General features: G+C 46.4%; 3 protein-coding genes across 7 annotated transcripts; 2 read left to right on the top strand and 1 right to left on the bottom strand.

Annotated features, from left to right (window-relative positions):
• Window positions 1-2089: 2089 nt before the first annotated feature.
• Window positions 2090-8432, bottom strand: PGLYRP2 (peptidoglycan recognition protein 2). 2 transcript variants are annotated; one of them, XM_069590729.1, is made up of 6 exons: window positions 8269-8432; window positions 7495-7618; window positions 5268-6353; window positions 4557-4767; window positions 3541-3838; window positions 2090-2543 (listed from the first exon to the last, which is right to left on the bottom strand). In XM_069590729.1, exons 2-6 carry the CDS (start codon window positions 7583-7585, stop codon window positions 2454-2456), a joined length of 1776 nt encoding a protein of 591 aa, XP_069446830.1. In that variant the 5' UTR covers window positions 7586-7618; window positions 8269-8432; the 3' UTR covers window positions 2090-2453. The 2 variants fall into 2 exon arrangements, with proteins under 2 accessions (XP_069446830.1, XP_069446829.1); XM_069590728.1 differs by lacking the exon at window positions 8269-8432 and having other exon boundaries at window positions 7495-7934.
• A 35951-nt stretch (window positions 8433-44383) lies between these two features.
• CYP4F22 (cytochrome P450 family 4 subfamily F member 22) lies at window positions 44384-81151 on the top strand. 3 transcript variants are annotated; one of them, XR_011256937.1, is made up of 14 exons: window positions 56647-56817; window positions 56910-57132; window positions 60433-60577; window positions 66260-66313; window positions 66415-66542; window positions 67118-67239; window positions 72803-73070; window positions 75395-75461; window positions 75573-75702; window positions 76947-77080; window positions 77987-78051; window positions 79393-79475; window positions 80061-80843; window positions 80881-81151. XR_011256937.1 is itself a non-coding variant. In XM_069589187.1 (13 exons), exons 2-13 carry the CDS (start codon window positions 56911-56913, stop codon window positions 80236-80238), a joined length of 1596 nt encoding a protein of 531 aa, XP_069445288.1. In that variant the 5' UTR covers window positions 44384-44511; window position 56910; the 3' UTR covers window positions 80239-81151. The 3 variants fall into 3 exon arrangements, 2 of the variants coding, with proteins under 2 accessions (XP_069445288.1, XP_069445287.1); XM_069589187.1 differs by lacking the exon at window positions 56647-56817 and adding an exon at window positions 44384-44511 and having other exon boundaries at window positions 80061-81151; XM_069589186.1 differs by having other exon boundaries at window positions 56645-56817; window positions 80061-81151.
• A 17095-nt stretch (window positions 81152-98246) lies between these two features.
• Window positions 98247-141626, top strand: LOC138440801 (cytochrome P450 4F6-like). 2 transcript variants are annotated; one of them, XM_069590725.1, is made up of 13 exons: window positions 98247-98343; window positions 98795-99022; window positions 106852-106996; window positions 107613-107666; window positions 107750-107877; window positions 112178-112299; window positions 113256-113526; window positions 114112-114178; window positions 114371-114500; window positions 140234-140367; window positions 140450-140514; window positions 140627-140709; window positions 140921-141626. In XM_069590725.1, exons 2-13 carry the CDS (start codon window positions 98825-98827, stop codon window positions 141093-141095), a joined length of 1572 nt encoding a protein of 523 aa, XP_069446826.1. In that variant the 5' UTR covers window positions 98247-98343; window positions 98795-98824; the 3' UTR covers window positions 141096-141626. The 2 variants fall into 2 exon arrangements, with proteins under 2 accessions (XP_069446826.1, XP_069446827.1); XM_069590726.1 differs by having other exon boundaries at window positions 98309-98385.
• The last annotated feature ends 315 nt before the right edge of the window (window positions 141627-141941 follow it).

Below are 141941 nucleotides of genomic sequence, written 5' to 3'. Positions count from 1 at the left end.
TAAATTGTGGTCTCTTCGCATAGTGAAATATTATATAGCAATACGAATAATCGAACTCAGATGAATCACAAACAATGCTGAACAAAAAAATACAATGAAGATTAAACACTATGTATTTCTATTTATGGGCTTCCCTAGTGGCTCAGAGGTTAAAGCGTCTGCCTGTAATGCGGGAGACGTAGGTTTGATTCCTGGGTAAGTTCCAAAGCAGGCAAAACATGTGTAACAAGTCAGGAGATGGTTTCCCTTTGGGGGGGCTGGAGACTGGGGAGGTGGAGGAGCACAAGGGAGCCTTTTGGGAGCTGATCATTTTTTTTTTTAATGAAGTGAACTTCACATAGTATAAATATAACTTCTTTTATTTCTTGAGCTGAATGTTGGTTACATGGGTGTGTTCTGCTGTGAAAATTCATTAACCACACATTTGGGTGCCCTTTCTTGCATCTCTGCTAATACCACAAAAAGTGTTCACTTGGAAAAAAGAAAAAAAAAAGGGTGGCCAAATGCTGTTCTAAGGAATGAGTGAGTTAATGTGAGAATCAGCAGAATGCTGGCCCACTGGTCCCAGGGTGAGTTTGAGTGCCAGCTGGTCCTTCTCTCACTGTGTGACCTCAGGCAAGTCACTTCCTCTCTCTGAACCTTGGTTTCCTGATTTGTGCAAGATGATAACATCAGTTTCAAAAGATTTATAATGGGATACCTTGTTTCTTCAACCAATGTTCTCTTCGTGCCTACTATGTGCTGGTACTGGAGAAGTGACAAGGAACAAGATGAATGTGATTCCTGCCTTCCTGGAACTCACAGTACAGCAAGAGAGACAAGTCCTAAGCATGAATGTAGGACATTTCTAGCTGGTGAGGAGGACTTAAAAGAAAATAAACAGACTAGAGCAGAGGCTGAGCACAAGAGACCCACTTTGAGCTGGAAAAACCCAGGAGGGCCTCCATGATGAGCTGGCATTTGTGACCTGAAGCATGAGAAAGAGCTGGTCATGGGAAGGGCATACCAGATAGAAGGAACTGCTTGTGCAAAGGCAAGGGTGACCAGCGTTTACGTGATGGGATGGGGAGAACTGCCCTCATTAGCATGCGGCCAGTGCACTCACCCAGGGCCCCATGTTCAGGGCTCTACACTGAGCTTGATTTAATGCTCTGCTGTCGCTGTCTTGAAGTTCCTGCTTTTTGGACAAGGGGCCTACGTTTTCATTTTGCACTGGGCCTCGAACATTCTATAACCGGTCCTGAGGAGGAAGGTCTTCAATGAGGATCAACACCCCTTCTCCAGGGGCTGGACATGTTCACGTAGGTGCACACACCTTAGCTATGCCCTCCTCATCCACGCGGCACTCGGTCCACTCACTGCACACACAGGTAGCTTCTCCCAGTGTTCTCCTGGATCTCTGAGCCTTCTCCTCTTTGTTGTGCACTGGCCTCAATCCCTGCATTTTTGCTGGAGGAGTTTTCTCTGACAGGTGGAGTCCACATTGCCCGTACAGCTAGCAATCCCAAAGTGTCAGCACGTTAACACCTCCCTGGGAGCTCGGGGCTTCCCAGATGGCTTGGTGGTAAAGAATCCACCTGCCGAGCAAGAGACATGAGAAGATCCCCTGGAGAAGGAAATGGCAACCCATCCCAGTATTCTTGCCTGGGAAACCCCAAGGACAGAGGAGCCAAGGGGGCTACAGTTCATGGGGTTGCAAAGAGTTGGACACTACTGAGTGACTAAACAGAAAAAAAAAAAAAAAAGAAAAGAACCAGGGGGCTGCCCTCAACCAATGACTATGGGACTTGGAGGGTCAGTATTCCAGCTTGCTTGCTCTTTAAGTGGGATGTCTGTGAGGTATATGCCCTACACTGTCCCCCAGGCGTCCCCAGTAGGATGGAGCTCCATGTGCCTCCCATACCAACATGCCTTCCCTTCCCTGTGTCATTTCCTTATTCCCCAGGTGATATGTCCTGGGATCACCACCCAGACAGACTACTTCCACTGGGATTCTTGTCCCAGGGTCTGCTTCTGGGCAACCCCAAACTGTGACTGAATATGCAAATGCAGATGATGCTTGAACACAGTCTTTCTATTCATGGTGTCCTTTTTTTTAAAAAAAAAATCATTTTATTTTCTGGCTGTGCTAGGCCTTTGTTGCTGTGGGTGGGCTTTCTCTAGTGTCAGCAAGTGGGGGCTGCTCTTCACTGCAGTGCTCAGGCTTCTCCTTGTGGTGGCTTCTCTTGTGGAACACGGGGCTCTAGGTGCACAAGGCTTCAGTAGTTGCAGCACTCTGGCTCGGTAGTTGCGACTTGCAGGCTCTAGAGCCGGGGCTCAGTAGTTGTGAGCACAGGCTTAGTTGCTCCACAGCATGTGGAATCTTCCCAGACCAGAGATCAAACCCATATACCCTGCATTGGCAGGTGGATTCTCAACCACTGGACCACCGGGGAAGTCTCTCCCAGGTCTCTTTATTGGAGGTCAGTGGATAGCAGTATCGTTGGAGGTGGTCTTCTCTTGGATATGCTGGAGGCCCTCCTGGCAGTTCTTGGTTTCACGTTCTGAAAAAGACAAGAGAGTTTAGGTGGGGGTGGTGGGGGTGGTGGTGATAATGGAGCTGGGTTTGCGCTCTTCATGGTGGCACCCTGGATGGGTAAGAGGACAGGGGCCCAAAGTGAGGAGGTGGGTACAACCCCAACTGCAGGCCAGCTTATTGAAATGGAATGGTAGTTTGAAAGTGGAGCTTGATTATACAGGGGTGATTATAGAGGTGGCTTTGTCATTATGGTTGGTGGTGTGGTGCCATCACCAAGCTAAGAATGTGCTGACTGGGCCTAGATTGCTCCAGCAAAGAAGTTGTCATCAAGGGTCAGGGAGCCTGGGGCTGAACAAGCATCCTTGGGACTGAGACGATCTGGGCTGAGGATTGCAACAACTGGGTTAGGGGCTGGGCAGAAGCTGTGTGGGCTTCCCAGGTGGTGTTAGTGGTAAAGAACCCACCTACCAATGCCGGAGACATGAGAGACTTGGGTTCCATTCCTAGGTTGGGAAGATCCCCTGGAGGAGGGCATGGCAACCCCCTCCACTATTCTTGCCTGGAGAATCCCATGGACAGAGGAGTCTGGCAAGCTACAGTCCACAGGGTGGCAAAGAATCTGACATGACTGAAGTGACTCAGCACACAGCACAGAAGCTGTCCTATGCAAAGAGGTTTTCTGTAGAGGGTCACAGGCTTGATCACTGTTGTGTGGACAGAGAGCCTTTGGGTTGGGAGCAAGGGTGAGGGCAAGGTTGGGTGGCTGGGATAAGGTTGTGAAATGTAGAGGGGCAGGGGCAGTAGGCTATGTTGCAAGCAGAATGACTGAAGTCTGGGTCTAGATTGCCTGAATAGATTGCAAGGGAGTGAAGGGTCTTGGCTGAGGTTGTGGACACAGGGTTACAGGAAGGAGTGAGAGGGGCCTGCTGGAGTTAGGCAAGCAGGCAGGGATCAGGGCACGCGCTGAGCTTGTGTGAACAGAGGGGCCTCAGGCCGAGGTAGTGCGGGCGCCGGGGACCCACCTTGTCGAAGCGCGGCCAGGTGCGCAGCAGGTTGAAGAGCAGGTCTCCAGGGCACTCAGTGCGCACGAGCTGGCGGTGGCCTAGCAGCGCATAGTCTGGCCTCAGGAGGCCGGCGCGTATAGCGCAGCGCGGGAGCTCGTCTCGCACCGCTCGCAGCGCGGCCTCTGAGGGCAGCACCGCGGTGTAGTTGCCTATAAAGGCCACGCCGAAGCCGCGGGAGTTGTGGCCGAGTGTGTGCGCACCCACCCAGTGCCATCCGCGGCCCTCGTACACGTAGCCGTCTGAGCCCACCACGAAACTGCGGAGGAGAGAGGGAAGCAGGAACCAGACGTGAGGTCTCACTCCGCATCTGGCCCTCTACCCCAGTTTCCGCACCCGTGCCAAGGGCCACCGTCGCCCCAAGTTTTCCCCGGTCACGCAGACTCCACCTGGTCCAGCCATGTCCCACTCTCCCTCCAAATGCCACCCCAGAAATAGTCTTGTTTCTCTGGATCTGTCCTCAACATTAGCCCGGTCTCTTTCTACCCAGCTCCCTCCTCATTATTTCAAGTCTAACTCCTCCACAGTTCTGAACTTCTTCTGGCTGAGATCATATCCATTATTGCTCCGTCCCAGACTTAGCCGCTACCACAGGTCCTGTTCTCCCAAGTCTGGACACCTTTCCTGGTTCCCACCCCAGGCTAAAAAGAGTCCCACTGTTGAGCTCTTTCTGCTGCTGCTGCTGCTGCTAAGTCACTTCAGTCGTGTCTGACTCTGTGCGACCCGGTAGACGGCAGCCCATCAGGCTCCTCCATCCCTGGGATTCTCCAGGCAAGTGAGCTCCTTCTAGTAGCTATTAAGACTCCAACCCCAGTCTAGGCCATGCCCCTCTCCACCCTGGCTCTAAACTCCGCCTCCGTTTTGCCTGCTTCGCTCAGGTTCAAACCCCGCCCCCTGAGTCAAGCTCCCCCCATCCAGCCTCTCCACTGCACCGCCCCTTGGTCTGCCTTGCCAGCGCTCCGCAGGTTCCCGCCCACCTGTATCCTATGTCGGCCCAGCCGCGTGTCTGCTGGTGGAAACGTTGCATAGAGCGCATGTCTGCGGCGCAGCGCTCAAAGCTGGTGCAGGGTGGCGCGGGCAAGTACGTGTGGTGCGCATACAAGAACCCGAGAGGCAGCTTCAGCGGCGTCGGGAGACCCTGGTACGGTGCGGCACCCCAGCGGCAACGCGGGTGGATTGCTGGACACCCTGAGAGGAAGGGAATCGAGAGTGGGAGTCAGCGAGCGTTTCTCTGCCTGCTGCCTTCTCTCACACTATGAGGGCACGTAAGGATCATCCCCCCAGTCTCCTCCCAGATTTGGGGACGGTTCATTCTCACATCAGTCTTCCCCAGTGGCTCAGATGGTAAAGAATCTGCCTGCAATGCAGGAGACCCGAGTTCAACCCCTGGGTGGAGAAGATGCCCTGGAGAAGGGAATGGCTACCTACTCCAGTATTCTTGCTTGCAGGATCCCATGGACAGAGAAGCCTAGCCACCGTCCATGGAGTTACCAAGGGTCCAATGTGACTAACACTCTTTTTTTTTTCACTTTTCAATCACTCTGGCCCCCACTGGGAACTAAATCTAACAGCATCCTAGTCCTGTTGGCCCCCTCTGGAATCCCCTAACCATAGATCCCACTGACCTGTCTGGCACTGAGAAGGCATCTGTCAGAAGGATTGTCTCAGTGGGTGGGGGTCCTACTCACCTAGGAAAGCCTCAGTGAACTCCTTGGTAGCATGGGTGGCCACCTGTGCCAGCTCTTCTTGGCTCATGCCCTGTAGATGAGGGTGTGCTGGCTCTAATCTTTGTAGCAGGATGAGGGCCCCCCATACTTGCTGGGTCAGGGTGGGGGCCGAAGTCAGAGCAGCTCCGTTGTGCCGTCGGAAGTTGCTCCGAAATCCTGGGTCTCCAGCTATCCCAGCTCCATAGTACTGGCTCAGCAGGTGACTGAGGGCTGGCCGGGGCTCAGGGGTCCGGCTCAGATAGTCTCCAAGGAGGACTCCGTCCAGGGCACCGTTGAGGAAGGCCGTGGTGAGGGGTGATGCCTCAGGATCCATAAGCGTGAAGGTCCTGGGAACAGAGAGCTGGTCCCAGCATCCCTCAGCTCCCAGTCCAGAATGATTCCAGGTCTGAGGGCCCTGGAGGAAGTTCAGGCCCAGGTCCCCGGCCAGGGTGACCACGAGGAGGCTGTCCACAGCGGTTGGTAACTTGGCCTTGGTATCTGGAGAGGAGGCTTGGACCTCTGGAGAGCCAGGTCTAACTTCTGGAGAGGTGGCTCCTACATCTAGATATTTGGTGCTAACATTTGGAGACACAGCTCCGACATCCACAGAGGTGACATCAGGAGAGGCATTGCTGAGCCCTGGGGAGGTGTCGCCAAGGTCTGGAAAGGTGACTCCAGCATCCGGAGGGGTGGCCGTGCTCTCTAAGGAGAGGTTTACGATTCTGTGTCCCTGAAGGCCTGCCCAAAGCCCTGCCAGAAGAGGCTCCACAGCCACAGTCGAGCCATCGGGTGCTAGTACCACCCCATATTCCTTCCCATCCTGCATGCTATGTCTCGCCACCTCTCCCATCAGGCCTCGAAGCTCTGGGCTCAGCGAAGGAGGATCCAGCTCGGTGATGTTGAGACGCTTCCCCTCCAGCAGGAAGTGATGGAGGGGACTGTGGGTACCAGAGCCCTGGGCTGACAGCAGCCATGCAGCGACACTATGGCCAGCCTCAGTGGCTGGCACCTTCTGCTCCAGCTCAGCCAGGGCCTGGATGACAGAGTCCATGAGCAGGGGCAGGGTCGCTGTGGGAGGAGGGATGGCATTAACCCAACAGCCCAGCACCCCCATTCCTCAGCCTCCTCCTGCCGCTTCTGCATCTTCTCAATGCCCCCAGCTCTTTGTTGGACAACTTTATACGATGTCTGACACTGCCCTTGTGTAGGTGAGGAAACTGAAACACCGACAACAAGTTAAGGAGCTTAGACTATCAGTGGGCACTGGGGAGCCACAGCAGCTTCATGAGTAGGAGAGATACACAGCCTGGTTGAAATTCTAAGATTGCTCTTTTGAGTGCCGTATGAAGAATATAATTTTTTGGAGGGCAGATCAGAGTAGAGAAGGGGAAAGAGGGTGGAGGTAAGCAGTGAAGGTGGCCGAAGCCAGGATGGTGATGCTGTGATGGATAAGAGTGGGCAGTGTCCTCAGGTATCTTAAGGGAATGATGGACGGTTTTTCTTGGTGGATTGGAGTTTGCAGAAGTATAGAGGGAACAGTGTCTTGAAGGGTCCCCAGCGGAGGGTGAGCCTGTGCCATGTGGGAGAAATGTCTGGCTGAACCTGGAACTTAGAAATGTGGGGCTCAGAGCTAGGGTGAATTGTTGAATAATAGCTGACATTAATTAAACATTTACTGTATGCCAGGCATCATTGTAGGTGACTTATATAACAACACATTTAATCTGCACAAGGACCCTATGAGCGTGAAGAGGTTAAATTACCTACCTAAGATCACACAACGAGGAAGTGGCAGAGGCAGGATCTGAACACAGAAAGTAGTAATCCTTACACTCCACCATCTGCTGCAATTCAGACTCTTCTCCAGACAGTTCACATAGTAATTCCTCTATAACTTTGCTTTACTCTCTGCCTAAAATGTCCTTTACTGCTTCACCACCGAGTAAAATTCTTCTTCCTGTCCTAGATTTATTTCCCCTCCTCCAGGAGGTCTTCCTAAATTTTGCTCTTTTGGCCTAAGTTTCTTCCCCCAACCCTTGCCCAGATCCTATGGGGCTGGGAACATCTGTACATCTGTGTTCCCAGACTGGAGTTTCCTAGAGACTTGAGCCTTGTGAGTCCAACCTCACCCTGTAAAAAGCTGGACGCAGAGGGGCAGCAATATACTGAACTAAGAGTCCTGGCTTCAGGCCTCTGCCTTCTGACCCACCTGTCCCTGGCTCCGGCTGCAGCAGCAATCCATACAGGATCCAGAGTATACCCTGGACCACCACTGTGGGCTTCCAATTTCCAAAGGACATAGCCGGTTGACCTCAGCGGAGATCTCAGCAGGGCTGGAAGGAGACAGACAGGGAAAACAAGTAGTACCTTTGGCTACTGTCAAAGTCCAGCGGTGAATGACACGGCTGCCACTTGTAGAGCTGTGGGCGGGAGGCAGCAGAGGCACGGGTACAGAGTGCCCTGCCTCAAGGTCATCTGGGTTTCAGGGGCTCCCCTAGCCTATCCCATTCCTCCCAGGCCTAGGTCAAGGATCAGTAAGTTCCAGGAGGGGCCTTGGAAACCGGATAGTTCAGACTCCATCAGAGTCAGCCCATTCCCCAAGAGAGGTAGACTAAGGCCCGTCCAGCATTCCACCCTTCCTATGGGGATAGTTTTGTGGCTACTTCTGGCCACCAGAGGGGACTCTCAGGTGCCTACCCAACTGGTAGGACAGGCTGTGCTGAGAGTGGAGAGAGGAGAGGCCTGTCTGAAGTTGACACTACCTCCTGCCTTCTTTGATGCCAGCGCTTTAGCCTCAGGCAGAGGGTGGGTGCAGGGGCCGAGGTGAAGTCTGCTCGGAGTGTAGGGGGACTCTGAGATGTTACCTGTCGTCTGTTTCCAGCTCTGGATCCCATGCCATCAGGGATAGCTGAGAGCAGGAACTGGGCTCAGGGGAGGTGTTCAGGACCCTGACTCTGTCCCCGGACCTGACTTCTGGGCTCACCTGGGCTGGTGGTGAGGGGTTCTCTCCCTTTTCCGCTGGTGTCCGTGGCCAAGTCCTGCTGAAGAGAGCCTGTCTCCCCTTTATCTGGTGTCAGGTGGGATGGGCTCAACGTGACTGGAGCTGCCACGGTTATTGCTTCACCGTGGGCCTCCCATCTCGAAACCAGCCAGCCCGGGGAGTTTCCAGGAAACCCACCAGGCTGGGCATTCAGCAGAGGGCGGGCCCTGGGCGGGCCTGGGGATATTCGGGCGGAGCCAGGCCTGGGATTCCCCAGGGGGCCTACTTAGCTATTGAGAGTCACCCAGCATGGGCTTCCTTGGTGGCTCAGAGGTTAAAAATCCACCTGCCAATGCAGGATATGCAGGAGATATGGGTTGGTCTCTGGGTTGGGAAGGTGATCCCTGGGTCGGGAAGATCCCCTGGAGAAGGAAATGGCCACCCACTCCAGTATTCTTGCCTGGGAAATCCTATGGACAGAGAAATATGGAGGGCTACAGTCCATGGGGTCGCCGAGTCGGACGCAACCAAGCAAGCACCTCAAATTCGCCAAAATTCCAAAATTCGAAGCATAGCCTAGCACAAATCTGGGCACACAGTGGGGGCTCATAGGTACTAAAGGAGGGGAGTGCTTAGCCCAGAGCCTGCTCCCCAGGAGATTCTGAGGAAATCTTCTCCCCCAAGCTCCAGTTTCTGAGGATTTGGGGTGAGGGGCTCGGCCTGGTAGAACCATATGGAGGATGTGGGCTGTGTGTGTGTCGGGTGCAGGACTAGAGTGGAGAGTGTAGAATTTAAGGTGGTGCTAAAAATCTCAGCCATCAAGATAACAATATTCTAATGCAATTTTTTATTCTGGCATGTGGGATCCTTGTTGCCGGACCTGGGATGGAACCTACGCCACCTGCATTGTAAGATGGAGTCTTAAGCACTGGCCCCCCAGGGAAGTCCTGCTAATACAGTGTTTTACTTATGTATTTATTTAAAATAATTATTAATTTATTGTAATTGGAGGATAATTTCTTTACAGTATTGTGATGGTTTTTGCCATACGTCAGTATGAATCAGCCACAGGTATCCATGTGTCCCCCATCCTGAATCCCCTCCCACCTCCCTCCTCATCCTATCCCTCTATGCTGTCACAGAGCACCAGCTCTCAGCGCCCTATGTCATAGTGCAATGTTTTAAAAGACTAAAAGCAAAGCAAAAAAAAAAAAAAAATCCATGATGAACAAATTAGCAACATTTTAGTAAAGACAGGATCAGGGGCAGCGCTGTGCTCAGACATATTGGAGCCAGAGGTGAAAGGAAAAACCAGGAATTCTGATGCTGTCTTTGTGGCTCACTTGCTTTATCTTCATTCAGGCCCTGGATCCACTGGAGGTAGCCCCCAGGGGTTGCCAGGTGGACTGTCCCATGAGATTCCTACCCGCTGTCCTCAGTCTGGAAATGACCTTAATGCGGCCTCATGAACCCTGGGTTTGTCTCTCTGATTCTTGTGGCTGTCGGGGGTCACTTGCAGTTTTATTAAAAAAACTTTTTCTGTTGGTCATCCATTTTAATTTTTTAAACTTTTTATTTTATATTGAAGTATAGCCGATTAACAACGTTGTAATAGTTTCAGGCTGACAACAGAGGGCCTCAGCCATACGTATATCATGTATTCATTCTCCCTCAAAACTCCCCTCCCATCCAGGCTGGCACATAACATGAGCAGAGCTCCCCGTGCTACCCAGTAGGTCCTTGTTGGTTATCCATTTTAAATATAGCCGTAAACAAAACAAAACAAAATAAATAAATAAATAAATAAATATAGCCGTGTGGACATGTCCATCCCAAACTCCGTAACTATCCCTTTCTACCATCCCCCTCCTGTGGTAACCATAAGTTTGTTCTCTAAGTCCCTTGAAGTTTTACTTAACCACCCATTGATGCTCATTTTACCCAGCAGGACGGTGAGCTCAAAGAGGTTAAATAACTTGCCCAAGGTCACACCTGGGCAAGAGAACCTGGGGAGTGCTCCAAGCTCAGTGCGTGTGTTTACCATCCTGTGGTGAGATCAGGGTCAGAGGCAAGACTGGCGACAGATCAGCTTCACACCCAGTAATTCTTGGGCCAGATGGGCAGCCTTGATACCCTTTTAAAGCTTGAAGTTTGTGGTAGGAGCTTGGTGGTTTTGGAGCCAGGGACATAGCCAGCCAGCATTTCCCTAAGGGTCCGTCTGGGATTAGTGACTTTCTCGGGTAGGACCTTTCCTCCAGGAAACCTCCCTGATTACCCCTGGCTCCCCAGTTTCTCCATTCTGGTTCCCTAGCCCAGGATTCCTACCTTTGACCCAGACCTATCCATACAAAATCCCAAGTTTCTCTGTCTGGGGTTCCATCTCTCCAAGGCTGGAAGATGTTGAATTTTCTTAGGCTGTCCAAGAATGCCCACCACAGCTCAGAGACCAGATGGGTAGCAGGGAGTGACTGTTGAATATAGAATAGGCCTTCTTGAGGGGGGCCAGTTTGAGGTCAGGCACATGCAGGCACCCACACACCAAGGCACCTGGGCTGGGCTGGGCTTGGGAGGCTACAGGAAGGCTGGAATTCCCATGATGAGTCATCCCCCGCCCCCTCGTCCCTCCCACCTCTGTGAAGCCCATTGTCAGTGAAGGTCAAGGCTCCTCCAGGCTGCGGACAGACCAGGGGTCTTATGAGAATACCTGGTGCCTGGGTCCAGCCTCAGCACACACTGGCAGAGCCCTGGAATCTGGATCTAAAGTGACGCTGGGATCAAGGCCAGAGCACAGAGAAAAAGGAGCTTGGGGGCAGGGCTGGGTTTGAGGGGGCCAAGATCTGAGTTAATAACTTTCACTTTGGTAACAGTGGGCTTCCCTGGCAGCTCAGACGGTAAAGAATGCGCCTGCAATCCAGGAAACCCCAGTTCGATCCCTGGGTTCGGGAGGCATGGCAGTCCACTCCAGTGTTCTCGCCTGGAGAATCCCATGGACTGAGAAGCCTGAACTTTGGGACAGTCCAGAGGGTCACAAAGAGTTGGACATGACTGAACAACTAACATTTTCACTACACTTTCTTTGGTAAGAGTAACGATAATAAGAGTGAAGACCCTGATAAACTCGTGTACGGGTCTCTGAGAGAAGGTTTTATTTATTTATTTTTTTAAATAATTTTCTTCATCTATTTTTGGCTGGGCAGGCTCTTTGTGGTTGCTTAGGCTTTCCTCTAGTTGTTGAAAGTGGGGGCTACTCTCCAGTGGCGGAGCCCAGGCTTCTCATTTCAGTGGCTTCTCTTGTTGCAGAGCACAGCCTCTGGGGCAAATGTGGGCTTCCGTAGTTGGAGCACATGGACACAGTTGCGGCTCCTGGGCTCCAGAGCACAAGCGCAGTAGGTGTGGAGCACGGACTTATTTGCTCTGAGACATGTGGGATCTTTCTGGATCAGAGGTCGAGCTTGTGTCTCCTGCATTGGCAGGGGGATTCTTTATCACTGAGCATCATGGAAGGCCAAGAAAAGATTTTATATGCCCATGTTAAACATTTTTTTTCTTTACAGAAATACAGCTGATTTATAATGTCGTGTCAGTGTCTGCTATACAGCAAAAGTGACCCAGTTATACACATATAGATACGATTTTTTAGAACATTCTTTTCCATTAAGATTTATTATAGAATATTGAATATAGTTCCCTGGGATATACAGTAAGCCCTTGTTGTTTATCCATCTTATGTATAATAGTTTACATCTGCTAATCCTGGGTGGGGGGGTCAGAAAGATCCCCTGGAGAGGGAAATGGCAACCCACTCCAGTATTCTTGCCTGGGAAATCCCATGGGCCGAGAAGCCTGGTGGGCTACCGTCCATGGGGCCACAAGAGTCAGACACGACTCAGGGACTAAACAACAACAATCCTGGGAATCCTTCTCTCCTCCACCTTTCCCCTTCAGCATCTGAAAGTCTGTTCTCTATGTCTGTGAGTCTATTTGTGTTTTGCAGATAAGTGCATTTGTGCCATATTTTAGATTCCATGTATAAATGATATCCTGTAGTATTGATATTTGTCCTTCTCTTTCTAACTTACTTCACTATAGTGTGATAATCTCTGGTCGTACCCAGCCTGTCTGACTCTCTGGATCAAACCCAGGTCTCTCGCATTGTAGACAGATTCTTTACTATCCGAGCCATCAGGGAAACCCCTCTAGTTGTACCCACATCATTGCAAATAACAGCATTCCATTCCTCTTCACGACTGAGTAGTATTCCACTGTACATATGTATCACATTTTTACCCATTCATCTATCGATGGTCATTTAAATTGTTTCCATGTTTTGTGTAAGCCTACATTTTTTAAGTTCAGCACTGGGTTTTGTGAAAAGATGTTTTAAGGCAGGAGTGGCCAAAACACAGTCTGTGGATTGATCGTCTGTTTTTGTAAACAGTTGTTTTTTGTTTTTGAGGTGAAATTCACCTAACATAAAGTGAACCACTTAAAAGTGTACAATTCTGTGGCATTATTACATTTACAGTTTTGTACAGCCATCACCTGTATCTGATCTACCAAAGTTTTCATCACCCCAATATAAAACCCTGTACCCAATAAGCAGTTATTTTGCATCATTGCAACCAGTCCCTGACAATTGCCAATCTTTTGGTCTCTGGATTTACCTATTATGGATATTTCATATAAATATAATCATACAATATGTGATTTTTGTGTCTGGCATTTTCTTTTCATTGAGCATGATGTTTTCAAATTTCATTTATGTTGTAGCCTGAATCAATGCATTTTACTATGAATCACTCCTTTATATGGCTGAGTAATATTCCATTTTATGGATGGAGCACAATTTGTTTATGTAAAAGGAAAATTTCTTGGAATACATTTTCTCCCACTTGTTTCCACATTACCTATGGTTATTTCCATGCTCTAACAGCAGAGTTGTGTCCCTGCAATGGAGATCATTTGTTGTGCAAAGTTGAAAATGCTTAACAATGTGCATCCTCCACCTCCAGCTTTATGGAGATATAATTGACATAAAGCATTGTGTAAGCTTAAGGCATGCAACGTGATGATTTGATATAGGTATATATTGCAAAATGATGACCATAATAAGGTTAGTTAACACGTCCAACCCCTCACCTCACATAGTTATCATTTTGTGTGTATGTGGTGAGAATGTTTAAGATCTGCTCTTTCAGCAGGTTTCAAGAATACAAAATTGGTGACTGTAGTGGCCATGTTGTACATTAGGTTGTCAGAAGTTATTTATCTTATAGCTAAAAGTCTGTGCCCTTTGAACAACATCACCCCGTTTCCCCTACTTGCTGCCCTTGGCAACCACCATTCTACTCTGTTTCTATGAGTTCATTTTTTCTTTTGTAGATTCCACATATAAGCAAGACCAAACAGTACTTGTCTTTCTGTCTGACTTATTTCACTTAGCATAATGCCATCAACTTCCATTCATGTCATTGCAAATGGCAGGACTTCCTTATATTTTATGCCTGAATTGTATATATAACAACTTATATAAATACAAATAAATATGTAATATATATCACATTTGTGAGATATATATATATATATATATATATACACATAATATACATACATGCTTAGTCTCTCAGTCATGTTTGACTCTTTGCAACTCTTTGGGCTGTAGTCTGCCAGGTTTCTCTGTCCATGGGATTCTCCAGGCAAGAATACTGGAGCGGGTTGCCATTTCCTTCTCCAGGGAATCTTCTCAACCTAGGGATCGCACCTGAATCTCTTGTGTCTCCTGCATTGTAGGCAGATTCGTTACCCACTGAGCCATCAGGGAAGTCCTTGTATATTATAAGCATATCACATTTTCTTTTTCCATTGAGGGGGCACTTAGCTTGTTTCCCTATTTTGGCTATTATGAAAAAAAATGCATCAGTGAACATGGGGCACAGAAACCTTTCTGGGGAGTAATTTCATTTCACTCAGCTTCATGTGGCCTTTAGATAAAATTTGCTGACTCCTGCTGAGCCAGCCCACCCAGATTCCTATTCTCACTCTGTTCCTTACTAACTAGAGAAAGACTTAGTCTCGAGCCCTCATTTTGCCCATCTCTGAAATGGAAGAATAGTATCAACCTCATAGGGTTATTGTGAGAGTTAAATGGGCTTCCCTGGTGCCTCAGAGAGTTAAATGAGGAGATTCATGCAAAATGGATTGAAGGACCATGCCTTCAAACTGTGGTGCTGGAAAAGACTCTTGAGAGTCCCCTGGACTGCAAGATCAATCAATCCTAAAGGAAATCAACCTGAATATTCATTGGCAGGACTGATGGTGAAGCTGAAGCTCCAGTACTTTGGCCACCTGACCCGAAGAGCTGACTCACTGGAAAAGATTCTGATGCTGGAAAAGACTGAGGGCAGGAGAAGAAGGGGGTGACAGAGGACGAGATGGTTGGATGGCATCGTCGACTCAATGCACATGAGTTTGAGCAAACCCCTGGAGACAGTGAAGGACAGGGAAGCCTAGCGTGCTGTAGTCCATGGGGTCACAAAGAATCCGACATAACTGAACGACTGAACAATAACTGTGCCAGGGTGTGGAAAGTATTCAATAAGTAGAGTCATTTCTGCCCATCTACCTGATTGTCCCAGCCTCCCCAGCAGAGGGCCAGCCCACAGGACAATCTATTATGGCCATACTCCCACATCCTGGATGAGTCCAGACTCACAGTCATTTATTATTTCCACATCTGGGGCCCTTATTAAGCCAAGTCTTCCCCACTGGCCCCCTCTCAGCACCCCTAGCAGCCAGCTAGGCCTTAGGGCTGGCCCTCTAGACAGTCCGAAACCACAGCCAAATTGTTACATCCAGGGCAGACTGCTCCAAGAATTGATCAGATCTATTTTGCAAAGGGGAAAACAACTTGTGATGTGTAAGAGTGACCTCGCAGCTTCCAGCTGGTGTTATTCTACCCTCTCCAGTGGGCAGAGATTGACTTCAGTTGCTTTTTTATGGGGGACTAGAGGTGAGATTTAATCTCTCAACACCTGGAATTAGAGAGGAGGGGGTTTTGCAACTGAGCACTCTGGATATTGCAGCAAAATTGTGAGCTCGGCCCTGGGTGGTATGCTAGAGGTCAAGAGTGAGTGTGAGGTAAATGGGTCAGATGTTGGCACTTCTTGAGAAATGTTTCCCCAGCACCAGTGAGCTCCTAATCACCCTGCTTTGAGGAAATGATACAGGGCAAAATAATTTTTAACATTTTTTCCTAAACAGAACATTTCAAGTATATTCAAAAGTGTAGAGAATTGGGCTTCCCTGGTGGCTCAGTGGTAAAGAATCTTCCTGCTAAAACAGGAGACATGGGTTCAATCCCTGGTCTGGGAAGATCCCAGATGTTGCAGAGCAACTAAGCCTGTGCTCCATAACTACGGAGCCTGTGCTCTAGAGCCGAGGACCTGCAACTACCGAGCCTGTGTGTAGCAACTACTGTGACTCTCTCTCCCTAGAGCCTGTGCTGTGCAACAAGAGACGCCACTGCCTGTGCACAACTGCAGACAAAGCCTGTAAAGCAGTGAAGACCCAACACAGCCACAAATAAATAAATAAGAAATAAAATTGTAAAAAAGTTGCAAATGAAACAACCGGCAAAGGATTAATCTTCAAAATATATAAGCAACTCATACAGCTCGACATCAGGAAAGCAAACTGCCCAGTCAAAAAAATGGGCAGAAGACCTAAGCAGACACATTTCTCCAAAGAAGATGTATAGATGGCTAACAAGCACCGGAAAAGATGCTCAACGTTGCTCATTATTAGAGAAATGCAAATGTGACTACAGTGAGGTATCACCTCACACCAGTCAGAATGGCCATCATCAAAAAATCTATGAACAATAATTGCTGGAGAGGGTGTGGAGAAAAGAGAACACTTTTGCACTGTTGGTGTAAATGTAAATGGATACAGTCACTATGGAGAACAGTATGGAGATTCCTTAAAAAACTAGGAATAAAACTACCATATGATCCAGAAATCCCACTATGGGGCATATACAGTGAGGAAACCCAAACTGAAAAAGATACCTTTACCCCAGTGTTCCTCGAAGCACTATTTACGATAGCCAGGACACGGAAGCAGCCTGGATATCCATAGACAGATGAATGGATAAAGAAGTCGTAGTATATATATAGGATGGAATATTACTCAGCTATAAAAAAGAACGCATCTGAGTCAGTTCTAACGAGGTGGATGAACCTCGAGCCTATTATATACTGAAGTAAGTCAGAAAGAAAAACAAATATAATTTACTAACGTATATATATATATGGAATCTAGAAAGATGGAACTGATGAAACCATTTGCAGGGCAGCAATGGAGATGCAGATATAATGAACAGACTTGTGGACACATCATGGGAAGGAGAGAGTGAGACAAACTGGGGGAGCACTCCTGAAACATATACATTACCGTGTGTGACACAGATCGCCGGTGGGAGTTTGCTGTGTGACGCGGGGACTCAAACTCGGTGCTCTGTGACGACCTAGAGGGGTGGGATGGGGTGGGAGGCAGGAGGGAGGTTCAAGAGGGAGGGGACAGCAGAGACCAACACAATATTGTGAAATAAGTATCCTCCAATTAAAAATAAATACATTTTTTAAAAGTAGAGAGAATTGCATTGGATTGGCCAAAAAGTTCCTTCAGTTATTAAGTTAAAAAAAGGCACATTTTTCATTTCTATCAAGAACTTTCTTGAACAATGTATTCACCGTTTTGTCCACTACCTGCTGCCGTTTTTCAGGCAACTTCATAATTTCATCTTCCCCAAAATTTTTTATATTTTTGAGCAAGGAACTGTTCGACGTATCTTTTATAGTCTTCCAGGGAAATGAAATTTTTTTCACTAAGAGTATTTTAAAGACTAAAATAGATGCAAATCCAAACGTACAATATCAGGTGAATATGGCAGATGAGTCAGACCTTCCCAGTCAATCAGTAGCAATTTTTGCCTTGTCATCAAAGAAATAAAAAGTCTTGCATTATGCTGGTGGAAGATTATGTGTTTACTGTTGACTAATTCTGGACACTTTTTGTTAAGTGCTGCTTTCAGTTGGTCTAACTGGGAGCAGTACTTGCTGGAATTAATCGTTTGGTTTTCCAGAAAGAGCTTATCATAGAGAACTCCCTTCCAATCTCACCATATACACAACATCACCTTCTTTGGATGAAGACCAGCCTTTGGTGTGGTTGACGGCTGTTCGTTTCACTTGCCCCATGACCCCTTCTGTTCCACATTATTATATGGTTATCTGCTTTTCATTGCCTGTCACAATTTGTTTTAAAAAATGGAACATTTTTGTTATGCTTTTTAAGAAATAAGGTAGTTTTAATTTATTCATGTATTTTTGGCTACTGTGGGTCTTTGCTGTTGCACGCGGGCTTTCTGTAGTTGTGGAGAGTGGAGGTTACTCTCTAGCTGTGGTTCATGGGCTTTTCATTGTGGTGATTTCTCTTGCTGTGGAGCACTGGCTCCAGGGCTCCGAGGCTTCAGTAGTTGCTACATATGGGCTCAGTAGTTGTGGTGCAGGGGCTTAGCTGCTTCACAGCATGTGGAGTCTTCCCTAACCAGGGATGGAACCAGTGTTGCCAGCATTGGCAGGTGGACTCTTAACCGCTGAAGCAACAGGAAAGCCCTGTTCATTATGTTTAAGTAAAGAATCGCATGTGGAAATAGGATCAAGAAGGTTTTTTTCACTTAAATTATGTGGTGCCCAAACATCAGAGTGATTATCATAACCAAGCTGGTGCAAATGATTTTCAGTGCTTGATTTGGGTACTTTGAGTATGTCGGCTATCTCCCACGTGGTGCAATATTGGCTGTTCTCAATGAATGTCTCGATTTGAATGCTATCAGCTTCAGTTGGTCTGCCTGACCATGGAGGGTCATCCCGAGAGAAATCTCCAGCACAAAACTTCGCAAACTGGTTTGGACATGCTTCATCAGTCTCAGCACCCTCTCCATGCTTCCCTGGTGGCTCAGGTGGTAAAGAAGCCACCTGCAACGCTGGAAACCTGGGTTTGATCCCTGGGTTGGGTAGATCCCCTGGAGAAGGCCACGGCAACCCACTCCAGTATTCTTGCCTGGATAATCCCATGGGCAGAGTAAGCCTGGCAGGCTACAGTCTGTGGGGCTGAAAAAGAGTCGGACGCAACTGAACACACACACACACACACACCACTTTCTCCATACACTGCACAAATCATTTTTTTTTTTTGGTTTCAGTTGCATTTTTGCCTTTCTTGAAATAATAAAGTATAACATTCCAAAATGTTGCTTTTTTCTTTCCCATCTTCAATATTAAAATGGCTACATGAACTTCACCAATTTTGATGTTAAATTTTAAAGGCAGGCTGATATGACAGCTGTCACAATACAATAAAAAATTGTTCCAAATAAAATTAAAGACAATAAAGTGCTAGTAGAGCCATCTTATGGAAAAAACTGAACACACCTTTCGGCCAACCCAGTGTAATGAACCTCCATGAATTTCCATCACCTAGTTGATATATGTTGACTCATGAGGCATCTTCTACTTCCATAACCTCCACTCACTGTCTCTCCTCTGCAATGCTATCTGCTATCGATGATTATTGCCTAGATCTATTAATTCATTGGTTTCCCAAGTGGTGCAGTGGTAAAGAATCTGCCTGAAATGCAGGAAACCTGGATTTGATGCCTGAGTCAGGAGGATCGTCTGGAGGAGGGAATGACAATCCACTCCAGGTTTCTTGCCTGGAGAATTCCACAGACAGAGGAGCCTGGCGGGCTACAGTCCATAGAGTTGCGAAGAGTTGGACACAACTGAGCCGCTGACAAACACACACGTTGCAGTCTTTATCATGCAGTTTCAGTTTCAGCTCAGTCGCTCAGTCGTGTCTGACTCTTTGCGACCCCATGGACTGCAGCACGCCAGGCCTCCCTGTCCAGCACCAACTCCCAGAGCTTGCTCAGACTCATGTCCATTGAGTCGGTGATGCCATCTCTTCCTCTGTCGTCCCCTTCTCCTCCTGCCCTCAATCCTTTCCAGCATCAGGGTCTTTTCAAATGAGTTAGTTCTTCGCATCAGGTGGCCAAAGCATTGGAGTTTCAGTTTCAAATCAGTCCTTCCAATGAATGTTCAGGACTGATCTCCTTTAGGATGGACTGGTTGGATTTCCCTGCAGTCCAAGGGACTCCCAAGAGTCTTCTCCAACACCACAGTTCAAAAGCACCAATTCTTCTGCCCTCAGCTTTCTTTATAGTCCAACTCTCAGGTCCATACATGACTACTGGAAAAAACACAGCTTTGACTAATCAAATTATTTTCCCTTCTCTGGTCAGTAGGAGGCTTTTCACATTGACTCCTGAGCTCTTTTGGACAGGACACTTAGGTAGCTTCCTTGCTATAGGATGTAACAAGATAAGGGACATCTTACTTCTTGCCTCAAGCATGGAATCAGCCATTTCTCCAAGGAGATCTTGTTCCTTTGATTGGAAAGTGGTCTAACACCACAGTCAAGGGTGCTCATGGCTAATGGGTTATTAGTTTTTTCTAGTGTTTTCATTGGACAGAAATAGGAAATTCCTCACTATTTTTTTAAAAATAAAATACATCATGAACTTATATCGATACTTCTAATTCATATTTAGGGTTATATGACTTACTTCAGCTGATAAATCTTATACCTGTATTCCCCACGCTGAAAATTCAAATTCTCAATGACACTGACATTTCCTTTATTCCACAAGGCACATATATCATCTCAGAACAACAAAACAGTGCCTGAAACAGTATGATTATTGAAAATCCACTGAAGTGTTTTTTTCTGTTTTTCTCGTTTTTGTCCGTTGGGTATATCCCACTGGGAATGTGCTGCCAAGTTACTGTCCTGCATTGTCACTTGAGGATCTTCCCTAGTAGCTCAGTAGTAAAGAATCTGCCTGCCAATGCAGGAGACACAGGAGACAAGGGTTCGATCCCTGGGTCAGAAAGATCTCTTCGAGGAGGAAATGGCTACTCACTGCAGTATATTCTTGCCTGAAAAATCCCATGGACAGAGGAGCATGGGGGCTAGAGTCCACAGGGTCCCAAAGAGTCGGCCATGACTGAGGGGCTGAGCATGCATGCAAAGTCATCTGAGATAGTTTCATTTTGTAAAGTTATGTCTCTAACTTGAAGCTTTCTATTTTCAGGAAATTTCTTTATAACGATAGAAAGTTTTTATTTTTTTAAACCATAAAAAACCAGCATGATAAGATTGTGCAACTGGAAACAATGTGTGATTAGAAAACATCTCAAGTAACAGGGTTTATGTTATAATGATAATTATTAGCCTGCTATTATTATTAAAACATTCACATCACTATTCCACCACCCCATTTAAAGCTATCTCAGAACTGCGGATCACAACAAGCTGTGGAAAATTCTTCAAGAGCTGGGAGTACCAGACCACCTTACCCGCCTCTTGAGAAATCTGCATGCAGGTCAGGAAGCAACAGTGAGAACTGGACCTGGAACAACAGACTAGCTCCAAATTGGGAAAGGAGTATGTCAAGGCTGTATATTGTCACCTTGCTTATTTAACTTACATGCAGAGTACATCATGTGAAATGCTGGGCTGGAAGAAGCACAAGCTGGAATCAAGATTGCTGGGAGAAATACCAATAACAGATACGCAGATGACACCACCCTTATGGCAGAAAGTGAAGAGGAACTGAAGAGCCTCTTGATGAAAGTGAAGGAGGAAAGTGAAAAAGCTAGTTTAAAACTCAACATTCAAAAAACTAAGATCATGGCATCCAGTCCCATCGCTTCATGGCAAATAGATGGGAAAACAATGGAAACAGTGACAGACTTTGTATTCTTGGCCTCCAAAATCACTACAGCCATGAAATTAAAAGACACTTGCTCCTTGGAAGAAAAGCTATGACAAAACTAGATAGTAAGAAAAAAAAAAAAAGCAGCGATCCCCTTGCCAACAAAGTTCTGTATATTCTTAGCTGTGGTTTTCCAGTAGTTGTGTATGGATGTGACAGTTGGATCATAAAGAAGAATGAGTGCCGAAGAGTTGATGCCTTTGAACTGTGCTGTTGGAGAAGACTCTTTAGAGTCGCTTGGACTGCAAGGAGATCCAACCAGTCCATCCTAATGGAAATCAACCCTGAATATGCATTGGAAGGACTGATGCTGAAGCTGAAACTCCAATACTTTGGCCACCTGATGTGAAGAACTGACTTATTGGAAATGACCCTGATGCTGGGGAAGACTGAGGGTAGGAGGAGAAGGGGATGACAGAGGATGAGATGGTTGGATGGCATCACTGATTCAATGGACATGATCTTGAGCAAGCTCCGGGAGGTAGTGAAGGACAGGGAAGCCTGGCATGCTGCAGTCCATGGGGTCACAAAGAGTCCAACACCACTGAGCAACTGAACAAAAACTGAATATTGTGCTATAACAAATGCCGCTTAGTTCTGCTATGAATATGCATGTACACTATCTATTTAGGCTCCTGCTTTGTCTTCTTTCCGGTGTATATCCAGGAGTGAAATTGCTGGATCATGTGGTAATTGTATATTTACTTTTTTGAGGAACATCATTCTGTTCTCCAGAGTGGCTGCCCTATTTTACATTTTACCAGCCATGTACAGGGTTCTGATTTCTCCACATCTTCACCAACACTTGTTATTTTCTTTTGTCTATATATTAGCTATCTTAATGGGTATGAAGTGAGGGGATTGATTTTTAAATCTAATATCATTTTGTTGTTGTTCAATTGCTCAGTCATGTCCAACTCTTTGCAACCCCATGGACAGCAGCAGGCCAGGCTCAGATGTCCTTCACCATCTCCCAGAGTCTGCTCAAACTCATGTCCATTGAGTCAGTGATGCCATCCAATCACCTCATCCTCTGTCGCCCCCTTCTCCTCTTGCCCTCAAAATACTTGTATGGTTCCAAAATCCGATGTACAGAATAAGATATATAGAGAGACATCTAGCTTCTATTCTTGGATGGAGGACCCTCCATCATGTTCTTTCCCTTCCTTTCAGTAACAATTTACAATTTTTCATGTTTTTTTCTCTTTCTCTCCCTTCCTTATATACAGAGTGCTTCCTCTTTCTTTTTTCACAGCTGCGTAGTACTCCACCATGTGATCATGCCAGTTTATTCAACTGCTCCCTGCTGTTGGACATATGGAACTTTCCAATCTTTTGACAGTTTAAATGGTGCTGCTATGAAAAACTTTTTTTCACTCATCCTTTCTTTTTTTTAAAAATATGTTTATTTATTTTAACTGGAGGTTAATTACTTTACAATATTGTATTGGTTTTGCCATACATCAACATGAACCCACCACAGGTATACATGTGTTCCCCATTCCGAATCCCCCTCCCCATACCATCCTTCTGGGTCGTCTCAGTGCACCAGCCCCAAGCATCCAGTATCATGCATCGAACCTGGACTGGTGATTCATTTCATATATGATATTATACATGTTTCAATGCCATTCTCCTAAATCATCCCACCCTCTCCCTCTCCCACAGAGTCCAAAAGACTGTTCTATACATCTATGTCTCTTTTGCTGTCTCGCATACAGGGTTATCATTGCCATCTTTCTAAATTCCATTAATTACTTTACAGTATTGAATTGATTTTGCCATACATTGATATGAATCAACCATGGGTGTACAGGTGTTCCCCATCCTGAACCCCCCTTCCACCTCCCTCCCCATCCCATCCCTCTGGCTCATCCCAGTGCACCAGCTCCAAGCACCTGTCTCGTGCACCAAAACTGGACTGGCGATCTGTTTCACATATGATGATATACATGTTTCAATGCCATTCTCTCAGATCATCCCACCCTTGCCCTCTCCCACAGAATCCAAAAGACTGTTCTATACATCTGTGTTTCTTTTGCTGTCTCGCATACAGGGTTATCATTGCCATCTTTCTAAATTCCATATATATGTGTTAGTATACTGTATTGGTGTTTTTCTTTCTGGCTTACTTCACTCTGTATAATAGGCTCCAGTTTCATCCACCTCATTAGAACTGATTGAAGTGTATTCTTTTTAATGGCTGAGTAATACTCCATTGTGTATATGTACCACAGCTTTCTTATCCATTCATCTGCTGATGGACATCTAGGTTGCTTCCATGTCCTGGCTATTGTAAACAGTGCTGCGATGAACACTGGGGTACACGTGTCTCTTTCAATTCTGGTTTCCTCGGTGTGTATGCCCAGCAGTGGGATTGCTGGATTGTAAGGCAGTTCTATTTTCAGTTTTTTAAGGAATCTCCACACTGTTCTCCATAGTGGCTGTACTAGTTTGCATTCCCACCAACAGTGTAAGAGGGTTCCCTTTTCTCCACACCCTCTCCAGCATTTATTGCTTGTAGACTTTTGGATAGCAGTCATTCTGACTGGTGTGAAATGGTACCTCATTGTGGTCTTGATTTGCATTTCTCTGATAATGAATGATGTTGAGAATTTTTTCATGTGTTTGTTAGCCATCTGTATGTCTTCTTTGGAGAAATGTCTATTTAGTTCTTTGGCCCATTTTTTGATTGGGTCATTTATTTTTCTGGAATTGAGCTGCAGGAATTGCTTGTGTATTTTTGAGATTAATTCTTTGTCAGTTGCTTTGTTTGTTATTATTTTCTCCCATTCTGAAGGTTGTCTTTTCACCTTGCTTATAGTTTCCTTTGTTGTGAAAAAGCTTTTATTGGGGCATATTCCTCTAAGTGGATAAATACATGTATAATTTTGCCAGATATTTACTAATTTCCCCCCTCCAGGACGCATATCACTTCGCATTCTCCCTAGTAAAGTATGTGAGTGTGTAAAATACTCACAAGCTTTTTCATTTGACCTATGCATGCGTGTGTGCTACGTCACCTCTGTCGTGTCTGACTCTCTGTGACCCCATGGACCACAGCCTGCCAGGTTCCTCTGTTCATGGGATTCTCCAGGCAAGAATACTGGAGTGGGTTGCCATTTCCTTCTGCAGGGGACCTTCTCAACCCAAGGACTGAACCCATGTCTTTTGTGTCTCCTGCATTGGCAGAGGGGTTCTTTACCACTAGTGCCACCTGGGACCCCTGGTGGACTCCTATACATACTTCAAAACCCATCCCCAACATCCAGGAAGACTTCCCTTCTCCTCAGGCTTTCCCTTCTTGCCTTTCCCAGCTCCAGAGTCCTTCCTCTGGTTCAGTCCTGACATCGAGAGGCTGAGAGTGTCTCAAGCTCCATATTCTCCAGACTGGGAGCTCCTTGAGTGCTGGCTCCAGAATTGAGTCTTCTAGGGGCATTCAGCACAAGACTGAGAACAGAAAGGTGACAATAACAGAAGGTTTTCTGCCTGAACACAGGACAGTCCCTTAGCTCTGGGCCTCTCCGGCTGAGTCCTCCTGGGCCAGAGGAAAAGAACTAGGTCAAGCTAGCCAGTATTCTGGGTTCTCCTGTTTGCCCTCTTGCTAAGTCACCTGTGCTCTAAGGCTGATGTGTCCACTGTGAGTCTGTTACCTGCTTGGCTTCCAGGCAGAGGAGTGGAGCATGATTGAAGGCAGAGAGACCCCAGGTCCAATTCAGGCCTCCCTACTCCCTGGGTGGAGCCCCTCCCTTCTCCATGCCTTAATTCTTCCATCTCTAAATGTGAATAATAATGTGTCTATCTTATGCTTGGAGCAAAGGTATTAGTGATATGAAATAACATCAACCTACTGATGATTTATATCTAATTTATTTACTAATGAGGTGAAATCCATGTACCATAAAGTTAATCATTTCAAAGTGAACAATCCAGTAGCATTTAGTACCTCCACAGTGTTGGGCAACTATTATCTCTGCTGCTAAGTGGCTTCAGTCGTGTCCGACTCTGTGCGACCCCATAGACGGCAGCCCACCAGGCTCCTGTCCCTGGGATTCTCCAGGCAAGCATACTGGAGTGGGTTGCCATTTCCTTCTCCAGTGCATGAAAGTGAAAAGTGAAAGTGAAGTTGCTCAGTCCTGTCCAACTCTTCACGACCCCATGGACTTCAGCCTACCAGGCTCCTCCGTCCATGGGATTTCCCAGGCAAGAGTACTGGAGTGGGGTGCCATTGCCTTCTCTGAACTATTATCTGTATCTAGTTCCAAAACATTTTCATCACCCTAGATGGAAACCCCGTACTGATTAAGTAATCACTCCCCATTTCCTCCTTTCCCTCTTCCTCCCCAGCCTCTGGCAACCGCCAGTCTGCTTCCTGTCTGTAAGAATTACCTATTCTGGGCATTTCATAAAAATGGAGTCATACATTATGGGGCATTTTGTGTCTGGCTTCTTTCACTCAACATAATGCTTTTGAGGCTCATCTACATGTAGCATATGTCAGAGCTTCCTTCCATTTTATGGAGGAATAATTTTCTTTCCTGTAGATATTTGACATTTTGTTTCTCCAGTCGTCATTTGATGGGCATCTGGGTGGCTTCCACTTTTGGCCACTTTGAATAGTGCTGCTGTGAACGTGAGTGTGTGCTTGCACTTGTTTGAGTACAGTTTTCAGTGCTTTTGGGTTTCCACCCAGGAGTGGAATTACCAGGATGTTTAATCTTTTGAGAGATCATGAAATTCCACCGTTTATTTTTACACACTTGGGATCTCTGATGCCTCCCAAAGCCAGCGAGGAGAGAATTCTGTCTTCATTTGGCAGCCAAAAATCTGAAGCTGGGAGAGGTACCACACCACTCTGAGTTTAATGACCACAGAATAGCTCCCATCTGCTTCGTGACCATTGGGTGCCACACACTTGCTAAGGAGGGTTTTAGGATTATACCCCCATAGCCTCACCATCCCCGGAATCCGACAGATCTGGGTTTAACTCCCAACTTGGGCAAGGTATACTCTGGATCTCCATCTCCCTCTTTCATCTGCATGCATGCTCAGTTGCTTTAGTTGTGTTCGACTCTGTGCAACCCTGCAGGCTGTAGCCAGCCAGGCTCCTCTGTCTGTGGAATTCTCCAGGCAAGAATACTGGAGTGGGTTGCTTTGCCCTCCTTGAGGGGATCTTTTCCGGCCCAGGGATCGAACCAGCATCTCTCATGTTCACCTGTGTTGGCAGGCGGGTTCTTTGCCACTAATGCCACTTGGGAAGCCCCTCTATTATCTCAGTCCCTATCTTAATGTGCAGAATGAATGTGGAGAATGTAGGCAGATGATGGGGCTTGCGTTAAATAAACCTTTGAGGGAATTCCCTGGTGGTCCAGTGGTTAGGACTCTACGCCTTCACTGCTGAGAGCCTGGGTTCAATCACTGGTCAGGGAACTGAGATCCCACAAGCCACGCAGCATGGCCAAAAAATAAAGCAGGCTTTTGATTTAAAGATGAATCAAACAAAAAAGTGATCGACTAGGGCTCAAAAGGGTGAGTAACTTGCTAAAATCACATAGCAATTGGTGGCTAGATCCAGCCTGCAAGCATTTTTGAGGTTTCCTGAACCCCTTTGGAAGCTGGTGAGGTGAGATCCTTAAGGCAGGTTCTCTTGTGTTGCGGGGGAGGGACTTGCTGCTGTGTTGCTTTGTTCTTTGGGGAGCTGAACTTTGATAACAGAATCTTGCTGAATCAGCCTGGGGTGGCTTGTGGTTGTGAGAGACAATTGGTTCCCCCTGGGGAGGTTACCTTTGCCCCTAACTGTTCACTCCTCTTTCCTGTTCTACACTTTATATCAGCACAGCCGAAGGCAGGATGACTTCCGGTGCCCCAGACAGGCTGGCCCAGGTGCTTCCTTGCCTCTAAGCATTGGAACCTGCTGGTCCCTCTGCCTTGAGGCACCCATCACCCTTGCCTTTCATTTCTGCCCTGCACACTCTAGAATCTTCCCAGTCGACTTCTTCCCTCACCTCTGGTCTCCTCTCCCCGTGGGTTCCCCACTCCAGCCCACTGACCTCTTGCTCCTTGAGGAGCCTCCCCTCATTCAGCCCCAGGGCCTTTGCACTTGTTCCCTTTGCTCAGAATGCTCTTCTTCCTGTCTTCCTATCATTCTGGGATCATTCAAACATCACTTCCCCTTAGAGGCCTTGCTCTGACCACGTTATATAAACTAGGTTCCTTGTCCTTCCTGTGAGCACATCCTACTTACTAAGATCCTTACCAGACATTATTGTATTCATTTGTTTATTTAAATTTTTTAAAAATTTATTTTTTGGCCGCATTGCACAGCATGTGGGATCTTTAGCTCCTGACCAGGAATGGGACTCATGTCCCCTGAAGTGGAAGCACAGTCTTAACCACTGGACCACCAGGGAAGCCCCTCATTTGTCCATTTACTGCTGCCTCGGCAACTTGAATGTAAACTCCATCAGGGCAGGAACCCGTTTGCTCAGTACTGTATCTCTAGGCTGAGACCAGTGCCTTGCACATAGTATTCAGGTGTTCAAAAATGTCTGTCAACGGAGTGGCCACAAGGTTCCTTATCATAATATGAATTCTTTTTCCTCCCAAATTGGAGGACGAAAGTGAAGGCCTTTTTCATGCTTGGCATTCAAGTTCCGGAACTCTCAACAGGGTCTCAGCAATTAAAATCCTGATTCTGTTCTCACCACCAGAAGTGTCACCTTGGGCAAGTCACTGGCCTTTTGTGGGCCTGCAATTTGTCAAATAAAGTCTTTAACTCTTAACTACTCTCCCCCACCCTCTTTTTTTTTTTTTCCCCAAAAGCTGGCGAAAGCTGTGGCTCCCAGTCTCCCCTGGTAAACTGAACTCATGATTTGGTACATGATTTTAAGGGATTTACTAATGCCCTGGCCAGAGTCCAATTCTGAGTTTTCCCTCTCCAGATAATCAGTATCAAAATTGATTTGTTTGTGGACTCATTTGTCAGCAGCTAGTCAAGTGATATCAATAGTCTGTGCTTAGCCTCATGCTGGGAGATTCTGGGGTCCCAAAAGACCTAGTCATGAGCTAGCTGGGAGAGCCCACAGTGGGAGCTAGAGTACAGCCTAGGGATGAAGCATAGAAAGGCTCGTGGAGGAGGGGCTGCTGCAGCTGGGCTTTGAAGAATGAATAGGAGTTAGTTTGCCAGAAATGGGTATTCCAGCAGAGGCAAGCTAGCTTCTGGGGATTTGAGGGAGGGAGGAGAAATAATAACACATATTTATACAGCATACAGTCCACTTTTGGGGTTGGATTCTCAGGTCCACCCTAACAGGAAAGGAGATGATTGCCCTCCTTTTACAGCTGAGAAGAAGGAGGCACAGAGCTAAGAAGAGCACACCAGTTCACAGAGCTGGTAATTGTTAGAACAGAATTACTGCTGGCTTCTCCTAAAGAGGTATTCTTATTGGTTGAGGGACAAGATGGTTGTTTTTAATAGGCTGAGGTGGGAAGGTGGAGTCTGGTTGTGTGAGATGCGGAAGAATGTCTGATTGGCTGAAGGGAGGGAGGGTAGAGTCTGATTTGCTGATGGCTGGGGGGCGAGGGGAGGGGGTGGAGTCTAATTGGATAAGAAGCAGGAGATTGGAATTTGTCCAGCTGAAGGACAGGAGAGCATTTAATTGGCTAAGGTGTAGAAGTGTAGAGTCTGATTGGCTTGCTGCTGCTGCTGCTAAGTCGTCTCAGTCGTGTCCGACTCTGTGCGACCGGATAGACGGCAGCCCACCAGGCTCCCCCGTCCCTGGGATTCTGCAGGCAAGAACATTGGAGTAGGTTGCCATTTCCTTCTCCAATGCATGAAAGTGAAAAGTGAAAGTGAAGTCGCTCCATACTCTTGCCTGGAGAGTCCCATGGACGGAGGAGCCTGGTGGGCTGCAGTCCATGGGGTCGCTAAGAGTTGGACACGACTGATTGGCTTAGGGGAGGTCAAAATGAAGTATCAGCAGTATCATTTACCCTCTGTTTCATAAGTCCTTTATCCCTAGGCTCTGGTATGGGGAGGTGGAGATTAAGCCCCGCCCCGAACTATGGGGAAATGGAGACAGGTGTGTGTGGAGGAAGGGAGGGGGCTGGGTCACTCTAGGCAAAGGCCAGAGAAGACACCTTGTTCCCTACTGCTCATCTCGCCGTCCCCAGAGTGACTGGATTACTAGGATTCTTGTCCAGGCAGAAGAGTGAAGCTAACCCTCCACCCGCAGAAGGTGAAGTTCTTGATCCTCTGAGCTTCCCACATTCCCTGACAGCACCCCTAGTTTTAGGGAAACATGCTGTCCACCTCTCTCTTGTTGCAGCAGCAGCAAGCCAATCAGAGAGAAGTTTCTGAGGACCAAGGCTTGTCCTCCCTCCACCCACCTCAAAGCAATTGTTGTTCAGTCACTAAGCTACGTCTGACTCTTTGGGGCCTTGTGGACTGCAGCCAGGGTCCTCTGTCCTCCACAATCTCCTGGGGTTTGCTCAAATTCATGTACATTTAGTTACTGATGTTATCTAACCATCTCATCCTCTGCCACCTCCTTCTCCTTTTGCCTGCAGTCTTTCCCAGCATCAGGGTCTTTTCCAGTGAGTTGGCTGTTCAAATCAGGTGGCCAAAGTATTGGAGCTTCAGCTTCAGCATCAGTCCTTCCAATGAATTTTCAAGGTTGATTTCCATTAGGATGGACTGGTTTGATCTTGCAGTCTAAGAGATGCTTAAGAGTCTTCTCCAGAACCACAATTTGAAGGCATTAATTCTTCAGCACCCGCTCATCCTTCTTTATGGTCTAATTCTCACATCCAGACATGACTACTGGAAAAACCATTAGCTTTGACTAGACGGACCTTTGTTGGCAAGCATCTCCACCTGGGTCTATATTGCTATAGTCCTTGTCTTCCCTGAAGTTCTCTCCCTTTCATTCATCCCTCTCGTTCTGAAACATACACTTTATCAAGACTGAGTCAAAAAGAAACAATTTGAACAGATTGATCACCAGAAATGAGATTGAACCTTAAAAAAAATAAAATGTCCCAGCAAACAACAGTCTAGGACTAGGCAATCCCACAGGGGAATTCTACCAAACATATAAAGAAAAACTAATACCTATCCTTTTCAAACTACAGCAAAAAATTGAAGAGGAAGGTACACTCCCAAACTCATTCTCGGAGAATACCATTACCCTGATACCAAAAACCAGACAAAGACGACAACAACAAAAAGACACAAAACAGAAAATTACAGGCCAGTGTCTGTTTTGTTATTGTTTTTATCAATATTTAAAAATTGAAGTATAGTTGATTTACAATGTTGTGTTAATTTCTACTGTACAGTGAAATGATTGTTATGCATATATATACATTCTTTTTAAAAAATGTTCTTTTCTATTATGTTTTATAATAGGATATTGAATATAGTTCTCTGGGCTATACAGTAGGGCTTTGTTTATCCAATCTATATATAAAAGCTGATGCAACTTTAAATTGGATTTTTTTTTTTACTTTCTATTTCTGATATTTCATTATTAGTGTATAGAAATACGGCAGATTTCTGTTTACTAATCGTGGACCCAGCAACCTTGCTGAATTTGTTAGTTCTGAAAGTTTTGGAATGAAGACTTTAGGGTTCTGCATATAGAGTATCGTGCCATCTGCAAATAGGGATGATTTTACCTCTTCCCTTCCAACTTGGATACACTTTATTTCTTTTTCTCGTTTCTGATTGCCATGGCTAGGACTTCCAGTACTATGTTAAACAGAAGCAAAAGTGAACATCCTTGTCTTACTCCTGAATTTAGTATGCAGGCTTTCCATTTTCACCATTGAGCATTATGTTGGCTGTGAGTTTATCATAAAGAGACCGTATTATGTTGATGTATGTCTGCTCTATACCCACTTCAATGAGAGTTTTCATCATGAATGAATGCTGAATTCTGTCAAATGCTTTTTCTTCCGTTGTTGAGATGGTTGTATAATTTTTATCTTTCCTTTTAAAAATGTGGTATATCACATTGACTGATTTCCATATGTTGAACCATTCTTGTGACCCTGGAATAAATCCAGCTTCACCATGCTGTATGATCCTTTTTATGAATTGTTGGACTCAGTTTGCTAATATTTTGTTGAGGATTTTTGCATCTTATATTCAGCAAAGATATTGGCCTGTAATTATTAGAGAAAGGCAAATAAAAACTACAGTGAGATACCACCTCACACAGGTCACACAGGTCAGAATGGCCATCATTAAAAACTCTGCTGCTAAGTCACTTCAGTTGTGTCCGACTCTGTGCGACCCCATAGACGGCAGCCCACCAGGCTTCCCCGTCCCTGGGATTCTCCAGGCAAGAACACTGGAGTGGGTTGCCATTTCCTTTTCCAGTGCATGCAAGTGAAAGGTGAAAGAAGTCGCTCAGTCATGTCTGACTTTTAGCGACCTCATGTACTGCAGCCCACCAGCCTTCTCCGTCCATAGGATTTTCCAGGCAAGAGTACTGGAGTGGGGTGCCATTGCCTTCTCCATTAAAAAGTCTACAAACAACAAATGCTAGAGAGGGTATGGAGAAAAGGGAATACTCCTACACCATTGGCAGGAATGTTATTTGGTGTAGGCACTGTGGAAAACAGCATGGAGGTTCCTCAGAAAACTAAAAATAGAATTATCACATGATGCAGCAATCACATGGGCATGAGTATATGGCATACATGCCCATGTGCTCCTGGGCATGTATCTGGACAAAAAGGTGCATACATCCCTATGTTTGTAGGAGCACTATTCACAATAGTGTAAAAGCTTCACGATAGTGAAAACATGGAAACGTGAACAAAATAATGCCACTTGCAGCAACATGGATGTAACTAGACACTGTTATCCTAAGTGAAATAAGTCAGGAAGAGAAAGACAAATACCATATGATATCACTTACATGTGAAATCTAAAATATGACACAAATGAACCCATGTGTGAAACAGAGTCACAGACACAGAGAACTGGCTAGTGGCTGCAAAGAGGGTTGAATCAATATTGTTAAAGTGGCCATACTCCTGAAAGCAGTCTATAGATTCAGGGCATGTGTGCGCTCAGCCACTGTCCAACTCTTTGTGACCCCATGTAGCCTACCAGGTTCCTCTGTTTGTGGGATTTGTCAGGCAAGAATACTGGAGTGGGTTACCATTTCATCTTCCAGGGGATATTCCCAATCCAGGGATTGAATTCATGTCCCCTGTGCCTCCAGCACTGCAGGCAGATTTTGTACCACTGAGTCATCGGGGAAGCTGAAAACCCCTATAAAAATACCCATGACAATTTTCACAGAACTAGAACAAATCATCCTAAAACTTATATGGAACCACAAAAGACCTGGAATTGCCAAAGCAATCCTGAGAAAAAAAGAGAAAAGAAAAAAGCTGGAGGTATAATCCTCCCAGACTTCAGGGTATACCACAAAGCTACAGTAATCAAAACAGCATGGTAGAACAGACACATAGATCAATGGAACAGAATAAAAAGCCCAGAAATAAACTGACATACCAATAGCCAATTAGTCTACAACAAAGGAGGCAAGAATATACAATGGAGAAGACAATCTCTTCAACAAGTGGTGCTGGGAAAACTGGAAAGCTATATGTAAGAGAATGAGGTTAGAACATTCCCTCACACCATATACAAAAATAAACTCAATGTTGACCTAAATGAAAGACCTGAAACTAAAAAGCTTCTTCTGCATTCTCCACTGAAAATTCCAGTCTAAATGGGCCCAGGCCAAAAACTCTGGAGTTACCCATGACTTTTCTTTCTCTCACACTGTATTCAATCTGTCAGCAGATCTTTTCAGGGGCCCACCAGGATACGCACGATCTGCGCTGTCTCCTCCCAACGCTTTTCTCCTCCAACTCTCCTCCACACTCAACTTGCTGTAGACTCATGGGTCTCTTGGATGTTTCTTAAGACACAGTCCACCCTCAGGACCTTTGCACAGACTGTGCCCTCTGCCTGGTAAGCTTTCTCCAAATATCTTCCTTCTTCCCTTCTGAATGAACATTCATGCATGTCCCTTGTGTCTGACTCTTTGCACCCCATGGATTGTAGCCTGCCAGTCTCCTCTGCCCATGGGATTTTCCCAGCAAGAATACTGGAGTAGGTTGCCATTTCCTGCTCCAGGGAATCTTTCTGACCTGGGGGTTGAACCCATGTCTTTGGCATCTCCTGCATTGGTGGGCAGATTCTTTGCCACCTGGAATTCCCCCTTTCCTTCTGGTCTCTGCTTAAATGTCACTTCCTCAGAGAAGCCTGGTGGCTCAAATGGTAAAGAATCTGCCTGCAATGCGAGAGATCTTGGTTTGATCCCTGGGTCGGGAAGACCCCCCAGAGAAGGAAATGGCAACCTACTCCAGTACTCTTGACTGGAAAATCTATGGACAGAGGATCCTGGTGGGCTACAGTCCATGGGATCGCAAAGAGTTGGACACAACCAAGCAACTAACACTTTCACTTTCAGAGAGACCTTTCTCTTTCCCTTATCTTGCTAGACTGTTCCTCCATAGGAAACATATATCACATAAAATACCTCTGTAAATTATGCGCTGCAGGCTTCCCTGGTAGCTCAGTAGTGAAGAATCCCACCTGCCAAGGCAGGAGACACAAATTTGACCTCTGTTCTAGAAGATCCCACATGCCATGGCATGGCTAAGCCCTTGCACCACAACTATTGAGCCTGTGCTCTAGAGCCCGGGAACTGCAACTACTGAAGCCTGTGTGCCCTAAAGCCTGTGTTCTGTAGCAAGAGAAGCCGTTGCAATGATAAGCTCATGCTCTAGAGAGTGGCCCCCACTCCCTGCAACTAGAGAAAAGCCTGCACAGCAATGAAGACCCAGCAGAGACAAAATAAATAAATAAGTAAAATAATATAAAAAATTATATGCTGCTGATCACATGCTTTAAAAATATATATATATATATATCCAGAGATCGGGAATGTGCTCTGTTTTATTCACCGTAGAAAAACACCTGGTACTCTCTGGGGACTTTTTAAAGTATTTCTTTACTTAAAAAAATTTATTGTATTATTCTTACTGTTATTTTATTTATTTTTATGTTTTGGCTGTGCTGCACAGGATATGGGATCTTAGCTCCCTGACCATCAATCAAACCTGCTCCCGTTGCATTGGAAGTGCAGAGTCTTAACCACTGCACTGCTAGGGAAATCCCGAACTTGTTTGTTGAATAAACATGTGCTCTCTGCCAGCTGGGACTGGGAAAGAGGCATGGAATGAAAAAGAATGTCTCCTTGCCTGGAGTTCAGTCCTGTCCAGAGGGAGACAGTCACTAAACAGACCATTTCAAGAATAATTTTTCTGTGAGTGAAGATACATAGGAGCTATGGCTGCCTTGAGTATGATTTTTGAACTGAAGACAGAAGCTGGGGAAGCCCTCAGAGCTGAGACTTACAGGATAAATAGAAGTTAGCTGAGCAGGTGAGAAGGAACAGAATTCTCGGCAGAAGGAACAGCAGGTACACAGGCTTTGAAGTGGGAGATGGCCTTGGTGAGTTTGGTGAAAAATGGTCTCAAGTGACTGGTGTATGGACTATGAGCAAGAAAGTGGTGAGTGACGAGTGGGAAAGGGCGGTTTGCTCCCTTATTCACCCAGAACTCCTGAACTGCTCTCATCTTGGCTTCAGATCTCCCCAGGTCTTTGTGCCCTATTTTGTGTCCTAGGAGAGACTGCTAAGGACCACTCAAGCAGCTCTTTTGCCTTGTGACTTACAGATGGGTTCAAAATGGGGAGCCACAGCAGGCATGGGAGGGAGGAGAGTGAGATCAGTGTGTTTCTACCTCATCCCCTTTCCTTGTAGTTTGTGCAAGAAGGCTGAGGCTCTTGGCCAAAGGTTCATGACCCCTGCCAGACAGTCCTTTCCACATAGCCTGATCTGGTCCGAGTTGTAGTAACCACGTACTCCTTGGCTCCAGTCCCAGGGGAGCCGTCAGCAGGAACCATTCTGGGGTGCCGTATTACCATTTGAAAATAATGCTTTTATTAAACCCTTTTCAAATTACCCCATTTGAGTACTCTGTTTCAGAACTCTCTCTTTTTTAAGACTGAGGTTAAATTCACATAATATAAAGTTAACCTCAATCAAATCCCTTATGATTATACAGTGGCAGTGATTCGAGGGATTAGATCTGGTAGTCAGAGTGCCTGAAGAACTATGGACAGAGATTTGTAACACTGTACAGGAGACAGGGACCAAAGCTATCCCCAAAAAGAGAAACACAAGAAGGCAAAGTGGTTGTCTGAGGAGGCCTTGCAAACTGCCGAGAAAAGAAGAGAACTGAAAGGCAAGGGAGAAAGGGAAGATACAGCCAACTGAACAGAGAGTTCCAGAGCACAGCACGGAGAGATTAAGAAGGCCTTTGTAAGTGAACAGTGCAAATAAATAGAAGAAAATAAGAGAGTTGGAAGGCCTAGAGATTTCTTCAAGAAAATTGGAGTTAGCAAGGGAACATATCATGCAAGAATGGGCACAATAAAGGACTGAAATGGTAAGGACCTAACAGAAGCAGATAAGATAAAGAAGAGGTGGTAAGAATAGCCAGAAGAACTGTACAAAAAAGATCTTAATGACCTGGATAACCAGGATGGTGTGGTGACTCACCTAGAGCTGGACATCATGGAGTGTGAAGTCAAGTGGGTCACAAGAAGCACTACTATAAAGAAAGCTGGTGGAAATGATGGAATTCCAGTGGAGCTATTTAACATCCTAAATGATGATGCTGTTAAAGTGCTGCACTCAATATGTCAGCAAATTTGGAAAACTCAGAAGCGGCCACAGGACTGGAAAAAGTCAGTTTTCATTCCAATGCCAAAGAATGTTCATCAGTTCAGTTCAGTTCAGTCGCTCAGTCGTGTCCGACTCTTTGCGACCCCATGAATTGCAGCACGCCAGGCCTCCCTGTCCATCACCAACTCCCGGAGTTCACTCAGACTCACGTCCATCGAGTCCGTGATGCCATCCAGCCATCTCATCCTCTGTCGTCCCCTTCTCCTCCTGCCTCCAATCCCTCCCAGCATCAGAGTCTTCCAATGAGTCAACTCTTCGCATGAGGTGGCCAAAGTACTGGAGTTTCAGCTTTAGCATCATTCCTTCCAAAGAAATCCCAGGGCTGGTCTCCTTTGGAATGGACTGGTTGGATCTCCTTGCAGTCCATGGGACTCTCAGGAGTCTTCTCCAACACCCCAAATCATGAACAAGAATAGTCATACCACCCACAATTACACTCATTCCACGTGCTAGTAAGGTTAGGGTCAAAATCCTTCAAGTTAAGCTTCAGCAGTACGTGAACCAAGAACTTCCAGAGGTACAAGCTGAGTTTAGACAAGGCAGAGGAAACACAGATCAAATTGCTAACATTCATTAGATTGTAGAGAAAGCAAGAGAATTCCAGAAAAACATCTACTTCTGCTTCATTGACTACACTAAAGCCTTTGACTCTTAAAGAGATGGGAATATCAGACCATCTTACTTGTGTCCTGAGAAACCTGTATGCAGATCAAGAAGCAACTTACAACTGGACATGGAACAGCAGCCTGGTTCAAAATTGGGAAAGGAATATGACAAAGCTGTATATTGTCACCTTGCTTATTTAACTTATATGCAGAGAACATCATGGGAAATGCCAAGATTGATGAATCACAAGCTGGAATCAAGATTGCAAGGAGAAACGTCGACAACCTCAGATATGTGGATGATACCACTCTAATGGCAGAAAGCGAAGAGGAACTAAAGAGCCTCTTAATGAGGGTGAAAGAGGAGGGTGAAAAAGCTTGCTTAAAACTCAACATTCAAAAAACTAAGATCACGGCATCCAGTTCCATCACTACATGGCAAAAAGAAGGGGAAAAAGTGGAAACAGTGACAGATTTTATTTTCTTGGGCTCCAAAACCATTGCAAATGGTTACTGCAGCCATGAAATTAAAAGACACTTGCTCCTTGGAAGAAAAGCTCTGACAAAGCTAGACAGTATATTAAAAAGCAGAGATATCACTTTGCCAACAAAGGTCTGTCTAGGCAAAGCAATGGTTTTTCCAGTAGTCATGTACAGATGTGAGAGTTGGACCATAAAGAAAGCTGAATGTCAAAGAATAGATGCTTCAAATTGTGTTGCTGGAGAAGGGTCTTGAGAGTCTCCTGGGCAAGGAGATCAAACCAGTCAGTCCTAAAGGAAATCAACCCTGAATATTCATTGGAAGGACTGATGCTGAAGCTGCAGCTCCAATACTCTGGCCACCTGATGTGAAGAGCTGACTCACTGGAAAAGACCCTGATGCTGAGAAAGATTGAGGGCAGGAGGAGAAGGGGGAGGAGGAGGAGGAGGAGGAGATGGGTGGATGGCATCACTGACTCAATGAACATGAATTTGAGCAAACTCCAGGACATAATGCAGGACAGGAAAGCCTGGCATGCTGCAGCCTATGGGTGCGCAAGGAGCTGGACATGACTTAGCTAGTGAACAATAATAAAAATTAATCACTTAAAAGTGTACAATTCAGTGGCCATAGTATATTCACAAATATTTTGTGGCCATCACTTCAGTCTAGTTCCAAAATTTTTCATCACCCCAAAAAGGAGATCTTATATCCATCCCCTGTTTGGTATTGACTCCTTATTGCCCCTCCATCAAGCCCCCGGTAACCACTAATCAGCTTTCTGTCTCTATGGATTTACCTATTCTTGGACGTTTCATATAAGTGGAATCGTACAGTGCATGGCCTTTCCTGTCTGACTCCTTTCATTTGGCATAGTTGTTTCAAGGTTCATCACGCTGTCAATGAATCAATGCTTCTTTGTTCTTTTTAAAAAATTTATTTATTTTTAATTGAAGGATAATCATAATATTGTGTTGGTTTCTGCCATACATCAACATAGGTCTACACATGTCCCCTCCCTCTGGAGCCTCCTTCCTTCTTCCCACCCCATCCCACCCATCGTGGTTGTCACAGAGCCCTTGTTTGTGTTCTCTGCGTCATAGAGCAAGTTCCTCCTGGCTATCTATGTTACATATGTTAGTGTATATGTTCAATGCCACTCTCTCCGTTTGTCCCACTCTCTCCTTCCTAGCTGAGTAATGCTCCATCGTACAAATACTCCATAATTGTTTATCCATTCATCCACTGATGGACACGTGGATTGTTGCCACCTCCTGACTACTGTAAATAATGCTGCTATAAACATATATATTCATATGTCTGTGTGAGTCCCTGTTTTCAGTTCTTTGGGGCATATGCTTAGAAGTGGAACTTGGTTCATATGGTAATTTTATTCCTCTAAAAAGGAATGCCCAAACGTTTTCCCATGGTGGTTGCATCACCTTACATCCCCATTATCAGTCCATGAGGAAAGCTCTCTTCTTTTCACCTCTGCCCCTTAAAGTCTGCTGTGGGCTTCTGGAGCCCTTTCCCGTACCAAGCCACGCTTCACCTTTACTCACTTCCAGGTGTCTTTCTGGCACCATCTCCCTAGTCCGATCACTGCCTCCACTTCCTCCCCTCCTACTCGGACTTGTCTGTTGAGCCTGGCTGAGGACTCTGGTGACTTGGTAACCACACAGTCCTGACTCTTGTCAGTGGCTGGGCCTCTTGACCTCTGGCACAGGGGATGCTGCTTCTTACCTGGCTTCCTCCACTTTCCCGATGTGACCTCCAGCTCCATGGCTCTGCCTGTCATCTTTCTGAACACAGCTGTGAGCAACACTTCTTCTTCCATCCTCTTCTCAGTCCAACTGCTGGAGTAATATCAGTGACACATCACGTTGGCATCTACTGCCTTCCAAATACAGGTGAGTCACAGACACACTGCTCATGATAGTTCTTGCTGCCTCCTGGGTGTCTGCATGCATGACCAAGAGCTCTTTTTCAGACTCAAGGTAAGTCAGGGTGTCTCACCCTTGGCACTGCTGACATTTGGGGCCAGATCGTTCTCTGCTGTGGGGGACAGCCTTTGTATCATAGGATGCTGAACAGCATCCCTGGTCTCCACCCACTAGATTGATCCCTGTAGCACCTCCCACTCTGCAGTCTGCCCAAAGTGTCTTCAGACATTGCCAAATGTTCTCTGGGGAAACAATCTGTCCCAGTTGAGAACTGCTGCTGCTGCTGCTAAGTCGCTTCATTCGTGTCCGACTCTGTGCGACCCCATAGACGGCAGCCAACCAGGCTCCCCCGTCCCTGGGATTCTCCAGGCCAGAACACTGGAGTGGGTTGCCATTTCCTTCTAAGATAGCCCAAATCAATCCTGAAACTTGTGCTGACACTTTTCCAGCCCATGCTCTGTACCACGCATGGCACTGAGGACACTGCAAACGCCGTCTCATCTCCTGGTCATTGCCTGTATTTTATCTGTCCAGGGATGGAGCACCACAGGGATCATGTGACTTGCCTGAGGTCGCACAGCCAGGAAGCCTACTCTCACTGCTTCCGCATCCCCTGGCCTCTCAGCTTGCTCCTCCTTCCTTGCCTCCATCTCTCAGGGCAGAAAAGCTGGGCTGACACCCTCTCCTCTCCTCCTCAGTCCCCTAGAAACCCATATCCCGTGGGGCACCAGTGAGGACACTCACCAGTGACAGCCTTGAGGGGTGGGATGGGATGGGAATTGGGAGGGAGGCTCAGGAGGGAGGAGTCACACATATACCTATGGCTGATTCATGTTGATTTACGGTAGAAACCAACACAATACTGTGATTATCCTCCAATTAAAAGTAAAATTAAATAATAAAAAAGCTCCAATGTGCTGTAAAACAAACCAACTGGGAATTTCCTAGTGGTCCAGTGGTTAGGACTCCACACTCTCACTGCCAAGGGCTGAGGTTCAATCCCTGGTCAGGGAGCTAAAATCTCACAAGCCACAGAGCCAGCACAGACAAAAAAAAAAGATTAAAAACAACAGCAACAATAACCAGGGCTTCCCTGGTGGCTCCCTGGCAAAGAATCTGCCTGACAATGCAATAGACAAGTGTTTGACTCCTGATCCGGGAACATCCCACGTACCACGGAGCAGCCAAGCCTGTGCCAGACGACTGCTGGGCCACACTCTGGAGCCCGGGAGCCAGAACTACTGAAGCCAGAGCGCCTACAGCCTGTGCTCCACAATGGAGCAGACACTCAGTGAGAAGCCGGTGTCAAACAGTTAGAGAGGAGCCCCCTGGGCTGCAATTAGAGAAGAGCCTGTGCCGCAGTGCACCCAGCACAGCCAAAACAAACAAACATTAAACAAAACAACCAATGGAGGGCTTCTTCCCTGTTCCAGTACCATCTGCGGCTCCCCATCGCTCACCAGGTCAACCCTCAGGCACTCGGACGGGACGCCTCCAGCCTGCCTGTCGCTCACACCCCAAGGCCAGGGAAACCCACCTGCCCAGCCACCTCCTCCGGTGTCTCTGTGCTGAAGCCCCACCCCCTCTCCCGCACCTGTTGAAATCCAACCTCTCCCTGAAGTCCTGGCTCAGATGTCACATCCCTCACGTTGCCTCCTCTGGCCTCCCTTCCGCCTCCTCCTAGCCACAAAGCTTCAATTATTTGTATATCCTCTCCTTCACCTCGAAACACTACCCCCTCCCACTCTCGCCACCTACTGAGAACTTCATGAAAATGACAGAGAAAGAAATCACCCACATTTACCACCCTCTGCGGCAAGTGGTGCATCTTACGTTTGTTCTAGAATTCTCTTCTTCAAGTTTTGAGCCCTCTGCCTCTTTCTGGAATTTGGGAAAGACCAGTGCCCTAATTTTTCCAAAACTCAAATTCAGGGATTTTCAGCCTCCTCCTTTGTCTTCATCTTAATCCAGACAGATGGTTTTGGATTCTGAAATTTCAGCCATTCACAATCACCTGTCACCATTTTTGCCCAGACTAGGTCTTACCTTTCTATTACTTAATGGTTTTCTCTCAGTGCTTTTCCTTTTAAGCCTTATTTATTTTAAGCAAAATTCATACTGCTGTTATTACACACATGAGACTAGGGATTTAATGTTCAGGCTAAGTGTATTTTTTCTTCTACATATGAAAACAAATCTCTCATTTAATATAAATACATAAAATAGAAAATGAATAGAAAATGTTCCTCTATGTGACATATAAAATTACCAGGCTTGAAAAAAAGACACAGATGTTTTGGACTCAGAGGGAGAGGGAGAGAGAGAGGGTGGGATGATTTGGGAGAATGGCATTGTAACATGTATACTATCATGTAAGAATCGAATCGCCAGTCTATGTCCGATGCAGGATACAGCATGCTTGGGGCTGGTGCACGGTGATGACCCAGAGAGATGTTATGGGGAGGGAGGGGGGAGGGGGGTTCATGTTTGGGAACGCATGTACACCCGTGGTGGAGTCATGTCAATGTATGACAAAACCAATACAGTATTGTAAAGTAAAATAAAGTAAAAATAAAAATTTATTAAAAAAAATAAAATTACCAGGCTTGAGTTCAGGTTCTTTTTCAGCATGAGCCAGCTGTTCTCCTTGCTTGGCTCTGCAACAAACCTTTCTCTGCCTAAAATAAAATAAAATAAAAAGAAGACTAGTAGACTGAATAGCTAAGGATACTTGTATCATGCTTTGGAAACCAGTCAGAGTAATTTCTGTAAGGTTCAGACTTGTAAAAATTCATTCATTCATTCATTCACTGAAAGTGTATTCTTTTCCTAGCTTGCTTTAAGTATATTGACAAATAAAACTTGTGTATATTCAGGATGTTCAATGTGATTTGACATTTATTCTCATTATTCAGATTTTAGCTGGAAAACTGATACCTTTTCTACCTCATGGTAAAACCCTGTGTTATATCCCTTTACTGGTGGAAATATCTGTATCTATTTCCCCCACTTGAATCTCAGTTCCGTGAGGACAGATATTTGGTCTGTTTTATTCTCTGCCATATTCCCAGCTCTAAAACAATGCTTAGAATACAGTGGGTACTTCACTGTTGTATGGACTAATTCTGAGCCAATGGCTGCTCAGCTCAGCACTGGCTAGTCTTGGGGCGGGGGGGCACTCTTCAGAAGACCCCAATCTCAAGGAGAGACAGAGCCAAGCTAAAGTGGGACCTGCACGTGGACCGGGTAGGGAAGTCTTGGCTGTCTCTGAATCAGGACGTGGAATTAGCAATCAGGAGTTGCTGGTGAGGGAGAAGGCTGGAAGCTTCCCAGTGGTTAATAATAGCAGTCAGCGCTTACATAGTACTTCAGTTCAGTTCAGTTCAGTCGCTCAGTCATGTCCGACTCTTTGCGACACCATGAATCGCAGCACACCAGGCCTCCCTGTCCATCACCAACTCTGGGAGTTCACTCAAACTCACGTCCATCCAGTCCGTGATGCCATCCAGCCATCTCATCCTCTGTCGTCCCCTTCTCCTCCTGCCCCCAATCCCTCCCAGCATCAGAGTCTTTTCTAATGAGTCAACTCTTCGCATGAGGTGGCCAAAGTATTGGAGTTTCAGCTTTAGTATCAGTCCTTCCAAAGAACACCCAGGGCTGATCTCCTTTAGAATGGACTGGTTGGATCTCCTTGCAATCCAAGGGTAAAACAAAAGTGCTCCTTACACCTTGAAACAGGGTTTCTCAACCTGAGCCTTGTTGACTTTCTCTGCTGTGAGAGGTTCTCCGATGTGGGCATCGTAGGGTGTTTAGCAGCATCCCTGGCCTCTACTCACAAGATGCCAATAGTACCCCAGCTCCCAGATGTGATGATCAAATGTATCTCCAGACATTGCCAAAGGTGTCTAAGGAGCAGGGGTGGGGGGTGGGGGGTGGGCGGCAGAATTGCCTTGGGTGTGAACAGCTTCCCTAAAGCATTCTGACAACCTTCTGAGGTGGACATATAGTAAGTGAAGAAGCCATTTGAACTCTTCCTTCAGAGTTCACAGTCTACCACTGTGCTATACAGCTTTGCATTTGACCTTGGTCCCTGGCTCTGTCTTCTGAGAGTCCAGCACTGCTCTGGGCCTGCTTCATCTCTTGGCCCTTCCACCAGGCTAACCAGACCTCCTGCCTCATCAGCCCCCTGAGCCGGGACTGGCTCACTTGATCCTCACTAAGTCTGTAACTGCATCCAGAACTTATTTTTATTTGATAAATCAAAAGGCTTCAGAATAGTGGTCCTCTGGGGGAGGAAATCTGAACGTCTTTGCCCTTTCTTCAATTTCGTTATGGTTTACTATAGTTTTAACTCTGGAGCTCATTAAAAGGGCATCATTATTTTCTCATAGCTTCAGGCTTCTCTGTTTGACCTGGTCTTTGCCTGAATCTGGACAGTCTTGAGGGGAGATGTCTCCCCTCGAGCCTGCAGCCTGTGCCTCAGGTTCCCTAGATGGCCCTGAAATAAGAGCTTGGGCCTTTGCTCTCCAGGGTTTTTTCTCCCCCCTTTGACAGATAGTTTTGGGCATCCAGTATGTGCAAGTACATTTGCTTTGCCCTGGGGAGACTGTGGGGAGCTGGAGACCACCTGTGAGTCCTCCTATCTGCCTGCCCTCTTGCCCAGGTCAGATCAGGCAATGGTGTGTGCAAGTCTGGAGGCTGCCTGACTCCATCTGGGCACATCTGGAGCAGGCGGGCTGGCCAAGGACAACATCCTAGCTGGAGGAGTCAAGGTGGCTGGCAGGAGACAGGTGGAGTGGGAGGAGCAGAAAAAGTCTGTGGTGCCTGTTGAATCTGGAAATCTTCCTGATGGCAGACCCCCCAGCGGGTGGGCTGGACTCGAGATCCAGAGGGAGAAGGAGAGCTGGCTCCCAAGGGCTGTTGGAGTTTGAGGATTTCTGAGGATCCCAGAGGAGGGTCCTGGGGGCCTGCGGGTGCTGGCTTAGGGACCCCAGTTCCAGCTTGGGAGCAGGCCCTGGATTGGGGGCCATGAGGGGTGCTGGTGTGGGCGGTGGGTCCTAGAGAGTGGTCCAGAGGGGAATAAAGGCGCCAAAGGCAGTCAGGGTGGCAGGAAGCCTGATGGTTTTGGGCCTCTGGGTTAAGTCTGTCTCTTCACCTGTCTCTTTCTCTATCTCAGCATCTTGTTCTCCGTCTTTCCACTTATCACTCTCTCTCACTGGGGCCTCTCCGTGTCTTTCCCTTTCTGCTCCTGTCCACGCCTCCATGTCTCCACGTCTCTCGTTTTCTCCCATCTCTGGGGCCCCGCAGCGGTCCCCGCCCAGAGGCTGTTGAGATCGGGGGGCGTGCCCGGGGCGGGCCTCCCGTCCGGCCGGCTGGCAGGGCGGCTTAAAGGGCTGGGTTGCCTGACTGCGCGGTCAGAGCCGAGGTTGCGGTTCAGGCAGATCCGGATCGAGGGCCGGAGGCCGAGACCCGCAGGGTGAGTGCGTGTCGGGAGGGGCGGGCTGTAACCTAAGAGGGGCGGCAGCCCGGCGCGGTAACCCGAGGTGCACCAGCTTTCGGGCTGGTACCGCGGGTGCGAGCGGCTGCGCGCGGCGGCTGGCGGGGCACCGCAGGCCCCAGGGATCCCCAGGACCAAAGACGGGACTGCCTGTAAGGGACTCTGGTGCGTGTGTGTGTGTGTGTGTGTGTGTGTGTGTGTCTGTGTGTCTGTGTGTATCCCCGACCGTATCTCTGACCGTCTGTGCATCTGTGAGAAGTTTCTCCTGTTGTGAGCCTAGGAGTCCTGGATACATGCTTCTCTCCGGGTTTCCGTGCAGACCCAGATCTTAAGAAGGCACGGACTCCTCATCAGGTCATCGTAGACGCATCCAAGCCCAGCCGGATGACGCCTCCTTAAGACTGAGTGGGGTCACCGGGATCTCACTTCACCCTGTCTTAAAGGGAAGCCTGCACGCCGCTGGTGAGCTTTAGGCTTGTGGTCCCACCTAGGTCACACACCTTGCAGGCATAGAGCCTCCAAGAGCCCCTCTATGAAAAGAAGATGCCTGCCTGGGTCCCCACAGTTGGCTGTGAGGATTGTGTGAGGTCCTGCTAACGTTCCCAGCTGATGTCTGTCGTGTGATGAAGAAATAATGTTCCGTTGTGTCCCAGGGGTCAGAACTGGCCCGCTTGGACCACAGGGTGGCTAGCCAGCTGGAAGCACCGCAAGGCAACTGAGGCCCATCAGCTGATAAGTCTCAGGCTGGAGGTAGGAGGGAAACAGTTGAGGAGCTGGGATTTGAACAAACCAGCCCTGGCTGACCCCCAAATCCTGGGTACTTTCTGATGGCTGCCGCCTCTCGGTATAGCCCAGCTTGGGTTTCGGAGCAGTAACATTAGATCCAGGCTGGTGTCCCGCCGTGACCTGAGTTTGTATCTGCAGAGGTGCTTGGATGACTCTGGGGACATTCAGAGAACGGGACTCCATTTCTCCTCCCTAGTAAGATGTGGGCATGATTCTCTAAATCCTCGAATGGCAGGGCAACAATAATGAATGAGATGGCAGTACCAACCGCCATGAGAGATACCTTTGATCAAGGACTTCTTGTCCTTGATCAGGCACTGAGCTGAGCCGATTAAAAATCGTGGAAATGTCATCTCAGCCCCAGGAGGTGGGTAATACGGTTCCTGTCTTTTGGATGAGGAAATGACGGCTCCAAGAGGTGTACGGACACTCCCCTGAGGTCACACAGCTATGAGGCAGAGCTTCATGGAGTCCTTTTCAAGGTGCACATCCAAGTATGGTCACTCTGGATGGACAGAGACAATTGCAGCCCTGGAATGAGCTAGATTACTGGTGTCTTTTAAGCTTCTTTTTCTGTCAGGATTTCCTTTGGGCCAAAGTAACTGCAAGCAAATGCCTACAATATGTACAAAGCTGTGTTGAGACTCCCCGACTTCACACCCGGAACTGCCAACTTGGCCCTGCCCTCATAACTGCCCCCTGAATCTCTTTCTCAGAACCCCAGAAATTTGAGGGTAGGCCCCCTTCTGGCTCATACCATCTGGGGCTTGGCACTTTGGAAAAATAAGATTTGTGCCTGGGATAGCCCTTTGGCGTAGAGGGGGGTCACAGGGACAGACTGTATTGACTACAGGCTGCGAGACAGGATGGAGAGCAGGGCTGGGATGTGAGGTATTGGGGCCAGCCAGTGTTGGGTACTTGTTTGTCAGGCCACCTTGTGGGTGGGGGCAGAGGTAGGATGCGTAGTACCTGTGGTTTAAGGAGAGGCAGACATGGTTTCTGGTGGGTCGGGGTCCACATTGCTGCATTCCTTCTCAGGAGTCCGCATGCCTTGAATGACGAGTCCCCGTTTGCAGGCTGGGCTAACCTGACAAACCAGCACTCCGTGGGCGTGGGCTGGCTTTGGAGCCAGTCGCTGGCATCTCCATCTCCAGATAATGACTGCCCAAGTAGGGTGGGCGGGGTCACCTCTGCCAGGGCAGGTCTGCTGAAGGCCTTTCTTGGCTTCTGGGATGAGACTGGGGGCTGGCGCAGATCGGAACAGGCATGCCAGCTTCCCACATGGTCTTGAGAGTGTCAGCTTTGAATTTTTCTCACTTCCATAAAATGCTAACAGAAATAAGAATAATGGCTGAAATTTGAAGAATAATGCCCGCTATGTGCCAAGCCTTATCTCACTGAAGTGTTCCAAACATCCTTAAGGGGTAGGTCCTGTTGTTATTAACCATTTTACAGATTGGAAAATGGAAGCCAAGGATGGGGACTGGGCCCCCTCCAGGCTGCTTAACTGGGGAGGGGCAGAGCTGTGATTTGAACCCAAAATGCATTTTGAAGGATAATGCAACCCCCTAACACCTCTTCATTTTATTTTTTATTTTTTTTAGTTGAAGTACAATATATATACCAGAAAGTGCACATTCTAGAACTGGTGTTTCCTCACAGTGAACCCCCACATGTCACCAACACCCATATTAAGAAAAGGAATAGCTGCCTGCATCCCCAAACATGCTTCTCTGTTCTTTTTTATATTCATTTTGATTATGGTTTATCATAGGATATTGAATATAGTTCAATGTGCTATCAATTAATTTTTCTTAAAAATAGAGAATTATATTTTTATTTTTAAAATTTAATTTATTTCTTTTTAAATAGAGGGTAATTGCTTTACAATGTTGTGTTGGTTTCTGCGATACATCATTACGAATCAGCCAAAGGTGTATGTATGTCCCTTCCATCTTGAACCTCCCTCCCACCTTGCACCCCATCCCTACCATCTAGGTTGTCACAGAGCGCACCAGGTTGAACACCCTCTTATAATTTCTCATTAGCTCTCTGTTTTATGTTTGGTAATATATGTATTTCAATGCTCCCCTCTCAATTCTAGACTTTACCTTTTAGAGCAGTGTTAGGTTTAAGGAAAAATTACCCAGAAAGTACAGAGCTCCAACACCTGCCCCCCGCAACCCCCTTGTTATTAACATCTCCCATCAGCATGGTGCATTTGTTACAATTGATGAACCAATATTAGAACATTATTACTAACCAAAGTCCACAGTTTAAAGTAGAGTTCATTCTTTGGGTTGTACAATTCACTAATTTTCACAGTTAAAATATTTTTGAGTGGTCAGTATGTGCTCAGTTCAGTTTAGTTGCTCAGTCATGTCTTGCTCTTTGCGACACCATGTACTGTAGCACGCCAGGCCTCCCTGTCCATCACCAACTCCTGGAGTTTACCCAGACTCATGTCCATTGAGTCAGTGATGCCACCCAACCATCTCATCCTCTGTCATCCCCTTTTCCTCCTGCCTTCAATCTTTCCCAACATCAGGGTCTTTTCAAATGAGTCAGTTCTTTGCATCAGGTGACCGAAGTATTGGAGTTTCAGCTTCAGCATCAGTCCTTCCAATGAATATTCAGACTGGTCTCCTTTAGGATGGACTGGTTGGATCTCCTTGTAGTCCAAGGGACTCTCAAGAGTCTTCTCCAACACCACAGTTCAAAAGTGTCAGTTCTTTAGTGCTCAGCTTTCTTTATAGTCCAACTCTCACATCTGCACATGACTATTAGAAAAATCATAGCTTTGACTAGATGGACATTTTTTGGTAAATTTATGTCTCTGCTTTTTACTATGCTGTCTAGGTTGGTCGTAACTTTTCTTCCAAAGAGCAAGCATCTTTTAATTTCATAGCTGCAGTCACCATCTGCAGTGATTTTTGAAGCCCCAAAAGATAAAGTCTGTCACTGTTTCCATTGTTTCCCCATCTATTTGCCATGAAGTGATGGGATCAGATGCCATGATCTTAGTTTTCTGAAAGTTGAGTTTTAAGCCAACTTTTTCACTCTCCTCTTTCACTTTCCAGGAGGCTTTTAAGTTCTTCTTCGCTTTCAGCCATAAGGGTGGTGTCATCTGCATATCTCAGGTTATTGATATTTTCTCCTGGCAATCTTGATTCCAGCCTGTGCTTCATCCAGCCCAGTGTTTCTCATGATGTACTCTGCATAGAAGTTAAATAAGCAGGGTGACAATATACAGCCTTGACGTACCCCTTTCATGATTTGGAACCAGTCTGTTGTTCCATGTCCAGTTCTGACTGTTGCCTCCTGACCTGCATACAGATTTCTCAGGAGGCAGGTTGGGTGGTCTGGTATTTCCATCTCTTTCAGAATTTTCCACAGTTTATTATGATCCACACAGTCGAAGGCTTTGGCATAAAGGCTCTCAATAAAGCAGAAGTAGATGTTTGCTTCTACTACTGCTACTTTAATATGTGCTCAGGGTATAGAAAGTCAGAAAGGCCCCCCAGGCTGGAGAAGGAAAGATAAATCTCTCTTTCAGTCCCGCTCCCAGTTCTGCCAGTTTCCTTCCAGGAGCAGCCACCATGATAAATTTCTCATGGGTCCTCAAACTTTGTATTGCACTTAAAAAATTGAGGCAAAAGTCATCTAATATAAAATAACTAAAAATGCCTTTGTGTTTAGTTAGGCATTTATTTGGCTGTGCTGGGTCTTAGTTGCCGGACACAGGATCTTCGATCTTCATTGCAATGTGCAGGATGTTTTCGCTGCAGCAGATGAAATCTAGTTCCCCATCTGGGGATTGAACCTGGGGCCCCTAGCATTGGGAGCTTGGAGTCTTAGCCACTGGACCACCAGGGAAGTCCCTAAAATAACTACTTTAAAGGGAACAATCCAGTGGCATTTAGTATCAATACATTCACAGTGTTGTGCAATCATTGCATATATCTATTTCCAAAACATTCTCATCAGCCTGAAAGGAGACCCCATACGCATTAGCCGTCACTTCCCCTTCCCCACCCCCAGCCCCTGGCAACCATGAATCTGCTTCCTGTCTCTATGGATTTACCTACTCTGGATATCTCATATAAGTTGGGTTCTACAATACGCGGGCTTTTGTGTCTTCCTTCTTTCACTCAGCATGATATTTCTGAGGTTCATCCATGTTGTAGTACGTGTCAGTGCTTCATTCCTTTATGTGGCTGAATAATATTACACTGTATAGATAGATCCACTATATGATATTTATCCACCATCAATTGATGGACATTTGGGTTGCTCCCATCTTTTGGTGGTTATGAAGTGTTGCTATGAATATTTGTACACAAGTATCTAAGTCACTGTTTTCAATTCTTTTGGCTATACACTTCGGGCTTCCCTGATAGCTCAGTTGGTAAAGAATCTGTCTGCGATGCTGGAGATGCTGGTTCGATTCCTGGGTCTGGAAGCTCTACTGGAGAAAGGATAGGCTACCCACTCCAGTATTCTTGGGCTTCCCTTGTGGCTCAGCTGGTAAAGAATCCACCTGCAGTGTGGGAGACCTGGGTTCAATTTCTGGGTTGGGAAGATCCCCTGAGGAAGGGAAAGGCTACCCACTCCAGTATTCTGGCCTGGAGAATTCCACTGATTCTATAGTCCATGGGGTCACAAACAGTCAGACACAACTGAGTGACTTTCAGTTCACTAGGAGTGGAATTGCCGGGTCATCGGGTGATTCTGTATTTAACTTTTTGTGAGACTACCAAACTGTTTCCTACAGCAGCTGCAGCACCTCAAAACTTTTTGTAGCACCTTCTTTTGGGGGAGGGGCATTGGACAGAAGTGCTCTTGTTTGAGGAACCCAGCTGAAAAAAGTAGAGGAATTCCTCAATGCACCCATTTATTGAGCTATTCCCATTAGCATCAGATAGACCTCTTTATTTTATTCCCATTATGTGGATGAGAATGTTGAGGCTCCCAGGGTGAGAACCAGTTGGGGATTCACAGCATGTATGTTTTTTTCTGCTAGGAGTAGAGCTGATGTCTGCCCTGGGAAAGACTGCAGCCTGTACCTGGCCTGGGGGATGATGAAGTAGGCACAGGGTTTCTCTGGTCCTGCCTTTCCAGCAACCCACCTGGAGCAGGGACCGTTTTTCCAGGGATCATGCTTTATCTTGTTCCAATTTCTTCCCATTTCAATTCAGGAAGACATTTTGTTGGTTGGGATAACAGCTGGGATTTTCCTGGGTGGAGGAGGGGGCTTTTGCTGCAACTCCACTAAAGAACCCCACAATTTCCTCTGAGGGTTACTAGAAAGATGGAAGACATGTCTGACTGTGAAAGCCACCACATACAGCAGGTACTCATCAATTCTGTCAAGAACAAAGGATGGGAGGTGGATGACTGCAGTAAAATGAACTGTTAGGGGCAGAGCTGGGCCTGGAGGGTGAGGGGAAGCCAGCATGGGCAGAGCTGGGGGAAAGACATGCCAGGTGGAGGGAACAGCATGTGCAAAGGCTCAGAGGTAGGAATGGACTTGGCCTGTGGCTGCTGTGGCCAGAGTTGAGTGAGTCACGGGGAAAGTGGTGGGAGGCACAATTGGAGGAGGTCAGTAGGGGCAGACCATACAGGGCCCTGGGATCCATGGAAAGGAGCCTGAATTATTTTCAGAGTAAAATAGGGGGAGCATAGGAGGAAGGGGAAAGTCATGTCTGATTTAATTTTAGAAACAGCCCCTGGCTGCTGTGTGAATAGACTGCTGGCAGCCAAGGAGGGAACTCAGGGGACCAATGGGAGGAGGCTACCACAGTGGTGACACAGGTTGGAAAGATGGAGATGGAGAAAAATGAATGGAAGTGAAGGATGTTTAGGGTGGAGATGATGACGGATTGGATGGAGGAAGGAGGGAGGTAGGAGGTGAGGTGAATCTGAGGGTCTAGGGCGGTACTTTTGGGGGAATATCCAGGAGTTGGCTGGACCTATTGCGGGGGGGGGGTCGTCACTGAGACACGGGAGGGACTTCAGAGATGGGTCTTGGCGGCCAGGGGAGGGGTTGAAAGTCTCAGGAGGTGTGCACAGAAGGTGAGGAGAGGACGACCCAGGCCCAAGCTCTAAGGAAAACCAGCATTTACAAACTGAGTGAGGAAAACAGGGGCCAGGTCCAAAACAGATTGAGAAGGGGAATCTTTGTGGCTGAGGTGGAGAATGCACAGGGTTCACCTCCCAAAGGGCTTTGGATGCCAGGGTTGGTGAGTAGGGAGCTAAAGATAGAGTTAGACCAAGGGCATGACAAGCCTTTAGAAAGGGTGTGTGTATGGTGGCTGGGATGGGAGGCAGACTGCAACCAGGTGTTAGATGTGGCCCAGGTGGCCTGTTGGCTGACTATATGTATATATATATAACCTTTTATTGAAATATAGTTACTTTAAGGCTTCCCAGGTGGCACAGTGGTAAAGAATCTGCATGCCAAGCAGAAGACACAAGAGATGAGGGTTTGATCCCTGGGTGGAGAAGATTCCCCTGGAGAAGGAACTGGCAACCCACCCCAGTATTCTTGCCTGGAAAATTCTGTGGACAGAGGAGTCTGGTGGGCTACAGTCCATGGTATTGCAGAGAGTTGGACAGGACTTAGTGGCTAAACCACCACCATAGTTACTTTACAATGTTGCGTTAGCTTCTGCTGTACAGCAAAGTGAATCAGTTATATTGATACATATATGTCGATCCACTCTTTTTAAAATTCTTTTCCCATGTAGGTCATTACAGAGCATTGAGTAGAGTTCCCTGTGATATACAGTAGGTCCTTCTAAGTTATCTATTGTGTATGCAGTAGTGTGTATATGTCAGTTCCAATGTTTCAGTTTATCCCACCCCCCTTCCCTCTTTGGTGTCCATCATTGTTCTTGTTCAATCATGGTGTCGTATCTGACTCTGCGACCTCATAGACTGTAGCATGCCAGGCTTCCCTGTCTTTCACTATCTCCTGGAATTTGCTCAGACTCAGGTCCATTGCATTGGTGATGCCATCCAACCATCTCATCCTCTGTCACTCCCTTCTCCTGCCCTCAATCTTTCTCAGCATCAGAATTCTTTTCCAATGAGTTGGCTCTTCACACCAGGTTGCAAAAGTATTGGAGTATCGTATTGGAGCTTCAGCTGATGTCCATAGCTGAATATATTGAATCCACACCCCACCCCCAGGAGTCTTGGACCTGCCAGGATGGTGACTTTGACCCCAGCGTTCCACTCAAGACTACACACAGGAGTGGTCAAACCTGATGGGCTCAGAGATCATCTCTTACAGCCACCCCCACTTCCAGGTGGGGGAACTTGGGGTGACAGTTAAAGCCAGGCAGTGGGAGATTCAGTATTAGAACCCAGCTGCTTACAGTGTGTGTGTAAGTGTGTGTGAGTGTGTGTGTGAATGTGCACGTGCACGTGTGTGTGAGTGTGTGTATGAGTGTGTCTGTGTGTGTGTGCACGCACATGTGTAGTAAGAAAGACCCCTTTTCCCCCCCTAGGTTCCTCTTTTCAATCTGGCCTTTGTGAAGGCCTCTCAGATATTCCTCCCCTGAAAGGCCTTCCTGGACCACTGCTGGATATGACTGAAGCAACTTAGCATGCATGTACTCAACCACTAGCTGGCTTCCTTGTATCACTGGGAAAAATCATTAACCAGTGAAATCAGTAAAGAAATAAATACCCATGGATCCTTCCTGCGGAGCAAGTCACCTCCAGTCGTCCATGGGAGTGGTGGACCACATTAGTGGCCCTAATTTAGAGCTTGTGCCTGGGACTTGTGACTCAGAGCTCTCTGTGTTTCATTAGAGAGGGTTGCTTACTCCCCACCCCTCCCTCTTTCCCTTCTTCTCTACCTCCTCAGCCTTCCAGAGGACATATTACCTACATCAGTCTGTCTGTATTTTTAAAACAAAAATTTTTTGATTCTGACCATTTTTAAAGTCTTTATTGAATTTGTTACAAAATTGCATGTGTGTGTGTATGCTCAATTGTGTCTGACTCTTTGCGACCCTTTGGACTGTAGCCCACCATGCTCCTCTGTCCATGGGATTTTCCAGGCAAAAATATTGGAGCCAGTTGCCATGCCCTCCTCCAGGGGATCTTCCCAACACAGGGATCAAACCGGCATCTCCTGTGCTTCCTGCATTACAGGTGGATTCTTTACCTACTGAGCCATCGCGGAAGCCCCTGTTACAACATTGCTTCTGTTTCCTGTTTGGGTTTTTTGACTATGAGGCATGTGAGATCTTAGGCCCCTGACCAGGGACTGAACCTGCACCCCATGTGTTGGAAGACAAAGTCTTAACCACTGGGCTGCCAGGGAAGTCCTTGTCTGTATTTTTGAAAGGAATTTTAATTGAAGTAAAATGCACAAAACATTTACCATCTTAATCATTTTAAGTGTATAGTTCAGTGGTATTAAGTACATTCACATCGTGGTGCAATCATCATCACCAGCCATCTCCTGAACTTTTACATCTTCCCTAGTTAAAACCCTGGATCTATTAAACACTAACTTTCTGTTCCCTCCCCCAGGCTCTGGCAACCATCATCCTATATTCTGTGTCTATGAATTTGACCCCACAGGGAACCTCATTTGAGGATATCATACATTATTTGCCCTTCTGTGTCTGGCTTTCTTCCTTTAGCATAATGTCATCAAGGTTCATTGATGTTATATCACATGTGACAATTTCCTTCCTTTTAAAGGCTGCATAATATTCTACTGTGAGGTTTTCAGGTGGTGCTAGAGGTAAAGAACCTGCCTGCCAATGCAGGAGACATAAATGATTACGATTCAATCCCCGGGCTGGGAAGATCCTCTGGAGAAGGGCATGGCAACCCTCTCCAGTATTCTTGCCAGGAGAATTCCATGGACAGAGGAGCCTGGCGGGCTATGGTCCATGGAGTCACAAAGATGGGACATGACTAAAGAGACAGCACACACACATGCAATATTCTGCTGTATGAGTGGACCACATTAAAAAAAAAAAACACAGTTTGTTTTGTGTTTGGGTATGGCCAATTAACAGTGTTGTGACCGTTTCAGGTGAACAGGGAAGGGATTCAGTCATACATACAATGTATCCCTTCTCTCCCAACTCCCCTCCCATCCAGGGTGCCACATAACATTATGAGCAGAGTTCCATGTACTACCCAGTAGGTCCCTGTTGGTTGTCCATTTTAAATACAGCAGAGTGTACATGTGAATGGACCACAGTTTATTTATCCATTCTTTCACTGACAGATGCTTGGGTTGCTTCCACTTTTTGCCTATTGTGAACAGTTCCTTCGTGAACATGAGTGTACATATATCTATCTGAGTCTCTGCTTTCACTTCTTTTGAGGATCTACCCAGAAGTCGGATTGCTAGAACATATGGTAATTCTACGTTTAATTTTTTTTGAGGAACAACCATAATGTTCTCCATTTTCCATTCCCTCCGGCAATGCATAGGTTTCCAATTTCTTCACATCCTTGCAAACACTTTGGCTGGTGGAAGAGCCAGTCAGTCAGAGCCCCTAGTGGGGGGCACCCCTGGCAGAGGTGGGGGAGGTTGAGGACACAGGTGAGAACTTGCACTGAAGGGTTCCTTTGGCAGTGTTGTCCAAGGAGGTAGGAGCACAGAGGGAACCTTTGGCTCATAGGACAGAGTGGAAGAGATTGATGAGAGCAGGACTTGAGCATTTTCAGCAATCTCCTTGGTGTTGTCTGAGATCCATGGGCCCTCAAACGTGATTGAAGTTGGCCTTGGTGGGGGATTCAGGGGACCTCTGCCTGCTCCCTGTCTCCCTTGAATTAGAGGCACTGAGCTTGAATTGTCTGGACAATGGAAAGAATGATAGGACCTGCCTCCAAGGATTGCATTAAGGTTCCAAGAAATGAGGCACCACCCAGATGGCACACAGTACGTGCTCCATACCTGCTCACTGTTACTAATATTACTGCTACCCACCCACTCTGCTTTGGGTTCTTCAGGGCAAGGATCTGAGTGCAAGTAGTTTATTTGAGAAGTGATCATAGAAAAGACCAGTAAGCGGGGAGGAAGTGAACCCCAAAGAATTGCAAACAGGGACTCAAACACATACCTATACACCCATGGTCATAGCAGCACACATCACAGTAGCCAGAAAGGTGGAAACAGGGAATGCTTCCCTGGTGGTCCAGGGGTTAAGACTCTGCTTCCAATGTAGCGGGCAAGGGTTCGATCCCGGTGGGGGAACTAAGATGCTACCTGTGTGGCCAAAATGAAACAAAATAAAACAGAAACCATGCTAAATGTCCAACAGTTGAATGGATAAACAAAATGTGCTACATTCTTACAAAGAACTATTACTAGCTGCTGCTGCTGCTGCTGCTGCTGCTGCTGCTGCTGCATCACTTTAGTCGTGTCCGACTCTGTGCGACCCCATGGATGGCAGCCTACCAGACTCCCCCATCCCTGGGATTCTCCAGGCAAGAACGCTGGAGTGGGTTGCCATTTCCTTCTCCAATGCATGAAAGTGAAACGTCAAAGTGAAGTCGCTCAGTCGTGTCCGACTCTTAGCGACCCCATGGACTGCAGCCCACCAGGCTCCTCCGTCCATGGGATTTTTCCAGGCAAGAGTATTGCTAGCAGTACAAGAAATGAAGCACTGATACATGTTACAAGGTAATGACCTTTGAAAACATTGTGCTGAGTGAACGGAGCTACAAAAGATTAAAAGGTTGCAGTGTTTGATTCCATTTATATGAAATGTCCAGAACAGATAAAGTCGTAGAGGCAAAAAGAGAGAGAGACAGAGAGAGAGAGAGAGAGAGAGAGAGAGAGAGAGAGAGAGAGAGAGAGTAGTGATTGCCAGGTGTGGGGGGAGGGGAGAGTGGACTGCTGATGGGGACGGGGTCTCCTTTTGGGGTAATGGAAGTGTCTCGGGACTAGGTTAGAAGTGATGGTTGCATAGCGCTGTGAATGCCAGTGACTTGCTCGCTTTAAAATGGTTCATTTTATATCATTTAGATTTCACTTCAATTAAAAGATGAAGAGAGAAGTAAGACAGGGGAAAGGAGGCAGCTTAAAAAGAAAGTTTTTTCTCGTGGGGAGCTGGAGTCCTTCTGGAGAACCTTAGTAACACACGTAGAACCACATATCGGTCTTTGCACCAGAAAGAAAGAGCTGGAGCTCGTTAGTCATTGGTTAAGACTCATCAGCAAAGCTCATCAGTCATTGGTTGAGACTCATCAGCAATGCTCATCAGTCATTGGTTGAGAGCTCCTTTCAGAAGGGAGGAGGGGAGGGAGTTTGTTTTAATTTTCTAACACTCTGGCCAGCTGTGCACTGGCAGAGGCGTCAGGAAGGATACTCTGTAAAGTTAAGGCTGAGGGCATATGGAGGGGCCAACTGGGTAGCTCCTCCTCCTTGGGGGAGGAAGCGTCCTTGGCGCCTGGGACTTACATGTATTAAAGTGCCAGGCATATCATGCTTGGCTCCACAGCTTGGCTCCACAGGTATACACACCTCCACAGGGTGTGTATGGCACACCCATGCCGGAGGGTGGTTCCCACTTTCACTGACCCCCATCCTGTGTGTCCCCCCGCAGGATGCTGCCCATCACAGAGCAACTGCTGCACCTCCTGGGGTTGGAGAAGACGGCGTTCCGTTTGTATGCTGTGTCCGGGCTCCTTCTCACCCTGCTCTTCTTCCTCTTCCGTCTGCTGCTGCAGTTCCTGAGGCTCTGCTGGGGTTTCTATATCACCTGCCGCCGACTACGCTGCTTCCCCCAGCCACCCCGGCGCAACTGGCTGCTGGGCCACCTGGGCATGGTGGGTGTGGCTGGGCAGGTGGGCCGGGCGGGCCAGGGCAGGTACAGGTATTCAGTAAGGATGATGGCACTGCTGGCTTCCCTTATCCCCTCAAGAATCTGGCTGGAGCCATGAACAGACCCATTTTACAGGATCTGAGTGAGACTGAGGTTCAGAGAGGGCAAGCAGTTTACCCAAGGTCACACAGCTTTGACGAGGCAGAGCTGACTCTAAGGTTCTCTCTATAATTCCGGGCTATTGCTATAGCAACAGGCACCAGTGCTTATGAAATCCCAAGGGAGGGAGAGTGGGAGGTATCCTTGTAGATTTCATTGCTTCACCTGTCCCCCAGTGTGGTTTCACAAACTCTCTCATCCTCTTTAATGCTGTGGTCCCAGGTGAGGATTTCAGCCCTTTTCTTTCTTTTCTTTTTTAAAAAAAAATCATCCAATATGAAGTTTCTTTTTTTTTTAATATAAATCTTTTCTTATTTCACATATATATTCTGAGTATTAGTTCAGGCACTTTATAAATATTTACTCATTTAGTCCTCTTGACAGTTCTAGAAGGTAGGTCCAGCAACTGTCTCCTTTTTTTTTTTCCCTTCTGGAGAATACTGTGGCACAGAGAGGTTAGGTTGAGTAGCTGGTCCTTGGCCACACAGCTCGTGAGTGGCAGAGTCTGGGTTCAAACCCATGCTGTCTGGTCCCAGCACACCTGATCTTAGCTCTCTACCCTTGCCCGTCTGTCTTCTGGATGAGAAAGGCTGGACTTTTCTAAATAGGCTTCAGAGGTTGTAAGAGAGAAATTCAGATCCCTGAGGGTGCCGAGACTGTGGGGGGCCCCAGAGTCCAGCCCCTATTTCCCTGCTGGACTCACCTGGTTCCCCTTCCAGCCCTAAATGAAGCTGAGGGACAGTTGTGGGGATCTTCCGAGTGAAAGCCTTATGCTGAACTTGGAGGCCTTTGGGGAGGCAGTTTGGGGCGGTGGTCATCAGCATGGACTTGCCTGTCTCGACCATGAGCTGCCTGTGTGACCCTGAGAAGCTTCTTCTCCTCCCTGTACTTCATCTGCATTGTGGAAATAGGATCATCCCCGATAACCCCATGAGAGTGTTCCAATGATTCTTGAAGTTGTTTCTGTGGCATGCTTGGTGCTGGGCCTGCTCCACAGAGGTGGGTGTCTGCACTTCACCCCGGGGTCCTGCAGAGACTGAAAGGAGCAAGTGATTCTAGATGTCTTTTAGATACTGCTTGGAGTGAGTGTCTCAGGAGAAGGAAGGAGGAAACGCATGTCCATTCAATAGTGCAAAATACATTTATTTTACTCAGTTTTGGGAATTACCTTCCTGGAGCCAGCACTCACCAAGTTTTGCCTCTTTGTACCTGAATCATCTCCCTCTCTTCTGTTCTCCGAGCCCTGCTCAGGCCTTCTTTCCCCTCTTCTGCTGTTCCATGGTCCAGACTCCTTCCCGGGCTCCTGCCTTCATTCTCACCCTTCTGGTTCATGCCTCATCCAGGCTCCAGAAAGATTCTTGAATCCCACCGTGTTCCTTCCCTGCTCACACACCCTCCAAGGCTCCCCACTGCTGTCCTGAGAAACTCCTAACTCCTCAGCTGGAGTTCAAGTCCCTTTAGACTCTAACGCTCACCCTCCTCACCTGTTCCGCTGTCTCCCTCTGGTCTCATAGAATGACTTTCTGCTCCATGAACAAACTCTGACTTTCCACCTCCATGACCTTTGCCAAAGCTGCCCTCTGCCCAGAACATCTTTTCCTGTCAGATGAACTTCTGCTCATTCGCCATGCCCCATATCCAGCCTTACTCCAGGAAGCCCTCCGGCATGCTGGTGGTGCTGAAAGTGGCGGCCAGGCCCTGCTGCCACAGGTGGTAGGCCAGGGCCAGCTCTGAAGTTCAGCCTCGATCCCATGGGCCCATCCTGGGGCCGAGCGATCTGGATGCCATAGTCTCCCTTGGGTGTGGACAGGCTCAGGGCTGAACTTGATCCAGAAGGAGAGGCAGAAACCAGAGACAAGTCATTCATTGATTCATTCTTCAATTTCTGGACCCTGTCATTCACCAGGCACTGGGTTAGGTCTTTTGTGTTTGAGCTCTCCCAGTTCTCATAGCTTATGAAATAAGGATGGACCTGTCCGACATTTTGGATTTGATATTTGAGGCTCAAAGAGGTCAAGTGACTAGCCCAAGGTCACACAGTGTCTGAGGATGGGTTTTAGCTCAGATCCACCTGATGCTGAGCCTGAAGAGCTCTGCCTCATAGAGCATGTTGGTTAAGAGCAGGTGTTTTGGAGCTTGGGGGGCCTGGGTTCAAATCCTGCCTTCACCACTGTGGCAGGTGATGCCACAGTCTGTTCACATTTCTCTGCCCATTTCTGGCTGCAAGGGGCTGACTTGCCTGAGTTCTAGGCCTTTCTCTAGCTGTAACCCACTCTGCCCGGGTGGATTGTTAGCTTGTGAATTAATGCCCCAGGATAGCCCTCAGTCGGTGACTATGGGACTAAAGGAGCTGGTATAAAAACATCCCTGCCCCCTCACCCTCAAATGGTTGGTGGGTTGACCCTGAGATGGATGTCCCCCCAGAGGTCCCTAGTGGGAATGAGCCCCAGTTGCCCATGGGGATAATTCCCTTGATGACTCTTTACTGGCTGCCTTTTCTGTCTATCTCACTCCCCCTCTCCTCACCCATGTTCTGGGGGATTACCCTCCCAAGTAAACTGCTTGCTCTAGAACCCTTGTCTTTCTGCTTCTAGGGGAGCCCGCACGAAGACAATCCCTTACTCACCTGTAACTTGACACAAGTCATTTGACCCTACTGAGTAAAGTAAAATGGGGGAAATAGTAGCAACTACATCATAGGGTTTTTGTGTGGGTTGAACATATGAATATATGAAAAATGCCCATGGCAATGCCCAACACTGCAAGGCATGTGTATGTGTTAGAACAATGCCAGTAATATTTTATCACAAACAGAAATACTCGATAAATGCTAATCATTAGCGTTATTGTGTTTGCTGTTACTGCTTTTATTTCTTGAGCACCAGCCATGTGTCAAGCCCTGTGCTAGGATTCTTTCATGTTGCTGTTTCATAAATTGTCTCAATTGTCCTCAGAAGGGGAGTTGATTCCCCCCGCCCCAGTTTTCAGCTGAGGGAATGGAGGCTCACTGGGGTGCAGCTGACTGCCTACAATCACACAGCCCTTCCTGGCTTCTTTTGAGGGCAGAGGAAGTGGTAGGAGGGGAGGGCCAAGGGAAACCAGGGCTGGGAACCATCTCACTACCTTTCTGTACCACCACCTGCAGTATCTCCCAAATGAGAGAGGCCTCCAAGATGAGAAGAAGGTGCTAGACAACATGCACCACGTGATCCTCGTGTGGCTAGGGCCCGTCCTGCCACTCGTGGTTCTGGTACACCCTGACTACATCAAGCCCCTGGTGGGCGCCTCAGGTAGGTGGGCTGGGCCTCTGATTGATGAGTGAACCCTCAACTCCCATGGCCTACCTGGGTTTCTAAGCAGGTGGGCTATCCAGAGGAAAGGCCATTTGAGTAGGGCTTTGAAGTATGAATAGGAGTTTACCAGAGCTGACTCAGCAACACAGATTATGAAGACAGCAAGGGAAAAGAGGTGACAATATCTAAAAGTCCCAGGAACTTTGACAGGCTGTTTACTTCTCAAAGTCAGAGCAAACATGTTCAGATAGGCAGTTGTTTTGCCCAAGCTTTTGTTAAATGGTTGTTGCTTAATTTTAAGCCACGGCACTCCCATCACTTGGATTCTGACACTCCCACTGTGGCTATCCAAATCTGCAGCCTGTTCTGTTAACGTAGGCTGACTGGTGGAGAGGGAAATGTAGAAAGATTGCCTCTCCCGTCTGCATTCCACATCCATCCCAGGGTTAGGATTCCCAAGTGTTCCTGGGGAGCTCTTGCTCAGCCTTCATCACGCAGCTTGAATAACCCCCTCCTCCTGGAAACCTCCCTTGATTCCCCATACAGACCATAGCTCTTTCCTCTGAACTCTTCCAGTCTCACTCCTAACCATTTAGGGCAGAGTTATCTGTGTCCAGCATTGTATCTTCCTCATAAGTGAGTCTCTAGGCCCCCAAGGTGGCCTCGCATGTACCTGGGCATCTCCAGAGGCATCAGGGGATGTTTGAGAGAGGAGGGATGGGAAATTAAGAGCTCCAGGAATTTTAAGCCCTCTGGCTTCAGCTTTGGCCTCTGCAAACACACGTCTGGAGACCACCTTCAAGGTGGCCCCCTGGGGCCACGAAGGCGAAAGAGGCTGTCATTCAGTTCTTCTCAGCTCTGCCCTTCTCCTGCTTCGGGGTCCCCCACTGTTGCATGTGTGAGGGAGTGCGCTCAGTTGCTCAGTCGTGTCTGACTCTTTGCAATTCCATGGACTGTAGCCCGCCAGGGTCCTCTGTCCATGGGGTTTCCTCTTCCAGGGGATTGAACCCACATCTCCCATTGGCAGGTGGGTTATTTACCACTGTGCCACCGGAGAAGCCTCTTGTAGGGGAATAACCATCCCCATAGAACAAAGAGGGAAACCCAGACTCTGCAGGGCTGGGGGGCAATGACACTTCCAAGGGATGGACACCAAGTTGTGGAAAAGAGGCCTGGACCAGGACTTGTGTGGGTTGGGTTTGAATCCAGGCTGGAGCACGCACGTGCTGTGTGACCCAGTGATTTATTTAGCTTCTCAGGGCTTCAGCTTCTGATCTATTAAATGGGGCAGCTGTGAAGACTCAGTAAGATAGTGTTGCGTAAGTCCTAAATAAGGCTTTCTTCTCTTCTGCCTTTAAAAAATTTTATCTTAATTGGAGGATAATTGCTTTATAATATTGTGTTGGTTTCTGCCATAGATCAACATGAATCTGCCTTTTACATCTTTTTTTTTTCCTTTCTTTCCCACTCCCCCTCCCTATCAACTCAGAGCATCTGTTTTCTGAAGGTCATCCTGCATGATTGTGCAAATAGACCAGGAAGTAGAGCCCCTATCCTAAGCTTAGCACTTTATGGGACTTTCCCAGAGGTCCAGCGGTTAAGACTCCACCCTCCGATGCAGGGGGCGTGGCTTCAATCCCTAGTCAGGGAAGAAAGTTTCCACATGCAGTGGAGAGCAGCCAAAAGTAAACAAAGGAAAAATTAAGCTTAGCACTTTAGCCAATGCTCAGGTCTTTTCCCTTCCTCTCCCTTCTCGCCTCTCAGGACTGGCAGGAAATCTTTTGCCTCCCCAACAGGAGGAGCCGGATGGGAGACTGCATCTCAGGGAGGGAGGGGCTGTGAGTCAGGAGAAGCAGCCTGGAGTCAGGGCTCCTGGCCCCAGGGTGTCTGGGCCCCTCTGTGCCTGCCTATCTCATATTGGACAGGCCTGGCCCCAAGTCTTAGATGCCAATGTCTAGGGACCACATCTGGTGGGGTGGAGAGGGGCTTGCTCTTCTGGTCTTAAAACCACACCTGATGGACTCTGGGAAAGGCATGGCTCCTCCTTGAACCTCTGTTTCTTTATCTTCCAAGAGATGTTTGTGATAGAGAGAGAAGGTGGGAAAAATGCTCTCTAGAATAACAAAGCAGGATATATAGCCATATAATTGTAGCTTTGTTTTTATATACTCATTTCTAAAATTGAGCTGAAATCACATACTGTATAATTACTTACTTTAAAGTGGAAGGTATTTAGTGTGTTCATAGTTGTGCAACCATCCACCCTCCCTAGTTTCAAAACCTTTTCATCACCCCATAAAACACCCCATAAAACACCCCATAGCCATGAAGTTGTCATCTCTCATTCCTTTCTCTTTTTGGCCCCTGGTACATACTTTCTATCCCCATGGACTTTCTTTTCTGGACATATCATAAGAAAGGAGTTATACAACATGTGGTCTTTTGTAACTGACTTCTTTTATGCTGAATAATGTTTTTTGAGGTTCAGCCACATGGTAGCAATGACTAAGACTTCATTCCTTTTTTAAGGCTGAGTAATATTTCATTGATGGATATATGGATATACCACCTTTGTTTATCCATTCATCTGCTGATAAACATCTGGGTTGTTCTGCCTTTTGACTGTTATGAATAAGGGTGCTATGAACATACGTGTACAAGTTTTAGACATATGCTTTCATTTCTCTTGGGCAGGTACCTAGTTGTAGAATTGCGGGGTCATATGGGGCTTTCCAGGTGGCTCGGTGGAGAATCCACCTGCCAATGCAGAAGACACAGGAGACACGAGTTTAATCCCTGGGTCAGGAAGATTCCCTGGAGAAGGAAGTGGCAACCCACTTCAGTATTCTTGGCTGAAAATCCCATGGACAGAGGAGCCAGGGGGGTTGCAGACCATGGGGTCACAAAGAATCAGACACGATGAAGCATGCATGTATGCTTATGGGAATTCTATGTTTAACTTTTCAGGGAGCCACCAAACCGTTTTCCATGGTTCCTATGCATTCATTTTTCCCTATCAGGGTCTTCCTGTGAGCTGGGGACTGAGATTTTTCATCTCACAAATTCTTGATACCACTGTGCAATAATTATAATCACAGTAGTACCCCAGGTGGTTCAGTGGTAAAGAATCCCCCTGCCAATGTGAAGACACAGGAGACATGGGTTCAAACCCTAGATCAGGAAGGTACCCTGAGGGAGGAAATGGCAACCCACTCCAGTATTCTTGCCTGGGAAATCTCAGGGACAGAGGAGCCTGGCAGGCTATGTCCATGGAGTTGCAAAGAGTCGGACATAACTGAGCAACTGAGCACACACACACAGTAAAAATAGCCACGTATGCTAAGTTGCTTCAGTCACGTCCGACTCTTTAAGAGGACTGTAGCCCACCAGGCTCCTCTGTCCGTGGGATTTCCCAGGCAGGAATACTGGAGTGGGGTGCCATTTCCTCCTCCATGAAAAGTAGCCGACAGTTGGTTAATTCATTTATATGCAGAAATATTTAATGAGTACCTACTGAGTGCCAGGAGCACTAATTCCTTGAGTTTTTGTAGGGTTGCCACAAGGCAGGCAGGACTGCTCTATTTTCTTGTCCAAGTTTACACAGCCAGTCAGTGGTAGGCCTGGGATTTGAACCGGCCACCAGATTTGTGGCTATCCCAGAGGCTGAAGTCTCAACCACAGTAATATGCAGCTTCCTACTGGGCGCCTTGGGGGAGCTTTTCTTATATCACCTCCTCCAGGGTAGATGTTACCATCTCCTTGTTGCTGGAGGGAAAAGTGATGGGAGGGGCAGACTGGACAAAGCCCCTCTGGCGTCAAGTGGTCAGGGTTGGATTTGAGGAAGGATCTGAGGATGGCAGAGCAAGGGTTCAGTGGGGAGAAGGTCTGGAGAAGGCTTCCTGGAGGAGGCATCAGCGAAAGTGGGCATTGAAGGATGCATAGGAGTTTGCCTGATGAGAGGTCCCAGGTAGAGGGTCCCAAGTGCAAAAGTGCAGATGTGTGAAAGTGTCAGGGAAACTCAGGTGACTTGGGGTGTCTGGAGTGAAGATGATGTGTGGGGAGAAGTAGGAAATGAGACAGGAGTTGGACTCAGAGCACCAGTGTACAAAGTGAAGGAGCTTGTGTTTTATCCTGGGGGTGTTAGGAAGCCATGGGAGGTGTTTGAGCAGGACGGCCATTATACAGGTTCATGTGTCAGAAAGAGCTCTAAAGGGCCTGGAGTCCAGAGCCCAGAGAGGAGAGATGAGACTTCCACCTCACCCTCCAAAGCTGCCTCTTCCCAGAAGTCTGCCTTGACTTCTAGCAGCCCTTTCTTTGTGCCTCCCTCTGCTCTTGGCATACATTCTACCTGCTTGCTAGTTACATGGCGTGCCTCTGCTTCCCTTTTCTACCACACCCAGAGGTCCACCAGGCAGGGCGTGGAGCTGAGCCATCTCTGGGTCCTCAGCATCGCTCATCATGGGTTGGGCACAAAAGGGTGGTGGAAGAGGTGTGTTGAATGGGAGAATGAGTGGACAGGTAGTTGTGCATACAATTGGCCAATTCCTAGGGAGTGTGTGTGTGTAGGTGGCTGAGTAATATCTCAGGTAAAAGTGACATCACTTGAGTTTCAGGTACTTCCTTCCTGCACCCTGCCCATTCTGTCCCAATTCTATTTAGCACATAGAAAAGGAATTCACTCACTCCATCCACCCCTCCATCCACCCCTCCATCCAATGATCCATCCATTCATCCATCCAACCATTGATAGTTTTCATTCATTCATCCTTTAATTGGCTAGTTCCTTCATACAATAAAAATTTATTTAGCACCAATAGATTAGTGATCAACAAGATCCCTCCCCTCATCCAGAGTGACTGATGGGAGAGGGAATGGCATCCAAGTGGAGACCGGAAGAACGAGGAAAAAGTTTTTGAGACAGAGGGTGCCTGGTGGAAAGACTTAGAACTGAGAGAGAACATAGCTTTTCAAAAAGCTGAAAAAGTTCCGTGGCGTTAGCAAGTTGAGTGTGTGTGGGCTGAGGGATGGTTGAGGTGGAGGGTAGAGATATTTTGAGAGTGGTGTGGACTGGGATAGGTCATTCAGAGCATTGGAAATGGGCTGAGCAGCTGTGTTTGAGACTGACGGGTGTGTGGGCAGAAAGGGACATGGTCAGATCTAGAGGCAGATAAGATCCTCCTGGATCTAGAGTGCAGGGCAGACTGGAAAGGGAGAGGCTGGAGGCTGGGAACACAGGAGGTATGGTTCAGATGGCCTGAGTTGGCAGAAAAGAAGGGGTGAATTAGGGGAGGAATCAGGTGAAGAAAGCCATTCTGGAGAAAGTGCACAGTCTGGGCAAAAGTTTGGAAGTGAGGGTCAGCATGTGGGGTTATTTGGCATTTGCTGAAGGATGAAAGGGAAAGGAATATGGCAGCCAGATGGGGCTGGGCTTTCAGTGCTAGCCTGAGCCTGAAATGTTTTACAAGGGCAATGGGGAGCCATGGGAGGTGTTTGAGCAGGGGAGGCTCATGTTCAGATCAGGGTGTTATAAGAATCTCCCTGGGGCAGGTGTGGAGGATTGGACTGGAGGGGTGAGGTGGGAGGTGAGAGCCCAGAGTGGAGGGGCCCAAGGAGGTCGTAAGCAGAGGTCAAGTGTCAGAACCTTGTTTTGAGGCATCGTCACCTCTTCTCTCCCCACAGCTGCCGTTGCCCCTAAGGATGACCTTTTCTATGGCTTCCTGAAACCTTGGCTGGGTGAGCTCGGGACTGGGTAGCCTGGAGCTGGGGCTTCAGGGAAGAGGGGGCGGAATGTGAGGTTTCCTGGAGAGGTCCTTACCCCCATCTCCTGGGCGTAGGAGATGGGCTGCTGCTCAGCAGAGGTGACAAGTGGAGCCAGCACCGCCGCCTGCTGACGCCTGCCTTCCACTTCGACATCCTGAAGCCCTACATGAAGATCTTCAACCAGTGCGCTGACACCATGCACGTGAGTCCCAAGGCTTCTCGGGTAGAGGGTATCTGGAAGTGGGGCTGGTCCAGACTCCAGCTCGTGGCAAGTCCTGTGATGTCAGGAAGCCTGCATCCGGAAGCCTTACTTCCTTTTTTTTTTAAAACAAACTATTTACCTATTTTTGGCTGTACTGGGTCTTCACTGCCGCCTGGGCTCTTCTCTGCTTGTGGAGAGCAGGGGTTATTCTCTGGTTGCAGTGCGTGGGCTCCTCATGGTGGGGGCTTGTCTTGTTTCCGAGGACAGGCTCTGTGGGCTTCGGTAATCGTGGCACGTGGGCTCAGTAGTTGCGCGTCCGACCTCTAGAGCACAGGCTCGATAGTTGTGGTACACAGACTTCGTTTCTCTGAGGCATGTGGGATCTTCCTGGGCCAGAGACTGAACCCATATCTCCTGCATCGGCAGGCGGATTCTTTACCCCTGAACCACCAGGAAAGCCCTCACTTCCTCTACTTATGAAGTGGGCTTGTAGTGAGCTTGCAACTGTGTTATTATCCGCCTGGCTGAAACTCTGTGGTCTCCATGCCCGTTTGTCACGTGTCTTTGTCTTCCAGGCTAAATGGCGGTGCCTGGCAGGGGGCTCAGAGGTCTCCCTTGACATGTGTGAGCATGTCAGCCTCATGACCCTGGACTGTCTTCAGAAATGTGTCTTCAGCTACAACAGCAACTGCCAGGAGTGAGTATGGCCTCCCTAGGGAACATAGCGCCAGCTGCTGCAGGGGCAAGGTGATGAGAGGAGAGAGAAAATGCTTAGCTGTTAGGCACTCCTGGGCTGTTGGTGCTCTGCCATTGACAGGCTGTGTGGTTCTGGGAAACTGACATCACCTCTCAGCCTGCTTCCTTAGCCCCCAAATGCATATCTCCTTCTGGTCCTCATAGTCGTCGTAGGGGAATTAAATGAGATAATATGAGTCAACGGCTTGGCACACAGTAGATGCTCAGTGAGTGCTAAGTTTAATTTATTCTTCCATGGAAAGTATGTGGTCTTTGGAAAGAGTCCCTCCCCACACCTTCTGAGCCTCAGTTTTTTGTTTGTAAAATAAGAATGACAGTCCCTGACCTGAGAGATACTTAAAGGTTAAAATGATGTAGCACTGCCCTGGCACACAGCAGGTGATGAGTGGATATTTGTTGAGTGAATAAGTAAAATATCCATTGCCCTGGTTCATTCATTCATTCATCAAATGTTTGTTGTGCACCTACTACGTGCCTGGCACTATGCTAGCTATGGGGGATATGGTGGTGAGCACTCAGTCCCAGTTCCTTGGAGCTTTTAGTCTAAGTAGGGATATAAGGAATACGGGACATAATGACTGCCAAGTTTATAGCACATAGTAGGTCCTCACCAATGAGCTGCTGACTCTGTTACTCTGGGCCTTGTAGTGGTATTGTTTCAGTTAGGTGAGGTGGAGATGGCCTTCATAATTAATTCATCAGTTGATCCAAAAATATATATATTGAGTGCCTGCTATGCCCCAACTCTAGAGTGGAACACGGTGGTCAGCAACACAGATAAGGAACTTACATTTTAGTGGGAAGAGGGGCAGTAACCAGGAACAAATAAGCAAGAAAACGGCAGCTGGTGATAAAGGCATGAAGACGACAAGCACACTTAAGATCTAAGGACAGCTCTTGGCAGCTCTGGCCCCTTGAGATTTTGTTTTTCTTTTTTCCAAAATAACAACTCTACCGAGATGTAGTTGATATACCATACAATTCACCTGTTCAAATTATACAGCCAATGGCTTTCAGTCTGTTCACAGAATTGTGCGCCCCTCACCATAATTGATTTTAGAATATTTTCACTGAGAAGAAACCCTGTATCACTGTATTATTCTTTCATCCCCCACTTCCCACTTGCCCTCCAGATCTAGGCAGTTACGGATCTTCCTTACGTCTCTGTAGATTTGTCTTTTATTGACATTTCATGTAGATTTCCATAAAATTCACATAGATACAGGATTTCATGTCTGGTTTCAATATATTGTTTCCAGATTCACCCATGTTGTAGTTGAATTATCAAGAATTAATTTTAAAAATTGTTGAAAAACATTCCATTTACCATATAATGTGGCTCAGCGGTAAAGAATCCGTCTTCAGTGGAGGAAATATAGGAGACGTGGATTCAATTTCTGGGTCAGGAAGATCCTCTGGAGAAGGAAATGTTAACCCACTCTAACATTCCCACAGACAGAGAAGCCTGGTGGGGTGTAGTCCATGGGGTTGCAAAGAGTTGGACATGACCGAGAAGTTAAATGGTATTACCATATAATATCAAGTTTTGCTTATCCAAGCATCTGTTGAAAGACAGGGTTATTTCCATTTTGGGGGCAATTATGAACAATGTTGCTATAAACATTTGTGTTCAGGTTTCTGTGTGAACATTTTAAATTCTCTTGGGTACATATCTAATCATAGAATCATCGGTCTTTATGATAATTCTTTGTTTAATCTTTTTTGGAACTGCCTAGTTCAGTTCAGTTCAGTTCAGTCACTTAGTCATGTCCGACTCTTTGCGACCTCATGAATTGCAGCATGCCAGGCCTCCCTGTCCATCACCAACTCCCGGAGTTCACTCAGACTCACGTCCATCGAGTCCGTGATGCCATCCAGCCATCTCATCCTCGGTCGTCCCCTTCGCCTCCTGCCCCCAATCCCTCCCAGCATCAAAGTCTTTTCCAATGAGTCAACTCTTCGCATGAGGTGGCCAAAGTACTGGAGTTTCAGCTTTAGCATCATTCCCTCCAAAGAAATCCCAGGACTGATCTCCTTCAGAATGGACTGGTTGGATCTCCTTGCAGTCCAAGGGACTCTCAAGAGTCTTCTCCAACACCACAGTTCAAAAGCATCAATTCTTTGGCGCTCAGCCTTCTTCACAGTCCAACTCTCATATCCATACATGACTACCCAAAAAACCATAGCCTTCACTAGACAGACCTTAGTCGGCAAAGTAATGTCTCTGCTTTTGAATAAGCTGTTTAGGTTGGTCATAACTTTTCTTCCAAGGAGTAAGTGTCTTTTAATTTCATGGCTGGAATCACCATCTACAGTGATTTTGGAGCCCTCCAAAATAAAGTCTGACACTGTTTCCACTGTTTCTCCATCTATTTCCCATGGAGTGATGGGATTGGATGCCATGATCTTCGTTTTCTGAATGTTGAGCTTTAAGCCAACTTTTTCAGTCTCCTCTTTCACTTTCATCAAGAGGCTTTTTAGCTCCTCTTCACTTTCTGCCATAAGGGTGGTGTCATCTGCATGTCTGAGGTTATTGATATTTCTCCCAGCAATCTTGATTCCAGCTTGTGTTTCTTCCAGGCCAGCGTTTCTCATGATGTACTCTGCATATAAGTTAAATAAGCAGAGTGACAATATACAGCCTTGACGTACTCCTTTTCCTATTTGGAACCAGTCTGTTGTTCCATGTCCAGTTCTAACTGTTGCTTCCTGACCTGCATACAGATTTCTCAAGAGGCAGGTCAGGTGGTCTGGTATTCCCATCTCTTTCAGAATTTTCCACAGTGTATTGTGATCCACACAGTCAAAGGCTTTGGCATAGTCAATAAGGCAGAAATAGATGTTTCTCTGGAAGTCTCTTGCTTTCTCCATGATCCAGCAGATGTTGGCAACTTTTCCCAAAAATTGGTTGTGGCATTTTACATTCCTACCAGCTGTGTGTGCAGGCTCCAGTCTCTCTACACCCTCAGCAACACTTGTTATTATCTATTGTTTTTATTATTGCCATCCTAGTTGGGTTAAGTGGTATTACATTGTAGTTTTTATTTGCATTTCCCTAATGGATAATGTGTTGGAGAAGACTCTTGAGAGTCCCTTGGACTACAAGGAGATCTAACCAGTCCATCCTAAAGGAGACCTGTCCTGGGTGTTCATTGGAAGGACTGATGTTGAAGCTGAAACTCCAATACTTTGGCCACCTGATGCGAAGAGCTGACTCATTTGAAAGGACCCTGATGCTGGGAATGATTGAGAACAGGAGGAGAACGGGACGACAGAGGATGAGATGATTGGATGGCATCACCGACTTGATGGACATGGGTTTGGGTGGACTCAGGGAGTTGGTGATGGACAGGGAGGCCTGGCGTGCTGTGGTTCATGGGGTCTCAAAGAGTTGGACACAACTAAGCGACTGAACTGAACTGAACTGAATGGATAATGGTTAATTTCCCTAATGGTTAGATAGCATCACCAACTCAATGGACATGAATTTGAGCAGACTCCAGGAGACAGGAAAGCCTGGCGTGCTGCAGTCCATAGGGACACAAAGAGTCAGACACAACTTATCAACTGAAAACAACAATAGTGGCTAATACTGTGAAGCATCTTTTCATGTGCTTATGGGCCAGGTGTATGTCTTCTTTGGAGAAATTTCTTTTCATATTCCTTGCCCATTTTAAAGTTGGGTTGCTTGTCTTTTTTATTACTGAGCTTGTATTTATCTGTTTGGCTGTGGCAGGTCTTAGTTGCAGCATGCAGGATCCTTGGTCTTCGTTGCGGCGTGCAGAACCTTTTAGTCGTCACATGTGAGCTCTTAGTCACGTGGGATCTAGGTCCCCAACCAGAAATCAAACCTGAGCCTCCTGCAATGGGAGGGCAGAGTCTTAGCCATGGGACCACAGGGAAGTCCTTATTATTGACTTTGAAGAGTGCTTTGCATAGTTTAGATACAAGCTCCTCATCAGATACATGATTTGCACATATTTACTCCCGCACTGTGGGTTGTAGTCATTTAGTGATGCTTTCTTTATATGGACGTCCTCATCTCTCTTTGGGCCTGTTTTAAAATGTACCTGGAATTTAGTTTTATTCAGGTTATGGTGAGGACTACAGATGAGGAAGCAGTTGCCATTGAAAAGATAGTCTGTTACTTCCCATTTCCAAGATGGGGGTGGGTGGGGTATGCCACAAGACACAAGGCTACCTGGAGGAGCACCAGGAGGGGCATGGCAGGAACATTTTCAGGGGGTCTTCTACGGGAAGCAATGGGAAAGGCAGGGCATGCAGCCTTAGGACTGGGTAGTTTTTCTTTTTTAAGTTTTTAAAAAAGTTTGTTTATAGGTGAGATGAGCCTTTGATGTGGGCTCTTCGTTACTGCGTGTGGGCTTTCTCTAGTTGCCGTGAGCAGAAGCCACTCTCTAGTTGCTGCGGTGTGTGGGCTTCTTATTGAGGTGGGTTTTCTTGTGACAGTGTGTTTTCTTGTTGCAGCTCACAGGCTCCCGACAGCAGGCTTCAGTAGTTGAGGCACATACCCTTAGTTGCCCTGAGGCATGTAGGATCTTAGTTCCTGGACCGGGGATCCAACCTGTGTCCCCTGCATTGGCAGGCAAATTCTTAACCACTGAACCACCAGGCAACTCCTAGGGTTGGCTAACTTTGAATAATTTCAGCTGGCTCTGGGGCAGAGAGGTGCCCCAAGTTATCCAGTGCTTGGCCCTGGGATAATTAAGGTAGGGGTATATAGTGGCTCAGCCCAATAATGTTTGGAGTATGGACTCTGGATTGGTTAGTTTGCAAAAGAAGGGCATGCTCCTGGGGGAGTCATTTGCTGCCTCTAAGAAACAGCTAGTCCTGGGAGGGGTGGTGTCTGTCCAGTCAGTGAGGCTCCAGATGGAATATCATCTAGAATACAAGGAAATGGACTTTTCTGGAGGTCCAGAGGTTAAGAGTCCACCTGCCAATGCAGGGGTTCAATCTCTGGTCTGGAAATTAAGACCCCAGAGGCCTTGGAGCAACAAAGCCTCTGTGCTACAACTACTGAGCCGGTGGGCCTAGAGCCTGTTCTGTGTATCAGGAGAAGCCACTACAGTGAGAAACCCGTGCACGTCAATGAAGAGTAGCTCCCTGCTTGTCACAATTAGAGAAAGTCTGCACGCAGCGCTTAAGACCCAGTGCAGCCAAAACAAACAAGGAAATGAGAAAGTAGAGTTAATTCAGGGCTGCTCTTTGTCACCTGGGGGCTTCCCAGGTGACTCAGTGGTAAAGAACCTGCCTGCCCATGCAGGAGACTTGGGTTTGACCCCTGAGTTGGGAAGATCCCCCAGAGAAGGAAATGGCAACCCACTCCAGTATTCTTGCCTAGAGAATCCCATGGACAGATGAGCCATGGGGGTCACAAAAAGTCAGACACAACTTAGTAACTAAACAACAACAGCTCTGTCACCTGCCTATTGAGAGAGGAAGCTTGTCTTAGGGCCTATGCTCACGTCCTTTTTTCTCCCTGGCAGGAAGATGAGCGATTACATCTCGGCCATCATTGAGCTGAGTGCCCTGGTGGTCCGACGCCAGTATCGCCTGCATCACTACCTCGATTTCATCTACTACCGCACGGCTGATGGACGGCGCTTCCGGCAGGCCTGCAACACCGTGCATGGTTTCACCACAGAGGTCATCCAGGAGCGGCGGCGGGCGCTACGCCAACAGGGGGCTGAGGCCTGGTTTAAGGCCAAGCAGGGCAAGACCTTGGACTTCATTGATGTGCTGCTCCTGGCCAAGGTGAGACGGGACCCTGGAGGGTGGAGTCCTGCCTGGGACAGCTTCCTCCTGAGTTGCCACAACTGTGGAAAATCCGAACTAAGGCGGATCTCAGGAGGCATTAGTGGTAAAGCACCTGCCTGCTGTGCAGGAAATGCAAGCGACACGGGATCGATTCCTGAGTCAGGAAGATCCCCTGGAGAAGGAAATGGCAGCTCACTCCAGTATTCTTTCCTGGGCCCTCCCATGGACAGAGGCGCCTGACAGCTATAGTCCACGGGGTTGCAAAGAGTCGGGCGTGACTGAGTGCACACACACAGAATGTGGATCTAGAATGCAAGCAGATGTAGAACACGTGAGACTGTATTCATTTGCTGGATCTGCAGTGGGGTTTCCCAGGTGGTGCAGAGGTAAAGAATCCACCTGCCAGTGCAGGAGATGCAAGAGACGCGGGTTTGATCCCTGGGTTGGGAAGATCCCTTGGAGAAGGGAATATATACTCTCTCCAGTATTCTTGCCTGGAAAATTCCATGGACAGAGGAGGCTGGTGGGCTACAGTCCATAGGGCTGCAAAGAGTTGGACATGACTGAGCAACTGAGCACAGATTTGCCATTAAAAAAAGCACCATGACACTGGGTGGTTTATTTATTTGCTTATTTTTTTTGGCTGATCTTTGTTGCTGTGTGCAGGCTTTCTCTAGTTGCAGCGAGTAGGGGCTGCTCTTCATTGCCACGCGCAGGCTTCTCCTTGCGGTGGCTTCTCTTGCTGCAGAGCACAGACTCTAAGGGGAGGCCTTCAGTAGTTGCAGCACGTTGGCTCGGTGGTTTTGCTGCACAGGCTTAGTTGATCCAGAGCATGTGGGGTCTTCCAGGAACAGGGATTGAATTGTCCCCTGAACTGGCAGGTAGATTCGTATGCAATGGACCACCAGGGAAGTCCCAGCACTGGGAGGTTAAAGGGCAGAAATCAGTCTTCTCAGTCTGGAGGTTAGAGCTCTGAGATCACAGTGATGGCAGCGCTGGTTTCTCCCGAGGCCCCTCTCCTCGGCTTGCAGCTGGCTGTCCTCACCTGTGTCTTCATGGCCTCGCCTCTGTCCGAGTCTGTCCTCATCTCCTCTTCTCATAAGGACACCGGTCACACTGGATTAAGGCCCACTCTAATGACCTCACTGTAACTTAATTACCTCTGCAAAAGCCTTATCTCCAGATAAGGTCACATTTTGGGGTTAGGATTTTAACTCATGGGTTCTGGGGTGGGGGTGGGGAGGGGCACAATTCGGCCCACGGCACTAACAAAGATGAAATACAGGATCTTGAAGAAATATGACAGTTGCAGAGATGGGTGGTCACCTGTTTGTGATGCTTCTGTGGAGTTTCTGAGCAGCGCCTGGCTTTTGGATTCAGACGGTCCTGGATGCTAGTTCCAGCTCTACCACTTCATACATATTTGACCTTAGTTTTCCCTCTGAGCCTCAGTTTCCTCATTTACAACATGACGATCATAAGATCTGATCATGAGATTTTGTCAGGCCTCTGGCAAGATGCTTGGTGATAGGAACTGCCGAAGAAATGCAAACTCCCTTCTTCCTCTCACCTTTGGCTCTCTTTCCCTCTTTCTTGGACAAGTTGCATACCTCTGTCTGCTTGGGCTTCCCTTGATGGTCAGATGGTAAAGAATCTGCCTGCAATGCAGAAGACCTGGGTTCAATCCCTGGGTCAGGAAGATACCCTGGAGGAGGGAATGGAAACCCACTCCAGTATTTTTGCTTGGAAAATTCCATGGACAGAGGAGCCTGGCAGACTACAGTCCATGGTGGCAAAGAGTCAAGACATGACTGAGTGACTAACACACACACACACACAACTACCTGGAATCCTTTCCCCTGCAGCTTGGCTTAACAAAAAGAGGTGGGTGTCTTTAAAAAATATATATTCATTTATTTGGCTGTGCTGGGTCTTAGTTGCAGCATGTGAGATCTTTTTAAAAATTTTATTTATTTATTTTTGGCTGCACTAGGTCTTTGTTGCTGTTCAGGCTTTCTCGAGCTGTAGCAACGAGGGGTTACTCTTCGTTTGGGTGTGTCGGCTTCTCATTGTGGTGGCATCTCTTGTTGCAGAGCATGGGCTCTAGGCGTGTGGACTCAGTAGTTGTGGAACATAGGCTGAGCTGCTCCCCGGCATGTGGGATCTTCTGGGACCAGGGATTGAACCCGTGACACCTGCATTGGCAGGCATATTCTTAACCACTGGGCCACAGGGACATCCCAAAGGGCATGTCCTAGGAAGAACTCCTAGGCTGTGGTGGGTGAGACAAAATGAGCTGAGCAGTCTATTGCCCATTCCAGGATGAAGATGGAAAGGAACTCTCAGATGAGGACATCCGAGCTGAGGCAGACACCTTCATGTTTGAAGGTGAGGATGTGGGGTGAGGCTGGGGAAGGATGGAAAAGGGCCCCATTGTCTGAGGACAGCATCTCTGCTACCTTCAGGCAGCCTCTAGCTAGGCTCCTCATCTGCCTGCAGGTCATGACACAACATCTAGTGGGCTGTCATGGGTACTGTTCAACTTGGCCAAGTATCCAGAGTACCAGGAGAAGTGCCGAGAAGAGATCCAGGAAGTCATGAAAGGCCGGGAGCTGGAGGAACTGGAGTGGTCAGTCTTGGGTCCTGGGGATATTGGGGGCAGGTTGAGTTTAGAGCCTTGAGTATTCATCTCTCTACCACTTACTGTCTAACTAACCTTAGCCAAGTCACTTAAACTTCTTGAATTTAAGTTTCTTCAGCTGTAAAATCGGGATGACAGTAATGCATAGGCATTCTTCATAGTGCAGGAATTCTTAGTTGGGAATGTTTTAGTCAGCAAAGGTTGCAATAATACTGTGTAACAAACAGTTCCTAAGCTCAGTGGTTTGCAGCAAGCATTTTTTTATTGCTCTTGTCTGCACATATTTTTTGCTCTCATCTGCATATTTCTCTTATTGCTGCTGAGCTTCACTGAGTTGAATAGGTTTGTTTCCAAGCTCAGGTTTGAATTCAGATCTGTCCTACATGTCTCCTCATTCTCCTTAGACCAGCAGCCATACTGGACATGATCCAGCATTATGCAGCATCAAACAACTAGAAAGTTCCTTTTGGTTCATTATCAGTCATTTGGATTATGAACTCAGGGAAACACTTTCAGTTGATGCCATCTTACACTGATACCATTTTACACCTTGCTAATCCTTGCTAATCTGCCTTGTTAAGGAAGGAAGAAGATGCCTCAGACTCTGAGAATTGGCAGGAGGTGGTATCTAGCCAGAATTCAACACCTCTCCTCTCTTTTCCCAGTGGTGTTTATATTTATGGATCTCTTTATACCAGGCATGCCATTTGCCCTTTGTGATAGCAGCATAAAATTTCTTTGAAAGACAGCCTGTTAGTATAAAGAAGACAATCTAGATCATGAACATTTATAATTAATCTAATGTTGGGCGCTGAAGTCCAAAGGAAAAAAAATTAATGCAGTATAAGGAGATGATGTGTGGGTTTGTAAATACTGAAGTTGATCCATTCAGGCTGGTAAACTGTTGCTACTCCAGGTCGCTCTGTTTGTCCTGGCACATCCGCAGGGGTGCCCCCTGACCTCCACACAATTCATCAGTTAGAGAATTAATGCTGGGCTCAAAGACATCCAGCTAGAGCTGCTCTGATTGGTCAGGGGGCAGATATTTTTTCTGTTGAGGATTAGAGGTGTGTGCAGGGCATAACTGCAAATGCAAGTTGGGGGAAGTCTGAAATCCTGGACTGGTTTCCTGCAGTTGCTCCTAATAGCCTCTGCACGTGTGTGTGTGTCTCTAGGGGAGGGGGTGGCATCATGGCCTGGCATCCAGTCACCCACTGTCCCACATTCCCCAGGGACGACCTGACCCAACTGCCCTTCACCACTATGTGCATCAAAGAGAGCCTCCGCCAGTTCCCACCTGTGACCCTGGTCTCCCGCCGCTGCACGGAGGACATCAAGCTCCCAGACGGACGCATCATCCCCAAAGGTGCCCCCTTTGTGTTCCCTGTTGCCTGCTTGCTCTATCGCTCGTGGGGGTCTGGCCATGCCTGCCCCAGGTGTGGTATCCTTGTAGGCAGTTTATAGCCTGTGGCTTCTGGGGGTGGTGAGGAGATCCGGTTGTGTGTGTGTATCGGGGAGGCAGAGGTGGGTGGATCCAAGCAGAAAGGAAGGAGTAGGTATGATGGCGTGGGCTCCGTGATGGTGCAGGTAGAGAAGGGTTGGCTTCTTTCTGTTGCCAGATATCCTTTGGAGACCAGGTCCTGTCCTGGGTGAGGCTGGGCATGCAGTGAAGCCTCATCCCCAGGTCCAAGCTTTGAGTACCAGCCAGTCTGGGGAAGACACAGCAGGGCATGGATGTTCCCAGTCACATGGGGTGAGGGATGGGCTACAGGGAGGGACAGGGACTGGAGAGCCCCAGATAAGGAGCGATGACGGTATCTGGCATGGAATGCAGGGAGGGCTGCCTGGAAGAGGGAACATGAGAGGTGAGCCTTGGGAAATGGAAGAGGGAACATGTTTATGGAGCAGAGCCTCAGAATACACATAGTGAAAGAAGTTGAATGTACAGTTGAGGCACTTGAACTTGATCCTCAGGGTAGTAGGGAGCCACGGGAGGTATTTGAGCTGTGGCGGAGCAATGTCAGGTGTGTGAGTAAGATCCCTGTGTGGCCAGGATGACAGCTAGGAAGAAGGCTATGGGGACCTCTAATGGAGAAGCAAGGCAGTGGATGGTGAAGCAAAAGTTTTTAAGGAAGGATGGGCAGGAAGGAGTGGCAGATGGCTTGTGGGAATTGTGCGGCTCTGGAGAGAGCTGGGGGAGGGATAGGTCTCCAGAGGAGGTCCTAGTTTCCCTCATTTCCACTGACCCCACTGACCCTCCCCTTCCCCACAGGAATTATCTGCCTGGTTAGCATCTATGGGACCCACTATAACCCTGAAGTGTGGCCTGACTCCAAGGTGAGCTCCTGCCCCAACCCTCCCTTCTCTCAGCTTCTTCCTCCTAAGACCTTGGTCAGCAAGGCCTCCCCTCTCCTCCTCCCCAGGGAGCCAGATGGTAGGGCTGAATGCAGGGCTTGAGTTCTTCTCCTCACCCACCATTCATTCCCCCATTCATTGTTAATTCATTATATCTACAAATCTTTTTTTTTTTTTTAAACTTTTTGACTGCATTGCGTGGCATGTGGGAGTTTCCTGATCAGGGACTGAACCTATGCTCCCTGCAGTGGAAGTGCGGAGTCCTAACCATTGGACTGCCAGGGTTCAGTTCAGTCACTCAGTTGTGTCTGACTTTTTGCGACCCCATGGGCTGCAGCACACCAGTCTTCCCTGTCCATCACCAACTCCTGGAGCATACTCAAACTCATGTCTATCCAGTCGGTGATGCCATTCAACCATCTCATCCTCTGTCGTCCCCTTCTCCTCCTGCCTTCAATCTTTCTCAGCATCGGGGTCTTTTCTATGACTCAGCTCTTTGCATCAGGTGGCCACAGTGTTGGAGCTTCAGCATCAGTCCTTTGACTGAATATTCAGGATTAATTTCTTTTAGGATTGATTGGTTGGATCTCCTTGCAGTCCAAGGGACTCTCAAGAGTTTTCTCCAACACCACAGTTCAAAAGCATCAGTTCTTCAGTGCTCAGCTTTCTTTATGGTCCAAGTCTCACATCCATACATGACTACTGGAAAAACCATATCTTTGACTAGATGGACCTTTGTTGGTGAAGTAATATCTCTGCTTTTTAATAGTCTAGGTTGGTCATAGCTTTTCTTCCAAGGAGCAAGCACCTTTTAACCTCAAGGCTGCAGTCACCATCTGCAGTAATTTTGGAGTCCAAGACTACCAGGGAAACCCCAACATATCTTTGTTGAGCATCTACTGTGTATGGGACACTGAGGGCCCTCTGGGGCACTCTGTCTTTGCTCTCACAGAGCAGACAGTGAAGTGAGGAGGAGGAAAATAAGCAAATAAATAAGATCATTTTGAACTGTGATACACACACAAGGGAAACAAAAACTGACCTGTGTTGGGGGACAGCAGTTTAGCTCACACAGTGAGGAAAGTCCTTACTAAAGAAGAGATGGGTGAGCTAAAACGGAAAATGTTCACACTTTAAAGTGTGAGGAGCAGGGAAACCTGTGTCCCATGTGGAGGAAGCTGCCAGTGCAAAGGTCCTGTGGTGGAAATGGAAAGGAGGCAGGTGTGGTTGGACCTCTTAGTCCAGCTGGTCTGGCCCCCAGGGGCTGAGGAAGGGAACCACGCTGGGACAGCCAGAACTCACCCCCGATCTACTTCTGCCTAGGTGTACAACCCCTATCGCTTTGATCCAGACAACCCACAGCAGCGCTCCCCATTGGCTTACGTGCCCTTTTCTGCAGGACCAAGGTAACTTTTATTTCCCCCAATCCAAGTGAAGTGTAGGAGGAACATCAAGGCCAGTGGAAGGTCAGGGATGTGCCTGTTAGGAGCAGAAACCACTGGGGGTGTCCTGTCCACCAACCTGGTACCCTTTTCGTGCCCTCAATACATCAAGAAGCCCCCAAATCAGACCCTACGATATCACGATATCACCCAGGGTATCAGATATCTACTCTGTGCCAAGCCCTGGGTTCTGGGCTCATGTGCTCTTAATGGCTCTACGATGCCTTTGTCCGGGTGTTGAGGCTCCCAGTGTGTGTTAGTCGTTCAGTCATGTCCAACTCTCTGCGACCCCATGCACTGTAGCGCGCCAGGCTCCTCTGTTCATGGGATTCTCCAGGCAAGAATACTGGAGTAGGTTGCTATGCCCTCCTCCAGGGGAACTTCCTAACCCAGGGATCGAATACAGGTCTCTCGCATTGCAGGCAGATTCTTTACCGTCTGAGCTACCCAGGAAACCCTGAGGCTCCAAGGGGGAGGTCCTTTTGCCCCATCCCAGGGACCCCGCTCACACAGCGGCTGAGCCTGAGCCCTCTGTCCTCCGTCCACCAGGAACTGCATCGGACAGAGCTTCGCCATGGCTGAGATGCGCGTGGCTGTGGCGCTGACGCTACTGCGTTTCCGCCTGAGCGTGGACCGAACGCGCAAGGTGCGGAGGAAGCCCGAGCTCATTCTGCGCACGGAGAATGGCATCTGGCTCAAGGTGGAGCCGCTGCCTCCGCGGGCCTGAAGGTCGGCGCGCCCCTGAAGGTCGGCGCGCCCCTGCGGATCCCGGGGCCCCAAGCCCCGCCCAGAGAGGCCTAGGTCCCGCCCCCGAGGGGCCAGGCCCCGCCCCAAGAGCAGGAGGGCATAGACCACGCCCCCCGGAAGGCTCTGCTCCTGGAGGACCGTTAAGCAGCCTGATGGTGCAGGTCACACCCACTCAAGGCAAGGCTCCGCCTCTGGAGGGTCTGATCCCGCCCCTCGAGGTCGAGATCCCGCCCTCCTGAGTGCCAGTTTCCGCCCTCTTGTTTGAGGAACCAGGATTGGCCACATTCCCTCGGGCTCAGGCCCCGCCCCAGCATCTCTCGGATTCCGATGTTCAGGCCCCACCAACTGAACCTTCTGAGGACCAAGGTTAGATATCTCAGGCCTCTAGGCTACGAGCCCAGTCTACCTCAGATCTCGGCCGCTTTTAAATTGAAGGCGTGGAAACTGGAGCCTGAGATCAGAACCCTGACCATCACTTTCTTGAGGCCCCCAGCTCACATGGATGAACTCCCGAGGCTGCATCCCAGGGCCCAGGATGTTTGTTGTTGACTTGTAAGCCCAGACTCTCCCTCTCAAGCCCAGGATGTTTGCTGTAAACCCAGACTCTCCCTCTCAAGCCCAGGATGTTTGTTGTTGACTTGTAAGCCCAGACTCTCCCTCTCAAGCCCCTTCCTTCTTCCCTTGCTCAAAACCCCTTAGGCGAGTGTCCTGAATTTTGTAGAATATAAGCAAAGGTGCAGACAGCTCCCATCACCCACTCCCTAGCCAGATCAGATCCTCACACCTGGATTCCAGCAAGGAAATGAGGGGTCCTGGACAGCTGGGAAGTTGTGGGCTAGGAGGCTGGGAAGACGTTTGTCCTCTGACATAAACTTGGGCTTTTTGGGACAGTTTGTGCATTTGTTTATTTCAACACGTGCGTGTGTGCTAAGTCTCTTCAGTGGTGTCCGACTCTTTGCGACGCTCTGGACTGTAGCCCACCAGGCTCCTCTGTCCATGGGATTCTCTGGACAAGAATAATGAGTGGATTGCCATGCCCTCCTCCAGGGGATCTTCCCAAACCAGGGATCAAATCCCTTTTGTCCCCTGCATTAGCAGATGGGTTCTTTACCATTAGTGCCACCTGGGAAGCCCCTTATTTCAACATACTGCTTAGTAAGTGTCCAATGGCACTGGGCTGGGAGCACGACAGCAGGCAAATCCCTGCCCTCAGGAGGATGGGGGACATGTGTTGGACAAATAATTCCATGGGTAAATGTATTTGCAACCTGTGAGAAGTGCTGCAAAAGAGAGGCTCTGGTTCTGGGCAAGCATAGCAGGGGATGGAGGGTGGCTCAAGGAGAGCTACTCTGATGCTGAACCTGGAGTAGAAGTTGAGTGTTGAGGAGGGAGCGAAGTGCTTTCCAGGAAGCAGGAACAGCATCTGCAAATGTCCTGGGGTGAGAGAGTGTGGTGTGCTCATGGAACTCACAAAAGGACTAGGGTGGCTGGATCTGGGGAGTGGGGCTGGAATGGAGAAGGGTGGAGAAGGGTGTCACAGTACAGGTTTTATGCAGAGGGTGTGTGTGTGTGTGTGTGTGTGTGTGTGTGTGTGTGTGCTAAGTCGCTTCAGTTGTGTCTGACTCTTTGGAACCCCGTGGACTGTAGCCTGCCAGACTCCTCTGTCCATGGAATTCTCCAGGCAAGAATACTGGAGCAGGTTGCCATTTCCTACTCCAGGGGATCTTCCTAACCCAGGGATTGAACCCAAGTGCCTTGTGCCTCCTGCACTGGCAGGCAGATTCTTTACTACTGCACCACCTCCTGTAGAGATGGGATGATGACAGTGACTGCAATGATCACATTAATTCATCACATATTTTTCTGAGCATCTGCTGTGAGCCAGGGAGTGTTTGAGTCCTTGCATCACTGACATTCTGGCGCTGGTAGTAGTGGGGGAAACAGATGACAGATGATAAACAAGCAAATAAATAAGTAAATTCACACGGCCTTGGAGGTCACTGGATGGATTATGAATTTCACTGTGACAGAAATCGGGAGCCATGGAGGGTTCTGAGAAAAAGAGGGAGAAGATTTGTCTTACAGGGACTTCCATGGTGGTCTAGCGGCTAAGACTACTCCATGCTCCTAATGCAGGGACATGGGTTTGATCCCTGGTCGGGGAACTAGATAGCACGAGCCACAACTAAGAGTTCACAGGTTGCAACTAGCGATTCCGCATGGCACAAAACAGAAGTCTGAAGATTCCACGTGCTGCAACTAAGACCTGGAACAGCCAAATAAATAAACAAATATTAAAAAAATGTTATCTGACAGTCGTGGGTTACTATGTTGAATAGAGACTGTGGCGAGGATGGGATGAGGGAAATCAGATTGGTTGTGGGGGGTGGTGGGGTGGTGAGATGATGGTGGCTCTGCCCAAGCTGGGGGCTATAGAGGCGACGAGCGGCGGTTGGATTATGATGAGAAATGACTGTTTCATGATGGTCATACTGGCAGGCCTGCAGATAAATGGAATGTGAGGCTTGGGAGAATGGGCCAACACCAGGTTTGGGTCTGTGATGGTTTAGTTGCCAAGTTGTGTCTGACTGTTTGCAACCCCATGCACTGTAGCTCGCCAGGCTCCTCTGTCCACGGAATTTTCCAGGCAAGAATACTGGAGTGGGTTGCCATTTCCTTCTCCAGGGGATCTTCCAGACCCAGGAATCGAACCTGGGTCTCCTGCATTGAAGGTGTATTCCTGCATTGCAGGTGGATTCTTTACCAACTGAGCTATGAGGGAAGACCAGGTTTGGGTCTGAGCACCTGGAAAGATGGAAATTCTACCAACTGAGAGGGAGAATCCCAAATGGCGTGTTTTTTTGGCGAGGGGCGGGTGGGGGGGGGGGCAGCCGGGAAGCGGGAGGTGGTTTGAGATCAGCATGTTTGTTTGGGCTGGGGTAGTTGAAGTCAACCTGGCCAGTTGAGCAGATGGGTTCTTAATTTGGACAAGTCCGGGGCTGGTGACGTACATCTGGGGAGGCTCAGTGTTTAGATGTTTAGAAAGCCTCAGGGCCAGGAGGGATCCCTTGGTGTGTGTGTGTGCCTGTGTCTGCACCTCTACACACTGGCGAGCTTGTGAGGACACGAAGGAGGGGCTCAAGGACCAAGCTCTGGTGTCTCCAAATTAATAATGAGGTATAAGTCGATTGAATACTGCTTGTGTGCCCTTCCCAGATATTTTCATTTAGTTCTCAAGGGTGCTGTTATTATCTCTTTTTGGGCTTCCTAGGTGGCTCAGGGGTAAGGAATCTGCCTGCCAAGCAGAAGACAAGGGTTGGATCCCTGGGTCGGAAAGATTCCCCTAGAGGAGGAAACGGCAACACACTCCAGTATTCTTGCCTGGGAAATTCCATGGACAGAGGAGCCTGGCGGGCTATAATCCCTGGGATCACAAAAGAGTCTCAGGCAATTTAGCAACTGTGCACACACGCACTGTCTCGTTTCACGGAGGTGGAAACTTGAGTTCCCCAGAATGAAACGACTCACCCCGAATCATACAACGATGTCCTTGGGACCTTAGAGGGGGCCCGGAGTCGTTTTCTACCCTGTGCTTCGGGCTCCTTGTCCTGGCGGGGTCTCTAGCCCCCTTTTCCCGGAAAGGAGTGTACTAGGGAACGGGGTGGGGTTGGGGGCATGGAGGAGCGGAGGCAAACCTGGGAAGCCGATCCTGGCGCGCCCTCAGGTGGCGTAAAGTGGGGTCGTCGCTCAAAATCCTGTGTCAGAGGCTACAAGAGGTCTAAGTGGGGAACTTGCGATTCCGGGCCCTACAGGCACCACTCGGCTTTGATGATGCTCCGTCTTCCACATCCTTGTTCAGGCTGAGGGTCTCCAGGAGCATACCATTCCCTAAATATCTCAAAGGCATCTTTCGCGCCACCCTTTCCCTTGCCACCTTGTCCTCCACCGGCAAAAATAACTTGGCCTTGGGAGGCAAGAGATGTGGGTTCAAACCCCGGCTCTGTCCGCTCCTAGCGGTGGGCTTGGGCGCATGACTGCCCTTCTCTGCTGCTTCGTTCTCCCTGATCGTGTGGATTTTACAGGATCATCATCCTTGCAATTAATGCAGATTGACTTTCCGCTAAGGGCTGAGGGTGGTGAATGAAAGAGACAAGGAGGAGGGGAAAGAGACAAGGTCCCCGAGACTCAGGTGCACCCTTGCACGTGATTCTTAAGGCCTGGTGCTGTCACTGCTGCTGCTGCTGAGTCGCTTCAGTCGTGTCCGACTCTGTGTGACTCCTAGACGGCAGCCCACCAGGCTCCTGTCCCTGGGATTCTCCAGGCAAGAACACCGGAGTGGGTTGCCATTTCCTTCTCCAATGCATGAAAGTGAAAAGTGAAAGGGAAGTCGCTTGGTCGTGTCCGACTCTTAGCGACCCCATGGACTGCAGCCTACCAGGCTCCTCTGTCCATGGGATTTTCCAGGCAAGAGTACTGGAGTGGGGTGCCATTGCCTTCTCCGGGGGTGCGGGGATGCTTTTAATTAAATCTTTCCTCTCCTGAGTGTGTCGGAGGCTCCCTCAGCTGGACGATTCGGGAACAACAGGCTCTAAAGCGTCTGGTCTCCACTAGTTTAACGTGAGTGCACGCGAGGCCGTCTGTGACTTGGTATGTTAGGGTGCATTTGAGTGAATATGCGAGCATCCATGTGACTGTGTGCAAGTATGTGAGGGTGTGTGCGTGTGTAAGAGTCAAAATGTGTGCACAGTGTGTGATTGTGTGCTGTGTGAGATGGTGGGCGCATGCATCCGTGTGTGTGCATGTGTGTGGGTGGGTGTGTTGGGAAGAGCCAAGAGCAGAATTGCGCTCACTGAATGACTGCAACTGTTCGCATCAGGCTGGGCTTATCGCAGGAGCTGCTGTTCAAACTTCCCTCAGGCAGGACATTCTGGAGAAATAATGCCTTTGGAAGCAGCCCTAAGTAAGGACTGGGGGGGGGGGGGGGCGGGTACATGTTCTCTGCTCTCTCCCAAAGGGACTGAGCCCCAGGTACTCATAGAGTAAGGTTCCCTGATAAAGCATCCTTTACCTGCTGCCTTCTCTTCTTTGTCTCACTTCCCCATTGTCTTACTGGCATTTTCTAGAATCACCTCCCAAAGAAACAACTTACAGTTGAATTTTTGTCTCAAGGTCACTTCCGAATAAGGTATTTTCACTTGAATCTTTACACCAGCGTTAAATTCTGGAGAACCCAAACTAAGACACATATATGGGTTTACTTCCCTAATTCTCATGCGAGTGTTATTTGCTCAGTTGTGTCCGACTCTTTGAGACCCCATGGACTGTAGCCCACCAGGCTCCTCTGTCCTTGGGATTCTCCAGGCAAGTATAGTGAAGTGGGTTTCCATTCCCTCCAACAGGGGATCTTCCTGATCCAGGAATGGAACCTGGATATCCCTCACTGCAGGTGGAGTCTTTACCATCTGTAGACCTAATCTTACGCCTCTTCTTACCAAGAAGGAGAAGGAAAATCACTTGTTCAAGGTCACACAGCTGGAGATCAGGCAAAGGTGGGCACACACCATGGGCTGTCTGACCCCAAGTCCAGGGCTTTCTCCCCTCTGGGAGTCTCCTCCTTGATAAGGGCTCAGGGAATAAATGGGGTGAGGCTCGTAAACAGCCGGTAGGTTACTGATGTGTGTGCTGGATGGACCCAAAGCTCTTGCCTTGTGCTCATGTCCTCATTCTGTCATAAAATAAGAAGAATAATGGCAAACACCATGCTTGGTGCTGACTGTGTGTCAAGGAACATTGTTGGAGGCACTTTATTATTTATCTCCTCTCTCCTCTCTCTCCCCCTTCCTTTCTCTCCACGTATGACATGGGAAACATTTTCACTCTGTTCCCGCTCCCCAACCACCAGCCCCGCAGTGTGGTGTGATTTCTTTTTCATTTTACAAAACTGCATATAAGAGCATTTGCAAGGCACACATTTGTGCACACATAACTATTTTTTGCATTTCTTTACCCTCCCCATGGAAAAGAAATGCAAAAAAATAGTTATGTGTGCACAAATGTGTGCCTTGCAAATGCTCTTATATGCAGTTTTGAAAAGAAATGCAAAAAAGCAAAATGGCTTTCTGAGAAGGCCTTACAAATAGCTGTGAAAAGAAGAGAAGCGAAAAGCAAAGGAGAAAAGGAAAGATATAAGCATCGGAATGCAGAGTTCCAAAGAATAGCAAGAAGAGATAAGAAAGTCTTCCTCAGTGATCAATGCAAAGAAACAGAGGAAAACAACAGAATGGGAAAGATGAGAGATCTCTTCAAGAAAATTAGAGATACCAAGGGAACATTTCATGCAAAGATGGGCTCAATAAAGGACAGAAATGGTCTGGACCTAACAGAAGCAGAAGATATTAAGAAGAAGGAGCAAGAATACACAGAAGGACTGTACAAAAAAGAGCTTCATGACCAAGATAATCACGATGGTGTGATCACTCACCTAGAGCCAGATATCCTGGAATGTGAAGTCAAGTGGGCCTTAGAAAGCATCACTACGAACAAAGCTAGTGGAGGTGATGGAATTCCAATTGAGCTATTTCAAATCCTGAAAGATGATGCTGTGAAAGTGCTGCACTCAACATGCCAGCAAATTTGGAAAACACAGCAGTGGCCACAGGACTGGAAAAGGTTAGTTTTCACTCCAATCCCAAAGAAAGGCAATGCCAAAGAATGCTCAAACTACCACACAATGGCACTCATCTCACACGCTAGTAAAGGAATGCTCAAAATTCTCCAAGCCAGACTTCAGCAATATGTGAACCGTTAACTTCCTGATGTTCAAGCTGGTTTTAGAAAAGGCGGAGGAACCAGAGATCAAATTGCCAACATCCGCTGGATCATGGAAAAAGCAAGAGAGTTCCAGAAAACATCTATTTCTGCTTCATTGACTATGCCAAAGTCTTTGACTGTGTGGATCACATTAAACTGTGGAATATTCTGAAAGAGATGGGAATACCAGACCACCTGACCTGCCTCTTGAGAAACCTATATGCAGGTCAGGAAGCAACAGTGAGAACTGGACATGGAACAACAGACTGGTTCCAAATAGGAAAAGGAGTACGTCAAGGCTGTATATTGTCACCCTGCTTGTTTAACTTCTATCATGAGAAACGCTGGGCTGGAAGAAGCACAGGCTGGAATCAAGATTGCCAGGAGAAATGTCAACCTCAGATATGCAGATGACATCACCCTTATGGCAGAAAGTGAAGAGGAGCTAAAAAGCCTCTTGATGAAAGTGAATGAGGAAAGTGAAAAAGTTGGCTTAAAGCTCAACATTCAGAAAACGAAGATCATGACATCTGGTCCCATCAGTTCATGGGAAATAGATGGGGAAACAGGGGAAACAGTGTCAGACTTTATTTTTCTGGGCTCCAAAATCACTGCAAATGGTGACTGCAGCCATGAAATTAAAAGATGCTTACTCCTTGGAAGGAAAGTTATGACCAAGCTAGATAGTATATTCAAAAGCAGAGACATTACTTTGCCGACTAAGGTCTGTCCAGTCAAGGCTATGGTTTTTCCAGTGGTCATGTATGGATGTGAGAGTTGGACTGTGAAGAAAGCTGAATGCAGAAGAATTGATGCTTTTGAACTGTGGTGTTGGAGAAGGCTCTTGAGAGTCCCTTGGACTGCAAGGAGATCCAACCAGTCCATTCTAAAGGAGATCAGTCCTGGGTGTTCTTTGGAAGGAATGATGCTAAAGCTGAAGCTCCAGTACTTTGGCCACCTCATGCGAAGAGTTGACTCATTGGAAAAGACTCTGATGCTGGGAGGGATTGGGGGCAGGAGGTAAAGGGGACGACAGAGGATGAGATGGCTGGATGGCATCACTGACTCGAATGGACGTGAGTTTGAGTGAACTCCGGGAGTTGGTGATGGACAGGGAGGCCTGGTGTGCTGCGATTCACGGGGTCGCAAAGAGCTGGAGATGACTGAGTGACTGAAGTGAACTGAACTGAACTATTTTTTGAGGACTCTAAACATGTTAGGAAATATATCTGTTTGTTAACTTTTATTGTATAATAAACCTTCAGGAAGTTTAGTAGTTTAAAATGACAAACTTTAGCTCCCTGGCAAACTTAAAAAACCATCTTCTCAGCAACACCTAGATAAGGGTTTAATAACTGGGTCCTATACTTTGACCATCTGATGCAAAGAGCTGACTCATTGGAAAAGACCCTGCTGCTGGGAAAGATTGAAGGCAGGAGGAGAAGAGGGTGGCAGAGGATGAGATGGTAGGATGGCATCACCGACTCAACGGACTTGAATCTGAGCAAGCCCTGGGAGATGCTGAAGGACAGGGAACTAGCGTGCTGCAGTCCGCAGGGTCACAAAGAGTCAGACACGATTTAGTGACCGAATAACAACGACAACTGCCCTAGTCTAGCTGACGCACAAAATAAAATCATCATAATCTCTTGAGGGGAGGGATGGCAAAGAGTTTACTGCTAACTTTAATTTACTACTTGGGAAGTTAGAAGGGGACAAATGATCTCTTTTTTAGCATTACACTTCCCAAGGGGCATTTCTCCAAGCCTCCCTTCTGTGGCTTGGGGTGGTCCTTGGTGGTCAGGCTAGTTTTTGTGAACAATCATTACCCAGTAAGTAGACAGGGCAGATGATGATGATGAAGAAGGAGGAGGAGGAAGGGCAGGAGGAGGGATGTGGGGAGGAAGGAGACTATTCATGACTGTATTGCCAAAAATAATATGCCCTAGCGGCTTTTCCTCACTGTGTGTGTTCTCTGTACTTTTCCGAAGTTTTCCTCCAGGCTTTCTGGCTCCCAAGCCAGTTTATTTGATCTGCTGCCACCTGGGCCAGAAATCTGGCAGCTCTGCCATCTGGTTCTCCCTACAGTGTGGCCTCAGGGACCTGTTGGTTTTTTCACCTCAAACCTGCATCAGGGCTGGGAGTGTTGAGTCAGATTGCATCAGCTCCACTGTGGGTCTCCAGCATGGCTGGTTCTGGCTGCTTTGATTCTCTTCAGTTCAGTTCAGTCGCTCAGTCGTGTCCGTCTCTTTGCGACCCTATGAATCGCAGCACGCCAGGCCTCCCTGTCCATTACCAACTCCCGGAGTTCACTCAGACTCACGTCCACTGAGTCAGTGATGCCATCCAGCCATCTCATCCTCTGTTGTCCCCTCTCCTCCTGCCCCCAATCCCTCCCAGCATCAGAGTCATTTCCAATGAGTCAACTCTTCGCATGAGGTGGCCAAAGTACTGGAGTTTCAGCTTTAGCATCATTCCTTCCAAAGAACACCCAGGACTGATCTCCTTTAGAATGGACTGGTTGGATCTCCTTGCAGTCCAAGGGACTCTCAAGAGCCTTCTCCAACACCACAGTTCAAAAGCATCAATTCTTCGGCATTCAGCCTTCTTCACAGTCCAACTCTCACATCCATACATGACTACTGGAAAAACCATAGCCTTGACTAGACGGACCTTAGTTGGCAAAGGAACGTCTCTGCTTTTGAACATGCTATTTAGGTTGGTCATAACTTTCCTTCCAAGAAGTAAGCGTCTTTTAATTTCATGGCTACAATCACCATCTGCAGTGATTTTGGAAACCAGAAAAATAAAGTCTGACACTGTTTCCACTGTTTCCCCATCTATTTCCCATGAACTGATGGGACCGGATGCCGTGATCTTCGTTTTCTGAATGTTGAGCTTTAAGCCAACTTTTCCACTCTCCTCTTTCACTTTCATCAAGAGGAAACTAAAAAGTTCCTCTTCACTTTCTGCCATAAGGGTGGTGTCATCTGCATATCTGAGGTTATTGATATTTCTCTCAGCAATCTTGATTTCAGCCTGTGCTTCTTCCAGTCCAGCGTTTCTCATGATGTACTCTGCATAGAAGTTAAATAAGCAGGGTGACAATATACAGCCTTGATGTACTCCTTTTCCTATTTGGAACCAGTCTGTTGTTCTATGTCCAGTTCTAACTGTTGCTTCCTGACCTGCATACAGGTTTCTCAAGAGGCAGGTCAGGTGGTCTGGTATTCCCATCTCTTTCAGAATATTCCACAGTTTAATGTGATCCACACAGTCAGAGGCTTTGGCATAGTCAATGAAGCAGAAATAGATGTTTTCTGGAACTCTCTTGCTTTTTCCATGATCCAGCGGATGTTGGCAATTTGATCTCTGGTTCCTCTGTCTTTTCTAAAACCAGCTTGAACATCAGGAAGTTCACGGTTCACGTATTGCTGAAGCCTGGCTTGGAGAATTTTGAGCATTACTTTACTAGCATGTGAGATGAGTGCGATTGTGTGGTAGTTTGAGCATTCTTTGGCATTGCCTTTCTTTGGGATTGGAGTGAAAACTAACCTTTTCCAGTCCTGTGGCCACTGCTGTGTTTTCCAAATTTGCTGGCATGTTGAGTGCAGCACTTTCACAGCATCATCTTTCAGGATTTGAAATAGCTCAATTGGAATTCCATCACCTCCACTAGCTTTGTTCGTAGTGATGCTTTCTAAGGCCCACTTGACTTCACATTCCAGGATATTTGGCTCTAGGTGAGTGATCACACCATCATGATTATCTTGGTCATGAAGCTCTTTTTTGTACAGCTCTGTGTATTCTTGCCACCTCTTCTTCTTTTTTTTTTTTTGGTTTTTTTTTTCAGTTTTTTATTTTTTAAATTTTAAAATCTTTAATTCTTACATGTGTTCCCAAACATGAACCCCCTCCCACCTCCCTCCCCATAACATCTCTCTGGGTCATCCCCATGCACCAGCCCCAAGCATGCTGTATCCTGCGTCAGACATAGACTGGCGATTCAATTCTTACATGATAGTATACATGTTAGAATGCCATTCTCCCAAATCATCCCACCCTCTCCCTCTCCCTCTGAGTCCAAAAGTCCGCTATACACATCTGTGTCTTTTTTCCTGTCTTGCATACAGGGTCGTCATTGCCATCTTCCTAAATTCCATATATATGTGTTAGTATACTGTATCGGTGTTTTTCTTTCTGGCTTACTTCACTCTGTATAATCGGCTCCAGTTTCATCCATCTCATCAGAACTGATTCAAATGAATTCTTCTTAACGGCTGACTAATACTCCATTGTGTATATGTACCACAGCTTTCTTTTTTTTTTTTTTTAATTTTTAGTTTTTTATTTTTTAAATTTTAAAATCTTTAATTCTTACATGCATTCCCTAACATGAACCCCCCTCCCACCTCCCTCCCCAGAACATCTTTCTGGGTCATCCCCATGCACCAGCCCCAAGCATGCTGCATCCTGCGTCAGACATAGACTGGCGATTCAATTCACATGATAGTATACATGTTAGAATGTCATTCTCCCAAATCATCCCACCCTCTCCCTCTCCCTCTGAGTCCAAAAGTCCATTATACACATCTGTGTCTCTTTCCCTGTCTTGCATACAGGGTCATCATTGCCATCTTCCTAAATTCCATATATATGTGTTAGTATACTGTATTGGTGTTTTTCTTTCTGGCTTACTTCACTCTGTATAATCGGCTCCAGTTTCATCCATCTCATCAGAACTGATTCAAATGAATTCTTTTTAACGGCTGAGTAATACTCCATTGTGTATATGTACCACAGCTTTCTTATCCATTCATCTGCTGATGGACATCTAGGTTGTTTCCATGTCCTGGCTATTATAAACAGTACTGCGATGAACATTGGGGTACATGTGTCTCTTTCAATTCTGGTTTCCTCGGTGTGTATGCCCAGAAGTGGGATTGCTGGGTCATAAGGTAGTTCTATTTGCAATTTTTTAAGGAATCTCCACACTGTTCTCCATAGTGGCTGTACTAGTTTGCATTCCCACCAACAGTGTAGGAGGGTTCCCTTTTCTCCACACCCTGCCACCTCTTCTTAATATCTTCTGCTTCTGTTAGGTCCATACTATTTCTGTCCTTTATCGAGCCCATCTTTGCATGAAATGTTCCCTTGGTATCTCTAATTTTCTTGAAGAGATCTCTCGTCTTTCCCATTCTGTTGTTTCCTCTATTTCTTTGCATTGATCGCTGAAGAAAGCTTCTTTTTATCTCTTCTTGCTATTCTTTGGAACTCTGCATTCAGATGCTTATATCTTTCCTTTTCTCCTTTGCTTTTCGCTCCTCTTCTCTTCATAGCTATTTTGCCAAGAAAATGCACTGGTCATAGCAAACACCCTCTTCCAACAACACAAGAGAAGACTCTACACATGGACATCACCAGATGGTCAACACCGAAATCAGATTGATTATATTCTTTGCAGCCAAAGATGGAGAAGCTCTATACAGTCAACAAAAACAAGACCAGGAGCTGCCTGTGGCTCAGATCATGAACTCCTTATTACCAAATTCAGACTTAAATTGAAGAAAGTAGGGAAAACCGCTAGACCATTCAGGTATGACCTAAATTAAATCCCTTATGATTATACAGTGGAAGTGAGAAATAGATTTAAGGGACTGGATCTGATAGGTAGAGTGCCTGATGAACTATGGAATGAGGTTCGTGAAACTGATTATCTTAGCCCATTGATTATCTTAGCCAGCCTTGATTATCTTAGCGCATTTGAAGACAGAAGCAGAATGAACATGTGCGTCCCAACCCATCTCTGTAGTCCTGGTGTGGCTTCAGGGGGTGGTTCTTATTCATGGCCCACTTTTCCAGGTCATTCGGGTTTCTGCCCAAAAGCCACCTCCTCAGGGAGGCCTGCCCTGACTGCCCAGTCCAGAGCAGGGCTCTTGGTCACTTTCTAGTGCATCTCTCTCTGTTCATTTCCCTAATTCCTGCCACCACCCGACTTAGTCTTATTTCCTGTTGACTTCCTCCACTAGATGTGAGCTCAATGATCCAGAGACCTTGTCTGTCTTGTTCATCCCGTGTGCTGGGTCCCAGCCCTGTGCTTGCTATAGAGTGGATGGGCAAGTACAGCTTGTTGTTGAGGAATGAGCCACCTGGGAGATATAAATCCTCTCTTCATCTGCAGAGGAGGACATGAAGATTAGAGAGGGCAGTTGACTTGCCCAGGGTCACACAGCCAGCGAGTAGCAGAGCTGAGACTTGAACTCAGTCAGTTCTTCTGAGTCCGGAACTTGTTCCTTCCTAATAGCTGAGGGAGGAGAGGTGAAACGCCAGCCAGCAGGCAGCCTGCAGGCTTGTTCTAGAGAGACTCCAGGCTGGTTCGTGAGAGGTGTGTCTTTATTATGACAACAAATAAAAACTCATCATCTGTTTTGTGTGGCCAGCTATGTGCCTTTCACTGTGCTAAATCCGTATTTCTTTTTAAAATTGTGTTTTAGTGATAAACATTCTAGCAGCTCAATGTGGGAGAAAAATGCATTCGAGACTCCAATTTGCTTCTCTCAGTTCCACTGTGTTGTGTGGATTCTTCTGGACTTTTTCATCGCATATACAAACACGTGCACACATACAAATGCACTCACAGGTGTTGTTTATAATCTCACCTTTGTGCTGTGCTCAGTTGCTCAGCTGTGTCTGACTCTTAGCAGCCCCATGGACTGTAGTCTGCCAGGCTCCTCTGTCCACTGAATTCTCCAGGCAAGAATACCAGAGTGGGTTGCTCTTTTCTTCTCCAGGACATCTTCTCAACCAAGGGATTGAACACATGCCTCCTGTGTTTCCTGCATTGGCAGGTGGATTCTTAATCACTGTGCCACCTGCAAACTGTTTTGAAACATACTTTCTCCTACTCTTTCTGCCTGTGTCTAATGGGATGCTTGCAACTCTCTGTGAGGTTCTATCAACCCATCTAACAGATGTGAAAAGTGAGGTTCAGAGGGGTGATGGACTGTGCCAGTGGCTGGTGATACCAAGCAACCACCACAGCTGGTCTGGCACAGGCTTGCCCACTGCCAGGCTCTGGATGGGTGTGGAAGGAGAGTGGCTCCTTTCTTCAGCCCTGGCTGGGGGACATCCTGTAAGCCAGGCTTGTGTGATTTGGCAGCTGAGATGTTCTTTGATGAGAAACCCCTGGAGACGCTCCAGCCTCCTCGGGCACAGAACAGAAGGTCCCCATCTGAGGCTTCCTGTCCTTCCATGCTGGGTCCCTTTATTCTCCTACCGTCTGATCCAGGAAGCGGGTGATGGATCCTGCCCCTTCTGTAGGCCCTAGGCCTGCTGGATTTTGAGTTCTTGGCCACATGGTGAAGCAGTCTTTAATCCTGGCTTCTGGAGAGAATGCTGGACCAAAATTTTCACCTTAGCTGGTTCCCCCAAGGATTTGGCAACTGCCTTCACAGTGTGGGTGCTGAAAGGACAAGGACAGGCTTGCTTGCACCTACTCTGTGACTGTGGGGCCCTTTTAACCACGCAGTCCACTTCCCCTCTTCATTTGGGTCCCGCTCAAAGGTTACCTCCTCCGGGAAGCCCTCGTGTCCCTATTACTGTCTGGCAATTCTTGATCACTTATCTGATCATCGCCCTTCTCCCCCTTAGAGGAGTCCTCTGACAGAAGAGACAATGTCTGTTGTGCTTATAGCTACAACCTACCCTCTAGAGTTGTTTCTAGAACATAATAGGCACTCAGTAAATCCACAGCCACCCAGGCCTGGCAAGGACAGATTTTTCTCCTGATTTTACAGATTAAAAAAAGTGAGAGACAAACGAGGTGTGGTTCCCTGACATATATTGCAGAGCCTGACCCAGGTCTCTTAAAGCAGTGACTCTCAAACTTTAACAAACACAAGAATCCCTGGAACCTGGTTAACACATAAATTCTGATTAGGAAAGTACAATCCGACAGTAATGATCTGTCACTGTGAAATGAACACTCGCAAAATCTTTTTTTCTAATTATTTTAAATTAAATCAATAACTTTTAAATGTTGTTTTGGGGTGTAGCTGATTAACAATGTTGTGATAGTTTCAGACAGACAGCTAAGGGATTCAGTCAGGCATCTACATGTATCCATTCTCCCCAAAACTCTGCTCCCATCCAGGCTTCCACATAACACTGAGCCTGTAGGTTATCTGTGGCTCAGCTGGTAAAGAATCCAGCTATCTTGTGACTCAGCTGGTAAAGAATCCACCTGCAATGCGAGACCTGGTTTCGATCCCTGGGTTGGGAAGATCCCCTGGAGAAGGGAAAGGTTACCCACTCCAGCATTCTGGCTTGGAGAATTCCATGCACTGTATAGTTCATGGGGTCACAAAGAGTCGGGCACGACTGAGTGACTTTCGCTTTCACTTCACTTTTAAATATAGCAGTGTGTACCTGTCCACCCCAAACTCCCTTACTATCCCTCCCCCCATCCTCACTGATCCCTCCCGGCAGCAGCCATAAATTTATCTATAAGTCTGTGAGTCTCTTTCAGCTTTGTAAGTAGGCTCATTTGTATCATCTCTTTTTAGATTCCGCTTGTAAGGGACGTTTGTCCTCTGATTTACTTCACTCGATATGACAGTCTCTAGGTCCAGCCATGTTGCTGCAGATGGTATTATGTCGTTCTTTGAAATCAGCCCCCAAACCTTCGTGGCTCAAAACAATGGCTACTTTATTTTCTCTTATGATTCTGCATGTCAACTTGGAACCCTGTGACGTCACCCAAGGCTGTGAGCATCTGCAGGCTCAGCGGGTTGGACCGTACAGATGGCTCCCTCTTGTGGCCGGCAGGTGACACTGACTGTCGGCTGGAAGAGAATCCAAGGCTGCTGATCAGAGCTTCTCCACCTGGCTTGGGCTTCTCTATCACATGGTGACTGAGTTCCAAGGGACTGTGTTTCAAGAACAGCATGTAGGGCTTCCCTGGCGGCTCAGTGGTAAAGAATCTGCCTGCCAATGTAGTAGACACAGGTTTGATCGCTGGTCTGGAAAGATCCCACATGCTGCGGAGCAACGAAGCCCCTGCATCACGACTACTGAGCCTTTGCTCTAGAGCCTGGGAGCCACAAGAGAAAAGCCGATGCAGCCCATGAAGCAGTGAAGACCCAGCGCAGCCAAAATAATAAATAAATACAATTATATACATAAAAAACTTGCAAATTTAAGCTGCCAAACCAGTCTGAGGCCCATCACTGGCATGGTACCACCTGACCGCACAATGTTAGTTAAACAGTGTCAGGCCTGATTCCAGGAGAAGACAAAATTTCCTCCTCTCACTGGGGACAATGGCAGAAAGTTTGCAGCCATCACCTTGGTGTGTTACAGCCCAAAGTTCTGCATTTCCTAGATGTTGCTGCTATTGCCAGCGCTGCTGGTCTGAGGACCCCATTTTGGCTGGCCAGGTTTTACAGCTTGTAGCTATAAAGTTCCCTTTCTTCCCTAAACAGTTGATGAGTTCTGAATATATGCCAAGATTCACTTTCACTAGTCCTATCTTGTTGAATTACTTCTCTGTGTGGCTGGAGAGAGTTATTGCACCTCTCTGGACCCCTGTTTCCTCTTCTTTCTTCCTGCTTCTCCCCACCCCTCTCTGGCTAGCCCTGCTGCTTCTCACCTGCTCCCACCTTGCTCCTGGCTCTTTTCTGGATGGAATTGTCAGTGGCTGGATCCACCTCAGCAGAGGAGAAGAGTCTAGGACAGTGCACCCAAACTTGCTGGGGTCTCCAGGCTTCCCAGGTGGCTCAGTGGTAAAGAATCTGCCTGCCAATGTAGGAGATGCATGTTCGATCCCTGCATTGGGAAGATCCCCTGGAGGAGGGCATGGCAACCCATTCCAGTATCCTTGCCTGGAGAATCCCATGGACAGAAGGGCCTGGCTGGCTACATAGTCCATGGGGCTGCAAAGAGTTGACTTAGTGACTAAACAACAACAAGGACCAGGCACCTGAAGCCGGATTAAGCCTCCTGAAGCCACCTGAAGCTGGATCAGATAGACCCGGAAGAAATAGGGGGTAGCAGAGGTGGAGGAGGAAATTTGGGCATCTCTCCAGCTTTCTGAGATGCAGGAAGAATGTCTGAGCTTCTTTTATTCAGCAGCTGCATCCTTCAAACCTACCCTCATCTTTTAGCCTGACCATGAGGAGAGCTCATGGGGTGCTGAGACCACTTTACAGGGAAATTTGGGAATAGGATCTGGAAGAATTTGTGTCCCCTGTAACGCTTACATCCCATGTCCCAGAAGGGAAGGCTGAGCCCAGAGAAAGTGAAAGTGTTAGTCACTCAGTTATGTCCGACTCTGTAACCCCAGGACTGTAGCCTGCCAGGCTCCTCTGTCCATGGGATTTTCCAGGCAAGAATAGTGGAGTGGATTGCCATGTCCACCTCCAGGGGATCTTCCCGAACCAGGCATCGAACCTGGGTCTCCTGCATTGCAGGCAGATTCTTTACTGTCTGAACCACCAGGGAAGCCCAGAGAAAGTGGGCACAAACCACAGTGAGAGTGAGGCTCCCCACTCGGGATCTCCCTGCTCTGCCTTCCCCTGTGTGAACCCTGCTCTCTATGAGTGCCTTGCAAGCCTTACACCTCATGCTCCTAGGTGCTCTCTTCGACTGAATCCTTTTTCCTCTGAATCTAATGTGGGTAATTCCGAGTCAGGCTGGATTCTCCGTTCCTGCTTGCCACAGTCATGGCTCAACACACACCCTGGGCTGTTGGGAAGAAGGACTTGAACTCCTGCCAGGCTCCTGTGCCCTAAAGGGCAGAGGCTTCAGATCTCTGAGCTTCCTGATTCTGAGCTGAAAAATGATACATGATGCCCTCCTGGCACACGCAGGGAGAGGAGCTGCAGAGATGTTTTGGGACAAGGCTGGGCCAGGCCCTGCTCACCTGGCACCTGAACGTTCATGCTTTGAGTGCCACACCCTAGCCTTGGAAGGGCAAGGGCAGTTGTAAACTTGGGGGCCCAGAGCCACCTTTGCTCGCACTCCAACAAACCCATGTGGGAGGTGCTGAGTCTTGAGAGTTCAGGGTTTGTGCCATGTGACCCTGAGCTGGTCTCTCTGGCCAGACACCTCCGGTTTGAAGTCTTGGGCCAGATGCCAGCTTGGGGAGGAGGCATGCAGGGACTGGCTGTCAGCCAAGCCCAGCCTCCCTGTGATTCAGAGATTGGGCCAGAGGGAAAGAGACCTCCCAGAAGGAGGACGGAGGAAGTTGTGTGGGACAAGCCGCTCCTGACAGAAGGTGCCGGGCTGGTGTTGCTGGGAGTGAGGGTTCTGGCCTGGGGTAGGAAGTGGGTGCTGCGTTAGATGGAGTGGCTCCAGAGACAGAGCCGCACATCCCCTCCTTCCCCCCACCGGGGATGGTGGTTTCCTCGCAACTGGAGCTCCTGGCAACCTTCCACTAATTCCTTTCTTCATCTGTCTTTTTCTTCTCTCTCTTGCTTTCATTTCCCTTCCCTTTCTTTCCTTTCCTTTTTCTTTCTTTCTTTCTTTTTCTCCGTCTCTCTTTCTCTCTCCCTCTTCCTCTGAATTTCTGTTTCTCCCTCCCCTCTCCCAGTCCCGGTCTGTCTGTCTCTGAGCCCTTCTCGCTCCTCCCCAGCCCTCCCTATCCCTGCCCCTCACTCCCTTGCTCCTCTCCCTCTTTCCATCTCTGCCTCACAGCTCACCATCACTGTCTCTTCCTTCATCCTCAGGATTCACCCTGCACCCCATCTGACCACAGGATGCTGGAGCTGAGCCTGTCCTGGCTGGGACTCGGGGCAGTGGCAGCCTCCCCGTGGCTGCTGCTGCTGCTGCTCGGGGCCTCCTGGATCCTGGCCCGCGTCCTGGCCTGGATCTATGCCTTCTATGACAACTGCTGTCGCCTCCGATGTTTCCCGCAGCCCCCCAAACGGAGCTGGTTTTGGGGTCACCTAGGCCTGGTGAGTGTGGGCAGCAGGATAGGTCTGGGGGATCAGGATGGATAGACTTCTTGAGGGTCAGGAATGGGGCTAGGAGAGCTGGGAGTCTGGGATTAGGCTGGGGTCTGTGGCGGCAAGGGAAACCTCTTGCCTCACCTCCCAACCACTGGGTCCAGTCCTCTCTTCTCTGTCCATCCTATGCTCCAATGCCTTCCTTCTTCTTCTTTTTTTAATTTACTTATTTCGCTCACTGGATCTTAGTTGTGGCACGCAGGATCTTCAACCTTTGCTGTATGTGGGAGCTTTAATTGCAGAATGCAGGATCTGGTTCCCCGACCACGGATCGAACCTGGGCCTTCTGCACAGGGAGCATGGAGTCTTAGCTACTGGGCCACCGGGGAAGTCCCCCCAGTGCCTTTCTTGTTCTCCAATGCTGTCCTCACCCCAAGCCTGTTTTGGGTCATGTTCCTGCTTGTCTTCCCCACATTTGTGCACATTTGAGGGGCTCTCAGGGTGGGCTGCAGAGAGCTGGGCCCCGTGGTGTCCCCACAGACTGTATGGCTGGTCTTGAGGCCTCCTCAGAGCCGCTGTCCAGGATCTGTTCCAGCTGGGCCTTGGGCTAGTGTCTACTCCTCTGCGGGCTTCTGAGTCCCAGTAGGAATTAACTATGACCCCCACCCCATCTTCCCCCGATGGGGTCAGAGGAATGTGTGGACTGTCTCCCCTTCTCCCTTTCCTCGGGCACCTTCCTTTACCTATCTTGTCTTCCACCCCCAAGATGCATCAGTGAGCCCTGTTGCCCAACTTGGATAAAAGTGGACCACTCTCTTTTTCAGAATCACTCTGCTCTAATGGTCAAACTTCCTGGAAGGAGGCTACTGGCCCACCTTCCTAGTCTTATCCTCAGAGGCCTTTCCGCTGTGTTGAGTCAGCCCCTTTTTGCCACAATTACACTTAGGATTTTGTCATCACCCGTAAGGGCGCCACCTCCAAAACCATTGATCTGAGGATTGCATTCTCTGATCACAACTCCTCTTCCTTCGAACTTCTGTTTTCTTCATCTCCCATCCTAGATCCTGCCAGGATTTCCAGTGCCTTCTACACCCCAGTCCAATGGCTTCCTTTCCATCCTACTGCCTTGGACATCTTTAGCTTAGATTCTCATCCTTTGTACTTGGGCTGCGGTGTCTGGCCAATTGGGCTTTCCTTCGTGACTCTTTGAATAAGAGCTAAACCCTCCAAGTACTCTGATCTTTTCTCCACGATGATGCTAGAGGTCACAAAACAGGACAAAGAGATGACATGAACATCTCCACCTGCCCATTCCCAGTGGGCTTTCTTCTGAATGAAACCTCTGATCTGCTGTCTCGGAGCTGCTTTCACTCACTGCCTCCATTTCTCTGTTTGCTTTCTCCTGCTCCATTCTGGTCCCTACCTCCATCTGGCATCTGATTCTGCCAGATGGCTGTGATCTCTAGGTCTCTGCATCCCATGGACTCCATCCAGCCCCATCTCATCCAACTCCCAGCAGCTCTCTGATCTTGTGAACCACCCAGTCCTCCTGAAACCTACTTTTCCTCTTGGTTCCAGCACATGGCCTCCTCTGGTCTCTCCCCTACCTCCCCATGGCTCCTCTGTCTCCTCTTGGCTCCTCCTTTGCTCTGTCTTTCCATGTGAGGAGCTCTCTGCCCCCAGCGTTCTAACCCTTTCTCCTCCTTCTGCTTCTTCTGAGGACATTTCCTCACCTAGGACTCCAGCACGTAAGGGGGTCATCAGTTTCCTCCGTAAGTGAATTTTAAGTTCACATCTTTCCTGACCCCAAGTCATCCAGCTCCCTCCTCCTCTTCTCACGTGAAGGGGGAGGGTCTCATAAACACCTCATTCTTCGGTCAGAATCTGAACTCGCGGCTCCCTCCCCAGTCCTGCCTCTGCCCTCAGTCTAGTGCATCCTTCTAGTTGTCCACATCCCATTCTCTGCGGCCCCTGATCCTGCCCATTTCCCTCACCCATGCACCCAGTCCTAATGTGCTGCCTCCACAATCTGTCCCCAGTCTGTCCCCTCTCTGCATCTCCTATCACCCATGGCCCCATCCACCATCACTTTTCTCCAGGAATCCTTGCCAAGCCTACTCTCTGGTCTCCTTATTGCCACTGGCGTCCCCTTCATCCTCTTTCTCTTTTTAGCCCTGGATAGACTTTTCCGAAATTCCATTTAGGTCGCGCCGTTTCTTGGCTGAAAACTGTTCAATGGCTGCCTATTGCTCTGAAGATAAAGACAATGTTTCCAGGCTGGCACCCGCTGTTCTCCTTAGCCTTGTGCATGCCATGGTCACTCTGAGCTTCTGCTTTATCTCTTTGGTGAACCAAGCTCTTCCCACTGCAGGGTTCTTGCTTGCGCTGCAGGAAGCACTCCCTTTCCTGTGTTTACCCCCTGGATTCCTCCTTATCCTTCCATTTCTGGCTCAAGTATAACTGTCTTCTCTAAGCTTCCTTTGACTCCCCCAGACTCTGATCTCTGACTTTGCGCATTTGTTGCTATTGTTCAATCTCTAAGTCACGTCTGTTTTTGCAGCCCCACGGACTGCAGCACAGCAGGCTGCCCTGTCCTTCATCATCTCAAGGTTTGCTCAAACTCATGTCCATTTAGTTGATGATGTCATCTCATCCTCTGACATCCCCTTCTCCTCCTGCCTTCAATCTTTCCCAGCATCAGGGTCTTTTCCAATGAGCCAGCTCTTCATATCAGGTGGCCAAATTATTGGAGCTTCAAAATTTCAGCATCAGTCCTTCCAACGAACATTCAGGGTTGATTTCCTTCAGAATTGACCGGTTTGATCTCCTTGCAGTTCAAAGGACTCTCAAAAGTCTTCAACATGACAGTTCAAAAGTGTCAGTTCTTTGGCACTCAACCTTCTTTATGGTCCAACTCTCACATCCGTACGTGACTGCTGGAAAAACCATATGGATCTTTGTTGGCAAAGTGATGTCTCTGCTTTTTAATATACTTTCTAGGTTTGCCATAGCTTTTCTTCCAAGGAGCAAGTATCTTTCAATTTTATGGAGCAAGTATCTTTCAGTTTTATGGCTGCAGTCATCATCTGCAGCGATTTTGGAGCCCTGGAAAACTGTTTCCATTTTTTCCACATCTCTTTGAGATGAAGAGATGGGACCAGAATTCATGATCTTAATTTTTTGAATGTTGAGTTTTAAGCCACTTTTTTCACTCTCCTCTTTCGCCCTCATCAAGAGGCTCTTTAGTTCCTCTTTGCTTTCTGCCATTAGGATAGTATCCTCTGCATATCTGGGTTATTGATATTTCTCCGGGCAGTCTTGATTCCAGCTTGTGATTCATTCAGCCTGGCATTTCTCGTGATGGACTCTGCATGTAAGTTAAAAAATCAGGGTGATAATATATAGCCTTGTTGTACTACTTTCCCAGTTTTGAACCAGTCTTCTGTTCAGGTCTGGTTCTAACTGTTGCTTCTTGACCTGCACACAGGTTTCTCAGGAAACAGGTAAAGTGGTCTGGTATTTCCATATCTTTAAGAATTTTATACAGTTAGCTGAGATCCACATAGTCAAAGGCTTTAGTGTAGAAGCAGTAGTAGATGTTTTTCTGGAATCCTGTTGCTTTTTCTATGATCCTGCTGATGTTGGCAATTTGACCTCTGGTTTCTCTTCCTTTTCTAAATCCAGCTTGTACGTTTGGAAGTTCTTGGTTCATGCATTGTTGAAGCCTAACTTAAAGGATTTTGAGTATTACCTTGCTAGAATGTGAAATGAGCACAGTTTTATGGACTTGGCCCTGCTCATGATTAAATAGTCAATTGTCCCATTACTTATTTATTATCCATCTGTCACCCTAGATGTTTGCTCTGGGGACAAACATGATATATATAGTGGCCCAGCCTGTTTGATAAATGTTTGGTAATACTGTGGTGGAGGCCTGGGTAACTTGCCGTCACTTTCCTTTCTTATCCAAGGCCAAAGGCACAGGTGTCCAGCTCCTCTCTCCTCCTCCCCCAGACCAGCATCTCACAGAACAGTATGTGCCAAGCACATAGTAAGGCTTGCCTGAGATTACAGGGTTTGTGAAAGGTTGTTGCTGAATCATGAAAAGACGCCAGGATTCTTGGCCTCCAGAGAAGAAGAATTCAATCCTCGGCCAGAGATGAGACTTGTTGTTCAAAGCTTTTTTGTAATAAAGTTTTATTAAAGTATAAAGGAGATAGAGAGAGCTTCTGACATAGACATCAGAAGGGAACAGAAAGAATACCCCCATGCTAGTTTTTAGCTGGGTGTTATATATAGTTACTAGCAGTCTGTTAATGAAAGAAAGGAATGTCTTAAAACTCAGAATGGCATCAGGCCTCTCATCCATAAAATGTATTTTGGGATAATCTTGGCACCAGACGAGTCATCCTGATTGACTTGAATCTTGCAGAAGGGCAGATTACCATACGAATAGCTTCATTTACATAGATTAGGGGAACAATGTCTGAGTATAACATAATGGTTTGTCAAGTAGGTTCTGAGCCATTAGGTGGAACTGACTTGAAGACAGAATCTGGGGTAAATGCATAGTACATTAACATAGCTTAAGACAATCATTTCCATAAGGAAAGTGCATTGGTTAACTCAAGGTTTGAGAATAGTTACCTTCAGGTGAAACCAGGTGTCATTATGGTAACACAGTATTTTAAGAGAAACCTCCTTTTAAATTTCTATAGAGAAGGAAAAAATTATTGCTATTTTCCCCCTGCCGCTTAAGAGAGATAAACATGTCTGACACTTGCAGCTTATTTCCTCCATTTGGAGACCCCTGGCCTTCCTGCCTGTTACCCTCTCACTTGGAATGTTCTCAGAGAGCCCTGGTTACCCTTCTGACTCCCCATCCAAGGGCTTGGCTGTGGAGGCTGGTCTTAGTCATGCTTTTCTCCTCCAATATCTCCTGCTGTGTGACTTTGGCTAAGTTTCTCTCCCTCTCTGAGTTGAACTTATCAAATGCCTCAGGGTCCTTAGAGAGCAGAGAGTGTGTGTTCTCAGTCACTCAGTCATGTCCAACTCTTTGCAACCACATGGACTATAGTCCAGCAAGCTTCTCTGTCCATGGGAATCTCCAGGAAAGCATACTTCAGTGGGATATTCCAGACCTAGGGATTGGACCTGTGTCTCCTGCATTTGTAAGTAGATTCTTTACCACCAGTGCCACCTGGGAAGTCCCCAGTGAGCGAGGAGCAGTCACAAAGGTAAAAATGACTTATGTTCACCTACCTGGAGCACCTGGGGGCTTGGATGGGGTGTCCTGAGGGACTGGAGAGGGTGCCTCACCAGAAAGCAACTCCCCCTTCTTCTTCTTTTGAGGGGTATGGCTTCAGTTTCTTCATTTGTAATTGGCATGATTTATGGGAGTGTCCAAGAATCAGGTTCTATCCATACTTCTTGGGAAAATCTTTGGTTGGGAAGATCGCCTGGAGAAGGAAATGACAACCCACTCTAGTATTCTTGCCTGGAAAATTCTATGGAGAGAGGAGTCTCCATAGTGGTGGGCTGTAGTCCACCAGATGGGATTATAAAGAGTTGGACACCACTGAGAGACTAAAGAGCAATAGTAGCAGCATGCGAGTGTCCATAGGTTCAGGAAAGAGATAGATAGCTAGGATGTACTGTGAGAAATAATAGACAGGATGTACCAGATAGGTATCTATATCCAGATAGATATTTGGTTGGCCAAAAAGTTCGTTCAAGCCTTCTGTAAGATGTTATGGAAAACCTGAATGCACTTCTTGGCCAACCCAGTAGCTAGCTAGCTAGGAGACAGAGAAGATGTACCGTGCATAGAGCCTCATCAGCAGAAGGGGTTCAGAGGTGAGGGGGGCTGTCTTGATTGATGGACAGAGTTAACCTGTGTCCCTTGGGGTCAACCAGGGCTGGAAAGTCCCAGGACTGTAGACCCTTAACCATGGAAGGAATTTGAGGCTATGTGGATGGGCCAAAACATGAAAGAATGTGGACTCAAAACCCAGGGATCACCCTGCTACTGACATACCTCCTCCATAGGGATCTTCTCATGTGTCCACCCCTGGGGCTGGCACCACTCCCAGGATGAGAAAAATGATTTCTTTGAGCTAAGGTCATCCTCCCTGTAGGCAGAGAATGTCTTCTCCCTTGCCCTGGGATGCCCCCTTGGGACTTGGCGAGCCTCCGAGTCCCTCCCATCTCTGGCACGAAGAAGCATGGGAAGCAGAGATTCCCTCCATCTGTGCAGGTTCCCACATGCTGTTCACTGCAGCAGCTTCTTCTGGGGGAGTGATGGCTATTGCCTTGCTTGCAGGTCCTCCTAACAGTGCAGGGCTTGAGGGACTTCACTCCACTTCACTCACCTGCTCCCAGGGGCTTACAATCTGACTGGGCTCCATCATCTTCCTCATCATTTTCTGCCACCATGACATTGCCTGATCTGTCACCAACACCACAGGTGTCTGCCTGGGACAGGTGGTAGTGGGTGCCACGGCAGTTTCTGAGGGCAGTGAGCCCCTCACTGGCAAACTTCTGTTCACTTCCTGCAGGTCCCAGGGCCTCTCCTGCTCTTGGACACCTTTGGTCATCTTTTCCCCCCTCCTCTTTCATTTATTTGCCAACCCTATTCTGGTGTTCTGAACATTGCTTGGGGATCCTTGCAGAGACTGAGCTCTGGGCTCTGCTGTGGTGGACCCTCCAATCTTGGTCACACAGGATTAGAGATATCCCTGATCCTATGTGGTCTGGGTGGGTCTGAGGGAGAGACACAGGCTGGGGGAGCCCAGAGATAAAGTGGAGCTTTTGCTACTGGGGCAGGCTGAAGGACTTCTTGGAGGAAGAATTGTTGGAAGTGGGTCTGGAACAATTAATAGGCATTTTTTTTTTTTAAGAAAAAAAAGTGAAAGTATATTCCATGGAGAGGACTAGTGCACTCAAAGGCCTGTAAATGAAAGAGTGAGCATCTGGGTTTTGAGCCATAGGGAGGGGTTCAGGGCAGCTACATTGATGCAGGTGAGAGGCAGAGAAAAGGTGGAGAGGAGAGTAGGGAGACAAGGGCTTTGAGAACAGGTAGCAACAAGGGATTGATTCTGAGAGCAGTGGGGAGCCAGGGAAGGTGTGGAGATGAGGAGGAACAGGAATAGGGAGTCAGAGAGATGGACAGAGAAATAGGGGCAGCAAAAGAGAGATACAGAGAAAGAGTGAGGGAGAGAGACTGAGAGAAGGACACACAGAGACATAAAAGGGAGCAAAAGAAAATACATATACATAGATACAAACATATCTATCTTCTACCTATTTATCAGTCCATCTACCCACTTCCTATCACATCTGTCATATCTGCTTATTTATCTATATATTCTCCATCTATCCATACATCCGTCATCTGTCTGTCACCTACCATGTATCTGTACCTATCCATCTATCATTTATCCATCTTTCTATCCATCTTTCTATCCATCCATCTATCTACCCATCATCTAATGATTGATAAGTAGATTATCTATCTAAATCCATCCATCCACCCATTATCTCCTCCCACCTCTAGCCCCTGCCCTCTTTCTCTCTTTCTCCCCGACCATTCACCCCTCTCTCTCAGTCAAAATACAGAGATGAAGAGAATAAGGGGATAGAGAAAGGCACATAGAGAGACATGAAAAAAGACAGAGGCCAAGAGAGAAAAGCTGACTCAGATGGAGAGAGTATAGATCAACAATCCAGGGAGAAGAGGATAAGGCGGTGAGTGGGTGTGGTGGGTAGGGGGATGAAGTGGGAGTGTGTAACTTCTGGCGCCTCCTGCCAAGCCCGGCCTCAACCCTACCTGTTCCCAGGCGCAGAGCAATGAGGAGGGCATGCGGCTGGTGGAGGAGCTGGGCCACCATTTCCGCGACGTCCACCTCTGGTGGATGGGGCCCTTCTTCCCCATCCTGCGGCTTGTTCACCCTAACTTCGTTGCCCCTCTGCTCCAGGCCTCAGGTATCTCTCCCAGGAGCACTCCCTCCCAGCCTCTTCCCTGGCCCCTGCTCCCCTTCCCGCTCCTGGATAGACCAGGTTGAGCAGGAGAATGGACGGCATTGACAGAGACCTGCTGGGTGATGCTGGGAAAGTCTCCAGTTCTCTCTGGTTGCCGAAGTCTTTTTTCAGTTTTGGGTGGTGGAAAATCAACACTGTTGGTCCACCATGTCAGATGTTCCAGGAGAGGTCAGAGAGTGCGGGGGCAAGCATGGTGTCTTTGGTGCCTAAAAGTGCATTTTGTAGAGTGCTGTGTTGTGCCTGGGGATTTAGGACATGCTGGACCACGTAGGAGCCATGTCAAGGTGTGCTGGGACACGCTGTGTCATGTTGGGGTGTGTCTAAGCACATCAGGTTGTGTCAATGGGGTCCACTCTGTGCTGCAGCCTGGTCTGGTCCCCCTCCCCCTCAACCCCCACCTCCTACCTCCTCCCAGCTTCCTCTACTTTTGGCCTCATTCCTGCTATGCTGGGCTTGGAGGAGAAATTCAGACTCCTTCCTGGGAGCCTCCAGCCCCCAGCAAAAGTTACTTCTTCCCCCTCATCCACCATGGCCCCTGGTGTTCTATTTCTTATGTCAGCCACCATCATTCCCAAGGATATGTTTTTCTACAGCTTCCTGAAACCCTGGCTGGGTGAGTAACTGTGAGTGAAGGGGATGATCTTGGGGGCCCAGGGAAAGGTTCTTTTGCTTACTCCTCATGGCTGTCTCTGCTAGGGGATGGGCTCCTGCTGAGTGCTGGTGACAAGTGGAGCAGCCACCGTCGCCTGCTGACACCTGCCTTCCACTTCGAGATTTTGAAGCCCTATATGAAGATTTTCAACAAGAGCACAGACATCATGCATGTGAGTCTCTTGAATCCAGGGTCCCAGCTGGAGCGTTGGGAAAGGCGGAATGGGCTCAAACACATATGGTCTGCAATCTTGGTTGAGCTGGATAGCTTTGAAGGGGGTCACTGATTTTCCTCTCTAAGCCTCAGTTTCCTCATCTGTAAAACTGGGATGAAAGTGAAAGTGAAAGTCGCTCAGTTGTGTCCTACTTTTTGTGACCCCATGGACTATACAGTCCATGGAATTCTCCAGGTCAGAATTCTGAAGTGGGTAGCCTTTCCCTTCTCCAAGGGATCTTCCCAACCCAGGGATCCAACCCAGGTCTCCCACATTGAAGGCAGATTATTTGCCAGCTGAGCCACTAGGGAAGCCCAAGAATACTGGAGTGGGTAGCCTATCCTTTCTCCAAGGGATCTTCCCAACCCAGGAAATGAACCAGGGTCTCTTGCATTGCAAGCAGATTCTTTACCGCTTGAGGTACCCCTTTTTAAAAATCGTGATGATGGGAAGATTGAAGGCAAAAGGAGATGAAGGCAGTAGAGGATGAGATGGTTAGGTAGCATCACCGAGTCAATGGACATGAATTTGAGCAAACTCCAGGAGGTAGTAAAGGACAGGGAATCCTGGTGTGCTGCAGTCCATGGGGTTGCAAAGAGTCAGACACGACTTAGTGACTGAACAATAGCAATAAAAGGGTGGTCAAGATGACGTAATGGAATCAGGTTCCTGGCACACATTAGGTACTCAGAAAGTTTTAGTTGCTAGTCTGCTTCATGGAAGCTCTGTAAATTCAGGACAGAAATGATGAACATTGCATAGTAGTTCTTTCTGCATTACATACCACCTTAACACTCGTGGACTTGAAAGAAAGAATTAGTGTTTATTATTGTTCATGAGATGACACATCAGCTGAGTCATTCTTCTCATCCTGGTTGGAATCATGCATGCATTTGCGGTCATGGGTGGGTTATGCAGACAGCTCTGCTGTTCTGGATTTAGCTTTGGCATGTATTCGGAGCTTCACTAGCTGTCAGCTGGTTTAAGATAGCCTTGGTGGGACAATGAACTCCTGCATTTGTCTCTTCTGGTAGCTCTCATCACCTGAGCTTGACTGCATGGTGGAGGCTGGGATCCAAGAGAATGAGCAGAAACATGCAATATCTCTTAAAACCTAGTTTGGAAACTAACACACCACCTCCTGTTAACTGAAGCAAGTCCCTGCTCAGTCCAGATTCAACAGGTGGAGAAAGGTTGCACCTCCTGATGAAACAGCTGTGAAATCTCATTGCAAAGAGTGAAAATAAAGGGAAGGTTGAAGAAATGGGGACCTGTTTGCAGTTGTCTTCCACCATGATAGTGATGAAGATGATGATGATAGTTAAAAGTTATTTAACACTTATTGTATATCAGAAGGGCCTTCCTTGGTGGCTCAGAGGGTAAACAGTCTGCCTGCAATACGGGAGGCATGGGTTCAATTCTTGGGTCAGGAAGATCTCCTGGAGGAGGAAATGAAACAGTGAGCCAGGTCCATGGCAGGTGTTGTCTAATTTATTTCCACAATCCTGTGAGGTAGAGATGGTTATATTTGCCACTTTAAGGATAACGAAATGGAAGGTTAGAGAGGTTAGGGAGAGTGCCCAAGATAGCTCATTAGTAAGTGAGCTATGCGGAGTGAGGCAGGTATTCTAACTTGGTTTGTGCAACACCAATACAGGTCATCTTTGCTGTCGTTCAGTTGCTAAGTTGGGTCTGACTCTTTGCAACCTCATGGGTTGCAGCATACCAGGCTGTCCTATCCTTTACTATCTCCTGGAGTTTGCTCAGACTCATGTCCATTGAGTCAGTGAGGCCATCCTACCATCTTACCCTCTGTCAACCCCTTCTCCTCTTGCCCACAATCTTTCCCAGCATCAGGGTGTTTTCCAATGAGTCAGCTATTCACATCAGGTGGCCAAAATATTGGAGTTTCAGTTTCAGCATCAGTCCTTCCAATAAATATTCATGTTGATTTCCTTTAAGATTGATGAATTTGATCTCCTTGCAGTCTAAGGGACTCTTAAGAGTCTTCTCCAGCACCACAATTTGAAAGCATCAGTTCTTCGGCCCTCAGACTTCTTTATGGTCCAATTCTCAAATTTGTACATGACTACTTGAGAAACCTATATGCAGGTCAGGAAGCAACAGTTAGAACTGGACATGGAACAACAGACTCGTTTCAAATAGGAAAAAGAGTACGTCAAGGCTGTATATTGTCACCCTGCTTATTTAACTTCTATGCAGAGTACATCACGAGAAACGCTGGGCTGGAAGAAGCACAAGCTGGAATGAAGACTGCCAGGAGCAATATCAATAATCTCAGATATGCAGGTGACACCACCCTTATGGCAGAAAGTGAAGAGGAACTAAAAAGCCTCTTGATGAAAGTGAAAGAGGAGAGTGAAAAAGTTGGCTTAAAGCTCAACATTCAGAAAACAAAGATCATGGCATCTGGTTCCATCAGTTCATGGGAAATAGATGGGGAAACAGTGGAAACAGTGTCAGACTTTATTTTTAGGGGCTCCAAAACCACTGCAGATGGTGATTGCAGCCATGAAATTAAAAGACGCATACTCCTTGGAAGGAAAGTTATGACCAAGCTAGATAGCATATTGAAAAGTAGAGACATTACTTTGCCAACAAAGGTCCGTCTAGTCAAGGCTATGGTTTTTCCTGTGGTCATGTATGGATGTGAGAGTTGGACTATAAAGAAAGCTGAGTACAGAAGAATTGATGCTTTTGAACTGTGGTTTTGGAGAAGACCCTTGAGAGTCCCTTAGACTGCAAGGAGATCCAATCAGTCCATCCTAAAGGAAATCAGTCCTGGGTGTTCATTGGAAGGACTGATATTGAAGCTGAAACTCCAATATTTTGACCACCTGATGCAAAGAGCTGATTCATTTGAAAAGACCCTGATGTTGGGAAAGATTGAAGGCAGGAGGAGAAAGGGATGACAGAGGATGAGATGGTTGGATGGCATCACCGACTCAATGGACGTGAGTTTAGGTAAACTCTGGGAGTTGGTGATGGACAGGGAGGCCTAGTGTGCTGTGGTTCATGGGGTCACAAAGAGTCAGACACGACTCAGCGACTGAACTGAATTGACAGGAAAAAACATAGCTCTGACTATACAGACTTTTGTCAGCAAAGTGATGTCTCTGCTTTTTGACACACTGTCTAGGTTTGTCATAGCTTTTCTTCCAAGGAGCAAGTGTCTTTTAATTTCACCACTGCAGTCACCATCCGCAATGATTTTGGTGTCCAGGAAAATAAAATTTGTCACTGTTTTGACCTTTTTCCCATTTATTTGCCATGAAGTGATGGGACTGAATGTCATGATCTTAGTTTTTTGAATGTTGAGTTTCAGGACAGCTTTTTACTCTCCTCTTTCACCTTCATCAAGAGGCTCTTTAGTTCCTCTTTGCTTTCTGCCATTAGAGTGGTATCTTCTGCATATCTGAGGTTGTTGATATTTCTCCTGTCAATCTTCATTCCAGCTTGTGATTCATCCAGCCTGGTATTTTGCATAATGTACTCTGTATATAAATTAAATAAACAGTGTGACACTATGCAGCCTTGTTGTACTCCTTTCCCAATTTTGAACCAGTCCATTATTTCATGTCCAGTTCTATTGCTTCTTGACCTGCATATAGGTTTTTCAAGCATCAGGTAAGGTAGTCTGGCATTCCCATCTCTTCAAGAGTTTTCCAGTTTGTCATGATCCACCTGGTCAAAGGCTTTTGTGTAGTCAATGGAGCAGAATTAGATATTTTTTTGGAATACTTTTGCTTTCTCTATGATCCAACAAATGTTGGCAGTTTGACCTCTGGTTCCTTTGCCTTTTCTAAATCCAGCTTGTACTTCTGGAAGTTCTTGGTTCATATACTGTTGGAACCTAGCTTGAAGAATTTTGAGCATAAACTTGCTAGCATGTGAAATGAGTGTAATTGCAAGGTAGTTTGAACAGGCCATCTTAACTGCTACTAAAAATTGGATAGTGGAAAAGCCAAATGGAAAGCAATGAGTTAACCCAGGACACACAGAACAGAAGAGGCAGAGCTGGACCTTGAGCCCAGGTCTCCTGACTTCCAGCTGTAGGGTCTTCATGTCTTGATAGTAGGAGACTCCACTCTCACTCAAGCCTGGTCTTCCCTGGGGGTGGGTGTTTGGAGCACAGGACCAGAAGGCTGGGTCTCAGGGAATTCAGCCAGGTGGTTGGGATTGGGCAGGGACTTGAGTGGGAAGTCCCAGCCTTAACCTTGCTCTTTTTTATGTCCAGGCCAAGTGGCAACGCCTGGCCTTGGAGGGCAACACTCGTCTGGACATGTTTGAACACGTCAGCCTCATGACCCTGGACAGTCTGCAGAAATGCGTCTTCAGTTATGACAGCAATTGCCAGGAGTGAGTCTCAGCCCAGGGCCTGGGGAACATGAGGCATAGATCCGTGGGCGTAGATGGGTCAGGGAGGACTGGTCAAGGTGAACAGAAGGGATCTTCTTGGAGGAGGTAGGTCAGAGCTGGACACTGAAGGACAGGGAAGGGAAAGAGAAGGAGCAATTCTTGCAGGTAGGCAGAACTGTTTGATAAAGGCCATGAGACCAGGATGAGCAGAACCTGTGTGTGTAGCTGGGGAGAGACATCTTGAGGTTGGAGGAATGGGCAGAGTTCTATCTTTAGGACATTCTGAAGCCAGACAAAGAGGATATGAACTTCATCCTGAGGTTTCCTGGGAGCCATGGAAGATGTTTGGGTACATGAGGATCTTGGTCAAAGTTGAGCTCTGACATATGACTGGAGAGAAGACTGATTGTTGTGTAGACACAGGATGTGAGGAGACCACAGAGGGGAGGAAGTTTGAGCTTGGTGTAGAAAATGGGGAAGATGTGGGGGAAACTGAGAAAGATATTGGCAGGCCCAGATATTGTGTGGGAGAGAGGAAAGATGAGGGTGATTCCCATGCTCTGCCCTGATGTCTAGGACATGAGGGAGCTCACAGAGATGGGGGTTAGAGAGAGAAATGTGATTGAATGGGATGTGGTCCTGGGTAACTGACCAGAAGTGCTCTTGCAGTATGAGATCATGAAGGGAGGCAATAGCTTAAAACATCTGAAATCCAGAAGTGCACAGCTATTGATATCTCTTATCAGGGTTCCCAAGACTTCCTATTAGGAATCAGTTTCCAAGAAGAGATGGCCCACAGATATACAGTACTCCTTTTTTTTTTTTGGCCATGCCATGTAGCTTCCTCAGTCAGGGGAATTTGTGCCCCCTGCAGGGGAAGCATAGAGCCCTAACCACTGGACCACCAGGGAAGTCCCTCAGTACTTCTTAAGGCTTGCTCTGGTCTGACCCTGTAGGAAACCCAGCGAATATATTGCTGCCATCTTGGAGCTCAGTGCCCTGGTGACGAAACGAATTGAGCAGATTTTCCTGCACGTGGACTTCCTGTACTACCTCACCCCCGATGGGCAGCGCTTCTGCAGGGCCTGCCGCCTTGTGCACGACTTCACAGATGCCGTCATCCAGAAGAGGCGGCGTACTCTAATCAGTCAGGGTTCCCAAGAATTCCTCAAGACCAAGGCTAAGGCCAAGACTTTGGACTTCATCGATGTGCTTCTGCTGGCCAAGGTAGGCTTCTTGTGTGCGTGTGTGCATGCCAAATCGCTTCAGTTGTGTACAACTCTTTGTGACCCTATCGACTGTAGCCCACCAGGTTCTGTCCATGGGATTCTCCAGGCAAGAATACTGGAGTGGGTTGTCATGCCCTCCTCCAGGGGATCTTCCCAACCCAGAAATCAACCCATGTCTCCTGCAGCTCCTGCACTGCAGGCAGATTCTTTACTGCTAAGCACCCAGAAAGCCTCAAGGTGGGCTTCTCTGGGATCTCAATTCAAGATGTAGACTGGATCTTGGTTTCAAAGGTCTGATTAAAGAACTTGGACTTGGTCCAGAGAGTGCTAGGGAGTCATAGAGGATACTTGAGGAAGGGAGGGGCAGGTCAGAGAGAAGTTTCAGATGTGACTGTGTAGAAAGCTGCCTGGAAGGAGTAAAGAGGAGGCAGGAGACCAAGGAGGAGTCCCCTGGAGTGGAGTGGGTTATGGAGATGAAGAGGGAAGGATCCTGCTTGGATAATGGAGCTTCAGGGATAATCTCAGGTTAGGCTCAGGTGTCCTCAGAGCTGGTTTGACTCTGAGGATCTTGCTTTCTGTTCAGGATGAAGATGGGAAGGGATTGTCAGATGAAGATATCCGAGCTGAAGCTGACACCTTCATGTTTGAGGGTGAGGGTCCCGGTGTGGGACTAGAGAATGGGCGGGGGTCTCTTCATCCCAGGGTTGGTGGGCGTTGGATCACTCCATCTTGCCTATCCTTCCCATCTTCTTTGCGGGGAGGTGGGGAAGGGTGGCTTGGCATGGTTCACCCTTTGGTGCTGAAGTATCCCAGAGACCCAAGCCTATCTGGCTGCCCCTCAGGCCATGACACCACAGCCAGCGGCCTCTCCTGGATCCTGTACAACCTGGCAAAGCACCCTGAATGGCAAGAGCGCTGCCGGCAGGAGGTACAAGAGCTCCTGAGGGACCGCGAGCCTAAAGAGATTGAATGGTGAGTGCAAGTCCTCATGGTGTGCTCTTGAACCCTTCCCACTGTCTCTGCTCTCCAGGTGGGAGCTGGGAAAGATCTTTTTCGTTGATTCTATAATTATTGCTCAGTGGGAATAGGAGCAGAGCCCAGAGGCAGAGTCTGATACCTAGTCTGAATAGCAGGTGAAAGTTTGTAGGCCTTTGGGGCAGAAAGATCTGAGCATCCACATTAATGTCCCTACTAACTTGCTATGTCACTTTAATAGAATCAGTTTCCTTTTATGAATACCATTTTTTTCCTCTATAAATTGGGGATGGGATGGGAAATCTCTCCCCAACAGTGCTATTTGGAGTACTTTGATAATATGTGTAGAACAGATGCCACCTAATATATACTCAGTATATGAACTTTTTCCCCTCTCTGCCTTTTCTGCCTGAAGTTGCATTTTTCCTGAAAAGACTCTCATTTCTCTTTTTTGTTCTTTTCTCTGATTCCCATGTAATAGTCTATTCCAGGGATTTTTCTTTTTTAAAAAAATTATTTGTTTTAATTGGAGGCTAATTACTTTACAGTCTTGTAGTAGGTTTTGCCATACATTGACATGAATCAGCCATGGGTATACATGTCTTCCCCATCCTGAACCCCCCTCCCACCTCCCTCCCCATCCAATCCCGCAGGGTCATCCCAGTGCACCAGCCCTGAGCACCTTGTCTCATGCATCGAACCTGGACTGGTGATCTGTTTCACATATTATAATATACATGTTTCAATGCTATTCTCTCAAATTATCCCACCCCAACCTTCTCCCACAGAGTCCAAAAGTCTGTTCTATACATCTGTGCCTCTTTGCTCTCTTGCATATAGGGTCATTGTTACCATCTTTCTAAATTCCATATATATTCATTAGTATACTGTATTGGTGTTTTTCATTCTGACTTACTTCACTCTGTATAATAGGCTCCAGTTTCATCCACCTCATTAGAACTGATTCAAATGTATTCTTTTTAATGGCTGAATAATACTCCATTGTGAATATGTACCACAGCTTTCTTATCCATTCGTCTGCTGATGGACATCTAGGTTGCTTCCATGTCCTCACTATAAAAAACAGTGCTGCAATGAACATTGGGGTACATGTGTCTCTTTCAATTCTAGTTTCATCGGTGTGTATGCTCAGCAGCGGGATTGCTAGGTCATATGAAGGCAATGGCACCCCACTCCAGTACTCTTGCCTGGAAAATCTCATGGACAGAGGAGCCTGGTAGGCTACAGTCCATGGGGTCGCTAAGAGTCAGACACGACTGAGCAACTTCACTTTCCCTTTTCACTTTCCTGCATTGGAGAAGGAAATGGCAACCCACTCCTGTGTTCTTGCCTGGAGAATCCCAGGGACGGTGGAGCCTGATGGGCTGCCGTCTATGGGGTCGCACAGAGTCGGACACGACTGAAGTGACTTAGCAGCAGCATGGCAGTTCTCCACACTGTTCTGCATAGTGGCTGCACTAGTTTGCATTCCCACCAATAGTGTAAGAAGGTTTTCTTTTCTCCACACCCTCTCCAGCCTTTATTGTTTGTAGACCTTTTTTTTTTTAAATTTCTTTTAAAAAATTTATTATTATTATTTTACTTTACAATTTGTATTGGTTTTGCTACACATCAACATGAATCCACCATGGGTGTACAGGTGTTTGTTTGTAGACGTTTCGATAGCAGCCATTCTGACCGGTGTGAGATGGTACCTCATTGTGGTTTTGATTTGCATTTCTCTGATAATAAGTGATGTTGAGCATCTTTTCATGTGTTTATTAGCCATCTGTATGTCTTCTTTGGAGAAATGTCTGTTCAGTTCTTTGGCCCAGTTTTTGATTGGGTCATTTATTTTTCTGGAATTGAGCTGTAGGAGTTGCTTGTATATTTTTGAGATTAATTCTTTTGTTAGTTGCTTCATTTGCCATTATTTTCTCCCATAATAGGTTGAAGGCTGCCTTTTCACCATGCTTATAGTTTCCTTCATTGTGAAAAAGCTTTTAAGTTTAATTAGGTCAGGAAGCCAACAGTTAGAACTGGACATGGAACAACAGACTGGTTCCAAATAGGAAAAGCAGTACGTCAAGGCTGTATATTGTCACCCTGCTTATTTAACTTATATGCAGAGTATATCATGAGAAACGCTGGACTGGAAGAAGCACAAGCTGGAATCAAGATTGCTGGGAGAAATATCAATAACCTGAGATATGCAGATGACACCACCCTTATGGCAGAAAGTGAAGAGGAACTAAAAAGCCTCTTGATGAAAGTGAAAGAGGAGAGTGAAAAAGTTGGCTTAAAGCTCAACATTCAGAAAACGAAGATCATGGCATCTGATTCCATCACTTCATGGGAAATAGATGGGGAAACAGTGGAAACAGTGTCAGACTTTATTTTTTTGGGCTCCAAAATCACTGCAGATGGTGACTGCAGCCATGAAATTAAAAGACGCTTACTCCTTGGAAGGAAAGTTATGGCCAAGCTAGATAGCATATTGAAAAGCAGAGACATTACTTTGCCGACTAAGGTCCGTCTAGTCAAGGCTATGGTTTTTCCTGTGGTCAGGTATAGATGTGAGAGTTGGACTGTGAAGAAAGCTGAGTGCCGAAGAATTGATGCTTTTGAACTGTGGTGTTGGAGAAGACTCTTGAGAGTCCCTTGGACTGCAAGGAGATCCAACCAGTCCATTCTAAAGGAGATCGGTCCTGGGTGTTCACTGGAAGGACTGATGCTAAAGCTGAAACTCCAGTACTTTGACCATCTCATGCGAAGAGTTGACTCATTGGAAACGACTCTGATGCTGGGAGGGATTGGGGGCAGGAGGTAAAGGGGACGACAGAGGATGAGATGGCTGGATGGCATTGCCGACTTGATGGACGTGAGTTTGAGGGAACTCCAGGAGTTGGTGATGGACAGGGAGGCCTGGTGTGGTGCAGTTCATGGGGTCGCAAAGAGTCAGACACGACTGAGTGACTGAACTGAACTGAACTGATGCCCCATTTGTTTATTTTTGCTTTTATTTCCAGTAGTCTGTGAGGTGGGTCATACAGGATCCTGTTGTGATTTATGTCAGCGAGTGTTTTGCCTATGTTTTCTTCTAGGAGTTTTATAGTCTCTGGTCTTATGTCTAGATCTTTAATCCATTTTGAATTTACTTTTGTGTATGGTGTTAGAAAGTGTTCTAGTTTCATTCTTTTACAAGTGGTTGACCAGTTTTCCCAGCACCACTTGTTAAAGAGATTGTTGTTAATCCATTGTATATTCTTGCCTCCTTTGCCAAAGATAAGGTGTCTGTAGGTATGTGGATTTATCTCTGGGCTTTCTATTTTGGTCAATTGATCTATATTTCTGTCTTTGTGCCAGTACCATACTGTCTTAATGACTGCAGCTTTGTAGTATAGCCTGAAGTCAGGCAGGTTGATTCCTCCAGGTCCATTCTTCTTTCTCAAGATTGCTTTGGCTATTTGAGGTTTTTTGTATTTCCATACAAATTGTGAAATTATTTGTTTTAGTTCTATTTAGTTTAGTTGTGAAAAATACTGTTGATAGCTTGATAGGAGTTGCATTGAATCTATAGATTGCTTTGAGTAGTGTACTCAATTTTCACTATACTAATTCTTTATGGGCTTCCCTGGTGGCTCAGAGGTTAAAGCATCTGCCTGCAATGTGGGAGACCTGAGTTCGATCCCTGGGTCGGGAAGATCCCCTGGAGAAGGAAATGGCAACCCACTCCAGTATTCTTGCCTGGAGAATTCCATGGATGGAAGAGCCTGGTGGGCTACAGTCCACGTGAACATGTTATATTTCTCCATCTATTTGTGTCCTCTTTGATTTCTTTCATCATTGTTTTATAGTTTTCTATATATAGGTCTTTTGTTTCCTTAGGTAGATTTATTGCTAAGTATGTTATTCTTTTCATTGCAATGGTGAATGGAATTGTTTCCTTAATTTCTCTTTCTGTTTTCTTGTTGTACTGTATAGAAATGCAAGGGATTTCTTTGTGTTAATTTTATATCCTGCAACTTTACTATATTCATTGATTAGTTCTAGTAATTTTCTGGTGGAGTCTTTAGGTTTTCTATATAGAGGATCATGTCATCTGCAAACAGTGAAAGTTTTACTTCTTCTTTTCCAATCTGGGTTCCTTTTATTTCTTTTTCTTCTCTGATTGCTGGGGCTAAAACTTCCAAAATTATGTTGAACAGTAGTGGTGAGAGTGGGCACCCTTATCTTGTTCCTGACTTTAAGGGAAATGCTTTTAATTTTTCATCCTTGAGAATAATGTTTGCTGAGGGTTTGTCATATATAGCTTTTATTATGTTGAGGTATGTTCCTCTATTCCTGCTTTCTGGAGGGTTTGTATCATAAATGGATGTTGAATTTTGTCAAAGGCTTTCTCTGCATCTATTGAGATAATCATATGGTTTTTTATCTTTCAATTTGTTAAAGTGGTGTATTACATTAATTGATTTGCAGATATCAAAGAATCCTTGCATCCCTGGGATAAAGAACACTTGGTCATGATGTACGATCTTCTTGATATGTTGTTGGATTTTGTTTGCTAGGATTTTGTTAAGGATATTTGCATCTATGTTCATCAGTGATATTGGATTGTAGTTTTCTTTTTTGTGGCATATTTGTCTGGTTTTGGTATTAAGATGATGATGGCCTCATAGAATGAGTTTGGAAGTTTACCTTCCTCTGCAATTTTCTGGAAGAGTTTGAGGAGGATAGGTGTTAGCTCTTCTCTAAATTTTTGGTAGAATTCAGCTGTGAAGCTGTCTGGACCTGGGCTTTTGTTTGCTGGAAGATTTCTGGTTACAGTTTCAATTTCCATGCTTGTGATGGGTCTGTTAGATTTTCTGTTTCTTCCTGGTTCAGTTTTGGAAACTTATGCTTTTCTAAGAATTTGCCCACTTCTTCCAAGTTGTCCATTTTATTGGCATATAGTTGCTGATAGTAGTCTCTTATGATCCTTTGTATTTCTGTGTTGTCTGTTGTGATTTCTCCATTTTCATTTCTAATTTTGTTGATTTGATTCTTCTCCCTCGTTTCTTGATGAGTCTGGCTAATGTTTTGTCAATTTTATTTATCTTCTCAAAGAAACAGCTTTTAGCTTTGTTGATTTTTGCTATGATCTCTTTTGTTTCTTTTGCATTTATTTCTGCCTTAATTTTAAAGATTTATTTCCTTCTACTGGCCCTAAGCTTCTTCATTTCTTCCTTTTCTAGTTGCTTTAGGTGTAGAGTTAGGTTATTTATTTGACTTTTTTCTTGTTTCTTGAGATAAGCCTGTATCGCTATGAACCTTTCCCTTTGCATGCTTTGACAGTGTCCCATAGGTTTTGGGTTGTTGTGGTTTCATTTTCATTCATTTCTATGCATATTTTGACTTCTTTTTTGATTTATTCTGTGATTTGTTGGTTATACAGGAGCATGTTGTTTAGCCTCCATATGCTGGAATTTTTAATAGTTTTTTTTCCCTGTAATTGATTTCTAATCTTACTGCATTGTGATTAGAAAAGATGCTTGGAATGATTTTAAGTTTTTTGAATTTATCAAGGCTAGATATATGGCCCAGGATGTGATCTATCCTGGAGGAGGTTCCAGGTGCACTTGAGAAAAAGGTGAAATTCATTGTTTTGGGGTGAAATGTCCTATAAATATCAATTAGTTCTAACTGGTCTATTATATCATTTACAGTTTGTGTTTCCATGCTAATTTTCTGTTTAGTTAATCTCTCCGTAGGTGTGAGTGGGGTATTAAAGTCTCCCACTTTTATTGTGCTACTGTTAATTTCCCCTTTCATACTTGTTAGCATTTGCCTTACATATTGCGGTGCTCCTATGTTGGGTGCATGTATATTTATAATTGTTATATCTTTTTCTTGGATTGATCCTGTGATCATTATGTAGTGTTTTTCTTTGTCTCTTTTCACAGCCTTTATTTAAATGTCTATTTTATCTGATATGAGTATTGCTACTCCTGCTTTCTTTTGGTCTCTATTTGCATGGAATATCTTTTTCCAGCCCTTCACTTTCAGTCTGTATGTGTCTCTTGTTCTGAGGTGAGTCTCTTGTAGACAATATATATATAGGGGTCTTGTTTTTGTATCCATTCAGCCAGTCTTTGTCTTTTGGTTGGGGCGTTCAACCCATTTACATTTAAGGTAATTATTGATAAGTATTATCCCATTGCCATTTACTTTGTCATTTTGGGTTTGAGTTTATACACCTTTTCTGTGTTTCCTGTCTAGAGAAGGTCCTTTAGCATTTGTTGGAGAGCTGGTTTGGTGGTGCTGAATTCCCTCAGCTTTTGCTTGTCTGTAAAGCTTTTGATTTCTCCTTCATAGTTGAATGAGATCCTTGCTGGGTACAGTAATCTGGGTTGTGGGTTTTTCCTCTTTTATCACTTTAAGTATGTCCTGCCAATCCCTTCTGGCCTGAAGAGTTTCTATTGAAAGATCAGCTGTTATCCTTATGGGAATCTCCTTGTGTGTTATTTGTTGTTTTTCCCTTGCTGCTTTGTGTTTGATCTTTGTTAATTTGATTAATATGTGTCTTGGGGTGTTTTGCCTTGGGTTTACCCTGTTTGGGACTCTCTGGGTTCTTGGACTTGTGTAACTATTTCCTTCCCCATTTTAGGGAAGTTTTCAACTATTATCTCCTCAAGTATTTTCTCATGGCCTTTCTTTTTGTCTTCTGGGACTCCTATGATTCGAAGGTCGGGTTGTTTGACATTGTCCCAGAGGTCTCTGAGGTTGTTCTCCTTTCTTTTCATTCTTCTTTCTCTTTTCCTCTCTGCTTCATTTATTTCCACCATTCTGTCTTCTACCTCACTTATCCTATTCTCTGCCTCAGTTATTCTACTGTTGGTTCCCTCCAGAGTGTTTTTGATCTCATTTATTGCATTATTCATTATATATTGACTCTTTTTATTTCTTCTAGGTCCTTGTTAAACATTTCTTGCATCTTCTCAATCCTTGTCTCTAGGCTATTTATCTGTAACTCCATTTTGTTTTCAAGATTTGGGATTATTTTTGCTATCATTATTCTGAATTCTTTTTCAGGTAGACTCCCTACCTACTCCTCTTTTGTTTGGTTTGGTGGGCATTTATCATGTTCCTTTACCTGCTGAATATTTCTCCGCCTTTCCATCTTGTTTAGATTGCTGTGTTTGGGGTGGCCTTTCTGTATTCTGGCAGTTTGTGGTTCCTCTTTATTGTGGAGATTCCTCCCTTTGGGTGGGGTTGGATGAGTAGCTTGTCAAATTGCCTGGTTAGGGTAGCTTGTGTTGGTGCTCTGGTTGGTGGAGCTGGATTTCTTGTCTATGGAGTGCCATGAAGTGTCCAGTAGTGAGTTTTGAGATGTCTATGGGTTTGGTGTGACTTTGGGCAGCCTGTATATTAAAGCTCAGGGTTATATTCATGCTTTGCTGGAGGATTAGAGTGGTATGTCTTGCCCTGGAACTTGTTTGCTCTTGGGCGGAGCTTGGTTTCAGTGTAGGTATGGAGGCTTTTGGATGAGCTTTTGTTGATTAATGTTCCCTGGAGTCAGGAGTTCTCTGGTGTTCTCAGGTTTTGGATTTAAGCCTCCTGTCTGGTTTCAGTCTTATTCTTTTAGTAGCCTCAAGACTTCTCCATCCATACAGCACTGATGATAAAACATTTAGGTTAATGGAGAAAAGATTCTGCACAATGAGGGACACTTAGAAAGGTTGGCTAGGTTACATGGAGAAGAGAAGAGAGAGGAGGGAGATAGAGGTGACCAGGAGGAGAAGAGGGGGAATCAAAAGTGGGGAGAGAGCAGTCTAGCCAGTAATCAAATCTCTATGTGCTCTCCACAGCCTGGAACAGCCAGAGAGGTTCATGGAGATACATAGAGAAGAGAAGAGGGAGGAAGACTATAGAGATGATCAGGAGGAGAAGAGAGGGGTCAAAAGGAGAGAGACAAATCTTGCCAGTAATCAGTTCCCTAAGTGTTCTCCACAGCACGGAATACCCAAAGAGATTCACAGAGTTGGGTAGAGAAGAGAAGGGGGAGGGAGGAGATAGAGGTGACCAAGGGGAATGAAAGTAATGTCAAAAGGGAAGAGGGCAATCAAGCCAGTAATCACACTCCTAAGTAAAAATGGGTACTGAAGATTAGGTTCTTAAAGGTACAATATTGATAACAAATATCAAAAAACAAAGTTTAAAAAACTAGAGAGGTTAGACTGTCAAAAATACAATGTTAAAAAAACAAACAAAACAAAATCACAAAGATTATAAAAAATATATATGAAGTTTGCTTTAAAAATAGGGTCTTTTTTTGCAAGGTAATAGAAGGTTATAAAAATGAAAATTTAAGGAGTAATAGAGGATTTAAAAATAAAAAAATTTAAAAAATGATAATAGTAAAAATATATCTAGGTATTTCTCTGGAGTTGGGCAGTGTAGGGTCAGTTCAGTTTCAGATAGTTCTTTGTTCCTGCTTATACTTCTCAACATCTGTAGGCCCCTTCCAATGTAGTTGGTGCTAACCACAGTGTTTTAATCTGTTGCACCTGTCTCTTCCAAAGTGGTTCCCTCAGTTTATTTTGGCTTCTTCTGTTTGCAAGTCTCTTCAGTGTCTAACTTCCACCCTGACACAAGGGGGCGAAGGTGGTCACTTATTTAGGCTCATTTGTTCATTTGTGCTGTGGGGAGGAACACTGCAAACAAATATCACTGGCATGTGTGGGCATGCTCACAGTGTCTGAGCCACACTGGGTTTGCCCCTGCTCACGGTGTGTGTGCCATCCCAGAATACACTGCTCAGGCTCCAGGTTGCTCTAAAGTCGAGTTCAGTTGCTCAGTCGTGTCCGACTCTTTGTGACCCTATGAATCGCAGCACGCTAGGCCTCCCTGTCCATCACCAACTCCCGCAGCTTGCTCAACTCATGTCCATCGAGTCGGTGATGCCATCCAGCTATCTCATCCTCTGTCATCCCCTTTACCTCCTGCCCCCAATCCCTCCCAGCATCAGAGTCGTTTCCAAGGAGTCAACTCTTCTCATGAGGTGACCAAAGATTGGAGTTTCAGCTTTAGCATCATTCCTTCCAAAGAAAACCCAGGACTGATCTTTTTTTTTTTTGGAAAAGGATCATATTTTTTTCTATTTTCTCTAGTGATACCTTTTATTTATTTATTTATCTATTTTTATTTTTATTTTTTTAGTTTTTTATTTTTAAAATTTTAAAATCTTTAATTCTTACATGCATTCCCAAACATGAACCCCTCTCCCACCTCCCTCCCCATAACATCTCTCTGGGTCATCCCCATGCACCAGCCCCAAGCATGCTGCATCCTGCGTCAGACATAGACTGGCGATTCAATTCTTGCATGATAGTATACATGTTAGAATGTCATTCTCCCAAATCATCCCACCCTCTCCCTCTCTCTCTGAGTCCAAAAGTCCGTTATACACATCTGTGTCTCTTTCCCTGTCTTGCATACAGGGTCGTCATTGCCATCTTCCTAAATTCCATATATATGTGTTAGTATACTGTATTGGTGTTTTTCTTTCTGGCTTACTTCACTCTGTATCATCGGCTCCAGTTTCATCCATCTCATCAGAACTGATTCAAATGAATTCTTTTTAACAGCTGAGTAATACTCCATTGTGTATATGTACCACAGCTTTCTTATCCATTCATCTGCTGATGGACATCTAGGTTGTTTCCATGTCCTGGCTATTATAAACAGTGCTGCGATGAACATTGGGGTACATGTGTCTCTTTCAATTCTGGTTTCCTCGGTGTGTATGCCCAGCAGTGGGATTGCTGGGTCATAAGGTAGTTCTATTTGCAATTTTTTAAGGAATCTCCACACTGTTCTCCATAGTGGCTGTACTAGTTTGCATTCCCACCAACAGTGTAGGAGGGTTCCCTTTTCTTCACAGCCTCTCCAGCATTTATTGCTTGCAGATTTTTGGATCATAGCCATTCTGACTGGTGTGAAGTGGTACCTCATTGTGGTTTTGATTTGCATTTCTCTAATAATGAGTGATGTTGAGCATCTTTTCATGTGTTTGTTAGCCATCCGTATGTCTTCTTTGGAGAAATGTCTATTTAGTTCTTTGGCCCATTTTTTGATTGGGTCTTTTATTTTTCTGGAATTGAGCTGCATAAGTTGCTTGTATATTTTTGAGATTAGTTGTTTGTCAGTTGCTTCATTTGCTATTATTTTCTCCCATTCCGAAGGCTGTCTTTTCACCTTGCTTATATTTTCCTTTGTTGTGCAGAAGCTTTTAATTTTAATTAGATCCCATTTGTTTATTTTTGCTTTTATTTCCAGAATTCTGGGAGGTGGATCATAGAGGATCCTGCTGTGATTTATAGGACTGATCTTCTTTCGAATGGACTGGTTGGATCTCCTTGCAGTCCAAGGGACTCTCAAGAATTATCTCCAACACCACAGTTCAAAAGCATCAATTCTTCGGCGCTCAGCTTTCTTCACAGTCCAACTCTCACATCCATACATGACCACAGGAAAAACCATAGCTTTGACTAGATGGACCTTAGTCGGCAAAGTAATGCCTCTGCTTTTCAATATGCTATCTAGCTTGGTCATAACTTTTCTTCCAAGGAGTAAGCGTTTTTTAATTTCATGGCTGCAGTCACCATCTGCAGTGGTTTTGGAGCCCACCAAAATAAAGTCTGACACTGTTCCCACTGTTTCCCCATCTATTTCCCATGAAGTGATGGAACCAGATGCCATGATCTTTGTTTTCTGAATGTTGAGCTTTAAGCCAACTTTTTCACTCTCCTCTTTCACTTTCATCAAGAGGCTTTTTAATTCCTCTTTGCTTTCTGCTATAAGGGTGGTATCATCTGCATATCTGAGATTATTGATATTTCTCCCAGCAATCTTGATTCCAGCTTGTGCTTCCTCTAGCCCAGTGTTTCTCATGATATACTCTGCATATAAGTTAAATAAGCAGGGTGACAATATATAGCCTTGATGTACTCCTTTTCCTATTTCCAACCAGTCTGTTGTTCCATGTCCAGTTCTAACTGTTGCTTCCTGACCTGCATACAGATTTCTCAAGAGGCAGGTCAGGTGGTCTGGTATTCCCATCTCTTTCAGAATTTTCCACAGTTTATTGTGATCCACACACTCAAAGGCTTTGGCATAGTCAATGAAGCAGAAATAGATGTTTTCTGGAACTCTCTTGCTTTTTCCATGATCCAGCGGATGTTGGCAATTTGATCTCTGGTTCCTCTGCCTTTTCTAAAACCAGCTTGAACATCTGGAAGTTCACGGTTCACGTATTACTGAAGTCTGGCTTGGAGAATTTTGAGCATTACTTTACTAGCGTGTGAGATGAGTGCAATTGTGTGGTAGTTTGAGCATTCTTTGGCATTGCCTTTCTTTGGGATTGGAATGAAAACTGACCTTTTCCAGTCCTGTGGCCACTGCTGAGTTTTCCAAATTTGTTGGTATATTGAGTGCAGCACTTTCATAGCATCATCTTTCAGGATTTGAAATAGCTCAATTGGAATTCCATCACCTCCACTAGCTTTGTTCATAATGATGCTTTCTTTCTTTCTTTTTTGCTCTTTATTTTTTACTTTACAATACTGTATTGGTTTTGCCATACATTGACATGAATCTGCCACGGGTGTACATGAGTTCCCTATCCTGAACCCCTCTCCCACCACCCTCCCCATGTCATCTCTCTGGGTCATCCCAGTGCACCAGCCCCAAGCATCCTATATCCTGTATTGAACCTAGACTGGTGATTCATTTCTTACATGATAGTATACATGTTTCAATGCCATTCTCCCAAATCATCCCACCCTCTCCCACAGAGTCCAAAAGACTGTCCTATACACCTGTGTCTCTTTTGCTGTCTTGCATACAGGGTCATCATTACCATCTTTCTAAATTCCATATATATGTGTTAGTATACTGTGTTGGTGTTATTTTTTTTTTTTCCTGGCTTACTTCACTCTGTATAATAGGCTCCAGTTTCATCCACCTCATTAGAACTGATTCAAATGTATCCTTTTTAAAGGCTGAGTAGTACTCCATTGTGTATTTGTACCACAGCTTTCTTATCCATTCATCTGCTGATGGACATTCTAGGTTGCTTCACTGTCCTGGCTATTATAAACAGTGCTGCGATGAACATTGGGGTACACGTGTCTCTTTCAATTCTGGTTTCCTCGGTGTGTATGCCCAGCAGTGGGATTGCTGGGTCATAAGCAGTTCTGTTTCCAGTCTTTTAAAGAATCTCCACACTGTTCTCCATAGTGGCTGTACTAGTTTGCATTCCCACCCACAGTGTAAGAGGGTTCCCTTTTCTCCACACTCTCTCCAGCATTTATTGTTTGTAGACTTTTGGATCGCAGCCATTCTGACTGGTGTGAAATGGTACCTCATTGTGGTCTTGATTTGCATTTCTCTAATAATGAGTGATGTTGAGCATTTTTTCGTGTTTGTCAGCCATCTGTATGTCTTCTTTGGAGAAATGTCTATTTAGTTCTTTGGCTCATTTTTTGATTGGGTCTTTTATTTTTCTGGAATTGAGCTGCATAAGTTGCTTGTATATTTTTGAGATTAGTTGTTTGTCAGTTGCTTCATTTGCTATTACTTTCTCCCATTCTGAAGGCTGTCTTTTCACCTTGCTTATATCTTCCTTTGTTGTGCAGAAGCTTTTAATTTTAATTAGATCCCATTTGTTTATTTTTGCTTTTGTTTCCAGTATTCTGGGAGGTGGATCATAGAGGATCCTGCTGTGGTTTATGTCGGAGAGTGTTTTGCCTATGTTCTCCTCTAGGAGTTTTATAGTTTCTGGTCTTACATTTAGATCTTTAATCCATTTTGAGTTTATTTTTGTGTGTGGTGTTAGAAAGTGATCTAGTTTCATTCTTTTACAAGTGGTTGACCAGTTTTCCCAGCACGTTTTGCTAAAGAGATTGTCTTTACTCCATTGTATATTCTTGCCTCCTTTGTCGAAGATAAGGTGTCCATATATGTGTGGATTTATCTCTGGGCTTTCTATTTTGTTCCATTGATCTATATTTCTATCTTTGCGCCAGTACCATACTGTCTTGATGACTGTGGCTTTGTAGTAGAGCCTGAAGTCAGGCAGGTTGATTCCTCCAGTTCCATTCTTCTTTCTCAAGATTGCTTTGGCTATTCGAGGTTTTCTGTATTTTCATACAAATCTTGAAATTATTTATTCTAGCTCTGTGAAAAATACCTCTGGTAGCTTGATAGGGATTGCATTGAATCTGTAGATTGCTTTGGGTAGTATACTCATTTTCACTATATTGATTCTTCCGATCCATGAACATGGTATATTTCTCCATCTATTAGTGTCCTCTTTGATTTCTTTCATCAGTGTTTTATTGTTTTCTATATATAGGTCTTTAGTTTCTTTAGGTAGATATATTCCAAAGTATTTTATTCTTTTCGTTGCAATGGTGAATGGAATTGTTTCCTTAATTTCTCTTTCTGTTTTCTCATTGTTAGTGTATAGGAATGCAAGGGTATTCTGTGTGTTGATTTTATATCCCACAACTTTACTATATTCACTGATTAGCTCTAGTAATTTTCTGGTGGAGTCTTTAAGGTTTTCTATATAGAGGATATGTCATCTGCAAACAGTGAGAGTTTGACTTCTTTTCCAATTTGGGTTCCTTTTATTTCTTTTTCTGCTCTGATTGCTGTGGCCAAAACTTCCAGAACCATGTTGAATAGTAGTGGTGAGAGTGGGCACCCTTGTCTTGTTCCTGACTTTAGGGGAAATGCTTTAAATTATTCACCATTGAGGATAATGTTTGCTGAGTGTTTGTCATATATAGCTTTTATTATGTTGAGTTATGTTCCTTCTATTCCTGCTTTCTGGAGAGTTTTTAGCATAAATGGATGTTGAATTTTGTCAAAGGGTTTCTCTGCATCTATTGAGATAATCATATGGCTTTTATTTTTCAATTTGTTAATGTGGTGAATTACATTGATTGATTTGCGGATGTTGAGGAATCCTTGCATCCCTGGGATAAAGCCCACTTGGTCATGGTGTATGATCTTTTTAATGTGTTGTTGGATTCTGATTGCTAGAATTTTGTTAAGAATTTTTGCATCTACGTTCATCAGTGATATTGGCCTATAGTTTTCTTTTTTTGTGGCATCTTTGTCAGGTTTTGGTATTAGGGTGATGGTGGCCTCATAGAATGAGTTTGGAAGTTTACCTGCCTCTGCAATTTTCTGGAAGAGTTTGAGGAGGATAGGTGTTAGCTCTTCCCTAAATTTTTGGTAGAATTCAGCTGTGAAGCCGTCTGGTCCTGGGCTTTTGTTTCCTGGAAGATTTCTGATTACAGTTTCAATTTCTGTGCTTGTGATGGGTCTGTTAAGATTTTCTATTTCTTCCTGGTTCAGTTTTGGAAAGTTGTACTTTTCTAAGAATTTGTCCATTTCTTCCACGTTGTCCATTTTATTGGCATATAATTGCTGATAGTAGTCTCTTATGATCTTTTGTATTTCTGTGTTGTCTGTTGTGATCTCTCCATTTTCATTTCTAATTTTATTGATTTTATTTTTCTCCCTTTGTTTCTTGATGAGTCTGGCTAATGGTTTGCCAATTTTATTTATCCTTTCAAAGAACCAGCTTTAGGCTTTGTTGATTTTTGCTATGGTCTCTTTTGTTTCTTTTGCATTTATTTCTGCCCTAATTTTTAAGATTTCTTTCCTTCTACTAATCCTGAGGTTTTCCATTTCTTCCTTTTCTAGTTGCTTTAGGTGTAAAGTTAGGTTATTTATTTGACTTTTTTCTTGTTTCTTGAGGTATGCCTGTAATGCTATGACCTTTCCCCTTAGCACTGCTTTTATAGTGTCCCACAGGTTTTGGGTTGTTGTGTTTTCATTTCATTCGTTTCTATGCATATTTTTATTTCTTTTTTGATTTCTTCTGTGATTTGTTGGTTATTCAGAAGCATGTTGTTCAGCCTCCATATGTTGGAATTTTTAATAGTTTTTCTCCTGTAATCAAGATCTAATCTTAATGCATTGTGGTCAGAAAAGATGCTTGGAATTATTTCAATTTTTTTTTGAATTTATCAAGGTTAGATTTATGGCCCAGGCTGTGATCTCTCCTGGAGAAGGTTCCATGAGCATTTGAGAAAAACGTGAAATTCATTGTTTTGGGGTGAAATGTCCTATAGAGATCAATTAGTTCTAAGTGGTCTATTGTATCATTTAAAGTTTGTGTTTCTTTGCTAATTTAATGTTTAGTTGATCTGTCCATAAGTGTGAGTGGGGTATTAAAGTCTCCCACTATTATTGTGTTATTGTTAATTTCCCCTTTCATACTTGTTAGCATTTGTCTTACATATTGTGGTGCTCCTATGTTGGGTGCATATATATTTATAATTGTTATATCTTCTTCTTGGATTGATCCTTTGATCATTATGTAGTGGCCTTCTTTGTCTCTTTTCACAGCCTTTGTTTTAAAGTCTATTTTATCTGATATGAGTATTGCTACTCCTGCTTTCTTTTGGTCTCTATTTGCGTGGAATATCTTTTCCTAGCCCTTCACTTTCAGTCTGTATGTGTCCCTTATTTTGAGGTGGGTCTCTTGTAGACAACATATATAAGGGTCTTGTTTTTGTGTCCATTCAGCCAGTCTTTGTCTTTTGGTTGGGGCATTCAACCCATTTACATTTAAGGTAATTATTGATAAGTATGATGCCTTTGCCATTTACTTTATTGTTTTGGGTTTGGGTTTATACACCCTTTTTGTGCTCCTGTCTAGAGAAGATCCTTTAGCATTTGTTGGAGAGCTGGTTTGGTGGTGCTGAATTCTCTCAGCTTTTGCTTGTCTGTAAAGCTCTTGATTTCTCCTTCATATTTGAATGAGACCCTTGCTGGGTACAGTAATCTGGGCTGTAGGTTATTTTCTCTCATCACTTTAAGTATGTCTTGCCATTCCCTCCTGGCCTGAAGAGTTTCTATTGAAAGACCAGCTATTATCCTTATGGGAATCCCCTTGTGTGTTATTTGTTGTTTTTCCCCCTTGCTGCTTTTAATATTTGTTCTTTGTGTTTGATCTTTGTTAATTTGATTAATATGTGTCTTGGGGTGTTTTACCTTGAGTTTTTCCTGTTTGGGACTCTCTGGATTTCTTGGACTTTGGTGATTATATCCTTCCCCATTTTAGGGAAGTTTTCAACTATTATCTCCTCAAGTATTTTTTCATGGTCTTTCTTTTTGTCTTCTTCTTCTGGGACTTCTATAATTCTAATGTTGGAGTGTTTCATATTGTCCTGGAGGTCTCTGAGATTGTCCTCATTTCTTTTAATTCATTTTTCTTTTTTCCTCTCTGATTCATTTATTTCTACCATTCTATCTTCTATTTCACTAATCCTATCTTCTGCCTCCATTATTCTACTATTCGTTTCCTCCAGAGTGTTTCCAATCTCATTTATTGCATTATTCATTATATATTGACTCTTTTTTATTTCATCTAGGTCCTTGTTAAACTATTCTTGCATCTTCTCAATCCTTGTCTCCAGGCTATTTATCTGTGATTCCATTTTGATTTCAATATTTTGGATCATTTTCACTATCATTATTCATAATTCTTTATCAGGTAGATTCCCTATTTCTTCCTCTTTTGTTTGGTTTGGTGGACATTTCTCCTGTTCCGCTACCTGCTGGGTATTCCTCTGTCTCTTCATCTCGTTTATATTGCTGCATTTGGGGTGGCCTTTCTGTATTCTGGCAGTTTGTGGAGTTCTCTTTATTATGGTGTTTCCTTGCTGTGGGTGGGGTTTTATCAGTGGCTTGTCAAGGTTTCTTGGTTAGGGGAGCTTGTGTCAGAGTTCTGGTGGCTGGAGCTGGATTTCTTCTCTCTGGAGTGCAATGAAGTGTCCAGTTATGAGTTATGAGATGTCAATGGTTTTGGAGTAACTTTGAGCTGCCTGTATGTTGAAGCTCAGGGGTGTGTTCCTGTGTTGCTGGAGAATTTGGGTGGTATGTCTTTCTCTGGAACTTGTTGGCCCTTGGGTGGTGCTTGGTTTCAGTGTAGGTATGGAGGCATTTGATGAGCTCCTATAGATTTATGTTCCCTGGAGTCAGGAGTTCTCTGATGTTCTCAAGATTTGGACTTAAGCCTCCTGCTTCTGGTTTTCAGTTTCATTTTTATAGTAGCCTCCAGCCTTCTCCATCTATACAGCCCTGATGATAAAACATCTAGGTTAAAGATGAAAAGTTTCTCCACATTGAGGGACACCCAGAGAAGTTCACTGAGTTACATGGAGAAGAGAAGAGGGAGGGGGGAGTTAGAGATGACTGGAATGAGATGAGGTGGGATCAAAAGAGGAGAGAGCAAGCTATCCAGTAATCACTTCCTTATGTGCACTCCACTGTCTGGACCACTCAGAGATGTTCACTGAGTTATACAGAGAAGAGGAGAGGGAGGAAGGAGACAGAGGTGGCCAGGAGGATAACCAGTTCCCTAAGTGTTCGCCACTGTCTGGAACCCACAGAAATTCAGAGTTGGGTAGAGAAGAGAAGAGAAGGGGGAGGGAGGAGACAGAGGCAACCTGGTGGAGAAAAAGGAGAATCCAAAGGGGGAGAGAGCGGTCAAGCCAGTAATCTCACTCTCAAGTAAAAATGGGTACTGAAGATTGGGGTTTTAAAGGTACAAAATTGATAACAAATACCAAAAACAAAGATTAAAAATCTAGAGTAGAGGTTGGATTTTCAAAAATACAATATTAAAGAAAAGAAGAAGAAGGAGAAAAAAAAATCACAAGAATTATTAAACAACAACAACCACACACACACAAAAATATGGCGTTTGCTTTAAAAATAGGGTCTTTTTTTTTTGAAAAGTAATAGTAGGTTATAAAAATAAAAGTTAAAGGAGAAATAGAGGACTTAAAATTTTAAAAATGTTAAAAAAAAGAAGAAAAAGAAAAGAAAAAACAAACAGACAAAAAGAATGATCATAAAATTAGTAAAGGTATATCTGGGACTTTCTCTGGTGTTGTTGTGGGCAATGTGGGGTCAGTTCATTTTTGGATAGTTCCTTGGTCTGGCTTATATTTCTCAAAATCTATATGCCCCTTCCTATGTAGTCGGTACTAACAGGGTTTTAATCTATTGCACCTGTCGCTTCCAAGGCGGTTCCCTCTGTTTTAGCTTTTTCTGTTTGCTGGTCTCTTCAGTGTCTGTTTTCTGCCCTGACACAAGGGGAGCGGTGGTGGACACTTTTTTTAGGCTCACTTGTTCAGTCGTGCTGTGGGGAGGGAGGGACGCTGCAAACAAATAACACTGGCATGTACTCGCAGTGTCTCAGCCACGCTGGGCCTGCCCCTGCTCACGGCGCAGGTGACTTCCCTGCCCACACTGCTCAGGCTCTAGGTTGCTCCACAGGGAACCGTCTGAGGCCGGCCCTGGGCTGCATGCACCTCCCAGGTCTAAGCCACTCAGGCTCAGGCACTCAGGTAGTCCTCAAAGGTGCAGACTCGGTTGGGCCTGCGTTTTGCACCCTTCCCAGGTCTGAGTAGCTCGGGTGTTTGGCGAGAGCGGTCGCTGCGACTTATCATCTTTCCCGTCCCTGCTGCTCAGTTTTCTGGGTGTACAACTGGCGCCCCTTCTTAGGTGGATGGTGACTGTCCAGAACCCCGAGAAGTCTTAGTTAGCAGAGAAGCTTGCTTGCAGTTTGGTAGTTAATGTCTCTCTGGGGCTGTGATTGCCCCCTTCTGGCTCTTCCGGCTCTGGCTGCCTGGCGCCCTTTCTTAGGCAGATGGTAACTGTCCAGAACCCCGAGAAGTCTTAGTTAGCAGAGAAGCTTGCTTGCAGTTTGGTAGTTAATGTCTCTCTGGGGCTGCGATTGCCCCCTTCCAGCCCTTCAAGCTCTGGCTGCCTGTCACCGGAGGGGGATGGTCTGTAGCTGGCTAATTCTGTTCCATCCTTTGTTTTGTGCGCGGTCCTGGTGGTGTCTTCTGTTCGAGCTTTTCGCATGGTAGCTATCCCACAGTCTGGTATGCTAGCCCAAGTTAATTTGCTCTGGTTACACTCAGGGCATTCTGGCCCAATTCTTAAAAAGCACTGCAGCCCGCGCCTCCCTGCCCAGCCCCCGTTTGCTAGTGGCAGGTGCAGGCATCTGTGCTGCTTCTCCGCTGGGGGAGTTACCGTTGGGCTCGTAATCTGTGGGGTTTAATTATTTATTTATTTTTCCTCCCTGTTCTGTTGCCCTCTGTGCTTCCAAGGCTTGCCACAGACTCGGCAGCAAGAGTGTTTCCTGGTGTTTGGAAACTTCTCTCTTTTTAAGACTCCCTTCCTGGGACGGAGCTCCCTCCCTATCTCTTTTGTCTCTTTTCTCATCTTTTATATTTTTTCCTACCTGTTTTTGAAGACAATGATCTGCTTTTCTGGGTGCCTGATGTCCTCTGCCAGCCTTCAGAAGTTGTTTTGTGAAACTTACTCAGCGTTGAAATGTTCTTTTGATGGATTTGTGAGGGAGAAAGTGGTCTCCCCGTCCTATTCCTCTGCCATCTTAGGACCGCTGCCTCATAGTGATGCTAAGGCCCACTTGACTTCACATTCCAGGATGTCTGGCTCTAGGTGAGTGATCATACCATCGTGATTATCTTGGTCGTGAAGCTCTTTTTTGTACAGTTCTTCTGTGTATTCTTGCCACCTCTTCTTAATATCTTCTGCTTCTGTTCAGTCCATACCATTTCTGTCCTTTATTGAGCCCATCTTTGCATGAAATGTTCCCTTGGTATCTCTAATTTTCTTGAAGAGATCTCTAGTCTTTCCCATTCTGTTCTTTTCCTCTATCTCTTTGCATTGATCACTGAGGAAGGCCTTCTTACCTCTTCTTGCTATTCTTTGGAATTCTGCATTCTAAAGCAGGCCCTGGGTTGCATGCAGTACCCAGGTCTAAGCTGCTCAGGTTCAGGTTCTTGAGTACTCCACAAAGACACAGACTTGGTTGGGCCTGCATTTTGTGCCCTTCCCAGGCCCGAGCAGCTCGGGTGACAGGTGCTTGGCAAGCGCACTCTCCTTAGGTGGGCGGTGTGTCTTATCACCTCCCCCATCCCAGATGCCTGGTTTCCTGGGTTCGCAGTGGGAGCGCCCTCTCAGGTGTGCTGTGTGTCTCTTATGGGGAGCTGATCTCTGGCGGCGGCCCTCCTGATGGATTTCAACTGTCCAGGACCCCAGGAAGACTTGGTTGGCAACTGGGAGCCTATTTGCAGTTTGGTAGGGGATGCCATCTCTGGGGCTGAGTTTGCCCCTTTCCGGCTCTAGCTGCTGCCTGCCTGCCTCCCTGCTTCCGGTGGGGGATGGGCTGTTCTGCTGGCGGCTAGCTCTCCTCTGGTATTTGCTCAGTCCTTTGTTGTGTGAGCGGCCTGGCAGTGCCTTAGGTTAGGGCTTTTCGCGGGAAAGTTCTCTCTCTCTCTCTCTCTGTCTTTCTCTGGCTATCCCACAGTTTGGGTTGCTATCTCAAGTTAGCTCCCTCAGATTGCCCTCAGGGTATTCAGGCCCAGTCCTTACCCTAAGCAATGCAGTCTGCACCTCCCTGTTCAGCCCCCACTTGCTGGTGGTGGATGCGAGAGTCTGGGTTACTTCTCTGCTGGGAGTTGCCATTAGGCACATAATCTGTGGGTTTGTTATTTATTTATTTTTCCTCCCAGTTATGTTTCCCTCTGAGATTCCAAAACTCCCCACAGACCCGCTAGTGAGAGGGTTTCCTGGTGTTTGGAAACTTCTTTTTTATGACTCCCTCCCCGGGACGGATCTCTGTCCCTAACTCTTTTGTCTCTTTATCTTCCATATTTTGTCCTACCTCCTTTTGAAGACAATTGAGCTGCCTTTCTGGGTGCCTGGTGTCCTCTGCCAGCGTTCAGAAGTTGTTTTGTGGAATTTTCTCAGTGTTCAAATGTTCTTTCGATGAATTTGTGGGGGAGAAAGTGGTCTCCCTGTCCTATTCCTCCGCCATCTTAGTCCAGGGATTTTTCTGCTGGGGCAGAGAGGAAAGTAGGTAAGGCTTGATAGTAAAACAGTGAATATGAATTCACCACTCTGAGTGTAGGTAGTGAACAGTGCCAGGCCAAGGAGGTATCTTGTGCAAAGGCCAGGAGTGAGCCTGAGTTTGGAAGTAAAAGTGCTTGATAGTTGTGAAATATACAGTGTGAGTATCAAAGGGGCTCCCAGTAATCTGGAATTTGTAATGGAAGCTCTTCTTTAAATGTTTGGAAAGTCATGTTAAGAATTTTTAAGGAATCAGTTCAAGTCCTTTAGGGAGCCAATATTGGATAAAAGATAGAAATGGGCAGGTATGCCACAATTAAGGAAAAGTCAAGTTGGGCAGAAATGGTCAGTCAGGCACTAGTGTGCCCAGTCATTGACTGTGAGCTGCCTAGGAAAGTGCGAACTTGGCTTGAATGCTACAGCAGAGCCCAGAGACCATATAGCTGGAGGCTGTCAGCTGACAGCTCTCCTTATAGCTCTCCAGCAGGTTCTGTCTTGAAGGGAGATCCATGACTAATGCAGGAGGGCAATGGGGAGCCTTGGGAGATATTTGAGCAGGGGAGGGGCAGGTCAGATATGAGTATTAGAAATATCTCTTAGTAGGGACTTTTTTGGTGGTCCGGTGGTTAAGAATCCACCTTCCAATGCAAGGGACATGGGTTTGATCCCTGGTTAGGGAACTAAGATCCCATGTGTCACGAGGTCAATGCAGCCAAAAATAAATCTTTTTTAAAAAGAAAGAAATATCTCTTTGCAGCTACAGGGGCAAACTGGAGGGGGTGAGCTGTAGTCTGGGGATCCAGGGAAAGATTCTGGGCCAAGGACTGAAGGATGGAGAGGAAGTATAGGACTAGAGAAAGGAAGTCATGCCCTCAACTTCAAGGTTTTGCTCAGCATAGCAGTCCTGTAAGGTGGAAAAATGTTTTTGTGCTTCCCCCAACTTCAAAAAATTATGCACTTGGTTAAAATCCAAACAGCAGGCGTGAAAGGATTTATAATGAACTTAAGCCTCCCATCAGCCCCACCCCTAGCTTTATTGAGACGTAATCAATGTATAACATTATGTACATTTTAGGTGCACAACATGACCTGATGTATGTATATATCGCAAAATGATTACAATAGGGTAGTTAACACATCCACCACCTCATATAAACCTCTGTCATATGCCAGTGTCCCAATCCCATTCCATCCTTCAATGGTTTCCTGTGTCCTTCCGGACATTGTTCAGTCTGTCCCTACGTTTATTGGTTTTTCTTTTTCCTCTGCTAATGACTTTATTCATGAATCTATAATGGAACTCAAAATAGCAAAGAACGTGAAAAACTTCAGATTAATATTCATCAACCAAATATATCAAAGAATACATTTATTTTTTTATATAATTAACAAAACCTCTAAAATGCACATGTGAGAACACAAATATTCCTCATTTTGTGGAATTTCAAAGTAATGAAGATCTGGTTAACACAGTTGGCCAGAATAGCCCTTTGTACTGCATATCCAGGATGCTCCCATCACATTACTCAACAAACATCTTTGTGTATGTGTCTTTATTTACCTGTCTTAGAAGCTCTCTGAATCTACCCAGGAGCCAGCTTGCTGGGCTGTAAAAGACACATTGCCTTTCCTTGACAATGCTGATGCCCTCTGCTTGGTGGTCTCTGTCCACACCTCCTCATTTCAGTGCCCAACACTCCAGCCGCACAACCTCAGCCACTCCTTCCCATTACCCACCCCGTGAATTCTTGACTCAAACAGATGTGAAGTTTGACATTAAAAGATGCTTGCTCCTTGGAAGAAAAGTTATGACCAACCTAGACAGCATATTAAAAAGCAGAGACATTACTTTGCCAAAAACGGTCTAGTCAAAGCTATGGTTTTTCCAGTAGTCATGTATGGATGTGAGAGTTGGACTATAAAGAAAGCTGAGCACTGAAGAATTGATGCTTTTGAACTGTGGTGTTGGATAAGACTCTTGAGAGTCTCTTGGACAGCAAGGAGATCCAACAAGTCCATCCTAAAGGAAATCAGTCCTGAATATTCATTGGAAGGACTGATGCTGAAGCTGAAACTCCAATACTTTGGCCACCTGATGCAAAGAACTGACTCATTTGAAAAGACCCTGATGCTGGGAAAGATTGAAGGTGGGAGGAGAAGGGGATGACAGAGGATGAGATGGTTGGATGCCATCACCGACTCGATGGACATGAGTTTGAGTGAACTCCAGGAGCTGGTGCTGGACAGGGAAGCCTGGTGTGTTGCAGTCCATGGGGTCACAAAGAGTTGGACACAACTGAGCAACTGAACTGAACTGAACGTCTATTTTCTATGTAATTGCCCTTTTTCTGATACCAGTTATTTTGAGCATCTCTTCGTTTGAAATCTCAGTGTTTGAAATTCCATGAATTCCTAGATCATGTCCTCTGCTTATTTTTCTCCCAGAGCCCTGCCACCTCTCTTGTTGATTTGTGGGAATTCCATGTATATTCAAGATATTTTTCTAGACCTATATATTTATTGCATATATCTCATCTGTAATAAATGTTAATTTGGTCCCCTGGTATGTTTTATTAACTAGAAGAGCTCCTTAATTCTGTGCATATTTATCCATTTCCTTTTGTCTTCCAGTCTGTACTTTTGGGATTTTAAGAATTCTTTCCTACACCTAGATCATGAAGATATCTCCTATATTGTCTTCTAATATTATGGCTTTACCTTTCACATATAAGAGATTACACTTTGTGTATATGTATATATTTAAAAATTCATTTATTTATTTGGCTGTGTTGGGTCTTAGTTTCAGCACACAGAATCTTAGTTCTCCAATTAGGAATTGAACCCACATCCCCTGCATTGCAAAGTGGATTCTTAACCACTGGACCACCAGGGAAGTCCCCACTCTGTATATTGAGTAGATGAGGACTTAATTCTTAAATTTTTTTTTTTTTTGGTAGAGCCACAGGGCTTGTCCCACAAGGGCTTGTCTCAATTCCTGGACCAGGGTTTGAACTCAGGCCCCCTGCAGTGCAAGTGCAGAGTCCCAACCACTACACTGCCAGGAAATTCCCGAGGATTTAGGTCTGTTCCTACATCACCACTTGTCTGAATACCTTCTACCAATGATCCATCCACTGCTCAAGGGTTTACAGGGCCTCCTTTCTAGATGCCATTTTCACCAACTCATGTTGATCTCCTAGTTCTCTATTCTGTTCCATGGATCTGTTTTACTGTTCTTGCGACAATACCATGCTTTTTAAAAATTACTACATTTTTGTAATAGTTCTTAATATCTGGTAGGTTGGGTTCTTCTGTGTGTGTTCAGTTGCTTCAGTCATGTCTGACTCTTTGTGACTCTATGGACTGTAGCCAGCCAGCCTCCTCTGTCCATGGGATTCTCCAGGCAGGAATACTGAAGTGGATTGCCATATCTGCCTCTAGGGGAATCTTCCCAACCTAGGGATTGAACCCACGTCTCTTAGGTTTCCTTTATTGGCAGACAGGTTCTTTACCACTAGCACCACATGGGAAACCTTGGGTTCTTCTTTTTTCTTTTATTTTCTTCTTCTTTTTAAAAAAATTTAAATTGGAGGATAGTTGCTTTACAATGTTGTGTTGGTTTCTGCCGTACAACAATGTGAATCAGATATCTATCTATCTATCTATCTATCTATCTATCTATCTATATATGCCCTGCCTCCCACCCCCGATCCCACCCCTCCTAGGTCATTGCAGAGCATCAGGCTGGGCTCCTTGTGTTATACAGCAGCTTCCCAATGGCTATCTCTTTTACCCATGGTACTGTATATGTGTCAGTGCTACTCTCTTAATTCTTCCCATCCTCTCCTTGCCCCACTGTGTCTACAAGTCCATCCCCTATATCTGCATCTCTATTCTGGGCCTGCAAATAGGCTCATCAGTACCATTTTTCTAGACCCCATGCATGCGTGCATGCTAAGTTACTTCAGTCATGTCTGGCTCTTTGCGACCCTTTGGACTGTAGCCCACTAGGCTCCTCTGTCCATGGGATTCTCCAGGCAAGAATACTGGAGTGGGTTGCCATGCCCTCCTCCAGAGGATCTTCCAGACCCAGGGATTGAACCTGAGTCTCTTATGTCTCCTGCATTGGCAGGAGGGTTCTTTATCACTAACACCACCTGGGAAGCCTCCTAGATCCCGTATTGATCTTCTGTTTTCAAATTGACCTAGCTCTTGATGAACTCCAATTCTTTCAAATTGAAGATTACCAAGTGCCCCCCCAACCAACTAGATTTTTATTTAATTACATTGAATATGCTGATTAATTTAGAAAGATTTGACACCTTAATAATATTAGGTTGTTTCACTCTACAGCGTGGAGTAGAACTTACTCGAATAAACTTATAAATCCATTATAGAGACTTTTTTTTTGCATTGTAAACTAATTATAAACTTCAAAAAGCTTTAAAATGCTAATACATTAACACTTTAAAGGGTATACTGGGAGTGTTGTGCTTTGCTCAGAAATTCTTCTAAAAATATCAGGCTGTTTTCTTCTATTAATAGTAACTTGAAATATTGATATCCTAATTCTTAAATCTTTGGTTCATCTGGAATTAATTTTTTTATAGCAGTGAGAGTCACAGGAAGGTGGAAAGAGGGTCTTTAGGGCAGTAAGAGGGCTAGGGGTGTGTCTCTGTTTTTACTCCCTGGATAATTGTCTGGGGGTTGCTTAGGGACGACCTGGCCCAGTTGCCCTTCCTGACCATGTGCATCAAGGAGAGTCTGCGTTTGCATCCCCCAGTAGCGGTCATCTCTCGCCGCTGTACCCAAGACGTTGCGCTTCCAGACGGCCGAGTTATCCCCAAAGGTACTCAAAACAATGGGCGTGAGGGAGGCTGGTGGTCCCATCAGCTGAGACCTTGACCTGACCACTCTCTCCTCTGCCATAGGGAACATCTGTGTCATCAGCATCTTTGGGATTCATCACAACCCATCTGTCTGGCCAGACCCTGAGGTGCTGCCCTCCACTGGGAAAATCAAACACTCCTCCACTCTGTTCACATCTGGGGGTGTCCAGGTATCCTGAGATGTCCCACCCAGTAGCCCTGCCTCTCTCTGTCCTCCAGGTATTCAACCCCTTCCGCTTTGATCCAGAAGCCCCCCAGAAGAGATCACCTCTGGCTTTCATTCCCTTTTCGGCAGGGCCCAGGTAAGGCCAGCTGGTGTGTGAGGTAGGGATGGTTTGAGGATGGTGCAGGGGCTCAGGGAACATGCAAGCCCACGTGGAGGGGATGTCTCAGACACCTTTAGCCTCCCTGTCCATCCTTGAAGAGGGGAGGGGTGTCCCAGTTAGTTTCTGGGCATGGTGGAACATGATAGGGTTTCCCAGCACAGTCGGAGCCCTCACTTAACGCCCACAGGAACTGCATCGGGCAGACATTTGCCATGAACGAGATGAAGGTGGCGCTGGCGCTCACCCTACTGCGGTTCCGCATCCTGCCGGATGAGGAGGAGCCACGCAGAAAGCCAGAGCTGATCCTGCGCGCGGAGGGCGGACTTTGGCTGCAGGTGGAGCCACTGAACACAGGCCAGTAATGACCCATCATCACCTTCTATCCTGCGATCCACCCTGACCACAGACACCTCACTGCAGATCCCCAGGAATAAAATTGTGCTGTGGGGTCTGTCCCAGTCTCATCGAGAGCCAGCAGGGGGCGCTTGGGCCCTGGGAGGACCCAGGCGGGTGGGCGTGGCTGTGAACGTGGGAGGCGGGATGGAAGGTGAGGGTGGGGGCTTGGAGGCGGATATTGGTATGATACCTGGAGCTCCATCTTGGGTCGTGAGGACAAGACTACTCTTTAGCGAAGGGTGGAGCAGAGAGATAGATGCAATCAGGGTCAGATGACCCACTGATCCATCACTCTCCCACTGCAAAGGTTGCCATCCTAGTCTGCTGTTTACTAGTTGTTTGGTTTGGGGAAACTCGTTTATTTTCCTTTATTACATAATAGCAGCCTCTTAATTGTGATGTGGCGGAGATTTGTAAGTGAGCATGTGTCAAATGACTGACGATATTTGGTAAGCATCAGTACTCAATAAAGGTTAATTTCCTCTCTTCTTTTTGCATCACTTTCTCAAATTTAAAATGTTTTAAAATCATAAAAGGTATATTTAAAGATTTGAGACACGTGGAAATACTGCTCAAGAAAACTGTCATTAAAATATTCAGTAAATTCAAAGCCTCCATAGTTACATCTATTACGTAATTACAAGGGGCTCTGATGTTAAGCTGGTCTGAAGCTAGGAACCAAAAAAAAATTTTTTCCCTCTAAGAGATATTGTCCAGGGCTTCATTTTCACCTAAGTGTTCTAGGAAATGTAGATCAAGAGGGTCCTCAATAATAAGAGGAGGTGGAGGGGGCAGGAGTGGGGCCACTTGAT

The sequence above is a fragment of the Ovis canadensis genome, chromosome 5 (genome assembly GCF_042477335.2).
Source record: "Ovis canadensis isolate MfBH-ARS-UI-01 breed Bighorn chromosome 5, ARS-UI_OviCan_v2, whole genome shotgun sequence".
NCBI classification, from domain to species: Eukaryota; Metazoa; Chordata; class Mammalia; order Artiodactyla; family Bovidae; genus Ovis; species Ovis canadensis.
This window is presented reverse-complemented; position numbering and strand designations above follow the sequence as displayed.

Coding starts and splice junctions, on each gene's coding strand:
- PGLYRP2 (XM_069590729.1), bottom strand. CDS start 7,585: ATGTCCTTTGGAAATTGGAAGCCCACAGTGGTGGTCCAGGGTATACTC. Junction 6,354..7,494: donor GCAGCCGGAGCCAGGGACAG/GTGGGTCAGAAG, acceptor CTCCTCCCACAG/CGACCCTGCCCCTGCTCATG. Junction 4,768..5,267: donor GTTCACTGAGGCTTTCCTAG/GTGAGTAGGACC, acceptor CCTTCCTCTCAG/GGTGTCCAGCAATCCACCCG.
- CYP4F22 (XM_069589186.1), top strand. CDS start 56,789: ATGCTTGGCTCCACAGCTTGGCTCCACAG. Junction 57,133..60,432: donor TGCTGGGCCACCTGGGCATG/GTGGGTGTGGCT, acceptor CACCACCTGCAG/TATCTCCCAAATGAGAGAGG. Junction 73,071..75,394: donor ATGTGCTGCTCCTGGCCAAG/GTGAGACGGGAC, acceptor TGCCCATTCCAG/GATGAAGATGGAAAGGAACT.
- LOC138440801 (XM_069590725.1), top strand. CDS start 98,825: ATGCTGGAGCTGAGCCTGTCCTGGCTGGGACTCGGGGCAGTGGCAGCC. Junction 114,179..114,370: donor TGACACCTTCATGTTTGAGG/GTGAGGGTCCCG, acceptor GCTGCCCCTCAG/GCCATGACACCACAGCCAGC. Junction 140,710..140,920: donor CCCTTTTCGGCAGGGCCCAG/GTAAGGCCAGCT, acceptor TAACGCCCACAG/GAACTGCATCGGGCAGACAT.